The sequence below is a fragment of the Podarcis raffonei genome, chromosome 2 (genome assembly GCF_027172205.1).
Source record: "Podarcis raffonei isolate rPodRaf1 chromosome 2, rPodRaf1.pri, whole genome shotgun sequence".
Taxonomy (NCBI): domain Eukaryota; kingdom Metazoa; phylum Chordata; class Lepidosauria; order Squamata; family Lacertidae; genus Podarcis; species Podarcis raffonei.
Window position 1 is genome coordinate 70,121,274 of NC_070603.1, and position 139,888 is coordinate 70,261,161.

A 139,888-nucleotide genomic window follows, 5' to 3' on the forward strand; every position below is an offset into this window, starting at 1 on the left:
GTTCTTCAAAAGTACACAGGTGTTCTATTCTCAAACACCCTTTAGCCTTGGTTACTGCATAAAGTTTGGGAAATTAAAACACTGGAAGACAAGATCACACACAGCACACAACTTCTGGAGTGAACCAGCCTTCAACCCAAAACCTGCAAGCAAACTTTTATCAAAGTGCTATAATTTAAATTCTAGGAAGAGCAATTTCCTGTTTTTAATTAAGTCAGCCCCTGCCCTATTCTGCTCCCTGGAGATTTCCCGTGGGCAACCACCCCAACCTTTCGGATTTTCCAGAGTGATGGATTCTGGCTGCAATCGCTTGCTCTTGATGTCCCAGCTCCGCATTTGCTTCCTGGGTATTCATGGAATAATTCCATGCTTTTGCATTCGTCATCTCAAAAGGTGTAATTTTTCCTGGTCTCGGGGTACAATTTAGCCACTTACGCAGGTGCCATTTTACCTGAGTCAGTGGGAGGGCACCCAGCGGAAGTGGCCACTGAACCTGCGTCCCATTTGGTTTGGGAGGTTCAAGTTTGCGAAATCCAGGCCGCGCTTTGCCATTGCTCTTGCCGCAGCACCGCGAGGGCCACTGCTCCCTTCGCTGTTACGTGGGTAGGCGCAGATGCCGAGCGGATCCAGACCAGGTTTTGCCTCCTCCCCAGCGGCGCAGCCAGAGACTCCCGGGCTCCTTGCCTGCAGTGGGGTGTTCAAATCTCAGCGAGGGAAGGAAGAGCCGACCGAGGGGCTGCAGCAGCAACAGCAGGAGGTCGCGGGATGGAGTCCAGCCCAGTCTAGCCGGGGATCAGGCTGCAGGCAGCAATCATGGTGAGTCGCTGCTGGCCGCCGCTCTCCTCGGGGAAACTGTCCCGGGTCCCGGCTAAGGCAGGGACCTGTCCATCTGGCGGGTGGCTCTTTGTTCTCATCCGCTTTCGGACAGTGGCGCTTGCTTCCCCCCTTCTCCCGGGTCTGAAACCGAGATGGATCTAGCCCTCTCTCATTTCGTTTACACGTGGTTCCCCGATCGTCTGCGAATGCAGCCCCGAGCGAGCAGCGTGGCTTCCCTTTGGGGGGTCTGGGACGGGCTCAACGGGGTTCCCTTGGGACGGGGTGTCTGGCTCATGGGGCCGGAGTCTGTGTGTTGCTGGAGGCGTCGGGGCGCGCAGAGACGGGGAAACCCTGCCCGGTCTCGTAACGCTGCCCCGGGCGTCGCAGCAAAGGAGTTCGGTGGTGAAGATCAGGCTAGAGGGCCGCAGGTTTTTCGCCCCGGCGAAGGCGAATGGCGACCCCGCGACTTGGTGTTGGAGAGAAAGGCGCATCCTTTTATTGGTGCGCGCCGTCGTTCTTTGGGAATTGCGCAGCAGAGAGGCTCTGCGCAGTAGAATGCTTTCCCGCTTGCCTGCGTGGTAGCAATGATGGTAGGGGATATCTAAACGATCCGTGCTGGGAGCTTATGTCAGTGCAGAGGTTGCCTCCCGGGTAACTTTACATTGTGACATTCATTCTGGGATAGCTTTCTACCTAGTCGTAGATCTGGATAAACCGGAACATGTACTTGTGCTTGTGTTTGAAATTAAAAAAGCACACAAAACAAACAAAAACCGTACAAGGACTTGACAAGCATCACATGTGGCAAAGATCTGAGCAAGTCGCATTACATATTTCTGGCCATCAAACACCCTGGCAGTTTACTCCCGGATAGACAGGGGTCTGCCACACTTCTGGGGTTAAAGTGCTCTTTCTTACCGGTATTACATGAACACCCACGTTAAGTGCTCCCTGGAAATAAAGTAAAAGCTGGGAAACAGTTGAATTGTAAAGTATCCTGTCTGTTAACTGAGAGTGAGACCAGCTCCAGATATCTAAAAGGAATGAAGTGCCACTTTTTATTCTTTAATAGCCCCACTGCTCTCTCAGCCAAGGTGGTAAAAGCAACAAAGGAGTAAACTTTTTTAATGATTGAAACTAATATTTACCCACATTAGAATTGCATGGTGTGGTCTGTGAGCATGGCTCTGAGGTGTGGCAGATAATCTGGATGAATTAATCTGGAATACAAACTTTATGATGATTTTGTATATGTATCCCCTTCTGTGCTATGCTAGCTCCATTGAACGTTATCCTTTCGCCACTTCTTCTGGCCTGTTATTTCTAAGGAACCATGAAGGTGATCATTCTCTCCCTTTGTGGTCTCCTGCCTTGCACAGGGCAGAGCATTCCTTCCAGAGACCCCCTACTGTGTGACCAGTGAATGCAAGTGACACATTGAGATTGTTAACTAGAGTGAATTGAATGAAGCCAGCACAAGAGACTGCTCCCCTTTGCTAGGACTAACCCTATTGTTAGAAGAGACCACCCTGAAGGGCTATGGACCCCCACGAGCAAAAATTCCAGTTCCTTTTGTAACTGGACACCAAACACATGAATATGGCAGCATACAACATAAAGCCAGTGGTTGGTTTAAATATTTGACCTTCCCCCTCCCACTTGTGATCACCTTCAAAAAAGTCATCCTCATAAATGTTAAGTTTTACTTTAACAACCAGGGAATCCTGAACATTTATGAGTGACATGTATCTACCCTCCCTCCAGATTATAGTATCTGAAAGTCATTGAGTAATCATGCCCAAGATCACAGGATCTGGAAGGAAAAAACTGAGCGAGTGTGATCAGCATGTTGAAAACACCTGTCTCCAGATCTTCACAGCATGGAAACTGGATAGGAAAAGGGACAAGATGAAACCTTGAAGGACATTGTAGGACATACCCAGGACTAGGGATGAGGAAGAAATCTTTTCAGTTCACATTCTAATGCAAATTTACCTAATTTTCACTTTTTAAACCAATAGGCGAACCAGCACACAGTTATTCTTCCAAATCTGCACATCTCTGAATTTGAGATGCTGTTCTGCAGCCAAAAAATGCATATAAAGGAAGAGCATATATTGAGGGAAAGTGTGTATATTAGTGAAAATAATGTCCAAAAATGTATTAGGGAAGGTTGCCAGCAAAGATGCATGTATTGGGCAGAAATGTACACAGAAAGGTGTTTATTGGGAGAAATGTGCAAAAAAGTACAAATTTTTGTGTTGACGTAAAAAAAAAATCAAACTGTTGTGGAAATAGGACAAATTGAGTTTAAGCATGGAAAATGAGAAACCTAGACACAATAAAACTGACAAATTCATCTATCCCTATCAGAGCAGATTATAGACATCTACTATTACTCCTGGAATCCATTTGCCAATGGTAGAACAACTTGATATCAGTCCTAGAGATGTATGTCGAGCCCCACCTTCACAACCCCAACACATTATTATCAGCGACATCAAGTTAGAGAGGTTGGAAAGACAGGACCATTCGTCCACCAGCATCAGCAATTCCCACCTGCAGATCAAGCTATAAAATACAGAACACGGTTTGCCAGGATCAGAGAGTGGGTACACTGCAAAAATAGCTTGAAATGATTCATACTGCAAGCCACGCCACACACTGCAGGGGAACACAATAGCCCCCAGGCTCAGTGATCATCGGGGGAAATTCCCAACGTAACCAAACCCTGAAAGTCTAATAAGATCAACATTGCGCAAGTTATTTTGTTGATCTCCAGGCATACATCATCCAGCAGTGCCACAAGCAAAATATAACCCAGATCAGAAACAAGATTGGCTTGCATCCAGCAGGCCATTTATCTTTCATTACTACAAATCACACGCCGTTCGGGTGGCTCATATGGCGGCACTTTCTTCTTCACTTGCCTTACCAGATTCTATTTGAAGTGTGTAGTAAAAAGTCCCAGAATATTAGTCAAACAGTAAAGGTTGGAGTCTTGACAAAGGAATCCAAGCCAAATTCGTGGGGTTGTAAACTCAAACGAGAGCTTTGTACGTAATGCCCCTGAGTTTGCATGTGTTGCTCTTAGGTGAGCACTTTGTTGCTTTGTACCAGGGGCTTATAAGGCACACACTAAGCTACCCATCTGACTTTATCTTGTCGCTTTTAATAATGTGATGCGTTATAACAATAGGTTAATAAATAATGTACAGACTTAAAGCTGATGACACTTCCCTCCTTTGAGAATGGTGTGCTGCAAAACACAGTAGTCTTCTGGACAGACCTATTTTCTTTTTGCATCCACCTCCCCTCCCACCCAATATTATGAAGCTAACAGCACAGAATTGAACCTAGACAATGTGTTTATTTGAAGAAGAAGAAAAGAAAACCCATCAAAAATGCAAGATTTGAGGTCTTGCAGAATTTGGAATGTCTTTGGCCAAGTGTAATGTCATGGCAGGAGGAAATGTGGGGATGACTAAAGGCTAAACAGAACACAACACTCCATCCTCTGTAAAGATACGCTAGAAAGCTCCTTAAAAATGAGAACTCCTGAAGTTCTGCCTCGGCATGCTGCAGCCATAGATCCAGGAAGGAACCTCATAATGTAGTAGTATATGAGCACCTGCTCATGTACAGAAGGTCCCAGTTCAGATTGTTGAAGCTCCAGTCAAAAAGAATCTCAGGATCTCATTTCCTGTGAAGGGATGGGGAAAATGTCTGCTTATTTGAAGACCTTGAAGAATCACTGTAGAAAATACAGTGGTCTGATTCAATTTACAAAGAAGGCAATTTTGTTTCTTGAATCTCCAAAGTCTAATAGTTCTTGATGAGTCATTGGTGTATACATGTTTGGCTTTCAGAACAGAGCATTCCCTTTCTGGGATATCTTAGTAGTCATTTTCTCCATTTTTTTCCTGAGCAGTATAGATTGTTAGCTATGTAAAGATATATACAATTCATCCCATTTTAGTCTCTGTCATCCTGTTGTTTTGAATGGTATATGGATCATAAAAGCAAGACTGAGGAACAGCTTTAGAAAATGCTTTCACTATAGCTGCAGGTCATTTAAAAACAAACCTCTTATGCAGGCATAGGCAAACTCGGCCCTCCAGATGTTTTGGGACTACAACTCCCATCATCCGTAGCTAACAGGACCAGTGGTCAGGGATGATGGGAGTTGTAGTCCCAAAACATCTGAAGGGCCGAGTTTGCCTATGCCTGCTCTTATGTATGTGGGTTTTTTGGTGTGTGTTTTTGCTTCTTTGCAGGACAATTGGGGTCATAGAATTCGAAGGTACCCCAAGGGTCATCTAGTCCAACCTCATGTGCATCTTGTACATTAGCATTATGATGAATTTGGATGATGGGAGTTTGGAATCCAACAATACTGTATCTGGAATACCACAGTTTCCCCATTTCTGGTGTAGCGGTTGAGCAGTTCTTTTAATGCATGCATTCCTTTTTTGAAGGAGAGCTGATCAGTGCAGAAGCCAAGTCTGAGAATACTTATACAGTACTCAAAGGAATGTCTGGGTATTGCTTCTAACCTTGAATGCCCCAACATAGTCAACCTTACCTGCCCGGGGGTTTCACAAGCTGCTTCCTGTGAAATTGCTATTTTTAGATTTAGAAGGATACAGGAAACATGAGCCACTTCCTTGTTCCAACCATTGCCTCACCTTCTTTGGAGAGGCAACTGAACAGTTTACACGGGCAGTACATGGAATAAGACTCTCCTGCTCTCAGGGTGTTGGTCTTGTGTCTAATGCTCTCACTTTTGTACTGTAAAATGTGTGCAAACTTGTTGAAGAGCTGCAATTGGGTGTGGCTTCCCAAAATGTATACAATGGTTGCACATGTAGCAACTGTCCTGTTCCCCCCACCCCGTCTCCCCACTGCATGAAAGTGCATTTGGTATAGCAAACAGCCCTTGGAGCAACCTCCATGCAGTGGCTCCTGGAGAAGAAATCTGTAACGTTAGATGGTCCACATTAGATGACTGACGAGAGGGGACTGACTTGGTTGAAAAGGTTTGTCTGGGCTGTTATATTGACCGAACTTTACAGTTCTGGTAGCTCCATCTCTAAAAAGAAATCATAGATCTCTGGAGAAGTGCAGGAAAGGGTGATCAAAATTATCAAGGGTTGAAACGCCACCCTTTGTGGAAAGGAGTAAAGTTATGGTACTACATCAGTTTGAAAAAGATGATTTATGAAAAAATATGTGGCGTGGAAAGATTAGATAGTGTGATCCCCCTCTATTCCCTTTCATAATACTAAAACCTGAGGTCACCCAATTGTTTCACAGTACACCCAGTAGATTCAGAACAGAGAAAAGAAAATAATTTCAAACGAAGTGTAGAATTCACTTCCATAAGGTGTGTTGATGGCCACAGGCTTACATAATGATTTTAAAAGGGGATTAGGCAAATTTATGGTGAAAGATTATCAATGGACACAATAGGTAAATAGAACCTCCCAAGTTTAGAACATGTATAGCACTGAAATCAAGTTGGAGGTGGTGGTGAAACAACAGTAGAAGGCTGTCCTGCTATCAGCTTCCCTGAAGCATCTAGGTGACCATTACTAGGAATAGAATGGTGGACTAGATGGACCTTTGGTCTGATCCAGGAGGCCTTTTCTATTTTTATGACATTCACGGTCTCCTTCAGATGTTCAGAATCACAGCAAGCTTCTAAAAATCTGATGCTGATTTAAAAGTCATTCTCAGTGACAGCCACATATTGGAGTCTCTTAATTTGCCTTCTGGTTTATGAGTCTTGGCATAAACTGCAGTCACATTTTTTAATACTTGTTCACACCATGAAGCTTATCGCCTTCTCTTTTTTGAGAAAGAAATGAAATTAACATTGACATTCTCAGGAGAGACCAAGAGTTCCTTGGCCCAGAAATGTTACAGCCCACGCAAGTACAGTGGTACCTTGGTTCTCAAACCCCTTGGAACCCAAACACTGCAAACGTGGAAGAAAGTGTTGCAGTTTGCGAACTTTTTTTGGAAGCTGAACATGCTCCGTTTTGAGTGTTACGCTTCCGATTTGAGTGCCACACTTCTGTTTTGAGTGTTACGCTGAGGTCTGTCTGTTTTTGCTGTTTATTTTGCGTTTTTGTTTTGCGGCTCTTTTTGTGACTATGTGGAACCCAGTTCAGCTACTGATTGATTGATTGATTGATTGAGTGACTGTAGTACATCGCTTATTGTATGGGTAGGCAAACTAAGGCCTGGGGCCCAGATCAGGCCCAATTCTAAATCCAGCCTGCGGACGGTCCAGGAATCAGCGTGTTTTTACATGAGTAGAATGTGTCCTTTTATTTTAAATGCATCTCTGGGTTATTTGTGGGGCATAGGAATTCGTTCATTTTCCCCCCCTTCAAAATATAGTCTAGCCCCCTACAAGGTCTGAGGGACAGTGGACTGGCCCCCTGATGAAAAAGTTTGCTGACCCCTGGTTTATTGCTTTCATTTTATGGATCAATGGTCTTGTTAGATAGTAAAATTCATGTTATATTGCTGTTTTAGGGGTTGTTTTAAAAGTCTGGAACGGATTAATCCATTTTGCATTACTTTCTATGGGAAAGCACGCCTTGGTTTTGGAACAGACTTCCAGAACATATTAAGTTTGAGAACCAAGGTACCAGTGTACTGTATTAGTGTGTTTGGATAGTGAGGTTTCAGCTTTTAGTGTCAGGAATCCTTGTACCTGACTTACTCTCTGAGAATTGGACAAGAACCATGTCCATTTAGCCACCACTGCATCCTTACGGTAATGTGCCTCCAGATCTCAAATATCCCCAGTCATCTCTTGCCTTGCATTGCTCTCTTATGTGTGCTTTGTTGCAGTTATCACTTGCACTGCTAGATCTTCCTTTCCTGCCTTAAACCCTTATTTCTACAACAGAACATGCCCATGCATCGCTTCTAGATCCTAACTATGGATGGTTCCAGATGTTGCATTGGAGCACTGAAAAGATAACGCTCTTTCCATGCTTCTGGGTAGTAGTTATAGCAGCAAACTATCATCTTCAAAAGGAGCTGTATAAGCTGGATACCTGTGTAGCACATAGCAGAATGGAAGCAGGATGTGCAAGTTATTCATGCATTTCCCCCCAGCAGCAATTCTGGGTAGTATCCAAAGCCATCTTCAGTTTCCCAGACTTTGTCTGCTTCAACTTGGGCCTGCTTCATTTACCTGTCCCTGACTTAGCCCTGACCACTTGTATTATCCATTTGTCACTGTCAATTTATTATTACATTACAGATTTGCCCAGTTTGTCCTATTGCTGCAAATACTTAGTGGTACATCAGAAGAACCCTGCTGGATCATGCCAAAGGAGGCCTATCTAGTCCACATCCTACTCTCAAGAATTGGTTGGCCACTGTGAGACTTGGAGAAAGTCCCCTTATGCAGTTGGAAATCCTTGCACAGGGCATGTGTTCTGAATACTGCCCACTATTACAAGTGAGGTCTCTCTCACCATAGATTTGTATATAGGCATAAATGGAAGGGGGTCTGATCCTACAGGGAAGCACTAGTTCCAGTGTGTGACAAAATAAAGTGTCAGTTGTTATTGAAGTCTGCAGAGGCTAGACTCTTGGCAATTCCTGCAGCAAGCCAGTCTCTCGCCTCAGTTCTTTTTTTAGCACTTATCTCCACAAGAATTGCCAATTTAGCCCAGTCTTCTGGCAATCACTGGCATTTCAAAATGTGGTGAAAAGTCATGCAAAGCACACACATTGTAAGATAATATACCTCAGAAATGTCATACCCCTATTTTTCATAATGTGATGGAATTTTGCCCTAAGGCTTGAAGGATTTATTTTCCTCCACCTATTCCTCCACCAATTATTCTTGCTCTAGTTACCATTTATAGTATGGCTGCCCAATTTATCTTGGTTAAATTCTGATACTTGGATACAACCTGTGTTGGAGATTTTCATAGGTCAGTTAAAAATTAGGTGAGAGTATCCTTGAATCAGTTTGCAACTAGCCCTAAGGCAAAGCAATCCTATGCTTTAATTTTTCTTTTCTTTTTTGGCAAGGGGGGCGGAATGCACCACCACTGCACTGCTGGAACATCCCCATAACCTCTATTTATCAAGTGGGGGGGACACACATACACACATACAAATACAAAAACAGCATTAGAAAGGGAGACATCAAACAGAGCCAGCATTCCTGGGAAAACTGGCACTGCCCACTGTGAATCAGGGATTGTGCCGGCAGTGTGACTACACAGCACCCAAGTACCGTATTTTTCGCTCTATAACACGCACCCGACCATAACACACATGTATTTTTTAGAGGAGGAAAATCCGTAGGCATGCCACCCGTAGGCATTCCCTCCATAACACGCACAGTCATTTCCCCTTACTTTTTAGGAGGAAAAAAGTGAGTGTTATGGTGCAAAAAATACGGTAATTTCTTGGGCAAGAGGCTTGCAAATATCAAGTGTAGCCCTCCTGCGAACAGGGATTAAAGATTCAGGTAGGGAGGTAAAAACTCTTTGGCCAAGCAGCCCAAGGGAGGGGTTGAGCTGTGTAACAAAAGCAGCTAGCTACAGACACTTGCTGACAGCAGCAACTTTCAGTGACTCACTGCATAGAGCATGGGGCTGGGAAGCTGGATATGAGAGTGTGAGCCCTACTAGAGGGAGGGGGCAAATATGGCTGTGCTCACCTTTTGTAAGCCTAACCACACACACACACACACACACGCGCAAACACACAGCGGGGAGGGAGGCGGGGAAGGGAAGGAAAAAGCTATGTGGGGGCAAAAGAGAGCGAGTTTCCAAGGCTTGAACCCACACTGCAAATACAGTGGGACCTTGGGTTACAGACGCTTCAGGTTACAGACGTTTCAGGTTACTGACTCCGCTAACCCAGAAATAGTACCTTGAGTTAAGAACTTTGCTTCAGGATGAGAACAGCGGGAGGCCCCATTAGCTAAAGTGGTGCTTCAGGTTAAGAACAGTTTCAGGTTAAGAACATACCTTCAGAATGAATTAAGTTCTTAACCCAAGGTACCACTGTACCACAGAGCAAGAGGAGCAGACAGTAAGTAGACACAGCATGGGGCATTTGTTTTCCTCCCATCCTCAGCCTGAACAACTATGCATAGATGCCAGGAGCTCTGGGGCTGCAGAAGAGCAGGCTGGAGGTCCCTGGTTCAAATCCAAGGTGCAACTCCACGCTAGGGAAGGTGAGGGGACACCCTCCACGCACAGCTGAGATAGCTCAGTTGGTTAAAGTGTGGGGCTGATGATGTCAGGGTTGCAGGTTCGATCCCCCTATGGGACAGCTGCGTGTTCCTACATTGCAGGATTTGGACTAGGTGTTCCTCAGGGTCCCTTTCATCTCTACAATTCTATGATTCTTTGTACCCAGGCACATCTGTGCCAGTCAGGAGGAGTGCTGCATGCCCATTAACCTGATTCCTGCATGGGCTGCCTAGCCCTTTTTGTTCACCTCTGCTCTCTGGCAACCTACATGGTCAATCCACCCCCCTCTCACTTTTGCAAGATAGGCCAGCTCTGCCAGGTAGCATCCCGACAGGACCCATTGCTTCTCCTAGCTTTTCGTTATAAAGCAGAGCATTCACTGGCAGGAGAAATATATCCAGAAGTTTAAAAATATGTGTTCATGTATATGTGAAGCATAGACAAGAGGCCAAGTGGAAGAAACAAAATGTGAAGCTTGTACTGGAAAAGAATGTGAATAGGAAGGAAGCGAATGAAGGTATATTTGGATGGATTTGGAGCAGTATGCGGAGTGCAGAAAAGGTTGAAGAAGTGTGACGGTGCTTTTCCTAAGGGTCCTAGGGTCCAATGTGATATTGTAGAAGATGGGAGATCCTTCAATAGATGATTGAAAGGAAACTAAGAGGGAAAAGGAACTAGATGAAGACTTGGATAGAACTTCATGGAGCAAATTCAAGAAAAGGGTGGAGTCCTATGATGCCCACAAAACATTTCAGAAGACAGAGAACAGTGAAGAGTCATAGGACATCAGACTATGAACTGAGCAGTAGAGAAAGAGATATGGCAGGAATTGGCTTCCATCCCAGTTGGCATGACAGGTCTGACTGAGGAATTTCCATACAGATTCAATGCGTCACAGTCCTAGTGTTACCTGAACAGGTTCATCCATGTGAACCAGCCCAACTTCATTTTATTCCAGTTTGTATGCCACCTTTCCAAATTACTCTGTTTGAGGTGGTTTAGAACCCTAAGAAATGACAAAATATAAGCTAAAAATCACTGCTGCCCTGTAACAATTCAAAATATAACCAAAAACAATTAACATTCAATAATTTGTTTCACATATTGTATCAACAACATGACAATAAAAGAAAATCTTCCCATCAGCTAATCATGAAATTATTATGACCAAAAAAGATGATATTGGGAAATATTTATTTTATTCCATTCTGTATGTGAATTGCTTCCTATAAAATATCTCAAAGTAATAAATACATTAACAATAAACACATGCGCGCGCACACACACATATATAGTATAAAAACAATTGGTTTGATGCAGATACTGAGTGGGATAAAAATATCCACTGCAAAGGCTTGTTGAAGAACAGAAGGCATTCAATAGACTTTGGAAAGATAACTGAGGTGGTATCTGTCTGATAGAAACAGTATGGAGTTCCCAAGAGTTGGTGCTGCCATTCTAACGACCCAGTTCCTACATTGTACAGAATGGCCCTCTTGATTAGATGGCATATGCAGAAGTCCATTTCTCTTCACAGTGCAGTCATTGGTTGGGCATATATAAGGAGTAATATACTCTTACATTCTGGTCCCAAGCTCTATAGGCTTTGTATACCAGCACCTTGAACTTAGTCTGGTAGCTAATTGGCAGTGGGTATAATTTTTTCAGCAATGGCATAACACGATGGTGATAGTCTGCCTCAGTGAGCAGTTGAGCCACTGCATTTTGCACGATCTGCAGTTTCTGAACCAACTTCATGGGCAGCATCACATGGAACCTCTTGCAGTGGTTCAACTTGGAGGCTACTAGTGCATAAGCAACCATTTTCAGGCTATCCTGGTTCAGAAATGGCCATAGCTGTATTGCCAACCAAAGCTGGTAAAAAAGCACTCCTAGCCATGAAGGTCACCCCAGCATTCATTCATTCATTCATTCATTCATTCATTCATTCATTCATTTATTTATTTATTTAAAACCATATGTACCACTTTTCACCATATGTCTCAAAGCAGCTTACAGAAATAAAAACACCCAAGATACAATAAGTACAATCATACCTTGGGTTGAAGTAGCTTCGGGATGAATATTTTCGGGTTGCGCTCCCCGGCAACCCGGAAGTAACGGAGTGTGTTACTTCCGGGTTTTGCCACTCGCGCATGCGCAGATGCTCAAAATGACATCACGTGCATGCGCGGAAGTGGCGAATTGCGACACGCTCGGACGCAGGTTGCATTTGCTTCTGGATGCGAACGGGGCTCCGGAACGGATCCCGTTCGCATCCAGAGGTACCACTGTAGAGGGGAGAACATTAGAACAGCATTCATGGTGTGAAGGTCTCCTGGTTTAACCTGACACCTGAAACTTAGCAAGGACAGTGCCTGCCTAATTTCTAATGGTAGGGAGTTCCTTAGAGTAAGTCTGTTACAATGGAGGCATGACTTCTTGTTAACATGAGTTGTGCTTCTGGTCCATGGGGGGCCACACTCCCCCGGATGATCTCACTGATCAACCTAGGACATAATAATAAAATAATAATAAAATTTTATTTCCATCCCGCCCTCCCCAGCCGAAGCTGGGCTCAGAGCGGCTAACAACATTAAAATGATACAACATTCTAAAATCATTTCATTATAAAATCAATTCAAATCAGATTAATGGCAACCATTGGGCTAGAGTTCTGTGAGGATTGCCAAAGGAGGGGGTCAGGCTGTGCTCTGGCCAAAGGCCTGGTGGAACAGCTCTGTCTTGCAGGCCCTGCGGAAAGATGTCAAGTCCCGCAGGGGTAAAGCAGTCAGTAAGGTATCCTGAGCCCAGGTTGTTCAGGACTTTGTACATGGTAGCAGATGGAAAGCCAGTGCAAGTCTTCTAAGTCCGTTGTCATGTGTTGGTGGTAGTCTATCACCAGTCTAGCCAGAACATTCCACAATAGTTGAAGCTTCTGGATGAAACACAAAGGCATAGTCTTGAGGTTATCAATACACATGGAATTTAGTAGCCAGGTCATCCCTAATCCGGAACTGCCGCACCTGGTGGGCATACATAAAAAGAACTCCCAGTTACTGAGGCCACCAAGTTAGTTCCAGGAGTACCCCCAAGCTATGTACCTGCTCCTTCAGAAGGAGTGAAGCCCTATCCAGAGTGGGCAACTGCCCTCTCGCTTGTATCTGGGATCCAGCCTCTAGTGTCAGAGTTGGATCCAAGAGCACACTCGGTCTACAAACCTGCTCCATTACGGGAGTACAACCCAATAGAAAGGCAACTGTCCAATTATTGAGACTTGGGAACCACTTACCCGCAGCGCCTCCATCTTGCAATGATTCAGACTCATTTTTCTGGCCTTCACCGAGTCCACACTCTGGTCCAGGGCATGCACAGTCTCTCCTGATTCAGATGGGGTGTGAGCCTCTAAGCCAGGAAAGTTTCAAGAGTCTTGGCACTGTGTAGGAATCTAGGCCGCCAAATCCTCTGGGACATCTATTGAAACGCCCCATCCTATGTGCCAGTCAACATGGGATACGATCATTATAACGAGCCTTTAGCTACTGTCGCTACCCTTTGTCATGTGCACTGGGGACCCAATTATGTGCACCAAGGGTGGAGAACTCTTACTCCTCTGCAAGAACTGTGTCAACATCTGTTAAAGCTGGGCGGGCTCTCTGCCACAAGCCTACTTTGAACAGACTGTATATTATCAGTACATGTGGGAACATAAATGAGCTGTGTGGAAGTCTGTTGCCATGGAAACCTTCCTCTTTGGGACTGCCTTTGATCTACTTGATATGACTGGAGCCGACTTACTGGCCTCTACAAGAGGGAATGCGGAGTCCCGGGTTCTGTTGCCAGTTTGACTGTGGACCTTTTTTGGCACCTGTTGGCAAAGCCCCTATAACATTGTGCTTCCGTACTTGTGGCAGCTTTTTGACTCAGGGTTATGAGCATGTTGGGCTGATTCATTATCCGATAATTAATGAGCCAGCAGTGCTTAGGGTCATTATCTTGCAGGGTCAGAGCATGAACATTTGGCAGCAAGCTCGTTTAAAATGGAGGTGCAGAGAGTGCTCTGAGGTGCTAGCCTTCTTAGAGCCACTGCCCTGGGCAATTCAAGAAATCAGCCCTAATTTGGTAGTGATGGAAACTGGAATATTGAGATTACCTTCTTAGAGGCCTATGAATAAATGGAAGGAAGTGTAGAATAGAGCTCCCCCCCCCAGGTTATGACTTTTGCTTTGTGATGTTTAGCTTATTTTTTAGTTGATGATTTAAGTGTTTTATGAATTGTAATGGTTTTCCTGATGAATTGTTAAATATTCTATGTTGTTTATGGTGTATTTGTGATGTATTATGCTGTATCATGTTATTGTTATTTATTGTTCGTAAGCCGCTTTGGGATTCATTTGAATGAAATGCGGCATAGAAATATAATAAATCACATCAAATCAGTGCATTGAGCTCTTACAGTGGGCATTTAGGCTTACCCATGCAGAGGATAAGAGTGCCTTCTGCCATCTTATAGTGCCTTCTGCTAGCTTACCTGACTGGTATACCAACGATGACTATACTTAGACAGAGATAGCCTGGCTTCAGTGATCCTGGTGTGTCTTGGTAACCTAATTTGGTCACTGTGAGGTGTTGTATGTTGGACTGCCTTTGATGATGGTCCAGAAACTACAGATAGTATTGAATACAGCTGCAAGAGTACTATTTGCTATACGGGACCGCCTCTCCTGGTTTGCCCCACGGAGGACCTTAAGGTCCACATATAGCAACACCCTAGAGGTCCTGGGCCCTAAGGAAGTTAGATTAGCTTCAACCAGAGCCAGGGCCTTCTCAACACTGGCTCTGGCCTGGTGGAATGCTCTGTCTCATGAGACCAGGGCCCTGCGGGATCTGATTTCTTTCCACAGGGCCTGTAAGACAGAGTTGTTCTATCTGGCCTTTGGTTTAGAATCAGTTTGATTCCCTCCCCCTCTTTCTTTTTCCTTTCTCCTCCTATGAAGAGACTGCATCCTAATGTTTTAATGTTGTATCTTAATCTTTTAAATTGTATTTTAATCAACTTGTTTTTATTATTGGTTGTTAGCCGCCCTGAGCCCGGTCTTGGCTGGGGAGGGTGGGGTATAAATAAAAAAATATTATTATTATTATTATTATTATTATTATTATTATTATTAGGGGCTGGGTACTATGAGCCTATTATGCCAACTACACTGGTGCCCAGCGTGTTGCCAGTCCCAAATCAGAGTGCTGATTCTGACCTTCCAAGTCCTTCATAGTTTGGGGTTGCAGTATCTGAAAAACCGCTTTCCCTCCTTATGTACCTATATACTCCGAGATCAACAATGGGGATCCTTCTCCGAGTGCCACCACAGCTGAGATACAACGGGTGGCTATGGAAAAAAAACCTGGGCTGCTCAGTAGTGGCTTGCCAGAGAGGTTCTCTCTGCTGCGTAGCTAGACATCTTTTCGTCCCCAGGCAAAACCCTTTCCTATTCTCACAGGTTTTTAAAATCTGTCGCTTTTAATTTCTTTATCTACTCCCCTCCCCCCTTTGTGTGTGTGCTTGTTTTCTTTTCTGGAATTTGTTTTCCTATCTGGAATGTCGCTGCCTCATTTAATGCTGTTTCTGTATTGCATTTATTTTTTGTGATTTTTTTCTTGTTTTAATATTTCTTTGCCCATAACCCAAAGAATACCAACTAAAGCAAACAAGCAAACAAACAAACAAACAAATATCATTTTAAGCAGTAGATGGGAAGATATAATAATCCCTGGCTGTAGGAAACTATCTTATCAGGACTAGTCTAGCCTATTGCTCGCTGTGCTGGTTTCTGCTCAGGGAGTTTTTGTTGGACTTCCGGGAGCATTCGGAAATACGGCTCTCTACCTGCTGTCAGAAGTTCACCTTTATTTTGCTTCATGTGTAAACCAGACCTTAATCTGTGGCATTGGGAGACCAAACATTCATTTGCAAACAGTTAACAGCAGGCTTTCAGGCTCCCTCCTAGTAATGCCGAGTATTCAAAGCCTTCACACCTGCTCAGGAAATGATGCTGTCCTGCTCATCTTGCCTCCCAAATATCTTTTCCGGTTTCCTCCAATTCAGCTGTTTGTGCTTCCAGCTCATCTCTGAGCATGTTTCCAATTTAGCTCCCTGAAACGCTGCCTCATCAGAATAAATCTGTGCCAAGATACTTACTTCAGTTCTTGCCCTGAGAAATCACCAAACAGTTTAAGACACAAGTCCTGCCTTATTCCTTATATTATTGCCTCCACAAGGAGGCAAAAATAGCAAGTCATATATGCTTGTTTCTCTACTGTTCAGCTCTGCCAGTGTATATCTGGAGCTAGGTCTGGAGACAAGTATATCGAAACTGGGTGACATTTCTGAATTTTAGGAGTCTTGAGATTTATCCTACTCCGAGAGTGCCCACTCATACATCACCAAGAAAGAGTAAATCCATTACCAAAAAGAGGTAAAAAAAACCCCATACAAACCTGTAGTAAATCTGTATGTGCTAATTCATAGGTATAGATGCAGATTTAGAAAGAATTGATATTTTAGGTAAAAGTACAATATATCTATCTCATCCATAGTGGGAAAGATTGACCAGGTGACCTGTGTGCCTCTCAGTCCACTGTTGAGGGGCAACTTCAAAGACAATCCCCCCTCCTCTTGGTTCTTTATCTTTAAACTGGATTCTGACCAGACAGCCCAAATAGAGAACTGTCCTCTCCATAGGGGTGCCCAAACTTTTTTCAAAGAGGGGCAGATTAGATGAAGTGAACATGCATGAGGGCCAACCAAAGTTGCTGAACTTTTTTTAGGATTGAAGTTGTTGAGCATTTTTTACAATTTTACCCCAAAGTTGCTGAGCTTTTTTTAGGATTTTACCCCAGGACATATACTGCCACGGGGGCTGGATTAAATCGACCAGCGGGCTGGATTAGGCCCCTGAAACGGACTTTGGACATGCCTGCCATAGTAGGACACATGGCCACCCTATCTGCCCCATGGAAGCTGGCAAGCCTTAGGTTGTGGCAATGAAGACAGAGAAAGTGTTGTGAATCCATGGTTCCATGGCAATGCTGAATCTTTACCTTCCTGCGTACATGGTCATGCTGTGTGAGTGCTGAACTGTGAGGCCGGGCTAGCATATTCTTGAAGCGCCATCAGTGGCCACATCATAGCAAGAGCACACCTCAGTGAGGGAGAGGTGTCAGTGGTTCCACACACAGCAAGAGGGCTGGAACTCAGGGCAGTGGTGGAGCTGACATGTCAGCATCTGGTATGTGCCTTCCTTCCTTCCTTCCTTTCCTGCCTGTTAACCAACTGAACATCAGACTGTACTCTTAACTAGCCTAGAGCTAAAATAAAGGTCCAGTTCTGTGTGAGAGGGAAATTGCAGTTGCATTATCACTATCACAATATGACAGACCAAGGCTGAATCCTGGTAGGAAGCTCCTTTCCTCATTGTGGTCCCATCAAATGTCATACCAGACTCATGTCCTGTTCTGATTGGCCTGTTAAGCTACAAAAATATGCTACCAGCAAAACCTTATACAGTGATACCTCGGGTAAAGTACTTAATTTGTTCCGGAGGTCCATTCTTAACCTGAAACTGTTCTTAACCTGAAGCACCACTTTAGCTAATGGGGCCTCCCGCTGCTGCCGGAGCACGATTTCTGTTCTCATCCTGAAGCAAAGTTCTTAACCTGAGGTACTATTTCTGGGTTAGCGGAGTCTGTAACCTGAAGTGTATGTAACCTGAAGCATATGTAACCCGAGGTACCACTGTATAGGATTCGGACTGCAGTTGACTAAGTGGGCCAGGGGAGGCTATCAGTGATCATCACTGGAGCAGGATGTTCCTAGGGACAGTAGAGGCTGACACCAGCATATAATGTATAGAGCAGTGGTGGGAAACTTGGCACCCTCCATATGTTGTTGGACTCTTGCTCCCATCGGCCGCAGCCAGCATAGTCCATGGTGAGGGATAATGGGAGTTGTAGTCCAACTGCATTGGCTGGAGATGGTGGGGAAGTACAGGTTCTCCAGCCCAATATAGGCTTGCCAAGAGTTCTTTTATTGGCGGCTAAAATAAGGAAATGGTTTGCAGTAGCCTTGGTGAGAGAATAACTGGTAGCTGCGCAAGTATTGTCAGTTTTGGAGCTCCTCCTTTGCCATCCAGCGTGTTTATTTTCGTTTTCCACCCTACTGCCTGAGGCGGGGGGAGGAGCTAGATATGGGAGTCAGCTTGTCATCAGAGGAGAATAACTTAGGCTTCTGTGGGGAGCAGGTCTGGGTGGATCCTGCCTCCTTGTTGGGAGTTGCTTCTTGCTGCTGAAGCATCTCCCGCATTTGGACTCTGCTCTGGCTGGGTGAGTAAGTAGGTCAGTAAAAGGGATACAGGAGACGGGGCCCAGTTAGCTGTAGGGCAGGGGTGGGGACCTTGCAGCCCTCCAGATGTTGTTGGGCATTTATGCCCATCAGCCTCAACTAGCAAGGCCAATGGTCAGGATTGATGGGAGTTGTAGGCCAACAACAGCTTCTGGACTCCCTACCCCTCCCGTAGTATCAGTGGCTTCTATTGGTGTGCTTGACTACCAAAGCTTAAGAGAGGACTTGTTTCCTAGCATGGTGTCACTAGGAACTGGTGTGAGGACTTTTTGCTGACAGGAATGGATTGGGATAGATTTTTAGCCTGCTGTCCCCACAGGCTGGTGGGAACAAACATATCAATAACTTGTGTGCTTGTGTGACTTCTTTTGGCAGTGCTGGCATTCCGCTTGTCGTTAAATCTCCATGGCAACAGCACAGGCTTCTCATGTGACCTGTGACCCTGGCAATTGTCTTTTTGATCCTTACTCTCTGGATTCTGAGCCTGACGACGGCAGCATGGGCAGCGTGGGCAGCCTAGTAGAGAAACAGGATTTCTTGCCAACTGCTCCGGGAGGTCTGCGCGGCATGCGTCAGCCAGACGGGCTGCTCCGGAAAGGAATGTCACAGCGTGAAGTTTTTGGCTACTTGCATGGGGGCAAGCGGGACACCCGGGCTGAGAAGAAGCACCAGTCATCTGGAGGTGGCTTTAAACGGGACTATGAGAGTGACCGGGAGAACCAGTCCCCCGAGCGGTATTTCCGGGACAATCAACGGGCAGCTGATTTCTCCAAGAGCTCCTTGCCTGAACGTGGACGCTTTGACAAGGTGAGCAAGCTGGGGGTGTGGTTTTAGGAAGGAAGAGAGAGTTTCTTGGCAGAGACTGATTGCAAGGGGAATGGGGTGGGGCTTCTTGGCATAAATCCAATGCATTTTCCCACCAGTAGTCCTACAGTATTTCTGATGTGTTGAAACAGAAAGCCTTTAGCTGTACATAGGGTCCAGCAGTGTGTGATGTGGGGATATTGGATTAATGGGGTGTTCTGGAGGTCAGGAACTTGCTGTTGGGACTCTAACTCCCATCAGCCAAAGCCAACGGTCAGGGCTATTGAGGGCTGTAATCAAACAATATATGGGAGGGCAACAGGTTCTCCACCACTGCATTGGAGCATAGGAGGAGCTAATGGACCCGGAGGGACCTAGATCTAAGGAGATGCCGTTTATAGTGGACAGAACAACTAGATTGGCTACTGTTGCTGTACTGTTGCTATTGGTGGACCCTAGGATACACTTGGCCTCATGGCCACCAAATTCCACATGGTCTCCAGTATGCTGCTGCTGCTGGCCAGGGAGTGCCCAGCCTACTTGGTCAAAGAAGTAGGCTGCCCCTGCCTGAAACTTGTTCTTCTTGAAGCCCTATGCCATTTATCTTCAACATCTGAACGAGGAAGTAGTTGAGGGGCGATCAGTAGGGAAAACCAAACTATATAACGGGGCAGCAACCCTTTTTTAGATCAACAGCTGCAATCCTTTTGGGGCTACATGCCAGTGTTAGGTGGGGCCAGAGGCAGAAGTGGGCAGAGCAACAACAAATGTGAATTTTACTTTTCTGCAGGTGGCTAGTTTCCAGGTGGCAAGCGACAGGCATTATCAATTTCAATCAAGCAAAAACATTCAGGGCAGTATTTCCCACCCCCAATGACCATCAGTTTATTAATGCAGCAAAATGAGTACACCCAAGGAATGTGCAAATGGATCTGCATTGTCTGAGAAAATAGTCCTCTCTGATGAGGGAGTGCACCTCATCATCTGTTTGGGATCTTCTGAGCTCCGAGTGTTGGCAATGCTGATGAAAGAACAGTAGACAACAACCCAGGCTCACCACTTTAGCTTCAGCATCAAGTCACACATACTGAAAATCATTCCCAGTAGATGCACGTAGTCTGGTGTGGGGTCTTCCAGGGTAGGGTTGTTCTCTGTGGATACAGGCTTGTATCTGAGAATGTGATTTGGCCGCTGTGGGTTCATTACGTTGTTACCGGCCATTGTGCACTGCCTATGGCTACTCCGAGCAGCCCCCATCGCAACACCAGCTTCCGCTTCTCTCAATACTCAGAGCAGTATTAAAAGAAATAATTTCATGAGCAGAACTACTTCCGCTTGCACAATGGGACTCCCCCTCCCCACCATGTGAGGTGTGCGCCTCCCCAGATTTGCTCCGGAGTGTTGGGGCAACCCCTAAATCAGATTTGGGGGACAGGGTGGAGGGAGAAGAGGGGGAGATTGTTGCACAAGGAGAATTCTGTGTGCTGATGGACTGTTCACCCTAGCACCATATTGAATTTCACCATAGCGCTATATTGAATTCCATCCTTGAGGCAGGTCCAGTAGCGGGCGTGGCTGAGGAAGGGCGAGTGGCTTGAGAAGAGTCCCAATGGCCAGATAAGAGACCTGGATGACCACAGTTGCCCCCTAGACCGGCTGTTCTGCATCCCTGCTATATAGAACCAACTCTACAAATTGTGGCAAGAACATGTTGACCTCCTTCCACCCCTGCTTTGCTCATGGGCTGATGTACCTGCTAATGGCTCTTGTGTTCCTTCCAGTGTCGGATAAGACCCTCTGCCTTCAAGGTGGTGTCTGGGAAGAGCTTGTTGTCCATGCCGGGGCTGTCATCAGCCAAAGGCCAGAAGCTGTCCAAGAGCAACGGGAGCCTGCACACACTGCTGACCCAGAGCAGCACCAGCAGCTCCTCGCAACGCGGCCCTCTCCGCAGCCACCTGCTGCACACCATCAGCCTGGACGAGAGCACCAACTCTATCCAAAGCTTCCCCACCTACACTCCCCGTTTCAAACCTGCTCCAACCCAGCTCAGTGCTTCCGTAGGCCACATCAACCACATTGGCGGTTCCTTAGACAGGGCTTCTCGGGGGCCACGGGACCCTTTAGCTGTAGACAAAGCACCTCTGTCTTGCAAGAGCCTCAGCCGCCTGCAGAGCTCTGGGGAGCCACCCCCTCCGTATGAACCCACATACTCCTTGGAAGATGTGGTGAAGCAGCTCGAGGACCGGCTGACTGAGAAGGGCATGGAGCTCCGCCAGCTTAAGAGAAATCTGAGTGAGAATGATGATCCCTTCACACAGGTGGGTGGATTTTCACCACAGGATGGGCTTACTTGGTCCTGTGGAAACTACAATCTGCTCTCCTCTCCCTTTCCTCATTTTGCCTTCTGTTTTTTGGATCTTGCATCATCCTCCGTTCCTAAAGCATCCGATCCTTAATTTGCATCCCACATACATCACTGTCAGCCATGTCACCCTTCTCTAGGCTTGCTAATAGCCACTTTCCTGGATGCCTGTGGTGAATAAGAATGGCCTCAAGGCAATGGAGAAGCTTTTCTATGGAGTAAGAAAGCTGGTTGCTCCTACACTGCTTTCAGGCTTTCAAAGTGCCATACAGATTACTAACATGGGTATGTAGGGGCAGGTGGACTAGTAACAGTACTTCATTGCAAGGCTGCTTATTTGCAAGACTCTCAGGTTCTGATTTCCACTCCTATCTGGAACCAATTCCTGCCACCAATCTAGTCCTGAGCTACTTTGAAAGTAAGGGTGGGGTATAAATTTAATTAAAGAATTCCTTGCACATTCCTCATTATGTATATAACAGAAATAGAGGAAAGGAAAAAACAGTTTACATAGGAGATGTGTGTAAAGTACCGTGTGTGCCAGTGGAAGGAAGGAGTAGAGCATGTAATTGTCGTGGTGAAGCTTTTCCATACAGAAATGGGTAATATTGAAATACGTGTTGCTGAGGGATCTCCTCTGTGGAGCAGACTGTAGAGCTGAGAAGTTGAGCTCCAATTTTTCTGCCTGGTCTGATTTTATTTATTTTACTATATGTATATGATCATTGAAAAACATCTTATCTTACATTGGTCCCAGCACCAGTGTCAAGGGAGCTGGACTCCCCACAGTGAAAGACAATGGCCAAATTGTGTTACAGGCAGGTTTAAAAATAATTGTGCAATTATGTTCATAAAAGTGACTTGCCCAATTGTCCCTATGTGAATAATTTGTGTGGTCTAAAATATTAAACAACTACTTTGGGGGGCAAACTTTTCTGCTTGATTTCCTTGAAGCAATTCTTAGCCTCCCTAGGCTGTCAGGTAAATGGTGCTTCATAGCCCCTTTTTGTTTTACTTGGTTTTGTTTTGAAAACCTTCTTTTTTGTTGATGATGTGGAGAGCACAATAGAGTGAAAAAGTGAACTGCCCAGATAATATTGCAGGGTTCTGCTGCCCATCCATATCTTCTGTTTGGAACATGCAGTCTTACTGAGTGTCAAGCTATGCTCTGGGGACAGAATGACTTGGCAGTTCTGCTGTCACTGGACTGTGTTTTGTTCTACCATCCTTAAAGTGCCAAGGAGTTACACATCATGAATATTGAAAAGCTGCTCCTTTTCTGAATCATAACATATGTTAATTAAGTTTATACGGTCATACATATTCAGGTTGATTATAAATGAGCTGACTTATTCTGAAGCAGGCTAGTACTAGCCCTTCTTACCACTCCTGTCTATAAACAGACTGGCAGCAGAATCTCAGGATGTAGACTCTCCCCAGTTCTGCTGTGTGGATCCTTTCAGAGGTAACCAATGTGGTCTCTCTAGATGTTTCCATACTACAACACTCATCATCCATGACCATTGGCCATGCTGGCTGGGGTTGATGGGGGCTTGGAATCCAACATCATCTGCAGGGTACTGTGTTGGCTACGCCTTTTACCTTGTGATGCTATGGACTTAAACTGAGACATTTAAAGAATGAGTCCTAGAGTAGAATAGATTTGCCTTCCATAGAAAGCCTGAGCTTTCTGGATTGGGATATCTTTTGTACTGAGAAAAGTCATTGATTTGCCAACTGAATCTGGCCAGTCATCTCAAGGGCTGACGTAAGACCCCTCCATGATCTTCTCTCATTTTGACAGATGTTTGAGGACAAACAGCGCTTGTGGATGGATGAGCTGGATGAACTGAAACAGATGTATGTAGCCAAGCTGCAGCAAGTGATGCAACAGGCCCAACGCAGCCAGCGGGCACTTCAGCTGCAGCTCTACAAAGCTCAGCAGGAAAAGAAACGGCTGCAAGAAGAGTTGGACCTTCAGCAGAGGCAGTGCGAGGAGCTGAGGCTGCAGCAGCAACAGGCAGAGCGCCTGAGCCCCAAGTTGGAGGAGACCCAGTGGGAGGTGAGTGGGGAAAACCCATACAGAGCACAGTGCCAATGTCCACTGTGATCCTGGCTCTTCTTTGCTCCTCGGCATGCTCAGGGTTCTACTGGTGTCCATGCATCCCCATCTGGGAGTGGAGGCTGCCAGTTCTATTGAACTCTGGTGTTTTTGCAAAGCAGATCAATTCTTACTAGACAGCTGGCAAAGTTTTTGTGGCTACTGCTTCCCTCTTGCCAAGCTGTAGAACTAAGTTTTTATATGCAAAGCCTTACGTTCACAATCCTATCTGAGCAACTCCCAACATCTCCCTTTCTCTCTGGTCTTTGTTGTTGCTTGGTTGACTTTGCTGTGGGCATGACATTGTCCTTTGGAAATATTCCAACCCTTTCCCTCTGCTGTGCCGCAGCACCCAGAATCCAACAGCTTACTGCTTCTCTTTGTCTAGTCTTATCCCCTGTTCTCACCCTAATGTACTGTTTTGACAGGTCTGTCAGAAGACTGCAGAGATTTCATTGCTCAAGCAGCAGTTCCGGGATGCCCAGGAGGAGATAGCCCAGAAACTGGGTGAAATCTTCAGCTTGAAAACACAGCTGCGGGAGGTCCGAACAGAGCTGCAAGCCAAGGACTCGCAACTGGCACAGTTGGGGGACTCTTTCCAAACCTTGCCAGAGCGCAGCTCCCCTGTTCCTCCACGGGACTCTCCCATGCAAGCATGCCAGGACTTTTTGGGTTGTGAAACAGATGACTCTAAAAGTCAGGGGATGCAGGGGGAGAGCGCAGAGGGCGCTGAGTGGCTATGGGGAGAATTGCTGCGCGAGAGGCGCCAGGCCCAGCTACAAGCTGCAAACTTTGAGCAGGAGCGGAAAACTTGGCAAAAGGAGAAGGAAAAAGTCCTGCGCTATCAGCGGGAGATTCAGGCCAGCTATATGGAGATGTACTACCGGAACCAGACACTGGAGAGGCAGCTAAGTGAGTTCCGGCAGTTCCAAGCTGAGCCCAGAAGTATCAGCTCGGAGCCACCTTGGATTGAAAGAGTTGAGTCCTCAAAGATCTGAACAGTATGCAAGGGGCTCTGTGCTGGAATTACAAAGGGGAGAGGTACCACACAGCAGCATGGACCTTAGGGTTTTGGTAGAAGTGGTTAAACTAAAGGGCTGGTTAACCTCGCCCATAGAGGATTTTGAAGACTGCTGCTGTCCATGGAATGGAATCCCAGCATTGCACCTGGCATTTTCTGTCCGTCCAGGTAGGCCTTTGCCTCCCTGTCACTGCTGTCTTGGAGGGCAGAATGCTTTCCTGTTGTGTCCTGCTTCATGCCCACACTGGCACTGTCTGTCAGGATGGAAGGCTTGTTATTGTGGAATGTGAACGGCCATGATTGGGAGCTATGGCCCTTCTTGAAAATGTCTGAAGAAGAATGTGCAAAAGATGGTGCCACCAAGTAATGAGCCCTTCGTGGAGCTTTGGCTGTGTCTCTTCACAACTTGAGACTTGGCCTGTTGTGCTGAGAAGCAGTGGTGGAGCAAGCTTACAACACAAGGCCCACACAACTGGAGCTTCTAAGAAAGGCACAGCATTAGGACCAGCGGCAGAGCAAACCAACCGCGCACCTGGGGCAGGGCCAGCCAGGGCAGGACGCTACAGCTGAGGGGGAGGCGGTGGGCAGACCATTTGGGGTAGCGTGGAGCCTGCGGGCGCCCAAGGCACCGCATCACTCCCAGGCCCCATGGTGAGTGCTGCCTGGCATTTTGTCTCTCCCCTCAGTGGTGACACCAGGGGCCGGCTGCCCCACCACACACCCCTTCTTCCCCCGCTGAGAAGGTTGAGCGCAAACCCACCTCAGCATGAGCCTTGCCCTGTAGGATTTGTTTACTCTCCATCTGGCTTCTCCTCACCAGGGGCGGAAGAATGACAAAAGAGGGGGGTGACAAAATGTGGGGTGGCACTCACCGCGGGGCCTGCAGTGTGCCCGACCCACACGTCTTTTCTGGGAGTAACAAAGTGGCTTGGGCGCCCACAGGCTCCACGCTACCCCAAACGGTCTGCCTGCCGCCTCCCCCTCAGCCTCCCCCTCAGGCAGACAGACTCCTTGGAGGCCCCGCGGAGTGTCCTGCTCTGGCTGGTGCTGCCCCTGGGCACAGGGCATGCGCGCTGCCCCAGGCACCTGATTGGCTTGCTCCGCTGCTGGTCCTCATGCTGTGCCTGTCTTAGAAGCTCCAGTTGTGTGCTCCTTGTATTGTAAGTGACAAGATGTTCAGCTCCAGAATGTGTAAGTCTGGTCCAAAAGCTCACTGAAAGCCAAACCAATTGGGCTCATCAATCCAGAGGGCAGGCAGGGTCATCTGGGCTTGGGCCAGTTCCTCCATAGGCAATGGGGAGAATGGGGGTGGGACTGTTCTGTCCCTCTGTTCTGTTGCTGCTTGGTGCCCCAGTTTTTGGATTTGAAGGTTCTGGGCCAGAGTGATGAGTCCTGAAATGGAAGTTCTACCTGGCAATTCCTGGAATAAAAATCTGCCTGACACCTTTGGCTCCATGTTTGTTGCTTTCTCTTTCCACTGTAGTATCCCCTAAGACTTCTGCTATTGTTGACCATGGCATTTATACTGTAATGAACGTTCAATACACATGCTTATGTTGCTCCACAACCAGTTCTTGCAGTCTTACCTAGGCCAGTTAGAGCAGCGAGAAGAAATGGGGCCATGCATAAGACAAGAATGGAGATGACTCTCTTGCCTCTGTTTCTTCGGTAGGGAGGTGGGTGGGTGGGTAGGTGGGGGGTGGTGATAAGAGGGAATCTTCTTGAAGCATTTTTCTGAATTCAAGGGTGGAAAGTCAGTATAATCCTTTATCTGGACTGCAATCTGAGATGATGGAGAAAGGATTGATTGTGGTTTCTAGCATCCTGCAGCTTCTCTTCCTGCTTTAGAACAGCGTTTGCTCACCCAACTGGTAAGAAAAGTGTGAGGTGAGCACAGAGAGTTTGGCAGGCCCAAGCCATTTGAATTCAGGAAATGTACAGCATAACTAGCAAGAGCAGAAAACAAAATAATTATCTGCTGGCTGGCAGAGGATTTGACAGATCTGATGATCAAATATTGTGCTGGGTGTGGGATATCCAGTCTTATATAACACAGCTTCCTTCCCTGCAAAAATTTCTCTAAATTATACTGCAACTGAAGCAGCTAAGCAATTTAATTTATTAGCCTGAGAAACTGGCTGAGCTTCACTGTGGCCCCGCCACCTCTAGAAATCTAATGTATTTATTGGATACCTATGATGTGTACTTGGCTCATGTCCAAGCCAAAAGCCCAAAGCCAAAGGCCTGGGTTAGTGAATGGTGGAATGGAAATTAATGAAGAAATTGCAAAATAGATTGCATAAGAACACCAGGCTGCATAAAAATACTAGGCCTGGTTGGGAACGTGCTTCCTACAATTCCAGTTAAATTGGACTTCCCTGGTCCCAGGAAACTGCAGAGGCTTGGCTTGTTTTTCTTGTCGGACAGCCGGCTGTTGAAATCCCTTGTTTGTTTCACTGTGCCCACACCAGTCCAGTGCTCTGTTGGCGCCTCATCCAAAATCCCCAAAGCAGGTTTCCACCCATCAATTAGAGCTGTGCGGAGTTGAGGAGCAACCCAGGAGAGGGCGGCACCAAAACTTGGCAGCAAAGCCAGAAACCAAGCTGCTAGCTCAGATGCCACAGGGAAGAGTTGAGGCGTCACAGGGAGCAGTAGTGCTTGCCTTCTAGAGCTGCTGGACAAACCAGTTTCCTGAATTCCACAGGACTGATTCATTCCCTGGAAGGAGATGGGGCCCGGGCAGGTGCCACTGATACAAAGAAATCTGCGGTGCTACAGCTCCAATCCAAAAACACTTGGAAAGCTCAGACGTCCTGGCCCCTCCAGCCATCCTGCGTTTGGCATGTGTTTCCTCCAAAGGTCTATGACAGCAGTGTTTCCTTCTTGGCCCCCAGCCCAGAAACCTGGTCTCTACAGCTTTTGTGGAGACAAGTGTGTCACTCCACTTTACATTTCTTCCCACTACAGCTGGACATAAGACAGCCTCAAAAGCATGTACTGTTCACTTTGGTGTTTTTCACTGGTGGGATCGTTCCTTAGTGTCAGTTCTGCCATTTCATTTCCTGGACCTGTAGGTGAACATTGCTCAACAATCCTTTCCCACTTTTGTGGTTTATATCCAGCAAAGATGTGGACACTACATTTTTGTCACAAGCCAAGGTCAGAGGTTTTCTGTAGACTAGCTCCTGTTTTTCAGCTGCTGTAGTTTCTGTCTATGAAGTGGACTGCCTGTGGATTCGCCTTTGTCAACATTGAGGCACCCAAACAGGTACTGATGCTCCACTGCAAGTCTACTGTACTAGCATTGTGGACACACAACACAATTCATCTGCATAAGCAACGGCCAAATTTCTGTGCATAAGCTGGGTGTTTAGTTGTTTTATCAAATTTTAATCAAGGTGTGATTGAAAAAGAAATGCACACATAAGGAAAATAAAATGTCTGGCACATGTTGCTCATTGTTTTCAATGTAATGCCCCAGGCTGAAAACCTTAGAAGAGCAATGAGATACCATGTGCATTTCATAAAAGTTGAACGGACTGCAGTGTAGTGTTTTCCAAAAGGTAAGGGACCACTGCTGATTTGCCTCTAGAAGAATAAATATATAGGAAATGAGTTGTTAAACCTTCATATAAGCCACCAATAAATGAATGTACCACTGGTAATGGAAAGCAGGGATACTTCTTATTTTCCCTTCTTGCCCCAATGGAAGTAAGTCCTGTTTAACGCAATGGGACTTACTACTGAGTAGATGCTTATAGGGTTGCACAGTACTGTAAAGGTAAAAACCAAGACATTGCATTTAAGTTTGAGATGTAACTGGATGCCACCAGAGCTCTCCCAGAATTGGGCTTATATGGCTCTAGATAAACCAACAGCCTACCTGCATTTTGTATCGGGTGAAGTTTCAAGGGCTGCCCCATGCAGAATGCACTACAGCAATCAAGATGAATATTTACGTAGACATGCTCCGTGAGCAAATATTAAAGGTTTGTATCACCTCTGACACCTTGAGCTGAAGAATTAACAGAAATGCTTCAGAAAAGCCATAGTAAAACATGCCAGGGCTGTGTCACTAGTTGGAGCACTAAACCTGCTAGGATTGGTCGTTCTTAATAGGTACCTTTTTAGATAATGAGCTACTTTTCACAAACCGACAAGCCTCTGCCTGATCTGTCACTGCAGAAACACTTCGTTGGGCTTTCAAACTAAAAGTGGGTCCCGATTAGCTCTAAAAATGGTTCATTCCAGTCCTGCACTGCACGTCATCCGAGCCAAGAATGGTCCGTTCCACCCAGCTGTTGCCCGTTGATGGTTCGTTCCAGGCACACCCTATCCGAAAATGAGGATGGTTTGATCCATCATTAGAGAACTTTAGCAGTTATGCCTATATAGGACCGCACCAGGGAAGGAGGCGGCTTGATACGCAATTATTCTTCTGTTGTTCCGGTCCGGAGAAGATTGACGTCTCATTCCGCGACTCTCAGGTTAGCTGTTCTCTTTCCCCCTTCCCCACCCCGGCTGTCCCTGGAAATGGTGCCGTCCAGTGCTCACACCGACCAGTAAAGGAATGTGCCACTGTAATATAAGGGGTGTGCGTGTGTTCTCCACCCCCACAGTACGGTGGTCTAGTCTCGCCCAGAGAGTGTCTTAGACCGGTTAAAGCCTATGGTGTCCCTCACCTTCCCAGTTTGAACGCTCCGGGCCGTGAAATACACACTCCCAGCCCATAAGGGGCTGCCACAGTACCTTTCTCGTTAACAGCGGCCAGTACCAAGCGGGTAGGGGGGTTTCCTTTCCGTTCCCTCTCTCCCTCCCTGACACCTTCCCCTTTGGCTCGGGTCTTTATGGCCGCGCCGGGCCAGTGACTGATTGGGCGCTCTTGTCCCGCCTCCTCCAGGGCGCGCGCGGCAGAGGCAAGGCCGGGGCGATGGAGCGCTGCGCCTGCGTGGAGAGGGAGCTGGACAAAGTGCTGCAGAAGTTCCTGTGCTACGGCCAGCACTGCGAGCGAGGTCTGGAGGAGTTGCTGCGCTACGTCAGCCAACTGAGGGAGGAGCTGGGCGCTGCAGGTACGCGCGGGGGCCTCCGTCTGGCGGTGGCCAGTCGGCTTCTGCCTCTGAGGGAGCGAGGAAGGAAGGGCGGGTGGGTCGAGGGCGGCGTCGGGAGCGGCTACAGCTGGCGGCTTCTCGAGTGTACTTCTCATTAGTTCGAAAATATAAGCCCCACCGAGCACAGAATGATCCACCCACATTATTTATTACATTTACATCCCGTTCTTCCAAGAGGGGTTGACCTGTTTTGTCCTTCACAACGACAACCCTGTGAGGTAGAGCTTAGGCTGAAGGGGAGTGGCTGGCCCAAGGTCGCCCAGTTTGGGTTTAAGAGTGGCTAGCTTCATGTGGACACTATGGGGGTAAAAACAGCAACCCTGTCGTGTAAGGTAGGCTAACTTGATATTGTGGCAGGGCTGTTCCTTTTCTTTTTAGATGCATCAAATGTGTGAAGTGTTATCCTCAGCTGGCAGATATATAATGTGGGTGGGTGGGGGAATCTGTAATCCCTGGAGCCCCAAAGGCAATGAAATGTAGCTACAGGGTGCATCATTTGCTTCAGTCATTTTACAAGTGAATTAATTGTGAGTCCCTGTCCAAGGAACCAGAACAAATCTGGTTGCATTGTAAGCTTGAGTTACCGACAGTGGAGCGTGTGGTGTGCTCCTTGTGGTAGCTGGAAGCTTGTGTACTTCCTAAAGGAAGTGGTCAGTGTAGTGGTCAGCATGTTTCTGGGTTAAGATAGGACTTGTATTGTCCATTCTGTAGCTACACAGTCTAACACATTTCTAACTTCTTACCCTGCCATCAGCCTGAGTCTGGACCAGTCGTGGAACAGGTTACAGTGGTACCTCGGTTTACAAACTTAATCTGTTCCTGAAGTCTGTTCTTAAACCAAATACGTTCTTCAACCAAGGCGCACTTTCCCTAATGAGGCCTTTTGCCGCCGGTGCCTTTCCACCGTTCGGCTTCCATTTGTAGACCGAGGTAAAGTTCACAAACCAGAACACTACTTCCGGTTTTGTGGAGTTTGTAAACCGTGTAGTTCATAAACAGGACTGTTTGTAAACCGAGGTATCACTGTACCATCTTGAAGTCTTCGAACCTTTTGAAACAGAAGCCAAATAATGGTTGATCGAAGACAGCCATAAATATTGTATACGTTGGCATAATGTAGAGTTGTTCAGGTATCAGTGGTAGTGCTATTGACCTAAAGATACAAATTTCCCACAAATCTGAAGTAACTGTGGAGGAGGATGTACTGAAATATCTTCAGGAATGACAGTACTGGTAGATTGTGATCCATCTTGGTAGGGAAGTTGATGTTTACAACCTCAACCTCTACCTCTTTGTTTGCTGGAACAGTGTCTCTGGGAGACTATCAGTACATTGAAACTTCAAGGAAATCTCTGACAAAAGGGAAATTTTGGCATGAGTTTGCTGAACCAGAATTTATCAATAAAGTTGTTTGTTTAGGACTCAGAACCAAGGTTTTCTCTTAGGACTAATGATGATAAATTGGCACAGCAAAGATTGTGTTAACCAATGAAAGCTATTGTTTATGTTACTAATAGATTAGTGAAAAGGTTGAATGTGTGTTTTGCTTTTATAGAACGTTCTCCTGTTTTCTTGGAGCATATTATACCATAATTTATATATCATCTATTTGAAAGCAGGAAGATTCCTAGAATTGGTTTTGAGTGTTCCTGCTCTAGAAGCAGTGGGGAAAGCCAGTGTGGTGTCATGGTTAGAGTGCTGGACTAGGACTTGGGAGACCAGTATATAAATCCCTATGTGACCATGAAAGCTCCTCGGATGATCTTGAGCTGGTCACTATCTCTCAGCTTATCCTACCTCATAGGGTTGTTTTGAAGATAAAAAGGAAAGAGGGAGAATTATGTATGTCACCTTGAGTTCCTTGGAAGAAAAGTGGGATAGATGTAATAATAAATAGATAAAATTAAGATCCCACCCTCCCATAGCCCCATAATGTGTTCGTTCTCTTACTGGTGAACATAAATTTCTCCCAAGACTAAGATCTGGGGGGAAACTGTTGGCTTCTGTTAATTCCTACCTGTTCCAGATCAAATTTGTAAGCAATGAGGAAGTCTTGCTCTATAGACTACAGGTAACTTGCATCTTACATGATGGTTCAGTTCTGGGAGTCCACATGTAAATGCAAAAATGTCCAAAACTGGGAACTTTGGATGTGAGGGCTCCAGGATGTTGCCAGAGCCCTAGCACTGCCTTCCCAAAGCCAGGTAAGTCGGTGATCACAGCCTTGCGTGGATGGGTGGAGAATAAACAAATGGAGAGTGGGTTTCCCCTGCTCTCCATGTATTTAATAATTCTTCTTCCTTAGCGGTCAGTTGTAGCGAAGTAAGATTGTCTTCCATAAACACGGTTTTAACAATGAGTCCATAAGTGACTGTGGAGGCCAATGCTGGATCCACACGTCCTTCTACAGTGGGGACATTGGATTTCGGGCGGGAGCTGATCACAGTGTGGCTTTGCCAAGCATTCCTTCCTCTTAGCACGTTTCTCCCTTGCATCCGGAGTTTGAGTGTCTTCAAAGCCCATAACGCCTTTGGTAAAGGCTGTTCTCCAATTGGAGTGCTCATAGGCAAGTGTTTCCCAATTGTTGCTGTTTATACTACTTTTTTAAATACCTCCCTGCACACAGCTGCAATTGTGTAAGTAAAATAAGTGTAAGATGCGAGTTACTTGTATACTCTTGAACTGGCACCCACACTAAGATATAATTTCTGCTTCTCCTGCAGCCTTGCAACGAACGCCACTGTCTGCTACTCTCTCCCTGGTTATGTCCCAATGCTGTAAGAAGATCAAAGACACAGTGCAGAACCTAGCTTCAGACCACAAAGACATTCACAGCAGTATCTCTCGTGTGGGCAAAGCAATCGATAGGGTGAGTAGGTTCCAGGAGCAAGGTGGGAATGTTTTTCTTGCATATGCTCCATCATCCTATATAGAGCTCATTATTGAAACATGGGTCTTTTATGGATTAGTGAGGTGCATCTTCTCTCCTGTGTTGTGCTTTGACTACATCCACACTGCCTGATTTTACTCAGGCCCACAAATGTCTCCCTGTTTTTCCAACCTTCAGAACCAGTGTCTTTCCTCTGTGTTAACACTGAAATCTAGAATTCTGCATAAAAGAATACAGTCATACCTCGGGTTGCGAATGCTGTGGGTTGCGTGTTTTCGGGTTACAGATGCGGCGAACCCAGAAGTACCGGAATGGGTTACTTCTAGGTTTCGGCACTTGCACATGCACAGAAGTGCTAAATCATGCTTTACGCATGCACAGAAGCGCCAAATTGCGTCATGCGCGTGCGCAGACACGGTGCTGTGTTTTGTGAACGTGCCTCCCGCACGGATCATGTTCGCAACCTGAGGTTCCACTGTATTAGATTGTCCAGAGTTCAGTATTTCTAGTAAACACATGTGTGCGTTGTATTGGCTAAACAAGGGTGGCTCCTGTTTTTTTTCTCTTCTTCACAGACATAGTTTAAATGGGATTAGTTTTGGTTTTGCAGGGCTAGGAGTGAAAGCACAGGGGACATTAAGCAGAAGAATCAGAGTTTAATCTTGTGAGAATTTCCTTGACTGTTGCCAAGGAGAGGGATATTATTTAAGCCTTGATAGTGAACATGACTAGAAACCATTGCAAACTCTGTTCATGCCATGATAATGTGATCTCTCTGCAGTTGCCAGGATGGCAACCCACCTTGCTTTCCAACATGCATAAGTTCCATCAAATGACTATACCCCCTTTTTAAACTCAAAGATGAAGAACTAGTGGCAAGCACTGTGGGAAGCCCAGATCATGAATAAGTTTTTGGAGTTGAAACCAGTAATTCAGCTGTTGTCTGATATATCATTTAAGAAATAGAAGGAAGTTCTCCTGCCTCAACTGAGGATTGGGCCTAGGGTCCCTCCCCATCAGTATCTATGGAGAGGAAGACTTAACCCATGTGCTTTTCTTTTGCTGTTAAATCAAGAGCATCCACATTTCTCCAGCACACAACAAGCCTTTCTACCTATCCAATTCCTTGCTCTGAATTCAGCCTCAGTTCCGGGTTGATGATGTTCATAAACAACAAGAGTAGGGCTTTTTCTGTTGATAGTTTCCTCAAGGATAGTCTGTGGGGGAGCTACATGATGATAGTGCTGGGCAGGACACTCCCTTTTTCTCCTTGCCACCAGAATGAAATTAGATTGAGGGCTGCATCCGTGATCTACAAGCTTTATTGAGGTTCCTACGCTCTGTTGCTTGCCTGTCGTCTTTTCTCTTAGACTGTTTAAATTACTGCAAACAAGTTACTGACAAGAATGCCCCTGAATTTGAAAAAAGACTTGCATGGGGTGTAATATGGCTGCCACTACTACGTCCAAAACTTCAATATACTTCTCTACCTGTCTGTAGCTACTGCCAAATTCATAGTGATATGGGATGACAGCTAGTATTGTACTCAGTGCTGATGGAAAGCCACTTATTGTTCTGGGATTTGGAATACTATTTGGTCTGGGGCTTTCTTTAGTGCTTTTGAATGACTGACTCCTTGTTCTGTTCCAGCATTTTGATGCTGATTTGTGTGGCATTGTTCCTGCTATGGTCTGGGAGTCTCAAGAGAAGCAGATCCTGGTGTTGGCCATCATAGAGCACCTCTACCAACAAGGGATGCTGGGAGTGGCAGAGGAACTGTGTCAGGTACAGGGGTTTGAGGAGTTGGAAGTGCAAATGTTATTTGCATGGTGTATGGGAACTGATAGTTGTATCTCTACATTGTGCTATGGCGCTTCTTGGTATTGGCCATTGAGATGTGCCAGGAAAGGTCTCTGTTTCTTGCTTACAAATGCAGGAGGATCAGAAGCCTGAACCTGCCAGCCAGTTCCACTGCGAAGTACAACAAGCTGCCTATTATGCTGCCTGTTCTATCCAACCTGGATATGTACTTGACAGCTTCCCTCTGGGAATATATATATCTTACCTTGAGCCTTGTTCTAATTTGGCTTATCCTTCCACAGGAATCCACTGTGAATGTGGATGTAGACTTTAAAAAGCCATTCCTGGAACTTAACAGCATATTGGAAGCTCTGCACAAACAGGATCTGGAGCCTGCTCTGAGGTAAGAATGATGAGCTATATTCTGTTTCCCCGCTTAGGAAGTACAGTGGGAGAGAAAACAGAGTCCTAACAGAATGATTTTGAAGTAGGGCCTATGGCAAGGGCCATTGGGGGAACCACACTCCTCATTATCAGTGAGCCTATCCACTCTATGGGTCTGCCATCTTTTCTCTTCCAACAAGCACTGAGAAGTTCTGCTTGTTTTGTTTTCACTCATTATCTTCTACACAAGGCCAGGGTATTCCTGTAATAAGATACCTGAATTTGTGAGCTCACAGCATGCTGCTGCAACCTGCCTCAGACCAGGTCGTCCACAAATATGTAGCTTGGATTGGAGCAGCACCCACTCTAAGGGCAGCTTTATATGTAGATGATGGCATTGAGCAGTGTTGTCTCTTGCTCAGTTGGGCAGTCTTCCACCGACAGCAGCTGGCAGAAATGAACAGCAATCTGGAGTTCCGGCTGCATCGACTCCACTTCATCAGGCTCCTTGCTGGCGGTCCAGGCAAGGAGCTAGAGGCCCTGAGCTACGCACGCCATTTCCAGCCCTTTGCTCACCTCCATCAGCAAGGTGAGGCTGTTTCCAGAAGCCTACTCTGCTACTTGTTCCTTGGGAGGAGCTTTCTTGCCTTTAGGCTGTTTCTCTGGGCCTTGCCGCACCCAATAGAATGGGCTCCTATTTTGTTGCTTCAAAGTGTGTGGAGTTTCCCTTTTTAGTAGGGGAAGTCTTGGGAGTTGTTGACTCAGCCTGGTCATTGCCATAGGTATCAACCATTTCCCAATAACTGGTTCCATAACAGGCCAGCCCCGTTAGCAAAAGTATGTTTACCTGAGTGCTGCTTCCTGCATTTGTCATCTGCAGAGATCCAGGTGATGATGGGCAGCCTGGTGTACCTGCGTTTGGGCCTTAAGAATTCTCCATATAGGCATCTTCTGGATGAGAGTCAGTGGACTGAGATTTGTGAGATATTCACTCGTGATGCCTGTGCCCTGTTAGGTCTCTCAGTGGAGTCACCTCTGAGTGTCAGGTAAAGCTTGTTATGGGTGGGACTGGCGGTGGATTGAGCAGTGCTGAGCTATCTCCTCCCTCCTTCTCTCTCGGCAGCTTTGCTGCAGGATGTGTAGCACTGCCGGTGCTGATGAACATCAAGGCTGTGATTGAGCAGAGACAGTGCACGGGTGTCTGGAGCCACAAAGATGAGCTGCCTGTGAGTGCCTGGCCCATTCAGGGGCTGCAGGGTGGGGATATTTTTGTGAAAGAGAGTTAACTGTAACAACCAGGTCATGGGCCTAATTATTTTCTGCTTGTTTTATCAGATTGAAATTGAGCTTGGGATGAAATGCTGGTACCACTCGGTCTTTGCATGTCCCATTTTGCGACAGCAGACAACTGATTCTAACCCACCTATCAAGCTCATCTGTGGGCATGTTATTTCTCGAGATGCCCTTAACAAGCTCATCAATGGAGGGAAGTGAGTGGTTTTTACAAACTGTTGTTACTTTCCTCCATTCTGGGAGGCTGTGGATGATGAACTCTTGCCTGAAAAATTGAAGTATCCAGGGTCTCCTACCTGTGAAATGCTGTTGTCACCCTGACAGGATTAGATTCCCCACACATCTCATTTCCATGTACCGTATTTTTCACTCTATAAGATGCACTTTTTCCCTCCTAAAAAGTAAGGGGAAATGTGTGTGCGTCTTATGGAGCGAATGCAAGCTGTGCAGCTATCCCCGAAGCCAGAACAGTGAGAGGGAGCGCTGCGCAGCGCTCCCTCTCACTGTTCTAGCTTCTGGCTTAGCCGTGCACAGCCTCTTCAGGGCAGCGGGGAGCCTTCATCCTGCTGCCCTGAAGAGGCTGCGCAGCTATCCCAGAAGCCAGAAGAGCAAGAGGGATCGGTGTGCACCGATTCCTCTTGCTGTTCTGGCTTCAGGGATAGCCACGCAAACCCTCTTGGGCACAGCGGGAACGCTCCTGCCACTTCGCTCAAGAGGGTTTGTGTTGCTTTCATGTTTCTTGTTTCCCTCCTCTAAAAACTAGGTGCATCTTATGGTCGGGTGCGTCTTATAGAGCGAAAAATATGGTAGGTCCAGGAAGTCCCTTTCATCTTGAAGCAGTTTCTCACTATCATTTTATTTTTTGGGACTACATGTTAGTTTCACTGTGTCTGCTGCCCTCTGCTGGGTAACTAGGTCATACTGCAGTTGCTACAGTAAGGGGGACCTTAGCACTGCTCCTTGTAGTTTCTTAGTAACTGGCAAGCCCAAGGCCAAATCAGACTTGTTAACAGGGCAGAGAAGAGAGTGAGGTAGTGGACCAAACACCAGGACTTGCTAGTGGTCTACTGGAAGTATGGGTCTGGGTCAGCTTCCTGCTTATCTGCTTTAGTGGTCTGGTAGGACTACTTGCCAATGAGAATTCTAAGGCCTTGTTTTGATTCTGACCTTTCTTTGTGCAGGCTGAAGTGTCCATATTGTCCCATGGAGCAGAGCCCAGCTGATGGAAAACGCCTAATCTTTTGATAATGGCATGCCTTGGAGATGTTCTGGTGAAAATAGGCTATTGGGATAATGCTTGATGGAAGGTGGCATATGCTGGCAGGAAGGGTCTTCTGCTGTGAACAGTATTAGCTGCTACACGCTGTGAACTGACTGTAGCTCACTGGGCCAGAGGAGAGCAATCTTATGTCTACTGTAAGCCAAGCCACATTATTCTGTACTCCTCGCAACATACAACTTCCTAGGATTCTTCCTGGGAGCTTTAACTGGCAGTGATCCTTCCTAGCAAGATGGTTTACACTCTCCCCATGCATAGCTCTACTTGTTGAGATACAGCTTGTATCACAAATAGTACACAGGGAGCTGTTGCTATTTTTAAAACACTTCAAGATAAATCTAGGTCTTTTTTTCTGTTTCAATCCATCAGTTGGCGGGGGGGGGGGGAGTCTTAGAGCTGCCTTTCTCTTCCCACTGCCCAATATGTGCTTTTGACAATGGGAAGGATGGAATTTAAGTTGGGAGAAGTATGCTGGAAACTTGGCTTACTGCTATTTTGAAGAAAAGTTTAAAATAGGTTGGAAATGCAATGGTGAAAATATTTGAATCAACAAAGGTGGAGTTTGGGCCCTCTGTGTACTAATACACAGTGTAGCTCTTCAAAAAACAAGGGATAAGTAATAAGGTGTATTGTTTCCTAATGAAAATAACACAAGTGAAAAACTGGGACAGCACTGTATTGAAGAAATTCATACTTTATGACAGGTACATGATAGCAGCTTGCTGCTTTTGAGTGTTAGAAAGCCTAGCTAAGCTGCTTTATCTATTGTGAAGGAGTAGAAAATGGAGAAAGTACCATGACTTTGTGCAGGTTGAGAAAGCTGGTAGAATAGTAACTATCATTGAGACATCTTTAAAAGTAGGTATACAGTCTATTTTATTCAAGAAATTTGAAGTAATCCTTTCCCCTGTTGCTGACAATTCACAGCATTTGCAAGTACTCATTAAGGTTACAGATACACATCAGAACCTGACTAGGTGAACTATTTTAGGCAATGGTCCTAAAAATGCTCTGTAATATGGGAGAATGGGGGTATGGATAATTAACAGGGATCTTGAATCTGATTTAGAGATTTGAACTCCCTTGGAACGAGACCCGAAAGTAATATTAAAACAACTGGCAGAGTTTAAATCTGTGTTGCTTGAAGTCTGAACTTAGCTTTGAAAGCTGAGCCCATTTTTATTAGAACGGTGAGGGTAAATAGTTTAAAGCTGTAGGCGCAGGAGTTGGTGCCTACAAGTTGCACTTTAATTAGATTTTTGTTGTAGTTAAAAAAAATGCAGTAGTTTGGAGTATCAGTCTGGAATAACAGTGGATGTGAAGATCTGCTCTAGCCTGGAGGGAGACGTTTAAAGATACTTTTATGATGCCACACTGCATGTATTCTTAGTTTTTCTTCCTCCGAGGCACCAGGAACTGTTAAACCCAGGTTAGAGATGGATGGCATGGAAATACAGCTAAATAAATTTCTTTTCAGCAAACTTGTGTATGGTTTTTGGTGTTGATATATTTAGAACAAAAAAGAAACATTTTCCTTAAAGTAGACACGTTCTTGACAATATTGCTTTGAAAGTCTCCCAGCAGAGCAAAACTCTTACACAGGTGTAGTAGTAGTAATAATAATAATAATAATTTTTTATTATTTATACCCCGCCCATCTGGCTGGGTTTCCCCATTCACTCTGGGTGGCTTCCAACAAAATATTAAAATACAACAGTCCGTCAAACATTAAAGGCTTCCCTAAACAGGGCTGCCTTCAGATGTCTTCTAAAAGTCTGGTAGATGTTTTTCTCTTTGATATCTAGTGGGTGGGCGTTCCACAGGGCGGGTGCCACTACCGAGAAGGCCCTCTGCCTGGTTCCCTGTAACTTGGCTTCTTGCAGTGAGGGAACCACCAGAAGGCCCTTGCCGCTGGACTTATCGGAACTGTCCATCTCCCTTCACCATGCATTCTGTGTTTACTTGTATTATTTTTATTTTATTACCGTATTTTTCACTCTATAGGATGCACCCGACCATAGGACGCACCTTGTTTTAGAGGGGGAGAACAAGAAAAAAAATCCCCCTCTCTGCTCAGCGCCCCTTCAGCAAAGCGGCAGGAGAAGCGGAGCCCCTTCCATTTCTCCTCCCGCTTGGCTGAAGGGGTGCTGCGCAGCTCTCCCTCTCTGCTGAAGCCAGGAGTCTTGCTCTCTCGGCTTCAGCAAAAGGAACCCGAAGCCTTTGGAGTGCAGCACGAGTTCCCGCTGCACTCCAAAGGCTTCAGGCGGCTATCCCTCTTGCTCTCTAGGCTTCAGTGAAAGCAACGCGTAGCCTCCGGAGCGCAGAGGGAGTGCTCCCTCTGCGCTTTGGAGGCTTCGCGTTGCTATCGCTGAAGCCAAGGAGCCTGCACTCACTCCATAGGACGCACACATATTTCCCCTTAATTTTTGGAGGGGGGAAAAGTGTGTCCTATAGAGCAGACAATACAGTAAATATATATCCCACCTTTCCTCTAAGGCGCTCGAGGTGGCATACATGGCTTTCCCTCCCCATAAACAGAACAACCTTATGAGGTAGATTAGCCTGATGGCAGTGACTACTAGTCCAAGGTCACTCGGTGAACTTCATGGCAAGTGGGGATTTGAACTCTGAACTCCCAGGCCCTAGTCCAACACTACACCACAGTGGTCTAGATTACATAAGACTGGAGAAGGGAAATAGCTGGAGGCTAACTAAGGCTACACTTCTATGGTCCCTGGAAGGGCATCTCAGAGGTGCTATTTCTTTTGAGGTAGGGGGCATCTCTCAAGGGCAGAGAAGCTGACCTTGAGATCCTCCTCTCAGGAGACTGAAAAGTTCCACAGGTGGTGCTTCTTTTAAAAGTCCAAGGATGTTTAAAAGGGAGAAGCTGTGGACCTACAAGCCCCAAAGTTCTCCTGTTGCCCCAGCCCAGGGGAACAAACTATGTCAGCTCTCACACTGAAATAAATGGGACGGACAACGCCCACTGCCACCACCTGCCCTGCCAAAATAGGGATATTGCAGTTTCTCTACCATATGTGGATTGATCAGCTTACACATTAAATTTAAAAATCATTTATGTATCTACTTCAAGTGGAAGAATGTAAAAGTTGGTGAACACTTCACCTTGTCAAGGATAAGTTGTGGTATGTAGGGGTAAATAGTGTGTTGTAATAGACACTACACATTACAAGTGTTTTAATGAGTTTAATCTCTCCGCCTCCCCCCCCAAGCTTCACAAACTTCCCTTGCTGCAAGACAAGTCAATAACTTCTTTCTAAATCAGTTGCTTAATATCTGGCACTTGAAGCGGGTATGAGCCACAGGGCTGGTGACAGTGCCAATTGCAGTATTCTCTTCCTTGCACGGCTCTTCTAAAATCAGGGTCAAGGTACTGCCCAGGCAAGTGCCTGTTTGTCAGTCTTAGTAGCATCTCTTACTGATGTTCTTCACAGAGGGAGGGGAAGAGCCTCCACCTCTTCCATACACTCATCATAGGCTTCCTGATATTCCTCATGGGGCTTGATCATGATAACACACGTTGGTCGCTTTGAACCTGCAGCTGCTCCCAAGTCCTGAAAGAAAAAAATAGGAAAGCAGCATTCAGTTTCCTAATTCACATACAAGTTTACCTTTTTTACTTTAAGCAGCAAACGGACCATGTACCAATTCACATGGAGAAATTATATAAATGCCAGCTGTGTGAAACTGCTCTTCTAGAATAACCAAGATTTCTGTTCCTTATCAGGATGCAGGTCTATGGTGAAGAATAAAAATTCTACAAGAAACGGAAGCCATATTTTAATACTAGCATGGAAACAAAACGATGTTAGAATCCTGGTCATTTCCAACTCTAGATACAGTTTCCACTCTAGATCCACAGAAAGAGAGAATCCCTTTCTTCTACTTCCCCACCCTACATTACCGTTTTGGAAGGGATGTAGACATATGGAAGGCTCCTGTCTTCACACATGATGGGAATGTGGCAATAGACATCAATAGGAAGTGTGTCTCCTGCAAGAACTGTGATCCTAAGAGAGACAGACAATGCAGCATCAGCAACAAAAATAAGACCAGAGCAATGCAAGTAGAGAAGACAACAAACACATTAAAACAGATATATTATGAATCTTTCCAAATATTTGATATTGTAATACAGGTATAATCCTGTGTATACGTATCAAATTGTGCTTCATCTCTGCAGTCATCATTTGCACAAATAAGAGATTTCAAGCATGCATGTACACACATAAGGGAGCAGGTGAAATAGCTCACTGGGGCAAGTAGGTCCATGCAAGGCAAAAAACTTACTATGCAGAGCCAACTGAAAATGAAGTCTGATGAAAAGGATTAAAATCTGTTTTTGCTGGGCAAAGTATACTCATTTGCATGCAAGACACCCTTACTCATTCTCACACACAACCAGATTGTTTCTCTGGTGATGATGCCTTCAAGGATGAAGGCCTTCAAATGTTACAAATCTGATAATCCCTGAAAATTAGCTATGTTAGCTGTGACTAAGAGGAGATGGAATATAAAGGTTCCTCACCCTTGTATTAGCACAGCCTTCACCAATCAGGTGCCCTTCAGGTGTTGTGGACTACAACTCCCATCAGCTGTGCTGGCTGGGGCCCTGAGCTGTAGCCAAAATAGCTGGAAGGCACCAGTTTGGCAATGACTGCACTAAAAGCAGTCCCTTCAGTCCCTTTGTCTCTTGCACCAACAGAATCACAGGATTATAAACTAGTTGAGGATTATTTGAAAGCTTGCGACCCGGAACATCTCAGAAAATGTCATCTACTGATTCCAAAGCTTTGTGTGTGTGTGTCTAAACAACATATAACTGCGTGTCTATATCTCTCTCCGATAGATAGATAGATGATTGATAGATAGATAGATAGATAGATAGATAGACAGCCAGAAAGAGGATTTCCTAACACGGCGAGAGTAGGGACCAGACCTGGCGAACAAGACTGGCTCCGAATTCAAGATCTGAACTGCTAGCGTCAGGCAGCGGCACGGAGAGAGAAAGGCGGCACATCGCGTCGCAACGGCGCGGAGTTCTTACCCCTTCTCGCCTTTGTTGATGAATTTCTGGACCTCTTTCACCCCACGCCGGATCTGCTTCTGCTTCGATGCTGCAAGTCAAATGGGAGAGTTTCCATCAAGGGTTGTTGGACGGAGCCCCCACCGCCCGCGAAAGCCGGACCGCCCTCCTTCCCCTCCCCTCCTCGTCCTGCACGCGCACCTTTCTTGATGCACTTGTACAACTTGCGCGTCAACTTGCGGGAGGCCAGAGGCCGCGCGATGGCGTTCACGTTCTCCACCAGCTCGTGGTACGACTTCTCCGGGGTCGCCTCGGGCTCCGGCTCTTCCCTCGACTCCTGGTGCTTGGCTTTGCCCATCTTTGCCGCCGAAAGAACGCGGACCCACGTGCAGCCACTTCCGCTCCTGAGCCTCCCAGAGCAAGGAACTCTGGGAAGGCAACCATAGAGCTCAAAGGGAGGGAAAGACCTTGTTTCCGGTCACCCCATTGGTCGGCCAGCTCTGCCATCATCCAGTAGAAAAGCGACTTTGAGGAATAAATGCCGCCCTCTCCTTCCTCCTCGGAGCAGGTTTCCCAGCAAGCATCGCGCTTGTTGGCGTCTTCGGGAAGATGGCGGCGGGGACGGGTAGTGAGTGGGGGTCTTTCTTTGGGGAAGGAGGGACGTGGCGCGGTGAGGGGAGCTAGGGTTGGCCCCGCCATAAAAAAAAACCTAGAGAAGGATGCCGTTTCTTGGTTGAGTGAAGCTTCGTTTGTTGTGTCAGGTGTCAGGCAACTTTTAACATGACTTTAAGAAGGGTTGGTTGGGCGGTGTCTTGACTAAAAGGCCTCCGATGACAGGTCAGTTTTCTCCTTAGCTGAGGTACCCGGGAATAACGGCATAGGAGGTAGTAAAAGGCCTTATGCTTAGCCAGACAAACGGCTTATTTATTGTTCATACTGACTGACAGTGACTTTCCAGGGCTTCAGACAGGAATCTTCCCTACCACTAAGTGAAGTCACCTCTTCAGGGTTTCAGATGGGAATGTTTCCTGAGGTTAACAGGAAATTGACCCTGTGACTTTTTTTTCATACAACATATATTCTCTGCCACTGAGTTGTTACCAGTAGACTTTTCATTGAGTTGACTTTTAGTGTGGCTGTTTTGTGGTGGGGAATGGAGGGTGTAGGGCTTGAAAACCAAACTTTTAAAAGCAGCATGGATTGAGATAGATTTAATTTAGTTTGAGGGTTCTTTTTAACTATGTGGGCAGGTTGCAACACCGTAATGTTTATCTTTTTCCACATCAGAGCACAAGTTGCTGAGTGCTGGGCCTACAGAGCCATGGTCTATCCGGGAAAAACTTTGCTTGGCTTCTTCAGTCATGCGGAGTGGAGACCAAAACTGGTAAGAAACGTATATAACTGTTGGCTACATAAAAACTGTTGCTAAATACAGTTCCTGATATGCCTTGGAACATAGTTTAATGATGATGATGATGATAATAATAATAATAATAATTTAATTGTACCCCACCCATCTGGCTGGGTTTCCCCAGCCACTCTGGGTGGCTTCCAACAAAGATTAAAAATACATTAAAATGTCACACATTAAAAACTTCCCTGAACAGGGCTGCCTTCAGATGTCTTCTGAATGTCAGGTAGTTGTCAGGTAGATCTCTTTGACATCTGATGGGAGGGCGTTTCACAGAGCAGGCACCACTACTGAGAAGGTCCTCTGCCTGGGTCCCTGTAGCTTTGCTTCTCGCAATGAGGGAACCACCAGAAGGCCCTCGGCGCTGGACCTCAGCGTCTGGGCAGAACGATGGGGGTGGAGGCGCTCCTTCAGGTATACTGGGCCGAGGCCATTTAGGGCTTTAAAGGTCAACACCAACACTTTGAATGCATATTGTTTAACTGTATTACATACTACATAAAGAACCCTCAATTGATTTGTGGTGGCTCTTATTCCAAATACAAGAAGTAATTTAATGCCCTTTGTGATCCTAACTTTGCATGTGTTGGAAAAATTGTTAAAAACAGAATTGTAGAATCGCAAGACTAGGAAGTATACAAAAACCTACTGAGAAGGGTTTTTTAGACATTAGCCAATGAGCTTGGACATATAACCCAGCTACATATTACACATTCAACTATGCTAAAATAATCTTGTGTCAGATAATTTCAAAATATATAATCAACAATATATGCTGGTGAAAAAAGGGGAGAAATGCTTTAGGAAATGGGCTTTAATAGAAAATTGAGCAGGTATCTACATCTGCACTGTATCATTATTCATATGTAGTAGTAGTTCAGATGATTGTTAACACCAAATAGTAATACTGACAACTGGATAATTTGGGCTTCCAATGAAAAACTGATTTAGAAGGATGAAGATGTGCTTTTATATAGAGGTTCAAGATGGGGGAAGCTGTTCTTGGGGACCGTGGGAATATCTCTAAGGGTCTCAGAGCTGAACTCGGGGTAGTTTTCTGGCAAGCTGTTAATAGTTCAGGAGGCTTTCACGTTTCTGCTTGCCAGTGTTCTGTTATCCTCTTGCAAGTGTATTTAGCATCATCCAGTCATGGAACTGTAAGTACAAAACCTACAAGGCAGGGTGGTGGTGGTGGTATCTTAGCTGCCCAGCAGCAAAATCAACCACTCTTTCTAGCTCCAAATATGGGCTACAGGTGGTTAGACCCGTAACCTGTTATATTGGGCCCACCATCTGTTGTTGATGTTACACCACACTTTGACCAGTGCAATGAACAGAGTATGCACAGCTCCAGCAGAGTCGTCCAGCAGAACTTCAAAGTCTTCTTACCTTCCAGTAGTCAGTATTTTCCAGAGTTCCCTTTTAAGAAAACCCCTTTACCATACAGCATGTAACATCCACCAAGCTGATAAAAGCTCACACTCATGCAAATGCTGCTGAATCCAGCCTTGGCTTTATAACGACCACTGCACATACACACATTCCTAGAGAAAGGGGAGGGGTAAGACATGTTATAGGCCTTTGACCGCTGACTATTTCTAACCACCCACTTGCTGCTGGGCTTTTCTTTAAACAAAATCCAGATGTGGGAGATGGGTTTCTCAAAACATGGCCCAAGCACTTAGTGCAATTTCACCCATTTTTTCTAAGTTACACTAATACAGAAGGGCATAGGAGATTTGGCGGAGGGTGGGGTGGAATAGACTTTGTAGTTTTTTCTGAAAAGAAGGGGGAATGAAGGAAAGTTTTCCCCAATTTTTGTGGACCTTCACATAGGCACCCTAACTACCACAATGTGGGGGAGGAGGGTTACTTAAAATGAGCTCTAGCTATGGGGCACAATGTAACATAGTCATTTTCAGAAAGTATTGTATTGTCTGTGGGTCAAAGTTTCCCCAGTCCAATCAACTGGTGACCAAAGCTTCCCTACTATATTTTGCCCAGCAAAGGAGGGAAGATCTTGAAACGTTCTCCTTTTTCTCTAGGGTTTCTGTCAGCAGAGCCATCAAACCCTTTGCAGAGCCAGGCCGCCCACCTGATTGGTTTTCCCAAAAGGTAGGGTGCTTAAAATTCACATCATAATAGGCTTTCATTTCACCTATGGGGAATACCTGTTCAGGGGACTCCCTGTATGCATGTTAAATGCGTAAAACATGTTTAAAATCGTTTGCCAGGAAAGTATACTTCCTAGCCCACATATCTGGAAACAGCTTTAATATGTGGAATGTGTGTTTTATAAACTACCCCAAGTTTTTGTCTCAACTCAGATTCTTAGTGCTGTCTGTTGTGATTTATCTTCTGAAATCTATATGCACTTTTATTATCTTTTTTTTAGCATTGTGCATCACAATATTCTGAGCTTCTGGAGACCACAGAGACCCCAAAGTGAGTTCAAAGGCCAAACCACCTCTTTGAGTGGGGTGGGACAGGGCAGGACTTCACATTGTAAGGAAGATACTGTGTAATGGTAAAGTACTGTGTTATAGACTATTTGAGAACTGAAGAGAAATGATAGTTTGAACACAGCATACGAAAGTACCTGAAACGCTGCTTCCTGACCATCTTTCTTTTTAAGTTTGGCTCCCAGAAATTATAGTAACTTGCATACTTTACCCTAAGCTAAGTAATTTGGTTACAAAGAAAGATAATTCACTGGCAGAACAATCCAAACCCTGGCTGGGTAGTCACAAAACATGAAAGAAGGGCACAGCCACAGTCTCATCTAGCTCCATCCAGACCCATAGCTCATGCTGGCCAGGTGGGGGCCAGACAGAATGCTGCCGGAGCAATCAGGCCCATTGCCATCAAATGACAGCAATGAGGCCAGCTTGGAATCCAGTGGATTCTGGATTAGCTCAGGCTCTCCTGCCCACCTCCAGAATGCTGCATTCTGGTTTGGGAGGTAGATGTGTTTCTCATATTTTTGTAACCTGTGCTTTACTTGGGGGTCAGTTCGACATCATTCCCCGGGAAAGAGCAGTAGGATGTTTAAATCTGCAAAAGTCACTCAGCTTTAGAAGCCAAACACTTTTTCATATGTTATTGTGTCTTGTGACTGAATCATTTGTTCTGTTTATTTGTGTTTCAGTCTCTATAAATTGTACAATGTACAATGTTTGGGAAGGTAGGCTTCTTGCAATTTCCCATACAAATTTCCAAAGTGGCTGGCTGATACTTAGCCTGTAGTGATCTTTTTAAGATTGCATTTCCACTGAGTTGCAGAATTGCAAAAGTGGGAAAGATATAATTGGAACAAGGAAGAATAAGGTGGGATATGTGAGGGCAAAAGGTGCTGTATATGGGAAGATTGAAAGCCATTACTGGTTGCTAGATTGTTTTCTCCTTTTTTGTGTAGAAGAAAGCGTGGTGAGAAGGGAGAAGTGGTAGAAACTGTGGAAGATGTAATTGTGAGAAAACTGACAGCAGAACGGGTTGAGGAGTTAAAGAAGATGATTAAGGAGACACAGGAAAAGTATAGGTACCTATCAGATTTTTTGGAGTCTGGAGCTCTTGAAAACCCTGGTTGCTTCAGGGCAATAATGATAACGTGGATCAAATCTATCTGTGTTGTCTCTACAGGCAGCTGAAGAGGGATGCAGAACTGATCCAGGCAGGGCACATGGACCATAGGCTGGAGGAACTGTGCAATGACATTGTGGTGTGGGTTATCTTATTATTTCCCTGCTACAGCTTTTCTTTCTTTCTGGGACTTCATATCCAAGCCCTCAGATTTAGTTCTTAGCATTGCAATGAAATGATTGAACTTGACGCTTCTTGGCTTTATGGCATCATTACCCCATGTGGTGCAATTGCCCAGGCTTTGTAGCATTTGCTCACTTTCTCTCCCTCATCCCATGGCTTGCAAGGCCTTGTGGCTTTTGAAGTAGAGCTTTGAGGGCATTCTTGGGAAATGGTCCTGATATCTGGCCTGACATTTTTAAGGTTTTGGCTGAAAAGCCTACTTCAGGCCTTAATTGTGAGCAGTTATTATATTACGGCCTGTGGGATATCTGTCTAACACATCCATGGGAAGCACCTCCGTTTTGCACCCAATAGCCTAGTGTAACATTGAACTTTGTTATTTTTTTCAGGAAGAAAAGAATGGAAGAGGAGGAGGCAGAAGTGAAGAGAAAGGCTACAGATGCTGCTTATCAAGGTTAGTTGGAAGCCAGTTTTTGATCCCATAGAACCAAACTCCTGGAGGTGAACATGTTTAGTGGTGCAACTGAGCTGAGAGGAAGAAAGAAGTCTACAGGTAGATGGATTGGGTCAGCCTGATTTCCTCAGTCTTTCCTTTGTGAAGTGGAAGACAGTGTATGATTTTCAGAAGCCTCTCCCTTCTTAAAAGACTGTCCTCAGTATTAGATGCCAGGTTTTGGTGCAAGAATCCTGAGAGAAGGCAAAATTCCAGAGAGATTCTTCTAACAGAAAAAGAGATGAAGTAAGAAAGCTGCCTGGATGAGTGATGGATAAGCCACTGAGGAAGAATTTGCTACCAGTTACATATTCTGATTCTTTATGCTGGGAGAAACGGCAGGAATTCGTTAGCACCAAGAATGTTTGTGATGGTGTTTTGGGGATCATTTCATCTTGTGCTGAGATTTCTTATCTATCAAGGTGATTCTTTGAACTTCTTGACTGAATTTTTGGCATTTTCCAGCTCGTCAGGCAGTTAAGAACACATCACGAAGACCTCCAGGAATTATGGTCCGTTCTCCTGCAGGCTCAACCTCGCCAGGAGCAGACTACAGTCTGGGTGACTTATCTCAACCCACATTGGAAGAGGCTAGTCCAGGGGTAAGGATATGGCAAGAATGAGAAACCATTGAGACCCTGTAGGTCTCTCTGCAGTTTTCCCAGACTTCTTGCCCCCCCCCTTTTTTTCTTTTATAATGTTGATAGCTTGCATGCAACCTTTTCCAGAGAACAAAGCCTGCTTTGTGCTGTGTGACAAAAGGTTGAAATGCACTTTGGTGGTAACTGCTAGTGTAGGTCTGAAAAGGTGGAGGTACACAAAGGGCTGAGGGGAGCAAGAGTGATGGAGGAGGTGCTTGGGGTATGCTTGGTCATTGGCCCCGGTGGGAGGGGTGATTGGGACTTGTCAGGATGATGAGGATGTGGCATTGAACAGTGTGGTTTTTCTCTTTCTCAGGTAACTCCAGGGACATTGCCCAGCACCCCAGTTGCCTCCTTCATTGGGATCCCTGACACCCCTATGGGCTCCACCTCCCTGGATGCCCCCATGACCCCAGTCACAGATGATTCAGCCCAGAAAAAGATGCTAGGACAGAAAGCAACTCCGCCTCCTTCTCCTCTGCTTTCAGAGCTGCTGAAGAAGGGCAGCCTCCTGCCCACAAGCCCCAGGCTGGTATGGAGTTCCCTGCTTACATATGCAATAGTCCTGGTGAATCTCTGTGACTGACTTTCACTGGAAAGGGCAAAAGGCCCAAGCATTTTTCAAAGGGGGAAGCTTAGATAGGCCTTAAATGCCACATGCTAATTTTGGCTGCTATATAGCAAATTTTCCAAGCTCCACAAAGCACTATGCATGCAGCATCTTAGTCATTTATATGATAACCCTATATGGCAGGCCAGTATTATTATCTGCATGTTACAGCTGTGGGGAAGAGTGACTGTCCTAAGTGAGTTCATAACACTAAGATGACATTTGAACTGGGAATTTTTAGTTCAAGGGGAGTAAACAGGGTTGAAGACCATACACATTAAGGAAATGCAGTTGCAGATTGGTTGGGATTTTTATTGCTTTTTTAAAAAAATGTTCTAAATGGAGATTGGTTGTTTCTTTAAAAAATATTTATTATACTTAATATGTTGTTCTAACACGGGGCTCCCAATGATTTCTCATCCAAGGGATTTGATCAGAACCACAATGGTTAGCCTCCAGTGCTTCAACATTAACTGCTTCCTGATCACTCACTGGACTTATTTTTAGTGTGGTTTGTTTAATAATTTAGTCCTAAATATGTTGTAAATCACCTCGAAGTATGGGAGAGGTGGGATAAAAATATTTTAAGTAAACATTGAGCCTACAAAAGAGGAGGAGGAGGCAATCAAGCTGCATACAGTGAAATTAAAACTGTGTGTGTGTACGTACACACACGCAGAGAGAGAGAGAGAGAAACTATTTTATGTAACAGAAATTATATACCATTTACCAGAACAAAAAAGACTTTTAGATGGTTTACAACATCTTATGACAAACTAGGCATGATTTAGTGCAAGAACTTTAGGAAACCTCACACAATTACACAATAATTTGTATTTTTGCATTGCAATCCCATGCACCCAGGTAAGTGTGTATGGGATGGCAGCCATAATGTATTTTGTTTTGCTCTCTTAATATATTTAGAGCTTGTTCACTGCCTGCATGTGGCGGGATCCCCAAAGAGCAGGGGTGTGTGAAGAAACTGTAGCCCTCCACATGTTGGACTCCAACCCACATCAGCCCCAGACACATGGCCAATTGTGTTTGGGCTGATGGGAATTCTAGTCCAATAATCCCCAGAGGGCCGCAGCATTCCCATCTGTCCCATAAAGTCTTCTCTTCTTTCACCATTGGTGAGTGTGCATGGGCAGGTGGAATGGGAGGATTTGCAGCCATATGGGGATCCCTTCATATGAGTAAGGTCATCTAGGCTGTGTATGACCATCTATGCAATGTAATCTTTGCTTCATATACACCTTGGTTATTTTTTCCTTCTCTCCTGTGACTTTTTAGTACATAGTGTTTCACTTTGTGTTTTTAGCATTGATTATATTGGGGAGGTGGGCTTGGGAAAAAATATGTCTTGTGTTTCCAAGGAAAGCTCTACAATTTTCTCCTTTTTGAGCTGATCTTTCCTGTCTGGCATTTCTAACAAATTAAGCCAAGCTAACCTGAATTTCTAGCCATGGATGAGAAGCAGAGTGTTATTTCTTTGGATGAGAATGAGGGAGTTTTTTATTTTGGATTTTCCTTGCCTCTGTGCTTGATTGACTTTATTTACTTGATTGACTTTATCCATGCTGCTGGCTCCTTGCTTAAATGCTACATGGGAGCAGCTGGAGCATCTCAGCGGAGCCAGCTGCAAAAACCTGAGTTAGTTTTATTGGTAGTACACGCAAGACCTTGTGTGTGGATAGCAGTGGGAGAGTCTGTGTATTGGTTTTTAGTATGTGAATATCCTTTGGCAGGTGGGTGAGAGCGACATGACAGTAGTTTCTGGTCACACAAGCAGCTCTGGTCTCCTCCTGGAAGTGGGAGGGGTTCTTCCAGGGCTGCACGGTGGAGAAATGCAGTCAGCTTCAACTACTGTTCCTGCATCTCCTGCTGCTTCAGGTAGGCCTATTATGCTATTCCTGTGTTTTCCCCTCTTCTGCATTAATATCCTAGAGTTGGAAGGGGCTTCAGAAGATATCCACCGCTACAGTGTAATTTCTGGTCTACCATTTGTGTTGAGAACAGCAGGGGTTGTGAGGGTCCTGTTTCAAATAATGTGAATAAATCAAGAACATGTTCTATGAAAGCTGAGACCTTGGGAGACCAAATATGTAATTTGCATGGCAAAGCCTTTAGTCAAAGCTTTGTTTGTATGTGTCAGGGCTTTGTGTGATGTTTGATCATGTTACTTCATGTTATGAATGTTATTGCCTTGATTCTCTTCCTTAAATCACTTTGTTCGCTTACTTCCTCTTAATGTCATGTTTAGCTTAATGTTCCTTTCCACTTCCTCCATTCTTTTGGTATGTTTGTTCTTGGTATGAGCTTTCGTGTGCATGGTATCTGCAGAAGTGTGCATGTACACGAAAGCTCATACCAAGAACAAACTTGGTTGGTCTTTAAGGTGCTACTGGAAGGAATTTTTTTATGCAGTTTTGTATGTATTTAACTGATAGCTTGAGACTTTTATCTGAGCCATAGTGTGTCCTTTTCCCCTGCTCCCCCTTTCCTCCCTCCTTCCCTACCTCTCCTCTGCCCTCATTGTTAAGCACCTAGTAGTAGGCTGGTGGTGGGGAACCTAATTAGGTCCACTAGACCTCAGCAGTTAGCCCACTAGGTTGAGATCCGGTATAGGGTGGTATACAGATTTAATAAATAATATTTTCCCCTTGTTTTGACATCTTATGGCATCAAGTGCAGGAAAGTTCAAGCAGGAAAAGTTTAATAATAATAATAATAATAAGAGGAGAAAAAGTGTGAATATATTCCTGAATCTTCTGTTGGAGCCGGGGTTTGAAGTTTGTCACGTAATGTCCTACGACATTAGCTAATTAACCCAAGGAGGCTCAGCCACTTTTGGATCCAGCTCTCCAATGTGATCCAATTTCTCACCCCTTGTAGATGCAAAAGGATAATACAAACATAAAGATTGGTGCCAAGTGCAGCACAAAGTACCCTGAGAATCTCAACTTTTTTAAAAAGTACTTTTTTTGGCCCATTTTAAAACAATGTTAAAAGTGTAATTCCTGAGGAAAATGCAGGTGTTTGGGAAGTGATGTATTCTATACTGGTTGTATACCTTCTCTTGGTTCAAATATTTCCAGAGCACTGTTAACATGGTGCATATACAGGCTTGGCTTCAGAGTTCTGCATCAGACTTTGTCTGCTCCAGCCCTGCTACATGACATAAGATCTTGATTGATGCCAAATTGCCTTTCTAGCTTGGTCCTCCTCCTCCTCCTTTTTTTTTTTTTTTTAAGATCATTCTCGCAATGATAAACCTTATGAAGAAAAAAATGTGGGCTCCAAGTCTGCTAAACACTCCAGATTCAGCAGAAGACTTGTGTTGAGCTTCCATGAAAGGCATTTTATACTTTACTAGCTCCCATGGCTCCAGAATCCTGCTATCCTTTGGGCATTGTTGCTCAGCCCAAACTTTGCTCACTCCCTTCCTTCCCCTATCCGATTCCATCTATACCAAAATACTGTGAATTCTGCACACCTTTAAATACTGAAAATTTAATTTAGGTTTTGCAAATAAAGGGAAAGCTATGAAAACCTCCTATGATTTGTTCACTGTACGAAAATGTGGTTGTTTTGCCCCAGATTTGGATTTCTTCTAGTGGTATAAAATGCTGCCCTTCCTCTTTTAAAAGCACACAGTGATCCTTGCTTGTATATGCTCCTGAGCCCTGCTAAGTGACTCCCAGGACAGCTCTCTGTGGTCCGTTTTGTGACTTGTGTCGGCGTGTGCAACCCTGGTGGGCATGAGCTGGTCAAGAGCCCAAGGATTGCTTGCTCTGTAGTATTCTGTAGCTTCTTGGCTAATGTGCTTTCCCCCTTCTTCACACTTTTGTTAGGTGCTCCTACACTTTCCCGCCTTTTAGAAGCTGGTCCAGCGCAATTCACCACATCGCTTGCTTCCTTTTCTGCTGTTGCCAGTGAACCTCCAGGCAAACTCCTGCCTCCCCCTGTAGAGTCCGTGTCTCAGGCAACTCTAGTCATGGTGCCCACGCTACAAGCACCAGCTGCTGTGCCACCCGCTGCAACTCCCGAAAGTGTAGCGACAGGTGCGTCCTTGCACTCGTATGCCCGTCCCTACCTTGCAGAAGACTTTCCCTCTTAGGTTCGGTAGAAGGTCTTTGTGGATGTGGGCTGTGGGTGTCTCTAAAATCTGTAGCCGGGTGGTTGATTTTGGGAATCATTGTGCCAGAGGCCCAGTGTTGTTGAGAAGAGTCCCCCTTGTGTTTCAGGCAGGGTGCAGGAACTGATAAAGGAAAGATGATCTGGGGTGAAGTTAGCGAGAGGGATAGAGCTAGACTGCGATGCTAAGAGATGGCTCCTGCTCTGACTCTTATCATTTGGGAGGGTGGGGGAAATAGGGGCCATCAGCCTGCATGTGCCTTTATTTGGGGCTGTAGAATGTGTTTTGATTTTCTTGATCTGACCCATGCTGCTGGTTGCTGCAGCTGCCAGGCTTTCACTTGACTTGTCACTCTTGTCCAGTGAGTCAGCCCAACACCTGTGTTTCCATGGAGGCAGTGCCTGATCCTCACACTGTGACAGTGTCAATGGACAGCAGTGAGATTTCCATGATCATTGATTCCATCAAGAAAGATTGCCTGGGCTCTGGGGCATCTGGTGCTGTAGGGACTTCCAAAGACCACAGCATTGATGGGAAGGAAGACCTAGATCTGGCTGAGAAGATGGATATTGCAGTTTCCTACACGGGGGAAGAACTGGACTTTGAGACTGTTGGGGACATCATAGCTATCATTGAAGACAAGGTAAAATTATCTAGAGGCTTGGTCATGCTTCTCATATCACATGAAACCATAGTTAAAATAAACTTCATGCTGGGTTCAGGTGACACTACAGGGTATACCCTGGCTCAGCACAACTGGAGAGTCATGAGGCACCCACAATTTTAGCAGCGTGTAGTAGCATGCTGCTCATTCATATTGTTTAAATTACTGTTTTAATGCAACATGTGAACTAGACCTCTACTCTTCCCATGTGTTTGGCACCCTAGCTTGTTGAATAGACGGGATAGTGCAAGGTCTTTCTTTACATCTCCATTGTTCTCATGGCCTCTGATTGTTGCTTGTATCGTTCTTGGTAAAGGTGGACGACCATTCTGAAGTCCTGGATGTAGCAGCAGTAGAGGCTTTCTGCGATGAGATTGAGGATCCTCAGTCACTGACCGACCCCTGGGAGCACCCACTCCAACGAGAGCACCCAATCCAACAGGAGCACGAGAAGCAGAATCAGATCCCCCCAATGGCTGTGACTGTAAAGCAGGAGAGACCAGACTGTGAGGAATCAGAGGCTAAGGGGATCAGAGATCTGATGAGCATTGGGGATCTGGGAACAGAAATAAAGACGGAACCTTCTGAGCAGGGACAGATTCATCTGAGCCCTGAGGAAGCTTCTGCACTAGCAACCAGAACAAGTGAAGCCCCTGAAGATGAAGAGACACGGGTTACTGGTCTGGAGTGCTCTGAAATGGAGATGGAATCATCAAAGGTTGAAATGGATCATGGCACAGTGAAGACAGAGGTAAATCAATGAAGAGGCTTCTTGGATATAACATGAATGGGGAATCAGTTGATAGATGAGGTATGGGAGGAGAGAGGGAGGCCCCTAGCTTGAAGATGTTTTTCAGCCCTATGCTTAGTGCACAATAACGAGCAAATTTGTTTGTTCGCCAAACTGACTTGACAAACTAACTGTATTCACTCTGTGCAAACTGTGCTTGGGCATTCTTAGATTTACCTCAAATAAAAATCTGGCATGTATAGATTATGCAAATTGCTGAAATTGGGGCAGGGATTATGGGTATTCTTGTTTTGCTAGCCAGAAGGCAGTGGCAGTGAGTACTGAATCCCTGTCCCCAGTCCCTCGGGAATGTTCTTCAACTATCCCTGTCACTTGGAAGACATTACCCACCAAGTACATTGTGCTGTCACCCTTTCTTTATCAATGAAATCTGGATTCACAGTCAGCTGAACACTTCACTCTCCATTTCTTTGTACTTGTGGGGCTACAGCATATGCACAGTTTTGGCCATATGTTAGATCCTTGGGGAGCCACTTGCTCAGGTATGCAGAGCTTTGCTGTGGATGCAGCTGTTTCGTTGTTCAATTGCTGTCTGCCTTTAGAGTCCTGATGGTGTAAAATATGACTTAATGCTGAGTTGTGTAGGAAGCTGGTCCTGTTGCTCATGTGAGGCCATTCTTTTCCTTCTAGCTTCCCCCTGATGATGATACTTCCTCCCCACATGCACCAAGTGCAAGCGAAGATTCCTCACAAGCAGATCTTCACCACAAATATGAGCTTTCAGGTAACCTGACTGGCTTGCTGGGGAAGGGGGAACTGGTTGTGACACTGCTAGGGAGGGAGGCTGGTATCTGACTGCCTGAAATTATTGGAGTAAAATTTTCCCCCTTTTCCCCCCTCCCAGAATCAATGAAGGAAGAAGCCCAAGCTCTTTTTGAGAACCAACTGAAGGTATTTTATTTACCCTCAGATTTCTTGACTTACATGCAGAATGAAAGTAGTTGTCAGCTGTTTGCGTCTGAGGCCATAGGTGGAGAATGCCAGAATTAATTTAGAGTGTGATCCCAATGTATACCAGGTTCTCAAAAATTAGAGACAAAAAGGAAAAGTTGAGTTAATCTTTCTGCAGGCAGAGATCCAGGCCTCCCTTATAGCTGTGCTATTGTGTGTTAATATTTATTCCTATCCTGTTTTTTCTGGCCAAAGACCTTCAAAAGAATGAACAAAGTATTGTGTAACAAAATGCAATATAATTAATATCTGGCAGCAAGCTGCACTGGGTGGGTGGAAGTAGTGGTTCAGGGATTCAGGGCCACTACCAGCTCTGCTGAGAAGCTAGGCTGCTTCCTTCAGCTCACTTAGCAGCAGCCATTAACATCCAACAGTGGGGGAGGAGGGGTGCAGGGCCATATCACCTGAGCATCTGAGAGACCAGCAATTCTGGCACCTGTTCGTGAAGTTTTCCACTCCAGCTGCCCACTGGAAGAATTTGAAATGAAGAACTTATACTTGAGTTTGCTTTTTCTTTCTCCCACCCAGTCTGTTTCCCTTTTGTGTTGTGTACCTCTAAATTGTAAGCCTGTGGGCAGGGTCTCTTTGGGGAGGTTGGGGTAGGGAGAGTCCTGTTGTAAAAGTGGAAATAATTGTGCTAATACGATGAGGTACCATCCTTCATCTTAAACGTGTCAAAACCTGGCAACAAACAATACCATCCATAGATTTTAAGATGCTGGCATAAAATTACAGAAATCATGGGGAAAGTAGCAGAAACTGAAAACCTCAATTGCTGAAAAAGTCTTGATGGAGAAGAATGGGCTTTGCCATCTGTCAAAAGTAGGAAAGGGAGGAAAATACACCTGCCTTTTGATAGAGTTGCCACTTCTGTGAAGGCCCTATGACTTGGGGTGGGGGAAGTGGGACAGGGTCCCCTCTGTAAATCTCAGCAAGCAGATAGACTCGTGTGGGGAAGTTAGTTGAAAGGCATTCACCCTAATCATGCTTCCCTAGTATGCTAGGAGCAGATGTTTGTTCATATAGCTTTTCCTTTTCCTCTGCTGTCTTCTTTGGCAGCTGGTGCAGATGCTGTTATTGGCAGCTGCACCTTAGTTGTGCTACTTGATTTGCTGGAATCTTAATCTTGTATCTAAGGGTGAAGAGGATGAGGAGGATGGTGCCAGTGAGGCTGCCAGTCTGGAAGAGCCCAAAGAGGAAGATCAGGGTGAGGGATACCTCTCTGAAATGGACAATGAGCCCCCTGTGAGTGAGAGTGATGATGGCTTCAGTATCCATAATGCGCCTTTGCAGTCTCACACTTTGGCTGATTCCATTCCCAGCAGCCCCGCCTCCTCACAGTTGTGAGTATTGGTGAACCTACAACTACTCACTAGATAGCCCAGAACATGCAACTAGCCTGCTGAAAGTTGAGACTAACTTTGTCCCTTTGTACAGTGGTATGTAGTGTGAATTAGCTGAGACCCATGCAATGTTATAGTCTTCTTCTTTTACTACTTCTTGGCTGTATGGAGAAGCCTCAAAGTTAGACTTTTGCTTGCTAGGAGACCAGCAAACATTTCTTTTTTTCTTTTTTGTTAACTTAGATAAATTTGAAGTAGGAGGGGATGAAGAGATCGTTGGAGATCGTGGTTAGTTGCTAGGCCATAATCTGTATGCTTTGCTTTAGGAGCCTTGGGGTGTCCTTTTCTAATAGATGCCTTTTTCTCTTCAGCTCTGTTTGCAGTGAGGATCAGGAGGCTATTCAGGCCCAGAAGATCTGGAAAAAGGCTATTATGTTAGTTTGGAGAGCAGCAGCCAATCACAGGTAAATCAACTTGCATCCAGTGTCCAAGTATGTAGAACAGGAATGGGGAACCTTTTTGGCTCCATGGGCCAGATCTTTTATCAGGATCTGCCTTATGGGGCAAATTTGACAGGTTGGCAGGGCCATCCACCTGTCAAAATCCCTGGTGCTTTGCGAGTCTCCCTGCGCTCCCCCTTTTTCAGCTACTGATTGCAGAGGCTTAAAATGGGAGCAGGAGGAGACTCAGAAACCCTTTTCCAAGTCTCTCTGCAGTTCCCATTCAAGCCTCCAAGATCGGGGACTTAAAAAGGGTGGAGATAGACTTGCAGAAGGCCTTAAAACAGTGCCCACGTTCCTGTTTGAGTCTCTGGAGCCACAAATGGGAGTGCAGGAGCTATACTAAAGTCTTTGAAGTAAATTGGGATTAAACTGCTGCCTTGACTGCATGGACTAGTTCCCTGCTGGGAATGCGTAGCCAATGCAGGATTAGACCCTGCCCTCCCACTCATCAGCTGATGTCACCAGTGATGTCAGCTGATGGGTGTGTGGGTGGCCATGGTTTGGGAGAAATGACCTGGCAGTTCCCTACCCCCGATGTAGGAAGAGGAGAGACTGCTGTATGTGTCTGTTGTACTAACATTCATTCTAGAAGAGGCATTTCCTTGTGTGAGAGAGAAAGGGGAATGCCTCTTCTTAATAGGGTGTTTGCCATCTGCAGTCCTTAGAAGTACTTGCACTTAATTTTTAAAAAATCTGCCTGATTAATTGGGCATCTTTTTAGTTGATTAATTGCTTAGATTAATATATTTAAAAACTTTTAATCAATTAAATGTTGCAGCTCTAGGCATTTCCATGCGAGCCTTTAGCACAAAACCTGGCAAACGCCATGAAATTTTGAAAAACTAAGCTGTCAAATTGAAACATAAACCCTCAAAACATGCCAGGTACTGATGGCTATGGGAGAAAACTGAAAAGGTATTGAGTGATCTTACCACATGGGCATCTGCACCAGAATTCTGTAGCCTATCTTCTATGTTCAGTGGGTGTCATATCTTTGTGTGGTGCAGTTCACAGTACATCCATCTGACTGCATATCTGCTACTGCTCTATGTGCATATTTCTCAAGTCCCAACTACACTTTGCCAGTTTGATGGAACTGGTACAAAAATATGCATATATAACACTGGTATGTAGTTTTCTCTTTGTGTATCTCCAATCGTAGAAGGTGGATTTTCAGGTGTAGAATTCTCTTGGCTATAGCATATTGAGCAAATGAAAGCATGTTGAGAAACAGTTCTGTACTTCTGCATGTGGAAGTTGTGTTACTTCCACTGACCTTGTATGTACTCAAACTTTCAGTAGCTAGTCCTGTGTCACTCTCTTACACATTTTTTTGTTGCACAGGTATGCCAATGTCTTCTTGCAGCCCGTGACCGATGATATAGCTCCAGGTTACCACAGTATTGTACAGAGGTGAGTCACCAGTTTTTGCCTTAGTGTTGATGCCATCTGTCACAGATCTGCCCCGGACGTCAGTCAGCCTGCAGATTTCAGACACTGCCAACATATATCTGGGACAGTCTCTTCAATTTAGCATTAATAATGTTGATCAGGTACAATGATCAGATTCTTGGCAGAAGTGGGGAGAACAGCTAGTTTAGTTCTTTTTAAATATATTTTTAGATTGTATTAATAAATTTAATTTCTTCGGTAACGTTTGCCTGGTGTTTCATTGACAGGCCAATGGATTTATCAACCATTAAGAAGAATATTGAGAATGGGCTAATCCGGACCACAGCAGAGTTCCAACGTGATATCATGCTGATGTTCCAAAATGCTGTCATGTACAACAGCTCTGACCATGATGTATACCACATGGCTGTGGAAATGCAGCGAGATGTCTTGGAGCAGATTCAGGTAAAGCCACAGTCGGAAGTTTTCAGTGGGGCACTGTTCTTATCCTGATGTTGTATGGGAAGCACTGAGTACACTAGAGAAGATGCCTGCTCCTTGCGGCATCTTTATTGTCTCATTAGCTTTTAAGATCCTCTTAGAGAGAAACTGGTTAAACCTGATGTCTGACCATCCCTGCATGATTTACCATTCCTACGATCAATCAAAAGAAATGCAGGCTTAGAAACAAACCAGTAAACTGAAGTTACCTCCATTGTTTCTGTAGCAAGCCACTAAACTTGCATTCATGTTGAGAACCTTAATAGCTATTATGTGGTTTCTTGCAGCAATTTCTAGCCACACAGTTGATCATGCAGACGTCTGAGTCTGGGATCAGTGCAAAAAGTCTGCGTGGACGAGATTCCACTCGGAAACAAGATGCTTCAGAGAAGGTGGGGGCTAACAAGAACCTTTGATTTGTTTGGGGGAAGTTGTTTCAGCCATTTGATAGATGCATCCATTTGAGGGGAGTAGAGAAGCTTTGGAATCCTTCATTTAGAAGTCTCATTCGGAATAGAAGTGGGCTTACCCTTTCAGTTTAATTAATAAGAAAGATGGCTGTGGCAGTCCCTCTCCCTTGCCCCCATATCCTGCGTTTTTCATTATCTAGTACACTGAAAAATTAATTTGTCCTTGAAGTTGAGGATTGCTACCAGATGAGGAGGGCTGGCATTTCAGTGTGTAAAGAGCAGCTCTATTCTGTTATCTGAGTGGTGGGTTAGAGACAGAGAAGTCACTTTTCCAAAACTTGAAGTCACGAGCCCAATCGAGACATGCTTTTTTGGCTTAGACCAGAGGTTCTCAAATTTTCTACCCCCAGCACTAACTTGAGATGATTGGACATTATTGAGGTCAACCAATCAGAAAGTAGTGGCAGAGGGAGGAAGAGCTTGCCACAATTGGCTAGCAAATTGCTGTCCTTGTTGTTGCAAGGAGTTCCATAGCTCACCTTTCCTCAAGCTAAGTACAAACATTACTCTGCAAGTATTGTGGCTGTCTCCCCATGTTAAGCCAAATTCACTGATTCAGATATTCTACGTGGAGAAGTCTTTTTCTTTTATATTTTTTCCTTTCCATCTGCACCTGCATTTTAAAGCAGTATTACCCATCTCTTCTTATTTTCCTTTCACACTCAACTTGTACTTATTTCCCCACCCACCCACCAACCCAAACTGCCTGTTTATTCCTCTTCTCTGGTCCTTTTACATTCACTTCTTCCTATAATAGCTTTCCTTTCTTAGACCCTTCTTCTTTTTTATTCCCAGTTTGTTTGTTTTCTTATTAGTATCAATAATAATAACAATAAATATTAATCTTTTATCTAACTTTCTAACTTTCTTCAACACCTCTTCTGTCCCTTTTCCCTGAGAGGAGGGAGACCTTCTTTACCTCCTCCTCACCTGAACTTTCCTGCCTTCTGATTAGAATTTGCTGGTGCTGTCTTTGGTCCAGCCAAAAGGCTATAGTCCAGTTAGGAGGCAAGTGAGGAAGCACAGGGGAGGCTGTGACACTGAGGATGCTGGAAAGTGGCCCAAGGCCCTCTGGTGGGTCCTAGACCGTGGTTTGAGAAACAGTGGACTAGACTGCCACGTTGTGTTGTCTTGTTGTCTTCCTGTGTGTGGATGTATATATTTCCATCAAATTCATTTGCTACTTCTGTTTGTCTTTTAACAGGACAGTGTCCCCATGGGCTCCCCTGCCTTCCTCCTTTCTCTCTTTGTAAGTACTTAATGATTACGCTTTCAGCAGCACAATAACAATATGGGGACATTGTCTGCATGATGAGGGGCTTTCTAAAATTACAATCAGACAATGGTCATGTCTGGGTTGCTGAAACATAAGAAATGTCTCTACCCCCTTGTGCTTCAGTGTATTGTTTCATGATTGGATGTCTGGGGGAAAGTGGGGGACTTTTTGTTATTGCAGGCTGCTGACTTCCTTTCATTTCTTCAGTCTGTCTCCTTCCATTCTGGCTTTGGGTAGATCACAAGACTCTACATTTAAAAAGGCAACTCTTGCATAGAGGGTAAAGTTATGCACTAAAGTCCACATTGCAGAGTAATATCCTTGGCTTGCGGCTCTTCCCTTGTTTTCTCTGCATCCCTTTGTTGGATTTAATTATTCACATCTAAAGCTTGGTTCCTGCCTTCATAGCTCACAGGACTCTCAGAGCAGCTTTCTGTAAGACATAAAATTGTGCAATTATTCCGAGAATTGCAGAGGAAAAGATCCCCAGGAGGGGTTTTCTCAATAACATCTTCCCCTGCTGTAAAGAGAAATCTAGTTACATATGAGCTGCTGTTTCATACATACTTCTTGCAACAGTTTGTGTTGAAGCCTCCAAACTATGGGATAGTTCTAGACAGTGTACATTGCAAGAAGACTAAAATACAGTGTTTTGTTTCCATGGAGGCAGCCATGGTCCTACAGTAAGAAAGCTGCTGTTCTGCCCAAAGATGTGTTTTGGCAGGTTCATCCTCCACCCAAGGGAATGCGGGTAGGGATTGTTTTCTAATGCCTATTTATTAAAGACAGAGAAGCATGAGGAAAGGCAGCCAGATGGAGTGGGCAGCAGATGGAAGTGATCTCTCTAGCTTCCGTACATTCACAGAGAGCCGCTGTGAGGACATGCTAGGGAGATAGTGGCAGGGTCACCCACCTGGAAGAGAACTTCTGTAAAGAGCAGCGCTTGATCAGGTATGTTAGCCAGCATCCTTTCTGCCCCCTGAAAGAAATGACTTGGAACTTTTCACATGGGGCAAACACATCATCACATATGCCAATTCCAAAAGTCCATTTCCCCCTTTCCCCTTTTGAGTTCACATGCAAACTCTGTAGCTGGTTTCATAAGGTAGTCCTCTGTGTTTTAGGAAGGCAAGTGGTACTGCCTGTCTGCGCAGTCGGTCTTTCCTGGCAACACAGATGGCAACCAGCAGTCTTTCCTTTTCCCCAGTCTTGCTAATAACAGTGCCTTCCCTTCTCTTTGCATTTTGATTAGGATGGGGGAACCAGAGGGCGGCGTTGTGCCATTGAAGCAGATATGAAGATGAAGAAATGATGCTGAAGATAAGAAACAGCCCAGTCTTTGGTGTCTGGACCTAGGAAGCAAAATGAGAACCTTCCTGATCCTGAGGATGAAATGGCTATGGACAGGGAAGGGCTGACCTGTCAGTAATAAAGAATATCTATCATCCTGGAATGTGTAACCAGGGTAATCCCAGAAACAAGAGAGCAGCCCCACTGCCTGTTGTAGGGCAGCAGTATTTGGGTCCTATTAGTGTCCTCATATTAGCTAGCAACTGGTGGCTAGTACGTACTGTAATGTGAAGTGTACAGATTTTTTGTATTTGTGGAGTGTAAATGTGTATAATAAACTGTAGTAGAGAATCCTGTAGAGCAAGGCATGCTGGCTGCATTGATTTATTTACATTACCACCCTCTCTAAGAAAAACTTGTTTGTAAAGACCTACGCATACTGTGAATCAATGTTTTGACTACATAGTCCAGAATGGCAAATCCATCAGCTAGATCAGACCTGCCAAGCAATTTCAAACAGGTCTGCTAGCTCCCATCTTCCTCCCCATCATAAAGAGAAGTCTCTCCTCCCAGCCCAGGTGCTGAAAGAATAGTTGCCTCTGCTCTTCGGAGATCAGTTGCTGAAGAGCAAAAGGAAACAGTTGTATTTTCCATGGCAGTTTTGGTCTTTCTGGAGGAGTTTGAGCTAGTCTATCAAGCCTAGTGCTTTGATAGATGAGTTTCTACATGTCTCTGGGTGCAGGATAGTCACATCAGCGTTGGCCATGGCCCTCTGCTGGCATGTGGTAGTCCAGTACTGTCTCTTCTCATTGGCAGAGGTGTGCATGCAGGGTGTGCTATGTGTGCCCAGACACACCCTAATGTTTCAAAACATGAGGTCATAGCAAGGAGGAGAGAGCATGGAGCAGCAGCCTGGCTGCCTCCGGTGACACAACCCACAGAGAAGCGGCTATGGTGGGGGAGAGACTAAGGCAGAAGTGGGGAGGAGGAAGCAGAGAGACAGAATTAAAAGCCTAGAATGGACCTGCAGTTTCCTCCTTCCTTACTGTTGCTGCTAGTGCTAAGCATCCCACCATTGCTTACAGATACAGGTGCAGGCAGAAGCTGCAGCCTTTTTCCTTTGCCTGTGTCTGTCCCATGGCTCTGTCTCCAAGCACCACTTGCCACCTTCCTAGGACAGGAAGATGATGAAACTATAATCTGTTTTGGTCAATTTGGTTTAACTCATCTGTTTAAAGGTCATGACATTTCATTATCACGGCAGCAAAAATTTGGTATTTTTTGTTAATAAAAAAGTTACATTTTAGTTTCTTCAGTTTATTTATCAAACAATGTCCTTTATGATTATGTATTCAATAAATATTCATCCTTGGGGGGGAAAAGCAAAAATCCTGCAAACACACCCTCATTAAATGTGCTGTGCACAGCTATGCTCATTGGTAGTGACTCTGCAAGGCAGGGATGGGGAGCCTGTGGTTTTCCAGATGATGTTGAACTTCAACTCCTGTCAGCTCTGACTATTGGTCATACTGACTGCACTTGATAGAAGTTGGAGTCTAACAACAGGATCTCCATGCCTGATCCAATATCGTGGATAGGTTTCGCTTCCCAGCCATGCTACTTAAGAACTCTTTCTCCCTTGCCCACTTTTCAAACTGGAGACGCCAAAGACTGAAACTATGATTGTTTAGGTCTTATGGGGGCAGCCAGCTGGTGTGCAGAGGTCTTCATTGTGGTTCATACCTTCTGGGAGCGACATGTCATTGTTGGCTGCGGCCAGAGACAAACATGCTCAGAGAAATGGATGTGATTCTTCACCTTTGTACAGTAGGCTTCATTACAACTGTGTGGAAGTTTCTATACACCTACACCTGTCCTCCATCCTCCATACAAGCAAGCAAGACATATTTTAACCCAGCAAAAGCAGTCAAGGAGGGCACAGGAAAATAATATAATAATATTTATATCACACCACTCTGGGCATCTTCCAACACATAACATAATAAAACGTTAATAACAACAATCTGATCTGATATAAAAAAATCACAACTTTAAAATAGACATCTTATATCAAACAAAGCAACAATCAACAATCCATCGGGATCTAATAATACACAGTAAAATTAAACAACGGCAAATAATTAAACAGTTCACACATACCACAATAAAGAATTTACCAATCTATAATCAATAAAAATAACAGCAAATCACAATGCATGAAAACCATAAAACATACAAAACCATGTAAAAGGATCAAATTGAAACACACAAATTATAAAACTACACCCACCCACACCCACCCACCCACACATACATCCCTGAAATCCTCTCTTCCTAGCTGCTGCTGTTCTCAAAGTCACAGTCTGGGAAAGGCTGGGTGGGGCAGATGGAAACAGCAGTGCCTGAGTAGGAACAGAAAACCCATGAGGGATGTGGGCTGAGGAAGGGAAGCGGCTGAGGGAGAGTCCTGAGAGTTGGATAGAGAGCCCTGGGGACCCACCCAGGGCTCCTCAACCTCAGCTTCACCACCACTTCTTTCAACCATGATATCTCAGCAAACGCTTCAATGTGTTCCTCCAAAACATATGTCTACTAAAATTTATATTGTCACCAATGGGAGTAAAATAAGAAACCATCACAATGTTTTAAGACATCCTCAGGTTTTGTCAGCAAAAACGACTTCTTGATTTTCTCCACCGCGAAGAATCTTTCAGGGATAATCAAAAGAATAGCTGTATAATCACCAGTTAAGTGATCCCAGCCTAAGCAATACAATTGAGTTTCAGGCAAAGGACATTCCTACCCGTACTTGGGATACCAGGGTTTGATTCTGGTCCCTTCTGCAGGCAAAGCAGGTGCTCTGCCATTGAGCCACTTCTGGGTTGCCCTGTTTCCAATCTCCACTCCTAGCAAACCTGGTGATATAACCCAAGGCTTCAGCAACCCACTCCTGGCTCACCATTTGGATTGCTGTGGGACTTGGCAGATGTGCAGTGCCACATAGACAATTAGAAGCTGGGGATAATTTTTTTGTTAAAGTTCTCTTTCAAGTCACAGCTGAGAGCATTACCACAACAGATTTCAGGGTTTGAATTTGGCTCCTTTACTACCTGCTTGAACACCTGATCGGATCTGAAGCTAGCATGTGAGCGAGTGACAAACCCTCTTCCCATCTCGTGTACCTCTTGTAGATGGGTCACGTGTGGACCTGGCTGGAGTCCAAAGAAGAATTCTTCACGGAGTCTGAGAAGAGCAGCAGCTGCCAGTCTCCCCAGGGCTCCCCAGGCTCTAGCTCAGATCCTGACCTGGAACTAGGCTGCTGGAGAAAGGGGGAAGAAACTGCTGAGGAGGAGGTCGAGGAGAGCAGCAGCCAAGAGGAGGAGAGTCAGCTGGGAACGAGTGGTCCTCTGGCATGGGAAGATGCCAGCAGAGGGGACCAAGAAGAGGCTGGGAGGTACAAGCAGGATGCTATCTTGAGGTTCCTGTCAGAGGTATGGCTGCTGGTGGGTGCAGTTGAGGAAAAGGCGGAGGTGGTGGTGGGTGACCTTGTCAATTGGCTGAAAAAATAGTGTTCCCAGTCCACGTGGCAGACTGGCCATTTCTGTATGCAGTTGGGTAAAGGTACCTGGAGATAGAGGTTCAGGATAAATGTGTTGACAAGGGTTGGTGCCTGCCCTCTAATTCAAAAGTGGAAGGGTGTCTTTGACCAGATGCTCTTCTATTAACATGCCCATGGAGTGCTATTCTGTGTCTTGGCTGCGTCTCTATCCTATGCCCGTTAGGACAAAAGATGTGTTGAATGGACAGATCTGCATATAGTTCTGTAATGTCACTAATTCTGCAATGGTCTTAAGCTGTTTAGCCTGTCACCCTCTCTTCCAGGTAACACATTTGATGGAGCCCCTTTGCATTGGCAGCACATACCTGGCCCAGGGTCCACAGGCACTTTGCAGTGCTGGGGAGCTGCCTGGAAGGGGATTGCTGGATCATGAAGGAGACATAAAGGGATCTGTGATCCACCAAGAGGAGGAAGTGGCTAAAGGAAGTCTGAAAAAGAGAGCTACTTCCCAGGGAAGGGGAAAGTTGGCATTTCAGGTCTCAGAAGGGCTGCCAGTTATGAACTGGGAAGCAGAAGGAATGGAAGAGCAACAGGATCTGTGTGAGGAGTCAGGAGACTCTCAGATTCAGGATGACAATCCCAATGGGGGTTTGGGAAAGAAGATGCCGCATAGCCTTGTGGAAAGTGCAGGAGAAACAGATGAAGATGACTACTCATTAGAGCTTACAAATGATCCTTCCTTCAGTTGGAGAAAGCTGAAGGATGGGGTGCCACAAAACGTCGAGGTAAGTGGTGAAACTCTCACAAGTCGAGTTTTAGGACTAGGTCTCTGTCTCTGTGCCTCATCTCCCCATTTTGGGATAGAGGTCATATTCTTTGGAAAGGAGAAGCACAGTGAAGTGAAAGTTGATAAGCACCAAGGGAAAGATGAAATCTGTGAGCTAGCCATGATTGTTGGTGGGAAGGGGGAAAGTGAGAACAAGTGGCTTGGGAGGGCTTAGCTGCGTTTTCAGGTGGGGTGGAGAAAAGATGGATCCACCCAGTTAGAATCCTTGTATCTTCCATCATGGGCATCTGACCCTGACTTTGATATTCCATTTGTTACTTTGCCAATTCAGCTCATGCCTATTTTGTGTTCACCAGGAGGTGGCTGCGGAACGCACTGAAGAACAAGCTGAAGACTGGAAAGATTGTGACTTCCACCTGAGTTACAGCAACGATGACTCCAGTCCCTATGGAACACCCTTGATGAGCTCTCCTGCCACAAGTACAGCTTCTTTGCCTTTGTGAGTAATGGTGGCACAAAGCTCAGAAATGGCATCATGCCTACTCTTCAGGCTTCGTACTTTAAGTGTAGCCAGTCATCTCTCCATGCAATCCTGCACAGGTCTACTCAGAAGTAAACCCCACTGAGTTATGTGGGCCTGGCTCCCAGCTAAGCTTATATATAGGGTTGCAGCCTAAAGCTCCCTCTAGAAGAGGCGCGGGGAACTCTTTGTTAGGAAATAACTGGGGAATACCAGTTAATCCAGATATTCTATGTGTGGGGGAAACTACAAAAGAAAACAAAAAACGGCTGACTGCCTGAATTAAAAAAACATGGGTCTGACTCACTCTGTAGTCAAAAGGGCCCCCAGCAGAGTTTAAAACTAAAATATATGCAGTGTTTGCAAAGCGTGGCAAATATAGGTTGTTAGACCTTTAAATGTCCCAGTATTAAGCACTGGGTACTAATTGTGTTCCCCTGTCTCTACCACTCTCAGAGTTAATAGAGCACAAACTTTCGTAAATTTAAATGCTTTACTTATATTAAGTAAAGGTCACACTCATGCATCAATCAATGCTACAGCAAAAACAACACAGGTAAAAACTTATTGAGTACAAAATACGAAAAGGGTACCTTCAAGCATGGAGTTTGGACAGGGAGCGCCAGCCTCATGTGTCTGGTCAGTTGCATGGTTCAAAAAGAAGAGGGAGAGAGGAGCAGGGAACAAACAATACTTCCCTCCTCCTTGAAGGTGAGGGGGTGAATCTTAGTTGTGCCTTCTCTAGAAATTTACAGTTCTGTGCTCTTTAACCCCTTCATTTACTATCTTTCATTGGTAAGTTGTACAAATTTCTTTTTCCATCGGGGGCTAGCAAACCTTAGCTGCACCACCGGTCCAATAACACATTTCATCCCACCAATTTCTTTTTCCTGATGGGAATAAATCTGTTCCGTTTCTTATCTGTATAGGATGCGGCTGAGCCAAGATGACCCTCTCCAGCAGCATTTGCTTTTCAAAAAAACTTTGTTGTCCATCTGGAAGATGGTGGCTGGCCACAGGTGTGTTATTAAGGTTTATGGAGGTGAAGAGGACTAAGGCTGCATCCACAGTACCACATCTTCATGGTTGCTTGATACTAACCATTCAAGAGCTGGTGCAGGTCACACAGCATCTTGCGATTTGTTTGTGTCTGCATGCCACTTCCTCTCCTCCCCCCAATTTAAGAGATGCAACCTTTTGCACAGTCTGGTCTAGACTGAAATCTCCTGCTGTCCCACTTCCTGACGCTGCAGTTTTCCTCTTTCAAATTGTTTAATTTCTTTGAGTGGTGTAGTGTTGCATCTATACATTCAGTAACCTAGGCACTTAGCTTATTGCATTTACTGCATCTGCTAATTTTTTTTTAATAGCAGAAATCGTATCAGACTTGCTTCATGATCCTAAAATCCAATACACTCCTGAGATTATCACCCTGGGGTTTTCTTGGCAAGCAGCATCAAATTTATCAAGGTGGATTTGGGTAAACAGGAGCGACTGCCCATATCTGGTGGTTATTAAGAGGGTGAACTATGTGTGTAAGGTGAGGGGAGGGTTGAAATTTAAGAGGAGGAAATATATAAATAGAGGAAATGTGCCAAAATTTAGTACCGATTCAGTGAGAGTAAACCTAAGACTTTAAAGCCTGCATGGAAAGACCAGAGTTGGATGCTGAGGGATTCAAAGCTCGAACAGAAGAATGTCGTGGATCAAGCTCAGAGAGAACTGGTGAAAATATGGGGGAAGACACTGGGATCCCAGGACTGAAGCCCGGAGGAAATGGAGTGTCCTATATGTATTAGGGTTAGGAATGTAGGAAGCCACCTTATACCAAATCAGACCATTAGTCCCTCTAGCTTAGCATTGTCTACTCTGACTGGCAGCTACCCTCCAGGTTTCAGACTAGGGACATTTTCAGTCTTGTCTGGAGACTGAACTGCAATCATTTGCAACCAAAGCAGATGCTCTTCCATTGAGCTACAGCCCTTCCCCATAATTAGAATTGGAAGACAGAACAACAGCTGAATGTCTCCCTTTTTCCCAGCCTATCCTGGCCTGATTCTCTTGGTCCGACATGATGCATACACAGCATTCAGAGCTGCCCCCTGTAAAGCACAAACCTGTGCATGGTTCTACCCTGAGCATTTCACCCTTCCTTTCTAATTGTTATATTGTGATTTCTTAGCTGATTGACTTCCATCCGCCAGTCACTGTCATCCCCACTAGTCATTCTGAGATACAGAAAAAGGTGTGGCATGAAGTCCGGCGGTGAGTCAAGGGGTTGTGTAATGCACATGGGGAAGCCTATTTAGCTCTCTTCATCTCTGTCTACCCCTTAGATACAGCGGCCCCTTTCTGAAGCCCGTTTCCGAGAAGCAGGCTCCTGGTTACAAAGATGTGGTGAAAAGGTCAGCTGAGAAAGTGGAGGGAGAGCTGGTACGGAGAATAAGGCTGTGGAGTGGCTACAAGTCACAACAACTGCCATGGTTGCAGTTCCAGCCAAATTGTCCGATGCCAGAGTCTATGATAATGTTACGGGATCAGTTTCAGCTTATGAAGTCAAGTTGATATGGATAAGATGCTGGTGGCAATACATCTGCCCACATGCCCTCTTCACCCCTGTCCCTCCTAGCTTCTTAAATCTACCAGAGGGGGTTTGATTCCTTGGGTCCAAGGCATGGAGAACATTTTATTGTGTGATAGGGTGGTTCCAGCTGCCTTGAAAGAGATGGTGGTGTGAACACTCTTGAAGAAACTGGCCCTGGGCCCTTCAGACTGGAATAACTACCATCCAGTTGCAGCTACCAATTTCTTGGTGGTGGAGAGAGTAGTGGCAGGGCATCTGCAAGCATTCTTGGACGACACACAGCATTTAAACCCATTCCAATCTGGATTCAGGCTTGGCTATGGGACCGAGTCATCCTTGACCACCTTTACAGTGAGCAGGGCAAGGGTAATGCAGCTTTGTTCCTGCTTTTCTGCCTCTCAGCTGCGTTTGATACCATTGTGCATATAGCCTCTTGGACTGGCTCCATGGAATGAGAAACGGGGGGTTCCAGTCCTACCTACATTGAGAGAGTACTTTTTGGCCCCTTTGGTGGTTAAATTATGGGATGCTGCCAGGCACTATTTTATCCCCTGTGCCATTGAATACCTATATGAAGCTGTTGGGAAGCAGTCATTAGGCATTTTGGAGCCAGATGCCATCAGTATACTTATGACACTCAGCTCTATTTCTCCATAACATCTGGATCAGGAGAAGCCTGCCTGGATGCAATGGTGGGATTGATGAGGTTCATGAGTCAGTCTCCCATTCCCTCCCCTTACCCACCCAATAATTATTATTGATTGAAAAGCAGTGAGGTAGAGGATGGGATTGGGGTTGGGACTTTAGTACTGGGGTAGATTCCCTTAACATGAATCACTCCCCCAGATGCTATTATTTAGATGAGAAAAGACAGTCGCCTGTATTGTACCCATCTACCCACTCTGTGGATAATAGCAGCTTTAGTGTGTGATTTATGTATTAAGAAGCAGTATGGGTATGTGAAGGGTTAAACCCACCCCCAGAATCATCATAGACCTGATCCAAATTGAGGGAAGGGGATGATTTCAACCAAAGAAAAGTATGTTTGAAGATTAAATCCACTGTACAACACAAGCCAGTAACTGCCACCATCCACTGATGGAGGAACAGAAATTCTTACTCTAAGGATTGGATATTTCCTCTGAGAGCTATCTAGGCTACCAAGTTAAAATTCTGCCAGTTTCCAATCTATAACCACCCAAATCCTTCTCCGAGAGACAATGTAATTTTTTCTTAACAACTAGGCTAGAGTGACAGACAATTGCAACTTACTTCTCCCTCCTTTCTGAAGGCCAGCTGATCTTTCCTCCATAAAGAGGAGCCTCTCCAAGGGCCGCATTCAGAATATGGTGCAGTTCCAGCGGGATCTCATGCTGATGTTCCAGAATGCCATCATGTACAATAACGCCAACCACCATATACATCGCATTGCTCTGGAGATGCAACGAGAAGTCCTGGAGCAGCTTCAGATGCTGGGCGAGGCACTCCTGTGCTCAGAGGAAATGCAGGGCTTTGTGAGAAGGTGAGAGGGTTGTATTCAAAGGGGAGCAACCACATCAGCCTCCCCTTTGCCATGTTCCCATACTGTAGGGAACAAATGAGTGGAAATCCAGCCATTTATTCACAGGATGGTATTGGGTATGGCATCTCTGCTTGTGTCTCCCAAACATGAGTGCTATTCATCTCAAGGTGAAAGCCTCTTCCTTAGATATCCCAATAATGAGCAGAATTTTCTGCCAACCTGCAAGGCATATGGATGATTAAAAATTCACTCGGCTCCCTAAGCAGGAACATGTCCAAACTGGAACGTGTCCAGAGGAGGGCAACCAAAATGGTCAAAGGCCTGGAAACGATGCCTTATGAGGAACGGCTAAGGGAGCTGGGCATGTTTAGCCTGGAGAAGAGGAGGTTAAGGGGTGATATGATAGCCATGTTCAAATATATAAAAGGATGTCACATAGAGGAGGGAGAAAGGTTGTTTTCTGCTGCTCCAGAGAAGCGGACACGGAGCAATGGATCCAAACTACAAGAAAGAAGATTCCACCTAAACATTAGGAAGAACTTCCTGACAGTAAGAGCTGTTCGACAGTGGAATTTGCTGCCAAGGAGTGTAGTGGAGTCTCCTTCTTTGGAGGTCTTTAAGCAGAGGCTTGACAACCATATGTCAGGAGTGCTCTGATGGTGTTTCATGCTTGGCAGGGGGTTGGACTCGATGGCCCTTGTGATCTCTTCCAACTCTATGATTCTATAGGAAACTGCCTTATATCAAGTCAGACCATTGGTCTGTCTAGCTTAGCATTGTCTACATTGACGGACAGTGGCCCTCCAAGATGTCAGACAGGGGTCTCTCCCAGCCCTGCCTGGAGATGCCAGGGATTGAACCTGGTACTTTCTGTGGCCCTTCGTAATGAGGTTTATGTAGGCATAGATACAGGCTATTCTGGAACATGATAAATCCTTAGGGAACTGGGAGATTTACTGTCTTTCTTTCAATTTATAGATGTTGAGGAGCCAGAAGAATCAGGCTAGTCCAGGGCCGAGAAGCTGGATTTCAACCTTGCTACCTTCAGTCTGGCTCTACGGAAAAGTTGTTAAGATAACCACAGTTCAGCAGTCTGATGCCCCTCCACTTCCCTAAGAGCTTTTGTTATCTATTATATGTCCCAAAGTATTAGTCATAACAGGTTTATATGTATTAGAGAAGTCAGTTTTTAGACTACAGATACCATGTTTTTTCCTGTTGTTTATTCCTGGAACCGTGCTGTCTTGTCCTCACCCAGGAGTCTCAGTTGAAATTTAATGGATGAAGAAGAAAGTTAAAGAACCTACAAGCCATAGCACAGGCAAGACTTGTTGTCCCCCAAAGCTAAGCCCCGTTTTTGGTAGCAGGCACCAACAAGGGGCTGTAGAACGTACATTTCCAGAAAATAAATGTTATGTTGTGTATTACCATTCCAGAACAGTTCTGTTCTAGATTCCGAAAGATTTTTTAAAAATCTGTGTTGGCTTCCTTGTTAGAAAATTCTAAAACTGAAAGAGCATGCAGTTATCTGCAAACATTATTTTGGAGGCAAACCCCCCCCAAAACCCTACATGATGCCACTGTTAGTACCCAATCAAGGTAGCTTTGTTGGTTTCAACACTGGCACAAATTAATTCTGTTCATGCCTCCCTAACAGAACACTACTCTCTGAAGTTGCATCCATTGTACTCACCTTTACCAGTTACCAAGTAGTTATCACTAGGCTTGGCCTAATTTGGGAAGGGCATAAAGGATATTGGGAGTTCTCCACCAATAATGATAAATTATTTGTGAATGCCTGATATAAAAGGAGAGGAGTAGATAATGACCACGAGGAAAGCAAAGGGGAAAACAAATACCACAGCACGCTTCGCTTCAATTATACCTGTAAAAACAGGATCACCTTTATGACAAGTCCAGATATAATGACAACGGCTTTGCAAAGTACCAGGAAACTGTTAGACTCTGCCTCTTCTCTGTCCCACAGAGTTTGAGCATAATGCAGCAGAAGCTAAAGTTGGGCTGGGGAGAAACTGTGTGTGTGTGACTGACGGTAAATGTGGTTAAGAGGAAACATCCCTAGCAGCAGGTGGGGTGTGCAATGCTTGGTGCATATACTATTTTGCAGAGCCCCAGCACCTGGTGGGCTGCTACCAGATAAAATCCATGTATGGCAGGGGTGGGAACCTCAGACCCAGGGCCAAATGTGGCCCTCCAAGCTTCTCTGTGGCCCTAAGGATCCTTCAGATGCCACATCCCCTCCTAATCCACACTTCTCCATCCCTCCCTAAGTGCTTTTGTATGTCCTTAAGCTAGCTTGCCAGGATGGCATCGTATGAGTGTAGAAATGTCTGTCTTTTGTGTGGCTGGAATGCCGCCTATCATATAAAGGTAAGAGTAGCACCTTTTGCCCACCCACTGTCATCTCTAGCCCCATCCACCACTGGCAAATGGCTTCTGGAAGTTTTCCCTTGATATACAGTGGTACCTCGGGTTAAGTACTTAATTCGTTCTGGAGGTCTGTTCTTAACCTGAAACTGTTCTTAACCTGAAGCACCACTTTAGCTAATGGGGCCTCCTGCCGCGCTGCTGGAGCATGATTTCTGTTCTCATCCTGAAGCAAAGTTCTTAATCCGAGATAATATTTCTGGGTTAGCAGAGTCTGTAACCTGAAGCGTATGTAACCCGAGGTACCACTGTAATATGGGTTGTTGTTTTTTACTAAAAAACGTTCCCCATTCCTGGTGTAAGGGATCTGGGCAAAACTATCTATGTTGCAGTTGAAGCAATTGCATCAGGGCCCATGCCCGCAGTGTGCCCGAGATTCTGAGCTTCCTTTAAAAAAAAAAAAAAAAAGCAACAGTCTTTTGGAAGCTGAGTTAGGAATCAAAATGTGACTGGAGGGAAGTCAGGGGTGCAGGTTTCATATAGTTCGCCTGAGCAATTCCCGATGTCTGAAGGGTCCCTCACCTTCCACTGTGATTGGCTGTGAGTTTTCCTTGGAGTTTGTGTTGTAAGGGGGTTGCAGCCAAAGGTAGCCCCCCCCCCACTTTTTGTGAGATATTTGGAGGTGGGTGGGGGCAAAAATTGGCACTGGAATGGTGGCAGGGGGCATATCTTGTGGCCCAGAAGGGTTTTAATAGAGGGAGAAGAACCAGACCAGAGAAAACTCTGCTCGTTCCTCCTTCCACTCCTCTCAGACTGAAGCTGAACTACATGCGACAAGAGCCAGGATGAGAAACAGCCTCGCGTTAAGCTCGGCGCTGGCCCCGCCCCGGGTAGGTGATTAGCCGCTGAGTTTTGCGCGTCCTGATTGGCTGAGCGGGCCGACCGCGAGGTTTGAAAGAGCAGCAGAAGCAGAAGAGGATTTCGAGGGCTCCATTGTGGCTCGTACGGACACCGGCGATCGAGCGGAGAAAGCTTGGCGGGCCGGGCAGAGGAGAGCACGGAGTGGGGGAAAGCCTGGTGAGAGGGGGGAGAAACGCGGCAGTCGGGGGAGAATTGCTTTGGACTCAGTCCTTGCTACTGGTGTCGGGGAGAACGAGGCTCGGCCGTGAGTTGCGCCTTTACTTCTGCAACGGCCACGGCGGGTGATTTAAGTCTCCCGCTGCCCCTCCTAATGTGAGCGCTGAGCATGTCTCATTTTGGGTACTCGTGAAAACCTCCCCCTTTCACTAGGTTGCCAGTCGTATTCGTAATTCTAGGCATTTATTTACCCACCTTATTTCAATTCCTCTTTACCTTATGGGACCTGGAAGATACGTTACAGACGCTAGGCTTGAGGCGGGTCTCCTGAATTCTCCCTGAATTAAGTTGCTCTCATAGGGAAAGGAAGAGGTGGATCCCAAAGGCAGATTAGGTAGAGTGGCATGTTCTTTTTAAACAACCCTTTGCAGAAGCTGGTTAAAGAAGCTACGCTTGCACGAAGGTCACATTCGTTGCTGCTACAATCCTGTCTGAACCAAACAATGCACTTGCTAGCACTTCCATAACGAAACAAAGTGCCCACATGATAGTGTTTTTGCTAACCCCACTTCCTTGGAACTAAGCCCCAGTGGATTTATTTCTGAGGATATGTGGTTGGGAGTGTACTTAAGGGCAGTCCCTTGGTTGGAAGAGACCACGTGTGTTGAATACAGAACGTCCCAGGTTCAGTCCCTGACATCCTCAGGTAGTGCGCAGACTGGGAAAGATGCTCTCTGAAACCTCGAGAGCTGCTCTCAGCAGGTAGAACAGGCAATACTGGGCCCAGATGGAACAGTGGTCAGGTGAGGTACCTCCGGATTTTTTTCTAGTTAGTTTTTCTAGCTGAGGTATCCCAGCTAGTATCCCATCTACTGTTTGGCTAGCAGAGGTTGTGAGGGTTGTTTGTGCTAATGGTAATTATCCTCTAATTTAATTCGCTTCTGTTGAGGTTTAATTGGCAGAAGCCCATAAGCCAAAACAAAAGCAACACACAACAAAAAATAGTTGTGTGTGTTGGCTTGCAGCTGGTGATCTAATGCTGGGCTGTGCAGAAGGTAGTGTTGCGTGCCATCCCAATCTCCAAGAGGTATGAGATTCCAGAGGTCCATATTTCCTTAAAAGACTTGGAAGGGGGACCAGGCATTCATCCAACTCCCTCCCCGCCCCTGGAAAAAAGCGCACCATCATAATAGTAGATTGGCATTTGCTGCTAGGCCTTTGGGTGAGCTACTGTAGATTTCTGACCACCCCACCCTTTAATTGTTTAACAGTGGCAATAACAAAAGGTTTCTCTTGCCCTGCCCTGCCCCCCACACCTCCACAAAATTAAAAATACAAGTACTGTTGAAAAGAGAAGTAAACTGGAGTCGGTTTTTGTGTATGGAAGGATTGGGAGCTCAGATCAGAACTCGTACCAATTCTTGGCTCTGAATTGTTTTATTCTAATGGTATGCTCTTTGCACCTGGCTTCAGTTGGTAGATTTCAGGGCTCTGGTAAGAGCAGGAAAAAACAGCTGCTCAAAACTGTCCACTACTGATCTAAAGTACCTTTTTGCTAGTCCTCCCCTTTGATTGGTTAGGTCAGTAGTTAATCCGTATAGCTGACATGGATAATCTTGCTTTTTTTAAAAAAATAATCAAAGTGAACCATCAGAGAACGTTGCAAAAGTTATTTTAGATTACTTTTATTGCATCAACTATTTCAGATCATTTTTTATTATAGCTTTGAAAAATGACTGGAACTTAGTTATGTGGCAGTTTAACAATCTTCTGGCTGCAACCTTTTTATTTTCCTTATCCCACAAAGTCTGAAACCAATAAGGGGAAAATTTAACTTTTCTACAGAAAGATGAATACTTTCCTTCATATTTCATACAAGTTGCATGCTACACTCTGGTAGTATGCAGCAGCTCCTGCCCTTTTCTGGAGCCTGTTTGAGCACACTCATGGTATGCAGGTGTTATGGACAAAGGGGGATACCCAACCAACTCATCAGGAGCATTGGCCTCCTGAGCTTGCATGCTACGCTGTAAGGACTTGGCAACAGCACACACTACCACTGGTTTCTATACACTTTGCTCTGTTATACTGGGCTCCCAGCACCACAATAAGGCAAGGAAACCCCATTTTCTGAAACATAGAAATTCACCAAAAATAGTCAAGTAGATGGTTTTATTCAGTTCCAAAAGGTAATAAAATTGTGTTCCAAGGATGGAGGGGAAGGGACCTGACTCATGGCATGAATAGAACAGGGACTCCATAATTTTCAAGATGTATCATCACACAGTTAACAGCCCTGACAAAGGGGCCAGATTAGGTGTTATCAGAGGGAAATGAGACCCAGGAAGAACAAATAAAGGTGCAGAGGGATGTTTTCCTAACAAGGGGATATGTAAATACTCTCATTGTGTGTAGTGGGTACTCGAACCATGCATGGTTGACAGGGGCATGTCTGGATCTCAGGTTTCTGTCTGGGACATACCTATGTTTTGATGCTGCTTTGTGAAATGTATTATGGGAAATTTTGGGAATTCTTAAGAAGCCATGTGCCCTTTGTTCTGGGCTTCTTCTTCCTTGTTTTGGTTTGGGAATTAAAACCTTGCTGCAACAATAAAGCGATCAAGGCTTCTAGCCACTGTTTTGCTTCGATTTGCCCGGCTGTGGTTGCTTGCTTGAACCTGACCGATTCAGAACCCGCAGGGCTAGGCCCTAGCGAAGCTGGGAAACGATTTCAGTATTGTACCCCAAGATTATATCCTTATCATAGGCATCACACATTTTGCAGTTATAGGAAGTGTTGTTATAATTTATTTAGAAGTGGCAAGGAACCTGGAAACCAGTGGCAAAGTCTGGCAGTGGAACTTGCGCTTCTTTTTCTATTCCTCATCCTATGATGGGCTTCTCTTGCAGCATCAGTGTGTAGCCGCTATGGCCTCCCCAGTAGGGCTGTTATCTGATGAAGAAGCTGTCACTTCTCCTGTGCTGGAGTCCACTGTGGCAGAATGTGGGGCTGGCTTGTGCCGAGACCTCTTGGCGGAGTTCTCTGCCATTTCTTCAAGCAGTGAGCAGGTAAGAGCAGTGAGGTGAAGAACTAAAACCCTTGTTTGTGCTCCCTCGGGGGTAGCCAATGTGACGCTCTTTAATATGGTTGGACTGCAGCTGCCCATCAGCCCTGTCCAGCAGGACCCATGGTTGGGAAAGATGGAGCTGTAGACCAACAGCGTCTGAAAAGCATCTGATTGGCTACCTCTGGTCTGGTTTCAAAACAATTAAAAAAACAACAAAACGAATGGGCTAGTATTGCCTAACTCTCCTAAGTATGAACCTAAAAGTCACATGTGACTTCTCCACAGGCCGCTTCTGATGACAATGGAAAAGTGAAGGTATATGCAAGAGTGCGACCCCTGACACCAGCCGAGATGGAGAAACAGGAAGATAAAGTGAGTTTATAGGCAATGCATGGGCCAGTATCTAAGGGTGCTTTTGCCAATCTCCTGGGAGTGGATAGACACTGGTCTCTGCCCTTATCCAGAGGTATAATCACCCCAGGAGGTTGCCCCCTTTCCCTCTCTGGCAAGGGGAAGAGCAGCCTGGCCCCAGCCTATCCTCCTCATCAAGCTACAATTGCCCGAGTTCCTTATAAAGAAGGATTGATTGGTAAGCCATTCTGGTAACTGTAGCTCTGTGAAGGGAATAGGGGCTCTTAACGACTCTCAGCACCTTTTAAAAAAAACAACAACACAGCTCCCATAATTCTTTGGGGGAAGCCACAAATGTTTAAACTAGTATCCGGGGGTGCTCCTGCTGTGGCAAATAATGTTGAATGCAGAATGTTAACTGTCCTCTCTAGGGCTGCGCCTGTATTGACGATTCCGAGACCCTTCTTCTCAAAGCACCAAAGGATTCCTTCACCATGAGAAACGTTGAACGGGGGCTTGGTCAGGCGGTGCACAAATTCACCTTCACTCAGGTACATACTTGGATCTTGGGTTTATGTAGGATTCAACATGGACACCAGTTGTTTTAAGGATTTTGCAGGGCTCCACTAAGGAAAAAGTGGAGAAGCAGGGGCAACCCTTCCCCTCTTCGTTTTACTGCCTAACTCTAACCCCCTGAGGGGGAATGTATGGCCTGCCTCATATCAGCCCTAGCCATCAACTCTCATCAGCCCTAGCCAGCACTGCCAATGGTCAAGGTTAATGGAAGTTGTAGTTCAACAATGTCTAGAAGGCCCCAGGTTCCCTTTCTCTGCTCTCTAAAGAAACTAACCTGTAACATTTGGGGTTGCAGATCTTTGGTCCAGAGGTGGGCCAGGCGGCTTTCTTTGATGCAACGATGAAGGATGTGGTGAAGGGTGTGCTCCATGGGCAGAACTGGCTGGTTTACACCTATGGCGTCACTAATTCAGGGAAGACTTACACCATCCAGGGTAAGAAGCACTCAGTCTGTGCTGGTTCAGGCAAGCACCTCTGCCTAGTGGCGGGGGGCACTTGTCTCAGTGTCTGCTCACTTCTTCTTTGACTTGCAGGTAGTGGTGCTGATGCGGGGATCCTGCCTCGCTCCCTGGCCATCATTTTCAATAGTATTGGGACGCGGTTGTACCGGGCCATGGATCTGAAGCCCTTCCTCTCGAGTGAGGTGACCTGGCTGGACAGCAAGCAGGTTCGACAGGAGGAAATGAAAAAGCAGGCCCTGCTTTGCGGCAAGATGAAGGAGGTGAGTGTCCCTCCCGCTCGTCGAGTCTCTTGTTATAAGGAGAAAAATGCCCTGATCAGCAACTCAGTGGTCTTCCTTCCTTCCTTTGGAATTACAGGAGGAGCTGTATACTTCTCTGAATAAAAGCCACAGCACAGCATCCCAGCTGCAAGCAGGCACAAGCGGAAGCATTGACAGTGGCTTAGGTGGCCTCTCTTACAGCTGCCAGTCTGCCAACCTGACAAGCACCAGCCAGCTAGAAGGTACCTACTGCCCTGAGCCACCTGTTTGGGGACAGGTGGTTTTCTAATTGTCACGATCAAAGCTGAGAAGTACCTCAAGAGGTGTGGAATCTCAAAATAGATAGGGCCACCCAACCCACAAGAGAGCAAGGGGGGGATATCTAGTGATAGCATCCATATATCAATTTTATAACAATGTTGAGGTGGTTTATGGGGACTCATTGATGGGCTTTACAGGAGAGGGTCTTTGGGCTTCCTCTGGAGGGGCTTGTAAAATACTCCCTCAAATCGCTTTTGGCTTGGCCATTGCTTGATGGCCAAAGCCAGTCTTCTGTCACTAACTATAAAGCAGAAAGCTGGACTGTTGCTAAAATCTTATTTACCATTCAGTAGATTTGTATTTTATCACTCTCTGAATTTCACACCAGTGAGGGCATGCAAAGGCCTCCAGAAGAGTGAGTGGGCTAGCAATGAAGGGACTTATAGGAGACTTAAAATCAAGGCAGATTCAGAGGCATGTGAGAAATTTTGCAAAGGGAGATGCCTATGGCCTTCTTTAACAGGGCAACTGCTGTGTGTTAAAAGGGGGGGAATTATAAAGTTAATGGGGAGCCAGGCGAGGGCATTGGGAAGGGACATTGTGTCTTTTGGATGAATTTCAGCTGTGGCAATCACTGGCAATATACACATTTGGCTTTCATTGACAGAGACAGGGCCTCGCTGGGCTGACCCAGATAATGTCTCAGTGCTGGCACAAGACGATGCGCAGTTTTCCATCTGGGTCTCCTTCTTTGAGATCTACAATGAACAGATTTATGACTTGCTGGAGATGACCACACTTGGCCCAAACTGCAAGAGGCCCACCTTGCGGCTGTGCGAAGATCAGACCGGCAACGCCTACGTCAAAGGTAGAGACTGGCCAGCTTACCCAGCCAGCGGTTTTCCCATAGCTTGATCCACTGGCAGTCTGTGGGTGGCAGCATTGGTAACATGGGCTGTGTAACGGAAGAGGGTCTTGTCTGCTTGCTGAGGGTGATCCCTCGTAGAGATGTGAAGCCTGAAGCCACATATTCCTGTTCCCAGATCTGAACTGGATCAATGTTCAAGATGCTGCTGAGGCCTGGAAACTGCTGAAACTGGGCAGGAGAAATCAGAGCGTTGCCAGCACCCACATGAACCAGCATTCTAGCCGCAGGTCTGTAACAGCACCATAATTTTATTTATTAGCGGAGGGGTGGGGTGAAAGTGCATGTCTCAGGATTGGCAAAAAATGTCTTTCGCACAAGAAAACAAAGCGCATGGTGGCAGGAGGGCAAGTGGGTGTCTATGAGATAGGGAATGGGGGTGACAATCTGAGCCCAAGCTACTGGTTTTCATTATTCTTTTGCTCTTTGCAGTCACAGCATTTTCTCCATTCGCATTCTGCACCTCCAGGAAAGCAGTGGTGGGATGGAGCCAAAAATCAGCGAGTAAGTCAAAGTTTTTGCATGCAGCGAAGGGCAGGATTATGAGTTTCCCTGTCAGTTGGCTGAAGGGCAATCTCATTTAAGGGTAGGGGAGTTCAGAAGGGCAAATGGGGTGTGTGGGAGAGAGTCCTCCCCCCCAGTCACAATGGGCACTTCTCAGACAGACGCCCACTGTATGTGTCGGTGTAAAGCTTTCAGGGGCTTTTCCAGTATCCCTGCAATGTGCCGGACCTGGAATGAAAATCTGTAATTAGGCCCCCGTTTTGCTTACCTGAAGCAGAGCAACCTAAATCTTCCATAGCGCTGAATTAACAGGTTTTAGTTGGGTGTATTTGGCAGTGGTTGACATGTCTGGTGTGCAGGATTTCTAACCTGAAGAATGCAACACTTGGGTCTGGTAGGATTAGACTTCCTGTATCCTGATACTGACACCACCCTCCCTCCTTCCCAGGATGTCCCTCTGTGACCTGGCCGGCTCAGAGCGCTGCAAAGAACAGAGAATCGGGGACCGCCTGAAAGAGGCAAATAACATCAACACCTCCTTGCACACGTTGGGGCGTTGCCTCACTTTGCTGCGCCAGAACCAGCAGACCAGGTAAAGCTCTTCCTAGCTCTCAGTCTGACAGCTCCTCATAGCTCTGACTTGAACCCAGCAAGGAGCGCTTCCTGTAGGATGTCCTCTCCAACTTGAGATGTTGCTGGTTGTGTGTAGGGTTTGTGTGCAGGTGGGGTGCCGGCTATGGTTGCTGCTTTTCTGCTCCATTTCTAGGGCTTAAATCCTCTTCCTGTATCCTTAACAGGCTGAAGCAGAGTGTCGTTCCTTTCCGGGACAGCAAGCTCACCCGTGTGTTCCAAGGCTTCTTCACAGGACGTGGGCAGTCCTGTATGATTGTTAATATCAACCCGTGTGCTTCATCGTACTATGAGACTCTTCAGGTGGCTAAGTTTTCAGCTATTGCTAGTCAGGTGAGACACAAAGTTGTTGAAGGTGCCTGCAAGGTTCCATAAATGTTGGCTGGCCTTTGAAGTTTCACTGCTAATCCCTCCTCTCTCTCTCCCCCCCCCCCCCGGTGTACCCCAAAGTGTGCTTGTTACACTTGTACTCTCTCTCCTAACACCTCTTACGTGTTTCCCCATTTTCTTTCCTTTAATAATCATAATGATGATAATAATTAATAATAATTTATTATTAATTTATTATTTATACCTCACCCATCTGGCTGGGTTTCCCCAACTCCCAACAGAATATTAAAAACACGATAAAACATCAAACATTAAAAACTTCCCTAAACAGGGCTGCCTTCAGATTTCTTCTAAAAGTCAGATAATTGTTTATTTCCTTGACATCTGAAGGGAGGGCATTCCACAGGGCGGGCGCCACTACCGAGAAGGCCCTCTGCCTGGTTCCCTGTAACCTCACTTCTCGCTGGGAGGGAACCGCCAGAAGGCCCTCAGTGCTAGACCTTTGTGTATGAGCTGAACAATGGGGGTGGAGATGCTCCTTCAGGTATACTGAGTCGAGGCCATTTAGGGTTTAAAGGTCAACACCAATACTTTGAATTGTGCTCAAAAATGTGCCTATTTATTTGTATTTATTGCATTTGTTTACTGCACTTTGCCTGTAGATCTCAAGGCAGTCCACGACATAAAAATGCAAAATGCATAATAAAAACAAGAATGGAAACAAACTAATAAGCCCCCAGACCCCAGCCTCTCTTCTCCAGTATCTTCTCCACACCTTACCTTGGCAACCTTTGGCTAAGTTCAGCAGCACCTGCAATTCCCTCTCTGAAGGACCCTTGGGTGCTGGTGTGCTATGTAGCACAGCTGGTTGGCTGCAAGAGAGCGGAGAAACGGGCAAGATTAGGGAATATGGTATATCTCAATCCTTGCCAGGGATGAAACATACTTTCCATAGTATGAGGAAGGACAGATAGCTGATTGTACTTCTAGGGAGGGCTAGATGTGGATCCAGGCATGGATGTCAACTGGGGCAGGAGAATTTCCGACAATGTGTTAAACTGGCTAGGTTAAACATAAGGCTGTAGCACATGGGTGGGAAAGCGAGGGCCAGATGCAGGCCTCTGCCTTGGCCCTGGGATTCTCCCTAGGCCACACACCCCTGTGCTATCCTCAGGTGCTTTTGCCTGGCTGGGATGTGTCCATTGCTCTTTGGAATATGCCAACAGCAACACTTTGTATACCTTCCAGATCCTACAAGCTCCTACAAAGCTCCTGTCGATTCAGTCTCTCATCAAGGAGCACAGCCTCCGGGGGAAGAAGATCACTGAAGAAGTACCGTATCAAGAAGCTGAATCGGATGAAGAGAGCGAGGATGAAATGGATGTGACCACATATGACAAAGAGGCAAGTGCTCATTTGTCACTCACTGAGAAAGTCTCCCATTGGCAGGGTCCTTTGGTAGACTGGAGCAGCCAGAAAACCTCTTATGGACCCAGCCAAGAATAGACCGTGAAGTGTCAACTGAGGTTCAAAAATTCTGTGCCCTCACGCAGGAAAAAATGTAAAGCTGTCTGATGCAATGATAGCCAGTTACCGCTGGGCTCCAAAACCTCCTTTGGATACTTACTTGCCCATTAAAAATAGAGTAGCTGTAGTAATGCTTGGATGTCTGGGGCAATTCCTCAACTTGGCTGTTCTGGAAAACCTGGGACTCAGCTACATTAGTCAAAAACCTGCATTTTAAATGAGTTATAAACATGCAACACCAGATGGCGCTGGAGTGCACAAAACTTTTCTATGCAATTTTACATACAGGGGTTTTTAAAAAATTGTTAAATGATTGAATTTATGACTTACAGCATTTTATTCCTGTGTGTAGATCCACCCCAGTTGTTATGTTCCTTTCCTCTCTTCCTTCAGGACCTGTTGCGTGTGGTTGAAGCTGTGCGAGACCTTCTGCTGAAAGAGCGGCAGGAGAAGTTTCAGCTGGAAATGCGTCTCCGCGATGAAATCTGCAATGAAATGATGGATCTCCTACAGAAGAAGGAACAGTGGACCAGGTACTGTTGGTGGCAGAGGGCTGTGGAGGCACGTCTCCTCCTCTCCAGGACTGGGCCTTGGCGGTCCATCCCACATCTTGTCTGTTCTTGATATGACTCTTTCCCTGCCCACCCACTTTCACCTTCCCCTCTGCAGTGAGCATGTGGACATCCAAAAGGAGATGCTGGAGGACGTTTATGAGGAGAAACTGAACAGTCTGAAGGAATCACTTACGGACTACTATCAGGAGAAGATTGAGGTGCGTGGGGTGAAAGAGCTGTGGGAAGGAGGTGCTGGAGGGTTTCCTGAGGGCAGGACATTGCAGTTCCAAACCTTAGCACTGACCTGAAGCAAGGCACCCAGTTTTATTGGCATCTGCAAAACTGCAGGGCCTCATGACATCTTTTAAAAGATTTAACAAATTTATAATGGCATACGTGTTGTCAAATGTGCGCTCTAAGTCCATGAAAGCTTATGCCAGGGACACCCCAACGTTTTTGGAACCAGGGGCACATTTGGAAATCTCAGAAACTGTCATGGGCACTAATCAAAAGCCATTTTACATAAAGAAAAAAGCACACCTGCCAGTTCTCAGAACCCCCAAAACACCCACACCATGCTCCCCAAAACGAAGACAGGCAAAAGCATGCCATACACCCCAAAATAAGGCAACCCCCACAAAAAAGCCTTTTAAAAGGACAATTGAAGCAATTCAGGAAGAGCAGAGGGTGTTTGGGGGGTTCAGTGAGGGTGTCTGAGGGTTCCATGGTCGGAAACCCTAGCTTATGACATGGTGATTTCAGTCCACACAGAAGAAAGTTTGGGCAAGCAGGAGTGACCTGTGCACAGTTCAGGAACGTTTTCATATAACTGGAGAATGCGGGGGGGGGGGGGAGGGAGAGAAAAATGCCTTTCCATATGGGTGTGGAACAGATCTGATCTGCGAAGAGACTAGCTATCTCCCAAACAGCCTACTGAATGCTTATAAATAAATATGCAAGAGGTTTGTGTGTGTTGCCACCTAAAACCCTTGGAGGAGTGAACTACAAATGTGATTTGATAGGTTCTGCATGCAGGCGCATTCGTGGAATCCTTTGCACACTTGGCACTGAAACTTGGCTCTGCCATGGATTCCTGGGTGCATGAGAGTCTGCCCAAATGAGAATCTCACAACCCTGCAGGACAGGGATGGCAACCCCTGGCCCTTCCAGATGTTGTTGGGCTCCAATTCTCCAGGGGTGATGGAAGCTGTGGTCCAGTAACAACCGGAGAGTAGTTGCCGGTTCCCTATAGGAGACTCTGGGGAAGTTTGATCAGCTTATCTTCTGCTGCTGCTGTTCATTCTCGTCTCAAGCTGGCAGGCTGCATCTTCCCAAACAGAGCCTTTCCTGTAAATTGTCTTGTTTGTCTCCCTCAGAGTCAGGATGAAAAGATAAAAGAGCTGCAGGATGCCTTGCAAGAAGCAAAACGGCAACAGCAGCTCCAGGAGAGAAAGGAGGCAGATCCGGAGCAGACTCCTCGCAAATCCAAACGACTGGCAGCAGCAACGCCTGCCCAGAATCAGGAATTGCTGCAGGCGAAAGCCAAGTTAGAGCAGTGTCAAGCAGAGCTGCAAAGAACTACAGAAGGTGAGGCGTTCTCCCCCTTGTAGTCGCATGGGCTCCAAGCAGGTGGTTGTCAAGAGATCAGACTGCGCAGCATCAGTCTAGTGAACTGCAAGCTGACCTAGCATTTGGGAACCTTGGCTTCTGTGAGTGAGCGGCCATGAAGTGTTAAAGCACACCTAGGATATCTGCCTATTATTAGTGTGGGACCCCTGCTCCTCCTTGAGAGCCGGTCTCCTTTTAAGAAGCTGTATTATAACAGGTCAGGCCGTGGGACCAGTTTTGTCTTTCCCATCCACCGATATATGACTTTTAAAGTGGAGGTCCCTGGGAGGGAACACGAAAAGCTTTGCATGCATTCCCCATCTTTATCTCTGAAAAACGGTTGCATGTTGCAAGAAGTACAAGGAATGGAGACTTAGTATTAAATACAGTGGTACCTTGGGTTACATACGCTTCAGGTTACAGACTCCGCTAACCCAGAAATAGTACCTCGGGTTGAGAAATTTGCTTCAGGATGAGAACATAAATTGTGCTCCAGCGGCGCGGCAGCAGCAGGAGGCCCCATTAACTAAAGTGGTGCTTCAGGTTAATAACAGTTTCAGGTTAAGAACGGACCTCCGGAACGAATTAAGTACGTAACCAGAGGTACCACTGTACTTTTTAAATACGGCAGGTTCCCACCTGACAGAGGTCAAAATTAGAGGGGGGGGGGAGAATCCAAATAATTGATTTAAGGCCATTTTTGCTTAATATTTTAAATGCTCTACCAAAATTATGCACTTTGATCAAATTATAAATTTCTTTGAGCATGTTTCTTTACAAGACAATTGAAATACTTGAGTTCGTAGCCCTGAAATAGCAAGGTCTGAGGTGGTGAAAGCCAAAGAAGGGGGATAAAGTCCCCTTGACTATTAGGATCCCACCCAGTCGTCAGCCTTCAAATGCTCCCCGCCCCCCACAAGCATGAGGGCTAGAGACATAATAAAATCGAAGCTGGGATTATCTGATCACAATAGACTGTGATGCAGAGAAGAACCTGGAAAATATAGCTCATTCCTATGTTTGTGTTTAGTGTCTCTAGTCTGGCAGTGTATTTTCTAAATCTTCACCGTTTCCCATTGTAGGGTAAACTATTTTGCTCTCCTCTGACCTGGCCAGACTTCCAAACTGCATTATTGCTATAGGACATTGCTCTGTAGCAGAAGGAAGGGGATTAAAGCGATGCACAACTTCTCTAAAAATAGCATTGTCGGGGTTCAAATCTGCCTTGAAACATAACTCCTTAAACTGAAGAGTGTGGGAAAAGGCCTGGGTAGCCTGGCAGTTCTTGGGGAGTATGTTCAGCATTGCACATTTAAGAATTCAGCTCTTGTATTGAGGACTGGCAAAAATAATTTTAACGGTTGGGCTAAATTGCAAAATGATCTGTGGTTTGTCCTTAGAGTTGCGTAAACACCAGAAGATGCTGGAGCCGCCACTTTCCTCAAAGCCCATTACGACAAATGTGGACCGGAAGCTGGAAGAAGGCCAAAAGGTAACTGCCAGACCTTCCTTTCCTAGCATCTGCCAACCTCCTTCCTTTACCCTGGCCTGAATGGCACTGTCTCTGAAACCTTCATCTGCTGCCAATGGGTGCATAACTTCTTGTTCTCCCCCACCACAACTTGCCACTGTATGTAGTCCAGTCTTCCTTAAGGGGCTGGATGCTACCTTGTGCTTAACTGTCCTTCCCTCTCTCAGAATGTAAGGATGCTGAGATCTGAACTGCAGAAACTTGGGGAGTCCCTCCAGTCAGCTGAAAGAGCATGTTGCCACAGCACAGGAGCCGGGAAACTGCGTGAAGTTCTCTCTAAGTGTGACAACATCCTGGCGAAGCAGGTATGTGAAGGAGTCTCCCAAATTTCAGCAGCTTACAGGGGGCATGCATGCTCTGCTACACAAGATTTAGTTTTGTCCATTTTAGTCAGTTTACATTGGTGCCTATAGACTGAACCATAAAAATTTCAGATCCAGCAGCACAACACACACACGTATATCCAAGGTGACCTTTGATTTGATGGTGGAAATCCTATGAAATAGATAGATAAATCCTTAGTGTCCTTAAGGTTCTGTGCCTTGATCCATTTTTATCTTGTAAACTGCTCTGAGATCTTCAAATGGAGTGTGGTGTATAAATTAAATACATTGTTGTTACTACTATTATTTATTTGTACCAAGATTGTGCTTGAAAGTGCCAGATCTGATGTTTATGTTTTGGTCCATGGAGACAGATGCCACTGGCTGGGGAGAGGTGGGGGAAATACCATATAAAAACATTGTGCCAGTTTTTAAAAAACATTAAACCATTTTCTGCAGTAGTTTGTGCTCACAACCACATAACAGTAGTGACCATAGAATCAACTCCTCCTCCCTCAGTTGTCATAGACCAGTCCACAGGATTTGGTGGCTGGCTGAAGCAGTCCCAGAGGGCCCTTGTTAAGGTCCAGGCACCTGTCATCTTCATCTCTAATGTTTCTGAGTCCATAAGCATTTTCAGAAGTCTTCACATTCAGGGTAATTGGCTGAAATGATTGGCACCTGTCTGGCAAGAGGGGCGGCTCCATCTTCATAAAACTGAATTACTCCACTGGCTTTTCCAGGACCAGACTTTGGCTGAGCTGCAGAACAACATGATGCTGGTGAAGATGGATTTGCGGAAGAAAGCAGCCTGTATTGCAGAGCAATTTCACACTGTGCAGAAGCTCCAAGCAGCACCGACCTCTTGCAGCAAAAAACGGTTTTGTGCCAACAATGAAAATGTGCAGCCCAGAAGTCAACCTCCCTTCAAGAAGCCTTTCTTGCACAATTTCCTGACTTGCACAACAGCCATGCCTGCTGTAGCAATAGAGACCCCCTATAGTAGTATCCTACGTGCCCGTGGCTCTCCAACATCTAAATCCATGGCTTTTGGCAAAAAACACTGACTTTTGGGGGTTTGTATTGTACCTGGGCACAAGCAACCGGTTGATAACTTTAATATTTTCCTTCACATTAATGTGTTGAGGCCTGAGCTAACTAACTCTTTGGCTTCCCAAAGATGGTTACTTACTATGCATGCCCTCCATTTCAGGCCAGCTGCTACTCCAGTGTATATGGAACCTGGATTCATATTCCTTATGTTTATCACCTCCAATAGCTTATGTTATGCATGTGAAATGTTTATTATCTATGTTAATTGTATAATAAATGTACCTTGTGTCTTCTAAAACCTCATGTTTATGTGAACAAGCTCTAATATGCGAAACCTTTCTGGCATTTGTTTTTAAGTTTCTTCTATTTGTCTGGTGGACTAGGCTCCACAACCACGAGGACATAGCTGTCAACTTTTCCCTTTTCTTGCAAGGAATCCTATTCGGAATAAGGGAATATCCCTTAAAAAAAGGGAAACGTTGACAGCTATGCACGAGGCTGGTTTTTGTGTCCCTCTGGTAGCCCAGGCATGAGACTTCAATGGTTAATTTGCACATGATCCCTAATACAGAAAGTATTCAAAATGCAAAGATTTTAATGGAACAGGCAATGTGTACTACATTTTCAAAAAGCCACTCGCCAGGAAATTACCCTAGAGACTTAACTGTTACTTAGGCAGTGGCACAGCAGGTGTGGTTCTGGAGGGTCAATAATTAAAATTATATATGATTTACACCAAACCTCTATACAATTTTGACAACCTATAATACCCTAAATAGGCAGAATCCTTATTTACATGGTGTCTGGGTTTTGTTTTGCATATATTGCAAGTATGGTGCAGATTGGGATGCAGTGGATTAATAACTGCATTAACGTGAAAAATGTTAGCCTCCATTATCATTGGTTTTCAGTGCTAAGCAAGGCTATCTAGGGTATACCGGTAAGCTAAGTTAGTACAGTGCTGGCAGAGCTGAACCAAGACATTTTGCTGCCTAAGGCCAAGGTAATTTGGTACACAAGACAGAAAATCCCACAACTGCTTTTCTCCGGGAGTAAAAATACATTAAAAATAAATGTATTATTTACAGTCCTTTCACAGCACCTAAAATCAGCTGTGATACTGCCCAATGGTAGGGGTGGCTCTGAATGTTTGAATTTGACGGAAGAGATCTGGGCCCAAGTTTGTAGCTCACTGACCATGAATCAGTCTCTCGTAGTCTACCCACCACCACCACTTGTGATGATAAAATGAGGGCTCTGTATGAACCCCTGCCTGCAAGGATCTCCAGGTAAGATAAAAATTAACAAAATGTGAGTGCTCTAGCCCCAACATCTGTGCTGTACAACAGAGGTCAAAGTTCTGTGTTTTACTAACATAAATGACAAGAATGTGTAGTAAAAACAATTTAATAGTGGAAGCAGAATTCAAGCTTGCTTGATACCATTACCTGCTCAACTGTAGACAAGTCAAGTTTGCATGCCTGAATTCTCATGTCAGCTGAAGAAAATCATACCATTGTTATTCTTTACCACTTTCTGCTAATTCACATTGAGGATAGATCACAACCATTATTTTATGTCATAGGATCATATTCAACAAAACTGCATCCCTGCTAGAATACTAGTTTACAACACCCCTTAGTTCAAAGAACTAAGCAATAGTTTTTTTTCTACTGAACAGTTATGTTGTGTTCCTGGGCAACAAAAATGTGTAGATGAGTTTTGCCACTCAAATAGTGGTGGATACTTCTAGAGCCCGTATATATGGAAAAGCTATGTCAACACTGCACTCTTATCTTAATGAACACATAGAAGTCCCACCACTTCATTGTTACCAGGCTACACAACAGCATCGGCTGCTGCATTAGTAAGGGAAATGATGGGATATGAATTACTACATTTTTCACCCATGTCTCTACATTTGTGCTAGACAAACGGCAGTCCTTTTGCTCTCTCCACTTGCTCCTTTTACCAGCTAGCTAATCTAACACAGCGATTTTGCTTGAAAAGTAACTAAGACCAAAAGGACAAGGGACCAACTGCTGCAAGGACATTCTTTCCATCATGAAATAAGAGCAAGGCAGCATCATTTCTCCTCCAAAAGATGACACACTGGTAGGCAGCAAGACATTACGAAGGAATGCCATGAACATGACAGGCAAAGAAGCAACTCCAATTGATGTCAATAGAGGAAAGTGACCTTGGAATACCTTCTTACACCAAGATGTCATGCTAGAAAGGAGAGGCATAACAGGAGTAGAATGGATTCAGTCACTCACTATGAAATATCAGCCCTTCTAGGAAGGCATCACTGGATACAGAACTCTCCTTAGAGAGGCAGTATTAGAAGGAAAAACCCAGGCTCCAGCTGGATTACATTTGCAGTTCACATCAGCCCAGAGAGGCCGGCACACTTTAAGGTGTAATATTGGACAAGTTCAGGGGTGACACACGGCGTGTTGGAGTGTTATTGGCAGATAGTGAAGACGGAAGCAAGAAAGGTGTGGCAATCTCTGTGGACGAGGTCTCCCCTTGATTTCGTAACTGTAAGATTTGCCGCAAGAGGGCCTTCCCTTCTTCTCTTGTCTGGAAGAGAAATGAAGTTGCATGAGCAAAGAGCAAGCACAGTGCAATAACTAGAAAGGGGGCACATGGGTGTTCCTGTGCAAAGATCAGCCATTCTGAATTGCAATCAAACTTGTGGTTCAATGTCAGATCTAGCAAGCCTTTAGATACTGCAAATCCCATGATATATTTCTCCCTGAAATGGCTACTCCAGCAAACTATTCACCAACTCTGGGGTGGGGAACCTCTGGCCCATGTGCTAAATTTAGTCTGCAAAACTGTTTTCTCTAAACCATGCCCACCTGTCCCATACCCAGTGTCCTATGTGACATCAGGTGTGGAGAACTTAGAGACATGGCTTTGTCAGCTGCACAACCAAGTTTCCCTTTAAGAAAGCTGGCTGTCAAGCATTTGGGAAGTGCTGAACAATGAAACTTTGACAGGTGAGGCAGGGCAACCTACCTGTCAATCATCTGATATCACAATGCCACCCACCTGTCAAAGTTGGCCCAATGGGGTGGGGAACATCTGGCCTGCTGTGCCAAAAGGATTCCCCATGCCAAACCAACTCATCAACAGGATTCTAAATACTTTATTTCCTGTTCATGCTTTCTCTTTATCTATTTCAAGGGCAAGCTAACCTGCAGGCCATATAAAGCCCACTAAGAGGTTTTTGGGTAGCCTGCAAGCACATATCTGCACATTTTCATGTTTTATCCATGTAACTAGCAACACATTTCTTACCAAGCAAAAACTAGCTACCTAAGTCAACCTCCATTTCCACAAGGAATAAAAACTTTTTAGCAGATTTCCTTACTTGCTTTTCACAAAGTTCTTGTCATGATCTGGTGTATTATTGATTGGTTCTATTATTAGAGGTAGATGGGTGAGCTCTCTGACAATCCTGAAGGATTTAGATTGTTGTTCTAGAAAAGAGTTGGGCTTTCAGTCTCTCTTTTAGGTTCTTTCAAAATCCTGTGTAAGTATGACTTAACACATGTGTGGCCTCAAACCATTATAGCCATACTCAAGAGTGGTCTCAATGGTGGCACTGTGGGTAGAAGCAGGCATGGGACCCAGTGAAGAAGTCCACAGATGATGTGTTGGCTACTCACGTCATTGAATGCACAGCATTTCTGTGCACAGGCTGAGGCTTCATCCCAGAGTTTACACTTGAAATAATATTGAGCCAGGTAGCGGAAGGCAGTGCTTACTTCCAGGTGCTCCACTATCTCCTAGAATAGAACAAAGGTATTTATTGTTTGGTTCAGGGTAAATTCATTTCTTATATCAAGATTTAGTATTAACCTGAGAGAAACTGAGTATTTACAACTTTTTATTTACAAAATCCAATTTAAATACAATGTTTTTCTTTTTTAAAAAACAACATCAAACACCTGTTTTTATCCACTTTGTATATCCTTCACTCTTTCATTCCCAAAATCATTTGGAACTGACTCACCCCACAAGAATAGATATCTTGTATGTATTTGATATAGCACTGAGCAGCTTGCTCCGATTCATTCAACTGTTCATGAAGCCTGGGAAAGAAGAAAAAAAGGCAAAAGTGTGTTCTTGCTTACAGGATAAGACCACCACTATAAGAGAAGAAGCTACCTCTTGTCCACTATAAGAATTCAGTATGTAGTTGATGGGATTATTCTAATAACAAATGACATGTTTTGGAGTAAGCCTAGGTAGCCTATCAAATGTGAGCTGCATTTATGGGGGGAAAGACATTAAGCAATGTCTTAATCTCTGCGCCTGTTACTCACAGGTATTTCTCAGGGGTCATTTTCATCAAGGTATGCACACATCCCATTTCCATACTGTAGCAATTTTTGTTTTATATTTATTTTGATATACATAATAAAATACTTTTTATACTTAGTTTATGTGTAGCCATTTAATTATTGCCAGAACCTGTATGAACGCACATTGTGTGACTCACCAAGAACACATGCGGATACCAAGAACTATGGAAAAACCCACTAGTAGTTATCCAGAATATTGCTGCCATAAAGGTCAAAGATAATCTGGAGTACTTCCCCTAAATAATTTCCTGGGATCACAAGGACTAAGAGCTATGCAGAAAGACAGGAAACATCCACATCATAACGTCTGCAGACTAAGATTTCAGTCCAAAAGGCAGTGGTCAGATAAGGAGGTTTTGCCAATCTATCCAAGAAAAGCAATATAAAACTACTACTTACTTTGCTAGTTTCACCAGTGCCATTTTTTCCACATCTCCAACAGCATAGGCTCTCCAATAACACTGTCAAGAAAAAACAACAAATGCAAAAGTGTCTAGTCCAGAGTCAGAGGCAAAGGTGATATTGCCTACTATCCTGCCTAGCAGAGATGAATGAATAGTATGAAGCACATCAGAATTAACATAATACAAGACTATAGGAGTGATAACTCCAAAAACCTAGCTCCAAGTTTTGGACAATATTTCCCTCTTTTTGTCGAACAGAGGATGAAGAAACAAAGCCATCCGAAGATCTGATTGCTATTATTACATGGAAGAAAAGTGCAAACAGAATAAAAGCTCAGTTCTGGAAACTGCTCAATTTTTAGCACTTTCCCCCAGTACCTATGTTCCAGCTACATAACCTACATTCACCAGTCCATTCTCAAGAGGCAATGAATGGACAGAGGCAATTCAATTGTTCTGACAAAACAGCACAGCAGAAATACACTAGCATTCCCTTTATCTGGTTCAGGATAATCCCCACTGCTGCCACTCAAATGCAAATCCATGCCCCGCCCTACCTTTTTGGCTTCCACTAGCTGATTCAATTTCTCGTAACATTCTCCAAGAGCCACCAGCATACGGGAATCATTGGGCCTGTGAAAAACATGAAACTATCAGCTGGCTCACAAAAAGACCGAATAAGCTCAGACTTCTAAAGCTACCTAAAACCCAATGAGCACTAAGCCTCATTTTTAAATCTAAGAGCACAACAGTCTTTTTTTTTTTTGGTCTACGTCCCAAAAGAAGAGATTAAATCAAACACTTAAAACCCAGCTGTTGGGACTTGTTATGATTTCAAAATTGAATTTTAAAATTTGGATTATCCCATGCACCCTTCCTTTAACTGTAGAGTAGGAAGAGTCTGGGAGCAATGGAGAGATACGGTGAGCTATATTAAGTGCCAAATTCTCATTATTTTTTTGCAAAAGTAAAGATCAGATTATCTTTTAAATGACAGTTAAGATCCCCTGCCTCTGGTCAATCTCAAGTCTGAACTGAAACATTAGATTTTGTAATTTGCAGGGCAGCCATGGCAATGCACATCCCTATCTCATTTATAGCAAGCTGACTCCATACACTGATAACGGCAGCTACTAAAAAGAGTTACACACAAGGACAGTATCTATACTGGGCAGTTTTACCTGAGTTGATGGGCCCGCCGATAGTAATAGAGACAGTAAAAGGGCATCTTGAGGATCTCATATGTTTGCCCCAATCCGTACCATGCTCTGTAGTCTCTTTTATTCACTTCTATGGCATGTCTAGAAGAGAGAAAGCTACAGGAATTCTTTGAAAGAGTATACAGGTATACGGCACAAATGGAGGTAAGATCATAACAGTCTGCATTTGTTCAACAAGAAAGGCACAAGCAGAATCAATTAGGAGAGTAACGACAATAGAAAAAGATCTTGTTAAAAGTACTCCCCACCCTAGGTGGAAACAGAAGTAAGCCTTTTTTGGAAGGCATCTGCACACGCACCTATATGCCTGAATAGCTGCTGATGTGTTTTTCATTTCCATATATTCGTGTCCCATGAGGGTCCATGCTCCAAGGTATCGAGGATTCAGCTTCAACGCTCTCTGGAAGTAGAGAGCTGCTTTTTCATGCTGTGAGCGCAAACTATAGTAGTTCCCTATGGCAAAAGCACAATGAAAAGTGAGCAGAGAGCAGCCAGAGACTGTGAAACAACAACTCTACTAACACTCTTTCATGTGAAAGAGGATCATGTCCTGCAGCTTCCTCCCATCCCTCTTCAAGCAAGGAAGGTCTCTCACCAATCACACAGCAGGTCTCAACACGGTACTTGTCAATCTCACATAGGTTGTGGGCCAAATAGCTCAGTTCAGGCTTCATACTCTAGTGGGATAAAGGAAAGTGGTAAGCTTAAGGATAGGAGCCAGTGGGTGGGGGTGGAACTGCAGGGATGGAAACACACTCTTGTAACACCACTGCATGAAAAAAAGAAGTATCTGCATTTCAAGCCACAAAATCAGTCACTAGGTTGTCTGAACTAGGAGAGTCCAACAAGAACAACAAATCTTGGGATGTTTGGAAGTCATCAGCAACAGGGACTACCAAAGACCTGGCAATTTCATGCAATATCCAGAATAACTTCACAAACCATTTCGAGGCAAGTGGAACATCTCCCTGTAGCAAATGTTTCCTGATTCTGTTTGCTGTTATATTCTCTCACTTGATAGTGCAATGCTGTTATTTCCTTACAGACCAAATTTCCCTACTGGGGTTTACCGCTAAGAAAACATTAAGTTTAAGGAATATAGACAGAAAAGTTCTGTACACAAACTGAAGGATTGCGAGCAATTTAAGGTTGAGGTAGGGTCATATGCAGCAGCGGCCAGCATGGTAGTATAGGAAGTGACTGCCTACCTGGCTCCCCAATGCAATGCATCGCTGCCAGTTACCAAGACGTCAGGCAGCAGGGAACTCAGCACAATACAGACAGAGCAGCTCAGCCAATCCAATGCTCCTCCCACTGTGCCAAACTCCCTGCTCCCTCCCACTCTCCCTTTCAGTAACATGGCTTTGGGAAGACTGCTAAGCAATTCCATCCTGCCCACACCACCCACTACTCAACCTATAATGTAATTCAGATTAAGGAAAAAAGTACGCACCCTGACATAGAGCAGATTAGAGAAGGTGTCCATATTTTCTATCCTGTAAGGGTCTTGTTTTCTTAGTTCATTGAAGATGGACAAAGCTTTATCAATATCTGAGGAAAGAGAAAGGCAGGCACTGAGGAAAAAAAGCAGGAAACAAAACACCAGAATGCCCAAATCTGGAAGGATTCACTGACCTCTGATATTGTGATAGGCCACTGCAATCTGAGAGATAATGTAGGTGCTCTTTGAAAATCCTGCATCAATAAGACTCTGGTACTTCTGTAAGGCCTCATCTATCAGCTGTAGCTCTGTGTAGATGTGTGCCAGGAAGAACTCCTTTATCCAGGTATCTGGCAAGGACAGGAACTTCAGCTGGCAACAACCACAAACAAAGAGGGACACATTTAGAGAAGCAGTCTACAGCAGCCCCCAAGAACTGTAGGAAAGGTTACAACATGGGCTCGGTTCTCTCCACCCACTCAATGGAAAGAATGCTAACACCTCCAAGTGCTACTGAATTACTTAAGATTTGCTGGCAAATTCAAGTATTCCAAATCAGAAAAACCACCAAATACTGTATTGACCTCATGATAGTTCATGGATCAAATAGTACCAGAAAATAGTGGCCGGATCTGAATTTATATCCTGCCTTTCCTCCCAAAGAAATCCAGGGCAGCAATCATCACACACCTGCACCCAAGAATCCCGCAAATTACCATTTCTTTGTCTGTGATCAAGTTACAAAGCTCCAGCCAGGCCCCCCAGTGCAATGGTAAAACATGGGTAGCTTCAACAAATACATCAATGGCCTCTTTCACCAGGTCCAGCTTTCGCAACACAACTCCATACCTAGGGGGGTACAGAGAAAGAGTAAGAGAAACACTACTAGGGCAAGAGCCTATGCCATCCCCATGCCCTAGTCTGACATTTTGTGTGGTGAATTGCATGCACACAAACATACATGTAATGGGTATGAGTTACTCGTGCGTAAACTGGTGCTTCTCTAGGCTAATTTGCCTGGTTAAACCTTTCTGACTGCACAGCCCCTTCTCATCGTGGCTGCTTCAGTCGCTAGCAGAATCCGTCAGTGGGCGTTTCTTAAACCTCTTCCAACATAAAAGCTGTTTGACACCCAGTCTCCTCCTCCTCTCACTGCGCGGGAGTCTTCTGCGCAGGGAGGGCGTGGGTAACGGAGGACCTGTGCTCTCCTCACTGATGTCCAGTGAAGAGTCCTGGAGCCCTCTCTCCGCTTCCCCCATCTGCCCCCCCTTTATCCCTGGTGTTGTGCTGATTTGCTTCCCCCTCTATTGAGCCGTTTCTCCCCCTGCTGCTAGGTCCTTCGCCCGCATCATCTGGGAGCCTCCCCTTCGCCTCTCGCTCCGATGTCAGTTCCCTGACAATACAAGAATCTCTATTCATTTCACAATCCCAACTTCATCATACCTGGATGTAAACATATGGCTATTCCCTCCAATATGTCATTAGTACATCACTTCAGTGCTTACAGATAAAGGCCAAATCCATCCAGCTCTCTGGCTTTGCGTTTCTTGCTAAGCTCTACCCGTAGCTCTCTTAGAACTTCATTCTTCACCTGCCCCTTTTCCAACGGACCTGTAAACAGAGTAATCTATTATTTGGTACCATTAGCAGTACGTATTTATAAAACCATTTTTACGTGTTTATAAAACCATTTTTAAATATTGTACTGTAGTAGGGTGGTACTATTGCAAAATGTTTTGAGGGCTACTGCTTTAGACAGATGCTAAACTAGCTCAAATACAGAACAATGTATGATGGGGAAAGGGAAGTTGATTTAACAGTTAAATTTTGCTCATGTTTTGCATTTTCTTTTTTTAAAAAATAAAACAATAGTTAAAGAAAAAATAATTTGCAGTCTTGGAAACAGTAAATCAAGCGTCAAAAGCCAAACTGGAGAAAGTTGTGTGTTGGTTTCTTACCCAGACTATCCACTGTCTCATCATCCTTCTTTTTTTCACCTGACTGCAAACAAACAAATTTTTAAAAGAATTTTAAGAACCAGCAATTTTCTATCATGAGACGTTCACTGGACATGGGTCCAGCTACTAGAAGCAAAAAGAATAAAACTTCACTTTCTAGATATATCACATAATCTTTATGAAGAGAGGGAGGAAATCAAGGAACGGGAATTGATTTATCCTATTAACTCACCAGGTACCTGGAGTACATATATAGGAAATAGGCCTTCTGGCTCTTGCAGCCCCGGAGGAAGTAAGCAGCCCTGTCATACTCTTTCAGATCAAAGTAAGATTTAGCAAGGGTGTAAGCATCCAAGTCACAAGCATCTTCCTAAGGACAAAAAAAAAAAAGTTAAATTCCAATGTAATGAATTCCTTAGACACCTTCTTCTGTCAAGTAACAAAAGCAAATGCTTTTCTTGCTTTTAGTTTCCACTGAAAGACAAAATACAGGGTTGAAAACAGCAGTTCTCAAATAACGTCTGGTTGACCAAATTCCTATTCTCTAATAAAGTATGAGCTTCTCTGAGAATAACAGAAAATCAGTTTAATTTTATGATATTTTAAGCCTTGATGACAAGAGAGCAAAGGGGAGGGGATTAAGCCCACACAAGCTAAAAAGAAGGGATCCTAAGAAAGCAAACTGGTTGCATTAAAAATTGTTTGCCTGGCAAGTGACCCTAGCACTGCTAGAAGCAATACTGGGAACCAAGGGTCCTCTAATCTTTGCATTGCAGCCCTTCCCTCCAGCTCAGCTACAAAGAACTGAGCATTAAATAAATGTGCACCTCTCTCATCCCTTCCTTAAACAAGTAAAGCCTTCAAGTGGATAAGAAATGCAAACTGACTTGCAAATGGAGGCTGCTTGTCTTTTTTCTAAGCATTACTGTTTCCAATTGCCACAACTTTTTAAAGTTATGATTTTCTAGGATACCACATCAGAGCAGCTTCATCCGTTTTATATGTTGCAAAAACAAGCCCTCCTCCCGTACGTACCTCTGTGAGTTCAGGTGCAGGAGGCAGCTCATTAAAGGGCAGAGGGTCCAGGGCAAAAGCCAGCTCTGAGGCCCTACAACAAGAAAGCCCACTGCAGCTTAAAAAACACCACTTTCTGCCAGTCTGGCTCACAATACAGTGGTCCCTCAGCTTACAAATGCTTCGGGTTACAAACACTTCAGGTTACAGACTCCGCTAACCCGGAAGTAATACCTCGGGTTAAGAAAATTACCTCAGGATGAGAACAGAAATTGCGTGGCAGCAGCAGGAGGCCCCATTAGCTAAAGTGGTACCTCAGGTTAAGAACGGTTTCAGGTTAAGAACGGAACTCCAGAACGAATTAAGTACGTAACCAGAGGTACCACTGTACTCATTACATACAACAGGGGAAGGGAACCTTTTTCTTTACAAGGGCCATTTCCCCTCATACGCAACTTTCCGGGGGCAGCATGATGCTGGGGTGTGGGTGGGTGTGCGCACATGTGTGTAGAGGCAAAGAGTGGAAGGCACAACTGATGTGATTCTCACCTTTGTACAACAGGTAGCCTCCTATGTTTCCAGGCTCACTGCATCCAGGCAAAAACCCTTGAGGACACAGAGGAGGGCCATGGTAGTGTGTAGCCTGGGGAAGAGCCATAGCCAGCAGGCAGTTTCAAGAGCAGGACACAGCAGCTTGTGAGCTGCATTTGGACCCCAGGACTAAGGTTCCCCAACATGCACAATAGCATGCACAGACTTCCCATACACAGGGCCGGATTTAGGTTTGGTGAGGCCCTAAGCTACAGAAGGTAATGGGGCCCTTTATATGTCCAGCTGTCCTTTGTCAACAACAAATTGTTGCTGTTTTTTGTGTTGAATATATGCTATATGGTAATTTATGGACCTAACAGGTCCATACACAACACAAAACACTGTTGCTGTATGTAGGTTTTATTTTATTTGTTTTTAGCTTGTATTTTGGAAATGTACATCCAGTTTTTTTTATTTAATTTTTTTGGGGGCCCTCAAGCGAGTGGGGCCCTAAGCTATAGCTTGTTTAGCCTATATGTAAATCCAGCACTGCCCATCCATCCTCACATGGCAGGCGGCCTGCAGCCCGATATAGCTGGCACTTCAATGTGCACATTGTGCACAGACCCATCATAAGCCATAATACTTAAGCAACCTTAGTAACTAGCAGAACGGCGTTTCCCCAAAATAGCCAGCCAGCCCCCTACTACAATTCAGCTGTGCAATAGCCGGATGACACCTGGCCATGCCCAAGAGTTGGCAAGCGGCGCGCAGGCTGCCGAGTTCTTTTATTTCTCGCCCTTCCCTACGGCGACAGCATCCCGTCGCCCCAGAGCGCCCCTTGCAGCCTGCGGAGCCCCCGTTTTGCTGGAGACCCTGCACGCAGCCCTCCCGCGACTCGGTGGAGAGCACGCGCAACCCTTTCTCCGCCGCCGCCGCCTCACCACTTCCCGCTGTGCTGCAGGCCGCGCTCCCGGCTCCGCTCCGCCACGTCCAGCAGCTGCTTCTTGATCCCGCGCAGGTCGGAGAAATCCGCACTGGTGGACCCGGCCACAACCGCTGGCGCCGTGGTTGTCGCCGCCATCTTCCCGCAGACGCAAGCGCCGACCAACCAAAGCCAAGCCTCGCTCCTCGGCTCGCGCGCGACGCAGCCCCGCAACCCTATTGGAGGACGCGGCTCGGCTCCTTCACGCGACCTTCGACTAATGAAAACCGGAGGCCTGGAACTCCTGCTCCCTGATTGGCCGAGAAGTGACAGCCTGGAGGAGGCGCGAGTGAGATAAATTCCGAGCCCGCCGATGGTTCTTCCTCCGCATTCCTCTCCTGCAGGATGAGTGTTGTTGCTCTAGCAGGGGTAGGCAAACTAAGGCCCAATCGCCTTCTAAATCCGGCCCGCGAAGGGTCCGGGAATCAGTGTGTTTTTACATGAGTAGAATGTGTCCTTTTATTTAAAATGCATCTCTGGGTTAATTTTGGGGCATAGGGATTCGTTCATTTCCCTCCCAAAAAAATATAGTCCGGCCCCCCACAAGGTCTGAGGGACAGTGGACTGGCCCCCTGCTGAAAAAGTTTGTTGACCCCTGCATGGCATGCAGCAGTTTGAACTAGACACCTGCTCCACAATTTAGGGAGCAGATTAGAGTATGTTTATCCTGCCTACGTCTTGGTAAAAATTGGTGCAATACCTCGGTATTTATTTCCTTGCATTTCCTAGATATAAGGAAAACGGGTATTTGTACAACATGAATGTGCAATCGGAATGGGCCTAAAGTTCTGTCTCCTATTCCTTTGCAATCCTAGAAACCTAAAAAAAATACCCAAACACTGCTGGTTTTTGCTTACTGACAAGTGATTGATGGATGCACAGTGTTTTTCCGTCCAGTAGATGCACACCCATAAGCTGTTCCTTAGAATTATTGATTGTATTGCACATAATCGTTGAATAAATCTGGTATTCTATGAAACACTTGGTGCTTTGAAGTTGTAATCCTATGACGCTTTCCTGGGAGTAAATCCCATTGGATTTAGTAGGATTTATTTCTGAGTAGACATACATGGGACGCGGGTGGTGCTGTGGGTTGAACCAAAGAGCCTAGGGCTTGTCGGTCAGAAGGTTGGCCGCGACTGGTTGGCCGCGACTGGGTGAGCTCCCGTTGCTCGGTCCCTGCTCCTGCCAACCTAGCATTTTGAAAGCATGAAGTGCAAGTAGATAAATAGGTACTGCTCCAGCGGAAAGGTAAGCGGCGTTTCCGTGCGCTGCTCTGGTTCACCAGAAGCGACTTAGTCATGCTGGCCACATGACCCAGAAGCTGTATGCCGGATCCTCGGCCAATAAAGCAAGATGAGCGTCGCAACCCCAGAGTCGTCCATGACTGGACCTAATGGTCAGGGGTCCCTTTACCTTTAGACATACATGAACCTGGATGATCCTAGTCTTGTTATTACACACACAGCCCAAATCTAACCATGCTACTCAAAAGATTCATTAATTTTAGTGGAATGTACAGCCAAACAGGGTTTTAGTTGTACCATGAATTATTATTTTTTGATATGATATGATTTTATTGATTTTACAAATAATCCAGGCTGAGGCAGATAAATTCCAAAGCCATATAGATTGGTATGGGTAGAAGCTCTGAAGTAAATGTTCTGATATCATCTAATAAAATAGAAATGACAATTTGTGAATAATTTAGAGATAAAAGGAGGATTCAGTAACTATATCTCATGTATGGTTTTTGTGGGTATGTAGATGTAGTTTATTCTGCATTTGTGGGTTTTTTGTTGGGGGTGTTTACATGGCCTCCCATGGAAATGACTTGATGGTAGTGAAAATATCTGTTTTCGTGCTTGCCGATCAGAAGGTCAGCAGTTCAAATCCCCACAATGGGGTGAGCTCCCGTTGTTCGGTCCCTGCTCTTGCCAACCTAGCAGTTTGAAAGCACATCAAAGTGCAAGTAGATCAATAGGTATCACTTTGGCAGGAAGGTAAACAGCGTTTCCATGCGCTGCTCTGGTTCGCCAGAAGCGGCTTAGTCATGCTGGCCACATGACACGGAAGCTGTCTGCGGACAAACGCTGGCTCCCTCGGCCTATAGAGCGAGATGAGCGCCGCAACCCCAGAGTCGTCTGCGACTGGACCTAACGGTCAGGGGTACCTTTACCTTTACGTAAGCTGCTGGGATTTCCCTACACTATGCTTAGTCTATCACTTGCAGTTGTTGTTTACTTCTGCGTGAGTTAAGAGTCCATAGTCTCTGGCTGGACTACACTTCTCATCCAGTTGGGCAGTAAGTCCTGCAGCAGGGGATGCTGGGAGTTGTGGTCCACCAGTGTCTGCTGGAGGCTACTCCAAGAGTGCTGCAGGAGACCCCTAGCAGTGCAAAAGTGTATTCCGTTTCTGACCTCACAAAAGAAATAAACAAGACATAGGGATTCACATACTAGTAAATTCAGGATGTGCAATTAAAGTTGATCTGCAGGTCTTCCAAAAAAGTATTATCTTTCCCTATTGCAGGTTTGTTGTGCAATAAGGAAATTGAGGGCAAAATGCTGTGGAACGTGTGAGAAAACACTTGTTTTGATGTCACATCTAGCCTCTCCACAAACAAATCTGAGCAAATGCTCATTAAACTGCTGACATTGTCTAATTGCTTAGCAATCGTATCAGGATGAATGCTCAATAAACAGGGTGTCTGGCAGTGCCCTGAGCAGAAAAAGGGCCTTTTTCAAAAATTGGACATTGTATGCAGCCTGAATTAGTAGCAATGGATAGATGCCAGTTGCAAATAAATATTATGCAAGTGTGGTCATTCCAAAGTTTTTAGCCTTATTTACTAAATATAAGTAAAAACGGGCATGCTTAATTAGATCACTCTGTAGGCCCTAGAGTCTAATGCATCAGGAAATTTTCTAGTCCAAATTGAAAATTCCCCTAAATTGTATGGAGTAATTCTGAGGTTTCCAGAAAACCCATATTACTGGAAAGAACTTGTTTTGTTTCTTTACAAAGCTCTTTCTTCCTGCTACTCTTTAAAAAGCTTCCTGCATATAACCCTCTCTCCAAAAAGACAGAGCGCTGATTTCTTTTGCAACCTCTCGCCACTCTGAATGTCTCCACAGAGATGGGAGAATTAATATTACAGTTTTCCACACACATTCCCTCCCCTCTCACACTCTAGTCTCCGTCATAAGGGTTCTAAGTTAAGACCATAATGATCTCACAGAAGTGTGCATAAGGGTCAGAAGTCAGCACCATAAAATAAGAGCATTGATTAGCGTGATGCAATCAGACTCTCACTTTGATTATCATGCTGGGGAAATATTCTGATATCTTTTAAATCAGCAATTGTCAAATCTCCTACATTAATCTGGATTTCTATGGGTACATAAATGGTCTATGACTACAGGGAGCTATATACAGATAACTACGTAGTTAGGAAGTGTACAGTTATTCAGCACCCTGTCTGAGGTGTTTTCTGAAATGGATATTGCTTTGTGTGGTTTGCAACATGTTCTTATGCAAAATTAGGCTGACCAAAGCCTGCTGCTTTCACTTGGATGACATAGACCTGAAGTACACATCATACCTTTAAAGGCTTTACAGGGAGAGCAGCAACATAGGCAAGTGAGGATCCTGCTTACAGAAGCAGACCCAGAAAGGAGGTACCAGGTGGTGCTCCACTGCCCTGCCCAAGGAGGTTCTGAAATGTCGTATTAAATTGGGGAAGGGAGAAAGGTCACTTTGTTGAGGACAATTCAATTTGCATCCAATCTGATCTCTGCGGGTAGCAGGGCTGGGCGATACAGTGATACCTTGGGTTACAGACACTTCAGGTTGCAGACGCTTCAGGTTACAGACTCTGCTAACCCAGAAATAGTACCTCGGAGTAAGAACTTTGCTTCAGGATGAGAACAGAAATCGCGTGGCAGTGGGAGGCCCCATTAGCTAAAGTGGAACCTCAGGTTAAGAACAGTTTCAGGTTAAGAACAGACCTCCGGAACTAATTAAGTTCTTAACCCGAGGTACCACTGTATCTGGTTTTCAAGATCGTAATATATCACCAACTAAACATCACATTATACTAATATATCACAATGACTGAAATAAGGATGGAGCTATGTAGAGGCATTGGTTTTCCCCACATCGTGATTTTTGCCAGTGCCTGCTCTTGTGATTCACTAGCCCCTGCAAGGAGGTAGGGAAGAGCTGAGTCAGCAGCATTAACAGAGGCTGCATGAATTGAAAGAAGCATTGGCTGGCTTCACAGTTTTTCCCACATTGCGAGTTTTGCATAACACACACACCCCATGATTTGTGATATATTGCCAGGTTAAAAATTATGAAACTGTTATCACAGTATGGACTTCAAACCAGTTTGGGACAATATATCAGACCCTCGAAGTGTCCCTATTTTCCAGGGACATCCCTGATTTAGAGTAGCCATCCCTGTTTCTTATTTGATCCTGGAATGTCCCACTTTTCCTTAAAGGTAAAGGTACCCCTGCCCGTACAGGCCAGTCTTGACAGACTCTAGGGTTGTGCACCCATCTCACTCAAGAGGCCGGGGGCCAGCGCTGTCCGGAGACACTTCCGGGTCATGTGGCCAGCGTGACATCGCTGCTCTGGCAAGCCAGAGCCGCACACGGAAACGCCGTTTACCTTCCCGCCAGTAAGCGGTCCCTATTTATCTACTTGCACCCGGGGGTGCTTTCAAACTGCTAGGTTGGCAGACGCTGGGATCGAGCAATGGGAGCGCACCCCGCCGTGGGGATTCGAACCGCCGACCTTTCGATCGGCAAGCCCTAGGCGCTGAGGCTTTTACCCACAGCGCCACCCGCGTCCCGTCCTTAGGATGTCCCTATTTTCATTGGATAAATGTTTGAGCTGTCTGCAGGCAATCCTGTATAGGGAAGGTTTTTTTAATGTTTAATGTTTAGTGTTTTATTATGTTTTTATATATGTTGGAAGCTGCCTAGAGTGGCTGAGGCAACCCAGTAAAATGTGTGGTGTATAAATAGTAAAATTATCATTATGGAATGGGACATCCCTATTTTCATCAGAGAAATGATGGAAGGTATGATATATCACCCATCCCTTGCAGGTACCATACTTATCAGTGTCAGCTGCGGGAGGCAGTGGAAGACAGGAGTGCTGGTATGGTATGGTCCATGGGGTCATGAAGAGACGGACACAACTAAACAACTAAACAACAACAAAAACGCCAGCTTTATCATCCCATTGTTCTGACTGGCTATTAGGCGGCTTGTTGAAGCTTTGGGCACTTCTGGTTGGCATGTGCCATGTGCACACAAGGAGACTGGGTAAGTGATTTAACTGATGGACAGGCAGCTAGATCTAAATTTATAAGGCCTCTCTCTTAGCAATTCCCCTCGGACAGAGCTGAGTGCTCACATTATTTTTGGTTCCAGTTAGTGAGCAGAAGATGGCGCTTTGGGCTTTTCCTTGAAAGCTGGAGTGAAAAGGGCGAAAGGGTACTGATTGCTAAGAGTTCAGTAATCCAATTTCTCCAGACTGGCTTCATAATGAGAGCTCATAATTCATTCTGTCACTCTACTATGTAATAGATGCACCTTTTAAGTGACACCCAGGGCTGGCTTTTAAAGCAGGAGGCTAATTAAATACGCCGCGCATGAAGCTGATAACATCTGAGAGAGCTGCAGATTAACTTAGCTGACATTAAGTGGGGAGACGTTGGGAAAGCAGGAGTTAGTTCATCACATCATTGCACAACGGCACGATTTTAGACTAATAATCTCTGCTCTCCCCTGGAACAACCTGCTAGTGAGAGAATGACCGAGAATCAATAAAAAGATGAAGGGTAATGTGTCCATTACATGAATAAATTGCTAAGATGCAACAATTATTGGGCTATGAGCGTTTATTTGTAAGGTTATGGACCCCAAGCCCACAGTTTATGCTAAGAGAAATTCAGCCAGAATAATCTTTGATGGGGCAGAGAGCATTGTGCAGAAGTGGACCAATGTTGCATACTTATGAACAAATTTTGAACTCCTAAGAGGAACAAAAAAATCATTGTCCATCTATAACAGCTAGTAATGCACATTTGTACTGTATCTGAATTTTGTGTGTTAGTTGTATTCATTTTAATGGGTTTTTACACAAACCTCTTGTGTTTTTAAATTCCATTTCTGTCTAAAGATAACTAGATTACGTTTAACCTTTGGACAGGCTTGCCAGTCTGAAACCAACATTGGCTCTCCTTTTAGGGTTTCTCTGGGCAGTATCTTTCTCAACCAATTAATTGGAAATGCTGAACCCAGCCAGGAGCGGGTGGGTAAGGAACTGGAAATGAGATGTACCAAACAGCACTTCTTAAGCTGTACTGTAGGTCTTTCTAGGACTTATTCCCACTGCATAGGATTGCATCTTTAATCTGTTTTGCCAATTGGTAAATTGCTGTCTGCTTTGGAGTCTCTTATTTTCTTGGCTTCTTATCTGTCTGTACTTCAGCCTGTCTCTATTTGCCTGCTCTTCTCTATTTTCTTGATACTCTTTTGTTGGTCAGATTAATCCTATTTAACACTTCCATCCATTCTCTCTCTTGATCTTTCCCCACCTACTCCCATTGCCACTCCTCTCTCCTTGCAAGTGTTTGAACAGTATCTGGAAATGTGTATTTTCTCCCCAAACCTGAGATCTCCACCTGTTCTCCTAGCCTTGCCTTCCCCATCCCTTTCCTAATAGTCTTATCTTTCTCAGATCTAGAACCTGTGGGCAGGGTTTGCTGTTTTTAACTTAATCATTGTGCAGTGACGGGTGGTGATTGAGGATGATGATGATTACTATTCTAAAATAGGGCACTACTCAACTAATGTTTAAGGTAAAGGACCCCTAGACGGTTAAGTCCAGCCAAATATGACTATGGGGTGTGGTGCTCATCTCGCTTTTCAGTCTGAGGGAGACGGCGTTGTCCACAGACAGCTTTCCAGGTCATGTGGCATGCATAACTAAACCGCTTCTGGCGCAATGGGACATCGTGACGAGTGCCAGAGCGCATGGAAAAGCCATTTACCTTCCCGCCGCAGCAGTACCTGCTCACCCTCTTGCACAGATTTGAACTGCCAACCTCCCAGTTGGCAAGCCCAAGAGGCTCAGTGGTTCAGACCACAGTGCCACCCACGTCCCAACCAGTATAGAACAGACCCACAACAATGTATATATAGGTCACTCAGCACAGCTCACACTGCTGTCTTCTCAGCATAAAGATTTGTAGATAAGACCATAGGGGTGTGGCAGATCCTGTTTAAGTTGTATCCTAAGTGATTCCATTCTACCTTGGGTGCATTAGCTCTTCTGATAAACTACTACTAGCAACTGAAGTAGCAGGACTCCAGACTCACATCTCTTACCTGCCTAAGTTTATAGTTCTAAGATGTGAGATTATGTCACATTTTGGTCTGATCAAGCTGCAAAACTTAACCTTTTTATTTTATATTATTAACAGATGACTAAATTTGAGGCCCTCTTTGAGATGGAGGCCCCAGGCCAAATGGCCCTCCTGGACCCATCTCTAACAGGTCCTGTGTAGACATGCCCTAAATGATCAGGTGTTGCTGTAGATCGCGGCTGTAACAACTGTGGTGTCTCACAGTATACTAGTAGGCCTGAATGATGGTCCACAATTTATCCTCAAGCACAGTAAGAGCGAGTCATTTTTAATCAGCTGCTCAGCAGAGAGAGAGAGGTGCCACACAGGACCACAGAAAATGGGGGAATAGATTCCCAGGATTAAAACCCACAGCCAGTGTGTGTGGAAATGTCATCTAATGGGCACTGTTGGTTCCCTTCTTCAGTAATGAGAGAGAAAGAGCTTACAAGGCATTGAGGTCTTGCAGATGCTTAGAGATTGATGAGAACTTTTAACGCAGAGTTCCTGAGACTTTCTTCATTTTCATGGTTGTAGAAAAAGGTTTGTTAAAAATAGATTCAGAATTCAAACTTGGAACATGATAGTTATTGAGAGCGGGCTTCCCTCATACATTTTTAGCTCTCTTTAAATTGTGGTTGGAATTGATACCAGAATCAGCAGATTTACCTTTAATTAGAAAAATTTGAAAACTGTTTTGAGCTTGGGTTTTATTTATGCAGGGAAACAGAAGGATGTGATCCTTTAACAGCTGTTCACATGAACTCCTGAGTTCACTCCTAGTTACCACAATGATAGAATGAAGATGGAGAATATTCAAAATACAAGATAAAAATGATTTTAACTTACAGAATATGTCTGTAATGAGCACAAAATCTCCAGCATGATAAATGAGATGTGAAAGATGTCTTGGGATCTACTATTCACAATTTTATCCCCTGGGATAATATGGGATGTATTTCCATAAGACATAGAAAGGCAGCACATACATTAAATATGAAAAATACATATTCTTTACAATGCACAATTGACCTATGGAACTAGGTTCCTTTGGGAGGAAGGATGGGATATAAATTCAATAAATAAAAATAAAAGTCAACTGCCCCAACAGATCCCTGAAAATACATAAATGTATAACAAGTAGAGCCAGGAGGAATCATTGAAGATGGTTTTTTTAAAGTGTTTTAAAACTACTTTGGAGCAAAGTGCTGGTGTGTTAGACACTTGGAACATTCCCTGCAGGCAGATATATCCTTAATTGGGTCCAGGTCCAGATTAATTACTATGCTAAGCACGCTGTAGAATGGTATTAAGCTCCTGTAGTAAAGCTGGGGTAGCTATGCTCCCCCACCCCGTTCTAATTTACCAAAGATGCCTGAGGTGTCAGAATTAGGAGAGAAATAAAAAGCAGCATAATACCATTCTATCAGTATGTAGATGAACAGGGACAGGGTCCAAAACTAACCACCAGAACATTTCCTCCCACCCTTTGGTAATGTTTTATATTGGTAATGTTTTTCACTTCATAGTACTGTAGCACATTAGTATATGCTGTCTGATCTTCTCCCCTTCAATTTAGTTCATTTCCTTTTCCCCCCTAACTGAATGTAGGCACTCTGTACCAATTATTATTGCTACTTATCATTCCCTAACAAAATGCCCATAATTTTAGAAGCTATGTGGTATGTGAGGGATGGGCCCTTATATGGACACTCTGGAATGTGCAAGAGGACTCTGTATGCACTCTGTACATGAAGAAATACCACCACTTCCAGGGCACAGGTAGGCAGCCTGTGGCCAGGGACTGACTTTTGAAAATGTATTTCCCCCTCTTTCCATGTAGTTTCATAATGATTGTAAGTGGCAGACCCTTATTTGAGAAAAATAAACTGACATGGATTTATTTACGTTTTTCCTAGTGATGCTGCTTGGGGAGTGCGTGGTGCTGTGGTCTAAAGCACTGAGCCTCTTGGGCTTGCCAATCAGAAGGTCGGCGGTTTGAATCCCCGCGACAGAGTAAGCTCCCATTGCTTTGTCCCGTATCCTGCCAACCTAGCAGTTCGCAAAGCATACCAGTGCAAGTAGATAAATAGGTACCGCTGTGGTGGGAAAGTAAACAGCGTTTCCATGTGCTCTGGCACTCATTATGGTCCTTCATACGCCAGTAGCGGTTTAGACATGCTGGCCATATGACCCGGAAAGCTGTCTGTGGACAAATGCTGGTTCCCTCGGCCTGAAGCAAGATGAGCGCCTCACACAACAACAACAACAACAGCAGCAGCAACAGCAGCAACAACAACAAATCATTTATACCCCACACATCTGGCTGGATTTCCCCAGTCACTCTGGGTGGCTCCCAACAGAATAACAACAACAACAACGTGATAAAATATCAAACATTAAAAACTTCCCTAAACCCTGCAGTTGCTTTGGACTGGAGTTAACCATCCAGGAGTCCTTTACCCTTTTTCCTTACTTGGCATGTCTTTGGGATATACGGTAATATTTCAAGCCAATTACCACTGCCTTTAACTTTTAGTTCTCTATGTAACATGATTACTGCTTTGCAAAAGTTTGTAAATTATATGAATATTCTGTATTCATTATTATTGGGAGGGGCTCAAACAAAATGGAAAACAACAAACTCAATTATGCTTTTTTAATGAAAAGGTAAGTTACAAAGAATAGAAAAAATGAAGAGTAAAAGTATCAAAAAGAATGTTATTATTGTTTTATTTATTAAATGTATAGAAACTTATTATGGCATAGGCGTCTGTGAACTAAAGGTCATTTCATCAGCTACAACTTAGATGAGAGCCAGTATGGTACAGAGGGTAGTGTATTGGACTTAGGGTTTAGAAGACCCAGGTTCAAATCTCCGTTCAGCCATGAAGCTCACTGGGTGAACTTGAGCCATTCACTGCCTCTCTCAGCCTAACTCTACCTCACAGGGTTGTTGTGAAAATAAAATGTATATCACGTTGAACTCCTTGCAGAAAAGCGGGATATAAATGTCAAAGTAAATAAAATGATAATAAATAGTTAAATGTGACACAAGACTCTATGTTTGCTGCAGGAGACTAATGCAGCTGTCTACTCCCCTGGAAAAGAATAGAAAGGCAAGAGTGGAGAATAAGCTTGAGAAGTAAGTGCAAACAAGAAGCGCCATGATGTGCCTCAGCTTCTGAGATAAGTTGAGCCCTGTAGAGGGGGCTAAAGCTGCAGCAACTACAGGTCCTTCACACACGGCCTGGTCTGGTTGCTATAGCAGGCAATTATGTACCACAGTTCCAACTCCAGCCTCCAATTGTCTCTCTCTTCCACCTCTCTGCTCATTTCCCCTCTTTACCCCTAGCTAGACATCTTATAAATCAGCTGCTTTGTGTTGCAAAAACCAGGCAGGCCGTTTCATTGGCTGTTGCCAGGATGATGTCTCATGTGACTGAGGTACACACACATCCGCATGGTCCTTGGTGGTGGTGATGATTAGCTCTCAATCTGAAGCATCTACTATCTGGAGAGCCTGTTAACATGAGTAATAGAACACAGAGTTTGACTTTCCAATTATTTGATGCAGTGCTATCTGTGCTCCAGCCCTTAGGGGACAATCAATGACAGAATACACTTAAGGGAAAGCAGGGAGCAGCACTGATTGAAAACAGACCCTTCCTCATTACAGAAATGGCAGTAGCAAACCATTCATTGCAAGAGTTTATTTATTCCTGTCATCTTTTGCTGGCAAAAGGTGCTAGGCTGTTAGCCCTCGAGACAATTCTTCCATCTGCAAACCTAGAGCTCTGTGCAGCAGAAGCCATATCTCACGGCTGCATTTCAAAAAACAAGGATTATTTCTGTGACTGATAATGAAACCTCGTCTCCATGGCTTTTTCAGACTGTGACCTCTGTTGAGATTGAGGGCTGGTGGCTAGGTTGTATGGTGAACTAGGAATGCCTGAGAGCTAAGGCGTTATGAAATTATCTTTCTGCATGGAAGGTACTAAGTGGAAATGCAGTAGGAACGGGTTACTCTCAGCATGTGCTAAATGTAAACTAGTGATAAAAACAGAAGAGCCTGCTGGATCAGGCCAATGGTCCATCTAGGCCAGCATCCTGTTCCCACAGTGGCCAACCAGATGCCTATGGGGAACCTGCAAGCACATGAGCACTCTCTCCTCCTGTGGCTTCCAGCAACTGCTTTTCAGAAGCTTTACTGCCTCCAACTGTGAAGGGACTGCATAGGTGCTACTGGGATCCCGTGCCAATTTCTGTATCCTAGGCTGGATCTAGACAGATCAAAGAAGCGTTTCAGGTAGGGAAGAAACGGGACTCCGCAGCGTCATCTAGTGGCACAGTGTTATATCGCATATACAACGCATATAAATCGCTTTTTCTTTACCGATCTAGCTGAGTCCCCAATACAGTGGTACCTCAGGTTACAGACGCTAACCCAGAAATAGTACCTCAGGTTAAGATCTTTGAGAACAGAAATTGTGCGGCGGCAGTGGGAGGCCCCATTAGCTAAAGTGGTACCCCAGGTTAAGAACAGTTTCAGGTTAAGAACAGACCTCCAGAACAAATTAAGTTCTTAACCTGAGGTACCACTGTATCTCCTTATGCGAACAAAGGAGCTTCCAGATCATCACTATTTTTGAGTGGAATTCAGTCACATACCAGCAAAGGATCAGACTTCTGAGATAAGGAAAATGACGGAAAATGTGGGATAACACTTGCTTTGATGCAACATCATCTAATCTCCCCACAAACCAATCAGAATGAATGTTCATTAAATAGCCAAAGTTGTCTTATTTTATTGCAAACAAATCAGGACGAACATTCAACCTTAATAAACAGGTTGTCTGGAAACATTGTATATTTATATCAGTCTGCAAGCCATGGAGATTTCCCCACTTCTTGTCGTCTATGAAAAGTCACTTTCCTTATGAGTGAGTTGGGGGTCTCAATCCACACAGAGTGCACTGGGCCCAGAATATCCTGTTGGCACCCCTGAATAACAGGGTCTTGAGAATGCTCACTGGAATGGGATTGTTTTCTGGGCCCAGGAAAACTTATCTGATTTATAGTTTGTCCCTTGTTTCAGAACTAATCATCATGCTTTTCCTGAATTAATGTATGCTCTACTCATGATTCTGGGGTAACCTAATATTATGCTAAATTTATTCATTTATATTCTGTCTTTGCTCCTTGGAAATATATATATTTTCTCAGCCAGTCTTTTCTCTAGATAAGACGCAGAGTTTCTGCAAGATTGCAGCATCACTTGTCTTCAAATTATGCCACAGAATGTGTCAATAAACCCCTACACACACCGCCACGCATTGGTAATTCTGATGTGGTGTACAAAAATAAGAAAATGTGGGGAACTATGAAGTGTCTCCATTGAGTTGTGAAGTAGCTAAGAATGCAGAAGATCAGAAAAAGGCTCCAATTCCAGAAAAAAATATTTCTTTATAATTTAAAATATTTGAAGGCCCTGTCCCTGTACTTGCCATAGGAGTGTGCACCAACCCTAAAATCTGGCTTGGATCACACAATTCAGTGTTTCATAAAACAGTCCATTCTGGATGGAACAATTTCAGTGGCTGCTGGATTCGTAGCAGGAGTTCAAGTCTACTTCATTTCACCTCATGGGAAATAAAAAAAAAACTTTTTCTCTTTTGGCAGAAGTAGATGGCATTTGCATGCATAGTAGCTCATCACGGTGGCTAAAGCCTAATTACAGGCAAAGAGGTCCAGGGTCTTTAAAATGTGACCTCATTCCCCCCCCAAAAAAGGAACCAATTATAACTTTTTAATTGGGGGGGGGGATGGATGACATGTGTATTCTGAGGGCAGGTTTACGTTTAGGGTGGGAATCATCACTCATTATATTTAGTGGCTGAAAATTGCATATATTATAGATACACTCCTGTTGGGCATGGGGAACCTGCCAAATTGCAGACATATAGGTCTAGGGACTTTGTGCTGGGCGCCTTTAAAATGGATTTTGGAGTAGAAAGAACTAAGGGATTCACTTTCTGAATATAAAAATTCCCTTTGATTACAAGCTTGACCTGTCAGCCATTATGGAGCTCTCCTCCTGTGCCTTTTCACTGTTTGCTCTCCCTTCCTCCATCACCCCACCCAGATATTATGGTATCTTTAGAGACATTACTTTTGCTTTCAGCAGACACTTGTCTGCTGTATTTTTTGATGTCTGGATCGCTGAAGTCCCACAAAGCACTTCAGGTCTCCTTGCTTTAACTTGTACCATATTGTGAAGATCCTGCTTCACCTCTGACAAGTTCAAAATGCCTTCACAAAGTATCCCATTTTGATTTGGGATTTGAAATTCATCTGAATCTGCTCTCACACACAGGCAGGAAAGTAGGGCTTCTGAGGCAGGTCTCGGGCTGTGGGCACAGGCAGTCATCATGAATCCTTGTCCCAAAACATTTAGGGCTTTAAAGTTCAATTGCAGCACTTTAAGTTGGGCCCAGAAATGCACAGGCTGGTGTCTACATGCCCTAATAGAAACCACCTCCTGATCAAATTTGTTAAGTACTCTTTTAAAGCAGTCAGTCGGTTAAACCACAGGAGTGCTCTAGACAATGGTTGCAGAAGACACCGTTGCTAAACCACTTACATGGCAATCATGCTATTGATTATAATGGGAATATATGCTGCTTAGTGGCTCAGCTATAACCCAAAAGCTACATTAACCTGGCTAAATACTCTTAGGGTGCAATACCAGTTTGAAATGCTTGTTTAATATGCAATAGAAATGCAATTTCACTGAGGTCTAATTATTCTTCACCTCTTCCCTGATCAGCTTGCTGCATGAGTGCCTCTCTCTTTTTTCCTTAAAAAAAATACCCCACACCTCATTTTTCTGCATTTCTCTCATACCTTTTCAGCACTTAATTCCAGGCATCTAGTGATCTGTCTCTGACTTCACCATTACAACATGATGACTTCATAGTTGGGTTCAACGTGTCAAGAATACTATTAATCTTTCCCTGCTTGGGTTCATATAACTCTCAGGTGAGATGAGTGATACAGTTAATAAATTGGGATGGAATAGCTGCAGTTGTCTCTAGGGCACTCTGATTCATGCAATGTAAAGACAGACACCTCGTCTTCAGCTCCTTCTTTTATAAATGCCCCAGGAATCCATTAGCAAAATGCACAATATCCAAAGCCAGCCAAAAAGCAGTCTTTGTTGCCATCACCAGTGCATGCAGCAAACTCCAAATCTAAAAACAAATTGAATCAGAGCTCTGAGATTCCACATGTGCTCAAATCCTGTCTCATCCCCAAAGGAGCCGTTATAGGAGGAAAAGTTTGGTAAACATTACTTTGGAACAGAGTTGAGTTGTATTGATTAGATGTGAAGTGTCTCCAAAATACACTGGTACCTCGGGTTAAGAACTTAATTCATTCCAGAGGTCCGTTTTTAAGCTGAAACAGTTCTTAACCTGAGGCGAGCTTTCACTAATGGGGCCTCCTGCTGCCGCTGCACCGCTGGCGCACAATTTCCTTTCTTATCCTGGGGCAAAGTTCTTAACCTTGAGCAACCACTTCCTGGTAAGCAGAGTTTGTAGCCCGAAGCATCTGTAAGCCAAGGTACCACTGTACAGTCATACCTCGGGTTGTGAACGTGATCCGTGCAGGAGGCACGTTTGCAACACGCAGCATTCACAGCCTGAAGTGCCACGTCTGCACACAGGCGTGATGCGATTCGGCACTTCTGCACATGCGTGTGACGTCATTTTGTGCTTCTGCGCATGTGCAAGCGCCAAAACCCAGAAGTAACCCATTCCTGTACTTCCAGGTTCGGCGCGGTCCGCAACCCGAAAACGCGAAACCTGCAGCGTTCGTAACCCAAGGTATGACAGTACCTCCCTTTTGTTATGCACCTAAATAAAGGCACCAGAATGCTAATTAAGGCCAGAGGGTGGCAGCTATGTCGATATCCATCTGCTTGGTGCTTTACCCAAAACAAACCCCAAAAGTGGAGTTAACAGATGGTGTGGTGAAGCAACAGCTGAACTTTGCTGCCCTATACAAGCAGGCCAGCCTCTGGTTTCAGTGCTCAGTGCCAGCTAGTGGCTTTGGGACTTATTGTACACCTCAAATGCCAAAGACCATGGATGTGATTGCACACTGCATGAACAAAACTACAGTTGCAGGCTTGATGGTGGCTTTTAGGGAGCAGCATTGTAATTTTAGATTCCCCACCCCCAAAAAATAATAATGTAGGGTTTTGTTGATATATGTATATAACATACCGGTATTTCCTTATGTTAACTGTGTGGTTCTAAAGGAAATGATTGTCAAACAATGAAATGGTTAGCACATTCTTCTTTCTTTTAAGTGTTAAATATGGGTCAAAGTACAGTGAGTGAGGTTAAATGCAAATTGCATCAGCTGGGGGGGTTGATTGTTAAAGTAATTGGATCAGGGCAGGCATGGAGTGGTAGTTAACCCTTTCCTTCCCCGGCTGCAGTCCTAAGGAAAAGTCCTCTTCTGATGTCTGAGTTTGTTTTGGTGCCTCTTCCCCCCACCCCCACCCCACACCTCAAAAGCAAATACTAGCTTCAGAAGAGAGAGGATCTCTCAGGTCCACACAATGGTTTCATTCATTATTGGATCCCATCCATTATTAGTCCCCAACTGCACTGATGCAAATTGCATTTTTCTAAAAACCACACAGAGGCATTTCACCTCAATCATCCTTTCGCCCTGACTCATCATTACTAGGGAGCTTTTGAATACATGGCAAACTTATGCAATTCTGACCAGTCATTGAACTCCTTTCTGGGAGTGGACTTGTTCAGTGGCGTAGCGTGGGGGGTGCAGGGGGGGCCGGCTGCACCGGGCGCAACATCTGGGGTTAGGGCAAATCCACGGGTTAGGGGGCGCAAATCCACGGGTTAGGGGGCGCAAATCCACGGGTTGGGGGGCACAAATTACTTGCCTTGCCCCGGGTGCTGACAACCCACGCTACGCCACTGGACTTGTTGTACAGCATTTAACCCCTGGTCCAGCAACTAATAAAAGAATGATCAGAAAAGAATGAGTGGAAAAGTAAATAAAAAGCACCACGAGGAAAGAAATCAAACACCGGCACAAAGAGAAACCACTCTCTTTTCCATTTGCACTTGCCATTTTTACGAAAGGCATTTGACTTCCAGCCCATCTATAGAAGCATCGGGGGATGAGAAGAGTGTGTGGTATCAGATATCTTGACAAAAATCAGGTAGCATAAGAACACTAGCTCCTAGCCCTTGTGATCATTAAGAACCATTTGTAAATGCATGTGCAGCATGTGGTGGAAGATTTGCAGACTTGGAAAGGTCTGTTTTGTTGAACAAAGAGTCCAATGGCCAAGAACTTCTACTAACCCAAGTGCTGCTGTGGGACCTGAAAGGTCTGCTGCCCACAATCCCTTGCACATTATAAAGTGTCCTGAGGCGCAGCCCTTCAGTCTCATGCGGTTTTACTGGCACACATACACTTACATACAAACAGATGGATCAGGCCAGCGGCCCATCTGATTTGGCATCCTATTCTCACAGTGCCACCCCAATACCTATGAGAAGCCTACAAATGAAACCTAAATGCAGCAGCTGAAGTGTACTGCCTCTGACCAGGGAGGCAAAGAATATCCATAGGGGTTAGTAGCCTTATCCTCCATGAATCTGCTTGACTTGCTGAGGACAAAAGCTGGGTCTGCCCTTGAGGAAGGGCTACAGATAGTTCTTGGTCCTTCTCCATTGGCTGCTGCTTCCTCGGCCCTACACTAACCAGTCCCATTCTCCATTTCTTTTTCTTCCTCCCTTTTCCTCTCACCATGCCCAGAACAGCTCCCATCCTTGTCAAAAGCTGTTGCACAGCTATAATAAAATATTATCTAGGCTCAGCTCCACATTTGTCTGGGGGCAGTGCAGTGGGCTGGAAGTCATGTGACCTGCTCAAAGCACATAAGCTGGTCAACAGGGGCTCAAAATTCATGAATGTCATGAACAGTGATCTTTCCAAGATCTGAGCAAGCTTATTTGGAAACGAACTCCTTGGAAATCAGCGGGGCTTCCCATTGAGTAAATGGAGCAAGCATTGGAGTGTAATACACAGCCTTTCTCCGCTGTTGTCCTGGCCCAGGTTCCTTTCATTTAGCTATGTCTCCTTGTGCCAGAAGAGCACTTCATGGGTCAGACTGTTAGTAGCAGCATTCCTGGATGGAGGAAAGAGGGAGGGTGGTGAGAAACGTCCACTTCACTAAACTGAAAGGACGTGTGCTTACCCTGCAGGGAAGTAGAGCCCACAGGTTTGCTCTGCCACCCGTCAGCTGCATTATCTAAGCATGGCCTACTTTGATGGCGTCTGCCATAGCAGATTTCCTGTGAATGGTCTTCCACATTAGCAGCACACCTTGCCTCCCAATGTTCACTACACTCATTAGGCAATGCAAAGTGACAATGTACCCCGACAAGTCTCTGTCTTGTTGCATTTTTCAGAGAGGCTTCTCTCCCCTTGTTTTATAGAGCTTCATGCTTCCATCAGATCAGATAATGGGGCAACTACTTCAGTCCTGAGCTTGTTATCGCCCTTGCTAAAACGTGGGCATCTTTCCTGCCTACATCTTTGGACTGAGCACTTAGGAATTGTCATTAAAACCTCTTCACAGCAGTTGCCTACATTTTAAACGAAGAGTGATTATTACTAGAGCTACAGGTTTTGTCAATTAATTAGTTCATTTAATTGCTCTTGAGCAGTCAGAAAACTTGCGCCCAATTACCTGGGCAGAATATTTTTTTCAAAAGGAAGTTTACTTTTAATGCAATCACTTGCAGTTAAAAATATATGCATGGCAGGCATCTTCTTTGAAGAGGCATCCCTTCTCTTGTATAAAGAAGGGGCTATCTCTTCTGAAATGGTGTAATAATGGTGGTTGATCCAGACAACTCTGTTTTAGTTCCCCAATTGTATTCTTCTTGTCCTTTGTATGATACTCGCAGTGCTCTTCAGAACTCAGAGAATACTCTCAAATTTGAGGGAATGGAAGTTATGTCTGCAATCCCATACTCGTTGACAATAAGTGCCATTGAAAATGATTCTGGGTAAACACATACAGAATTGCACCAGGAATCTTATTTCTGTTTTTTGTTAAGTCCAATTCATTCTTAGTTGAGCCCAAGGTTACCGGTATGTTCCTCTCACCTACGAAACAGTGAAATGTGAGCATCGGCTCCATTTTATTAATAAGCTATATGAAAAGATAGAGGGGCAACCCCTCATCTTAGCTTTTCAGCCATACCATTCATGGTGATATATTTGTGTGGTCGCCATTCTGTCAGAAAAAGTAAACCCTCTATGATTAATTTAAATATATATGCAAATTCAAAAGTGCCTGTTGTCTAACATTAGGGCTTACTTGTCACTGTCCCAAGAAGGTGGAGAATGGTTTGGCCCTTTCATCCTTGGCCAAGTGACCAGACATCATAAGGTTCCCAGAAAACTCTGGATGGATAACAACCCTAATGATGAGATGAGATGCTTTCAAGCTAAACTAATTGGGCGTATTGGAATTCCTATTTTTATTGGCCACATTGACTCAGATAAAAGATAAGATGGTACCATGTACATTCTCATCATGGAGCAGTAAATCAGCCAATAAGGTTTATATGCTGTCAGTACATTAGCTGCAAATGTAAAACTTATTTCCTGGATGTTGCTTCGTAAGATGCACTATTAGACAATCTGAAGAAAATTAAGTCATAAGTGTTGCAGGCTTACAGCATCAGCATCATACATTTTATGAGAGTCATTGGGTTTGCCAGATAGAATCAAGCCTATCAGCTGTGTTTCACTCCAGAATCTGGTTTCAGAAACTTTCCAAATCCATTCATTCTGGGGAAAGGGGACTTTTAAGGTGGCCAGAAAATCAATTGGGGGTTATGAAATTAAGAGCTCACCCAGAATAACTTTGGGCTGGTTTCTCAATGTCCAGTGCATTTCCCATCCAGTCTGATAACTTAAGTCAATTTCAGCGGTTGAAGAGTATTGAAGGTCATGTTTATCAAGGAGCTTCCTGTACTGCAGATCTGATGCCTTGGGGCAGAATGCAGACTCTTATATTGGTAAATGTGTGCTCCAGTCTCACACTGTGTATCATGAGATAATGGGAATGTGGAGAGGGACACTTACAGAGGACAATTGGTTGGTTGGTTGGTTGGTTGGTTGGTTGGTTGGTTGGTTGGATGCAGAGGTGCTCAGCCCCTTCCATGTTTGCCTCTTCTTTCATGCACCTTCCCCACAATGTCCTAATTCACCATTCCCATTACAAGCTGACCATCTTGTTATAATCAGCAGCAGATGCTAGAAACCACACCGAGCAAGTTGGAGTTAACTCTTTATTAGCAAAAACAGGATCTGCACAGGAGCGTCCGGCCTAATGAGCACAGCAACTCTTCTTCATGAAGCAGTTGTGGAGACTAAAGGTCCCTCTCTCCCCACATCTGCCTAAGGCTCCTCCTCTTCAGGGTTTTCCCCAAGCAATCTGAGACTTTGCCTGCTTGAAGCTAACTTCTCTGCTCTCTTCATGCCTCTCTTGATTCTGGGAGACTATGGGGAGAGGAGCTTGTTGCAGCATGAGGGGGAAACACCCATGACTCTTCACCAGCCTTTTGGCCTCCCTCCTTCCACTCTCCTGCTTCAGCCTCTGCCTCTGATTCTGGACTTCTCTCCGCCACAGACTGTGCTGAAAGTTGGGGTGCAATCATGACTATATATATCTGCAGCCATTAGGGCTGCCCTACGTCCGGATTTTCCCAGACATAACCAGGATTTCAAATGTAGAATTGATGTTTGGGATGAATTTCTGATCTTTGACCCTAGCAGGCATCACCGCAGTTACAGTTAAGTGAATGCAGTACATGTACATATCTACTTTTAGATAGAATAGTTAAGAATCTGCCATCCTCCTTTGCACTTGGACAGAGAACCAAGAACCCGAAGTGTGCTGTTAGCTTTCATTATTAAAAGAAACGTAAGAACGGCTTCATTTTCAACACTGCTTTTAGTATGGTCAGACAATGGGAGTTAAAAAGCTTTGTTGATGCATAATTACAGCGAGAAGTGCAATTTTCTAAAGAATAACAAGCACTCTTTTTCATGATTGTAGTTAAAATGTGATTATTACAGTCCCTTAGAGCCAACGATGCTTAAATGCAGAAGAGGCGGGAAGTTACATCAGTTGCAAATAAGAGAATTGCTGATAACCATCTGAGGACCAGAATGTAGAACTACTGCAATATTTTCAAAAACAGGGTAGGAGAAACAGGGAGGGGCAGGTAGAGCCATGCAACCTCATACACTGCAATCTACTTTTAAAATGATTCTCTTCCTACCATTGCTCCTTGATCTACTCTCCCAGTCCCTAGAGGGCAATCTGTACCACTGCTGTATTCCAAAATTCACTTTCCCTAAAACAAATCTGACCCAGGCCCTTTGTTATTTTTTAGTGGCCCCAGTTCTTGGAACAGGTACAAGGAGCTGGGCTTTCTCCAAGTCAAGAATCCAGCCTTTCTGCATCATTTTTCTCAAGCAAACCCTGTAAAACTCTGCAGAAATAGTTGTTCTAATTGGTGGTTGCTGCTGTGTCTGTGTGCTCTCTGCTAAACCACACACCCTGCTTCGATGGGCTTCCTTATTATTGCTTCATACCCAGCCTAGTTACGGGAACATGCGGCAGAATTGTGGTCAGGCATCCGCCTCACTAGAAAGTTGCTGCTGAGTGGACTGTGGATATGTTTCTGTCTCATTTATGTTTGCAAGGAATTAGCTTTGTTAGACATCTGCTGAGGCCTCAGCACCTCAGCAGTGTCTGCCACTGATCCCCTGATTCACTGCTGCTGACCAGGAATGGCATCAGCACTTGTGCAACAAGAATATGCAAAGCCCTTAGCCGGCAAGTGGAACTGAGATGGTTCCCTCCACCCTCCTGAATGTCCTGAAGCCTGTTGAAGTTAGGTTGGCCAGAGTTCAGAGGAGGGCCATTTCCATTGTGGCACCCATTTTGTGGCATGAGCTCCTTATGCTTTGGAGCTCAGGTGAGCAGCGAAGATGGGTGCTTTCACAGGCAATTGAAGGCCTTCCTGCAATTGCCCTAACTGTAAGGACTGGAATGTAAGTCCACATGACATGCCACCATCAGCACAGGCACGAACAGGTCCGGTCTCCTTGTAGAAGTGCTTCCTTGGAAGCACTGTCTTCTTACCTTGAACAAGAACCGCACAAAAGACCGGTCCTACCCCTTTAAAAGTAGAGCCAGGGCACGTGTGTCAGGTGTGGAGGTGACACATTTGCTTTGCCTAGCCAGGTTTCCACTGGTGTACCTTTTGAGCCTTGCAGCCTGTATTCTGAGACGATGCAGTGTGCTAATTTCATTAATAAAACTTTCAGAATTTCCTGAACCAAGAGTCCGAGTCATAGGATCACAGAAGGATCACAGGAGATCCTAACCCTCTGCAATGTAACGTCTTTTGTGTGAAGCTGGAAGCCTAGACAGGAGGAGCCCTTAGAATGCACAGGACCCTAGGAGAAAGCATGGCACTTAGAAGTGAGGTTGAAAAAGACTCAGAGTCAAGAGTGGATTTCATGCTCTTTATTCAGCTCATAGTGGTGAGGAATGAAAGTTTCCCCAAAGTATCTGCTTTATATACATTATTTACACAATGGGCTGCACGTGATTGGCTAATTCCGGAATTCTCCTGTAGGCCAATCAGGTTGTGGATTCACTTCCATTTGGAGCTGGATTGGGTGGCTCCTGCAGACCAATCATACTGCTGCATTGTTCTAGGACCAATCAGACTGCTGCATTTTGGATCCTATTCAACTCAGTACTTAACAGAGGTTTTATAGGGGAAGTAAAGTTTTATAAGTTTGTAGTGGTGCTAAGTATTCCATCTCCTGCCCCACACCTCTATGAACTAGAAAGAGATGCCCCACCTACGCTGTTTCCCACAGCTTTAAGCAGAAGCTGATGCTGTTTTCCTCAGTTATTAGCATGTTGATGCTGCTGATCATAGAAGCGTAAAACTGTAGAGTTGGAAGGGACCATAAGGGTCATCCAGTCCAACCCCTTGCAATGCAGGAATATTTTGCCCAACATGGGGCTCAAACCCATGACCCAGAGATTAAGAGTCTTGTGCTCTACTGATTGAGCTATTATCCTTACTGCTGTTTTATATACAGTACACACACACACACACGTTTTATGTTGAAATCTGCCTTGCGAATCGGTTTTGATTCAAGAGGCAGGATATAAATATTTTAAAGAAATGGTATTAAAAATACAGTTGACCTTGAATCATAGCTCCGTGTCGATCAGTTTCTTGTTTCCAGCCGGCCTTGGAACCAACCCTTGAGATTTCCACATCCCACACACTGCCGTTTCTATGTAACTAGCACTCTCAATATTTTCAAAGTAGATGCTTGCAGTGTTGGACTTCTGCAGTCCTCCATTCTGGTAAAAGATAATGGCTCAAAAGGTGTGTGTGTGTGTACAGATATCTAATGAATATAAATAACTCAGTTTCAGAGACATAACAGTTAATAACTGTAGCAAATAAAAGGACTCGGACAGCAAACCTCCCAGGAGTCTTAGCTTTCAGTGAGTGACAGGTACATTAACTGGAGATGATTGGACTGCATCCAGTCAGTTTATAAATGGAGCAGTCAGGAGTAGTAGAAGCACATTGCAAGCATGTATAAACACGAGATTTATCCCGGGAACATTTAATTAAACTGGAAAGGTAATGTGTAACTCTTCCATTTCAGGGAGCACTACATTGGAGTCAGATGAGTTACTGTACAGGGGGGAACACTTTGTCAAGTTCAGGGTATACATACAGCATGTATGACATGCGATGAAAGCAGCCGGAGAAATGCCACTGCTTCTCTTCTTTGTCTGTTAAACTGTGCTAGACTGGTTGGTTTAAGCAGGGGAATTGGTAAGTCGCTGCAAAGACACCTGTGCTTTAGAAACAAGCAAACAAATAAAGAAATTAGTGTATTTTTTAAAAAAAACACATTGCTTTAAAATTTATTTTATGGTATCTTATTTTCACTGTAAGGCCCTGATGAGTCTGCCAGACTGAAATGTGGGGTATAGAGGCAGGAAAGAACAAACAAACTGTGTTTATCATTTGTGGGTTGTTGGGGTGGGGCAAAACAAACCATGAACCTTGGCTCAGAGGTAATGCTAAACCAGATTATGGCTTGTTTTCCAGTAGTGCAGCAGCAGCAGCAGCAGCAGGAGTGGTGGGGATCAGTTGTGGAGGAACCCTCTCTGGCACCCGGGGCGGCGCACTCTGTACAGACTGCGCATGTGCGACATCCCGTATGGACTGCACATGTACAGTGACCGTACGGGATGCCGGACATGCGCAATCCATATGGGCTGTTGCTCGTGCATGGCGACCGTACAGGCTGCCACGTGAGCACCATCCCATACGGACGCCGCACAAGTCCATCCCATATGGACTGCAGGCCCCCTTGGCTGCTCTACAGCTGGGGGGAGGCAGGGACCATCTTGTCACCCCTCCCAGAGTGGCGCCCGGGGGGACCCGCCCTCTCCGCCCTCTCTTCCTACGCCACTGGTGGGGATGAGGGAGGAAGCGCTCACAGCTTCAGCAGTGAACATTGGTACACTGCACAGAGCATAGTTTAATTTAGCTACGCTTTAAAGAAATGTGCAAACCAGACCAGAGTGTTACTCAGTAACAGGCAACCTGTGCTGGGTCGTCCAGGCCTGTCACGAGGGCATTTGGAGCTGCTGGTTTTTGCGTTGCAATTTCTGAGAGTGTAATTTTAGAGGTTAGAGCAAAGGAGACAGGGTTAATCGAGCAATATCTTCCAGCATACACTGTAATAAAGCCCTTCTGTGTGCTAAGTAAATGCCAGCTTATTTCCGGACTATGCTGTAATGTGCTAGCTGCGCAATTATATTTTTCTTGAATAACACTGTACAAGCAGCCTGCTGCATAGCATCCTTCTTATGCTGGACACCACCAGCCTAATGAAGCTGAGTTCAGTGAAACTTTGAAAGAGAATGGGCGAATCTGTCAGTACTGGTTTCTCTCAGTTTCCTATTTTTAAGATCAGTTCACCACCTTTCTGCATCAGGTCCTCATGAATATTCGCCAGCATTTTAGTATGAATTTCTCCAGATATACACATTTTTGTAAGCAATTTCCCATAATATAATGTTGAGAAGAGCAGGGCTTCATTGTCCAAACTAGCTGCAGCTTGCAACCGTTTGAATGCTAAGACAGCCCCATGGGTTGAAGGTATATGGGGATTCCAGACCTATACTGGTGATATATTGGTTAATTCAAGAGAATTTAACTGCACACACACACATCACCGTCTAAGTGGAATTGTTCAGTGAAGTAGAATAGTCTCGCTAGTGACATTCCCTATGCCCATGTAGCTATGTTTTCTTCCCGGCATTGTATTCCATGTTGCTAAGGTAATTTCCCTTTCTGAACGTCTGTGGCCCCACATCACCTCTTCACCTCAACTCAGAAATCAAATGCAAAGGTCGGAATTACCACTCCAGGAAGCCTCTCAGCAGGGACAGCAAACTCTGAACAACAGCAAAAAAATAAAAATAATGTCCCAACATTTGCTACCTTGAGATGCTAGCCTCACCCTGATCCTTGGTGGGGTCTGCATGCAGTCTGCTTAACTTTCTTCTCGTTCTAAACTCTCTCTCTCTTTCTCTCATTTTTAGGTGAGCAAAGAACATCTTTCCAGAGCAAGTCTGTAAAAAGCTCCTGCCTTCTTGAAAATTGCTCTGAAGAAGACACACCTTTACCACAGGGCCTACTGGAAACTGCCAAATGATAATGGCCAGGAAGAGGGGCGGTGTTCTGTCAAAGGATCTCATTTACTTAATTGTTTAGCCAAAAGCTGAAATGTCTGGAAACCACAAAGTCATGGCCCTTAGAAGTCCGCATTGTTCTGTACTCTCACAACATTATAATAGAGTGATTTCATCACCGTTATTTTCATCTTTTCTCTCCTTCAGTTCTTTTTAAATAGTAAACTAGTGAGGCTGTCCTATAGAATGATGGCTCTATAGAATATATTGAATATCCTTTACTGGACCAAGTAATTGTATAAAATAGGAATGGTCTCCAAACCTTAACTTTAGGGAGAGTTGTTTAGAGCAACAACAACGTTAAAATCCTCCTCTGCCTTTAGCAACAGCCCAATATGCGGATGTAGTCGGAGAAGCTTAACCGGCTAATATGTCTCTGGATCAGGCTAGTGATATAGGCACAGTAAAAATAAATAAATTTAAGTGGCAAGTCTAGTTTCTGACCAGAGGCTATAGCATAACAAAAATGACCCTGAACAACTTAGCATCATCAGCAAATTTGGCTACCGCACTGCTTACTCCTAGCTCCAGCTCATTTATGAACAAGTTAAAAAGCACAATGCAGATGACAGAATTAGATAAGCTTATGCTATGCACTTCTGTATTGAATAAACATGACGGAAAACATTTTAGAGAAGGCACTGTGTTATTAGCGCCATTTGTGCAGTTTCATGTAATATTGCAATGTCAGATATCGGCCAATCATGGATGTTATCGATTGGGCATTTTCTGCTTATTGACTTGATGATTTCAAGCAGGTTCAACACAGTTTGATTTGTGTTCTTTTCAGAACATAAATCCACGATAAAAGGTTGGCGGTCATTTGGTCCGATTGCTGGTGATTTATCTGTTCAGAAGAATTTTAGGTCTGGGAAGAGGGGGCTGACCCATTAATTTGGCAAGGAAGGTGGCAGAATTGGCCATCAGGAATAGTTCTGAGTGCCTCCACTTTCTTGCCAATAACACTTGTCAAATCTTTCAAGGCCAGTTAATTTTTTTTGGGGGGGGAATCACTATTAATATGCATCAGAAAAGAAGGAAAGCTATAATTAAAGAGAATGTGGCTTCCTAGGCCCTGGGCTGTCCATCATATAAGGAGAGCGATTCTGCTTAAAGCTGACGTCTTGTTTAGCATTGATAATTCTAGAAAGAGTCCAATTAAAGTATTTCAAGAAGACATCCCAGTGCAACTCTACATTGATTGTGTTGCTAATGTATATTGAGTTTTAGCTAAATACAGCCCCAGGTGCTGTACTGGAAAGCACAGGAGCTTGCTGTCCAAAGCTCTTAATCTTTTTTGTATCGATTTGGCCGCTAATGATATAACCTTCTCCTCTAATTAACTGACATCTGCATTAGGCGGAACAAGAACTCCCCTTTACCAGACTTTGCCCACCTGTTACCTACTCAAGTTTTTGTGTTGAGAAATATGGCCTCCTCGGTGGTCATTGTACCCAAATCTCATTCCCCACAAGGACCATCGTGGGAGAGAACTGCATGCTCTCCAAGTGTCCAGGGACAGTCCTGGAATTGTGAAAGCCATCCTGGCTTCTGATTTGATCCCAGAACGTCCCTGTTTCCCTTGTCAGTGCCAAACTCAGGGAGAAGGATGAGCTGGTGCTTGTCCCAAGTGACAGCAGCGGTGGCAGCTGTGAGGGAGCATCCCATTGCCTCTCCATGACCGTTGCTGCCAGCCTCCTCCCTTGGGCAGCTTGTAGCAGCTGCTGGAGAGCAGGCGAGGAGGACGAGAGGCTGTGGCTGCTGAGGCCTAACCCCCCATGTTGCACCAGCTCTGAGGGGCAGGCAGAGGGCAGGGCCACCCTGGGTGGAAAGAAAGGGGGAGCAGAATGGAGCGGAGCACAAGGAGTCTTGATTTTTAAAATGCTTTGTGTGTCCACATCTAATCTTGCCCCATTCTAAAATTTATTAATTGGCATGCGTTTTTAGTTTTGCAAATCTACCAAAGGTTTGTTTGATAATGGGAGCCATCAGCCAGGGAGAAGACAATGCCGGCATGGAGGGGGAAGTTACCAGGGTAACGGGTGGGGGGGGACCACAGGAAAAAAGGTGTCCTTTTAAACTGAGGTTTTGAGCAAGGGTTTTTGGGAAGAAGAAAGGAGGGGCCAGAACTCGCTGGGAGATACTGCATTGAAATATCAGGGGACATGACTAGCTGCTGCTCTGGCCCCAAGCGTGCTGAAGCCATGAGAGGAACCACGAGAGACACTCTTGGGGAGTAATGTTTTGCACTTCCTCCATCAAAACTCAGGTTGTAAAAATGTGTAAAATAAACTATATCCCTTAAAGATACTAGTCTTCGCTGTGTCTCATTCCAAAAGATCACAAATCCTAGTTAAGTGCCAACACCACTGCAATCTTGCTACCGCTTAGCAGAGATTGGGGTGGCCTATAACAATATCATTTCCCCCTTTAAAACCATGTCAACAGTACTTTGCTACACAACGTAACCAAGGTATAGCCAAGTACAATATATTTTCTTGAGTCCTCAAAAAATTGGCTTACAAATCTGAGAGTACTTGCTTTTCAGTTATAACCATTTAAACATTTTTATCTCGTGTTAATTGGTATATGAGGTAAACTGTAACTGCACGATGTCATCCGGCCAACCTCAGATGACATACCCAGATGACATGCCCTATTTACAGGGGCTTTTTGTTTGCATACACTGCAAACATCCTATCTGCATCCTCAGTGGGAGATTGTAAGAACAAACAATCATCCTGGTCCATTCAGCAGGAAAAGTTTTATCTCTTCTCTCTGGTTTTTAAGACAGCCCAAACACCATCTGACTTCACAAAATTCATTACTAAAGTTGTTGTTTTTTTAAATTAAAAAGCTAGATCTCAAATACTTTTTATTACTAATTATTGTGAATGGGGGAAGAAAATAAACATCAAAGAAATAAATAGCCATATCCCTCAGTTTCTATAAATACTAAATGACATACTGAAGTGGGTAGTTCATCTTGCACAGTTAAGTAAACTTTCCCTCTGATGAAAGGAAGCAATATCACTTGTCTTGTGTGTATTGCTGGATGGCCTCTCCACTGTTAGTTTATTGCTTTCCAGATTTGATTTGTAAGATTCATGCTTATGGGCTGATGGCAACATGGAACCTTGGGTGGTACAGCAAATGGCACTGCTCTGGGCTTCAGCTTGCCAGGTTTAGGGTTATAGCCAACTATGTTCTACTCAAGAGTAGTCCCACTGAAATTAATAAACCCGTTCATCACATACATTAATTTCAGTGGGTCTGTCTAGAGTAGGACTCATGTTGGCTACAGCCCTTAGCATGGGAGAAGGATAATGCACCTGTCATATTTTATATAGCAAAGAAATTTTAGCATGCAACTTTCCCCACCCCATGCTGTGAAAAGTGATTGAAGTTTTCTATTCCACATCAGCAGTGAGGACTCAGGAGCTCTGTGGTGCCATGAGCAGATGCACTGATACTGTACCTTGTGAGTGAAACTGGTACGGGGTTGGTCATGGTGCCCCACACATAAAAAAAATTGTGAAATTGCTCAAACATACGCTGTGTTAATGGAGCACTAATGGTTGCAGATATCCTTTTATCAGATGGCATGCATAGGTTTTGGAACCTGCCAAAGATGATTGACTGCTGTTTAGGTCATGCCTCTGATTATCAATGTGCTTAATAGCTTTCTGCATTTATGACAGCATAATGGGTAAAAGCAACATGTGATGAAATCATTATTCTAATTCATCAAATTCTAATTCATCAGGGAACGGGAGGAACTTAAGATGTCTTGTTGAATTTGCCCTTTTCAACAGACTCAGAGGGCAGTGGCCAGAGAACTACAGTTTGCAGAAACCAATATAATATATACCATTTGCATGATCCCACAATATGCTGTGCTGGGTGTCTCTGTTGTAGACAACTTGCCTTCTGTTTGCATGTTGTTCCCCAGTTGAATGAAGAGTCAAAAATAGAAGTGTGTCTGTAAAATGCCATTAATAAGGGAGTCAGACATAGCACGCACAGCAAGAGAAAAGGTGATGGCATGGAGCCAGTGCAAAAATTGAGGGCACAGTCTCTTCTGCTGTACCTTTGTAACCTTGAAAGGATGTGCACATAGGTGTATGTGAAAGCAGAAGCTGGCCTTTTGAAAACAGAACTTTCCCCCAACTATATAGGCAATTTCTATATTGCTGGAGTCCCTTAACTTTGCTCTACAGGTGACTGCAGTGGGCACAAACTCTTTGCAAGCATGACAGCAGAAACGAGTCTAGCTCTACCCTGGCTGTCCTCACTGACAGTATTTGTCTGCTTTTAAAAGTCCCATCCAATTTTTCTCCCACTGCTTTCCCAGGGAAACCTCACTCTTTAGCACTAAACCAGAGCAAATCCCCAATGGTTGTTTGCTCCAAGTCAGCACTAAAGAGTGTGTTTTGCCAGGAGAAAGCAGTGGAACAAGAGTAAGTCTGGGTGAGCCCTCCATTGTTTTCAATGGTGACTGACATCCAAGGAGGGCTGCTTCAAGCTGCTTCAAGGCAGGGATTAATCACTGTGTCCTACATTTCCTAAATCTCACTGACTTCCTGTCTTCTCTTGACACAAACTTGTGTCGTTTGCATTCCCACATTCCTCTGGTTTGTCTAGACTCTCATTTCAGCCTAGCGGATCCCTAGCACCAACCTCTGCTGTTTATGCAGCAACACTAAGATCTCCCTGACTCTGTCATAGAAACTAGTTAAGCAAACACTATTGGTCCAGGCAGTGCTCCCCCCCCAAAAAAAAATGTTTAGGGGTACTCACAATTTTCCTACTCATGTTGAAATACTGCCCTCGATGAAGCCAAACGTTGATTCACAAAATGTTTAGAGGTATGCGTACCCCTGTGTACCCCCCCAAAAAAAGCACTGGGTCCAGGCAGCAGGGATTTGGGCAGCTGCTATACGAATTTTATGCTGTCTTACTCCTCTGTATCTTAATAATTGCATCTTGGCAATACAAACAACATAGCTATTTTATTATTTAATGCCATTTGGGCACTTGAAACAATGGATGTTTTTTCATTTGAATCCAGATTGGGACTCGGTGGTTTTTGCTAATTCCTCCAGGTAATTCAGGTAAGTAAGTATACAATTCAACCTCCTTATGACAAGCCACAAATTTCAATATAAAAACTCCAAATATGTTCCTACCGTGGTTATATGTGTAGTCATGCATGTAAGCATAACACACACAGACTTGGTAACAAAAGGAGCATCCTCTAGTTGGTGACTCCTGGAAAGGCACGCAAGTCCCTTATTCTCCCTTTGAGAATAGGAATAGGTAGTAACCACTCTAATCAGGTGCCTGGTTCCCCCCCCCTTACTCAACTGGGGGGCACACCTGCAGCATTTTCCTTTTGTACAATTGCTAGCTGATGCAGATGGTGAAAGAGAGAAAACCAAACAAATGCAAAAAATTATTGTTGTTGTTTTTAAAAGAGAAGAGGAATCAAAGGTCAATTTTCCAGCGACATATTAAAAAAGCGTGCAATTCTTACAAGAAATGCTTCCCCACCCCAAAAAGAAAAGGCTAAAGGAAGAGAAGACAAATGACACAAATATGGTACATTCTCTTTGGCTGCAGAATAAGTAAAGCATGGGCTTAGTGCATCTCCTTCTGCTTGAAAGAATAAGTATAGAAACTAGTTACAAATAAGCCAGGAAAACCTAATGGGGAGAAATGCCTGCCTGTAAACTTGACAATGTTACACATCCCCTACATATAACTTCAACACAGATCAAATCTAGTTAATTAAGACAAAGCTACGAGGGATGAGCAACCCAGAAAGAAGAGAGCTGCTATTTAGCCCTTGGTATCTCCCTCACGGCTGACAAGCTCATCTTCTTATTCTTGTGTCAACTAGGCCCTGTGCTTCTTGCCAACCTCTCGGTGGGAGGGTTGCTTGGATAAAGATTTGGCACATTCCATCTTTGTAGGTGACCTGCCAAGGTTTATCTAAAGAACCGGCATGATTTTTATTTTGTATTTTTTAAACTGTGGCTTTGTCTCTGGTGAATATCATGGCAGACTGATTTGATCATTATTTTTGGAAACTGGAAATGTCACAAGTTGACAGTTTACTGGCTGAAAATTACAGGCATTTCCCTCCCTACCCCCTTATGTGGGGGTTTTGTTCCCAGACTCTATGTGTATATGTGAAATTACGTAAAGTGGGGAGGGTGCTGTTGAGAGAGATTGGGAAGTGGCTCTCTCTCAGCAGTTCTCAGCCATCCCACCCTTGAATGTGTGCACCCTGCCTGCCTCTCGTGATCAGAAAGTTGAGCTGGGGGTCAGTGGGTTGGTGTCTGGGTGGCCCCCAGTGCTCAGAGCCGCTGCAGGGCACTCTCAGCACTCTCCCTGTTAGTGCTAGAAGTTGCTGGATAGGGTTTGTTTTTATCTGTGTGGCTTTCCTGAAAAGATCCAATAGTGCACACAGCGAGCCACAAAGTCTAAGCAGAAAGTGTTATTGACAACAGTCCCAAGGGCAATGTCAGAGAGGAGTCCAATAATCAAATGCAGGTTCAGGTCCAATGTAATGAGAAAGGTTCAAAGTCAAACCATTAGGCCAGGTTCCCATCTCTAAAGCAGATCCAAGGTTGGAATCCTGGAGTCAGCCCCAAAATCGCAGTCTGATGGAGCTCCCAAAACAGTCAAGCCGTGGTCCATCAACTTCTCTTTTTGTTCCTTCCAATCTTACTTGATGCACCTGAGCTTGTTCCAGCTGAGGAGCTGTGCCTCTCCCCTTAACGAAGGATGTGGTCGTCACCTGCCCTGAGCTTATTCAAGCTGAGGGGCCACAAAACTCATCCCACAGCTAATGTCCCATGATCTCCATCTGATCAACTATAAGCTGGGCTGTGTTCTCTTGCCTGACACAGCCTCTTAAAGTGCACTTACCGCTGTTCACGACATCTCAGAGCCCATTGTGTTCACGGAAAAGGGGGCACCTTGGGGCATAGCTGTCAACTTTTCCCTTTTCTTGCGAGGAATCCTATTTGGAATAAGGGAATTTCCCTTTAAAAAAGGGGAAAGTTGACAGCTATGCCTTGGGGTCTGGTGGTGTGTACAGTTCCCGTCTCCTGTGAACTGTCAGCTGCCCCTTCGATGTTCTCTGGTGTCCCCTGAGTACCTCCTAAGTCTCCAACCTCCCCTTCCCCCTCTTCAGCTTGTCCCGGTGTGCACTAATCATGGTTACACCCTTTGTCAGGATCCTCTTCCCCTTCCTTGGTGTCCTGCCACTTTATAATAGACAATGGGCAGATCCACACTGAAGTGTAGGTGAGTTCTCACGAGGCAGGGCACAGTGATAATAGCACTAATCTTTATTGAACTAACAGAACTGAACAACGGGGCAAAGTGGCTGCTTATATACATTTCTGAAGGCCTGGGCTGCTCCCACTCCCAACGTGATTGGCTGTCTAAACTTTCAAGCTGCGAATCATTACTCAGAGTTTAAGGGCCAATGGCAGAGGTCCAAATCCTGAAATGTTCTGTGATTGGATATCATGTATCGAATCAGAACACAGGGGCTCAGAATCCATAGTCCAGACTCAAGTTCAGGCGAACACAGACTACTGAATACATAACACGCACCAGGCATCTAAAACACATTTAAAGTACATGGTTTCCCTTAAAGCACTCTGGGAACTGTAGTTTATCCCCACAGAACTACAACTCCCAGCACTCTTAACAAACTACAGTTCTCAAGATTCTTTGGGAGAAGCCACGTGCTTAAAATGTGCTTTCAGTGTATTGTGTGGATGTGACTGGTGCCTTTCATCCTGTCCTAGTCTCACTCACCATTTATTAGAGCGTCTCTTTTTGTTTCTGACAGTGTAAGCATGTTTGATTGACCATACACCCATATATTCAGCAATCCCCACTAATATTAATTCTTTCATTTCTTGTTGCTTGCGTTGGTTTTTGACCTTTCACAGCATATGGCTGTTTCCCCCCCCCCCCCAGCCCTGCAGAGATTTTTTTCAGTAATGAATAATTCCTCGTTCTGCTCCCTGCTCCTCCACCAACATGGTCCAGCAATGTTAATGGAGTTTTGAAAAAGCTAAAAACAACCAAAGGGAAGGTGAGACAAAGAAAAAACTGTGAAAAAAGTGCTGTAGAGGTGTGTAGGCTGTGATTCTGTGGAAGTGTGAAAAAGCCACAGAATGCAACCTTGAGTGCAGAATTTTGTGTCTAGCAGAGATACAGTCCAGTAACATCTGCAGGCAATGGTTGGTGACTCTCAGCAGGAAGAGGAGTTACTGAATAGATAAGCACAGCTTCAGTGCCCTGCATAGCTTCTTGCTTCTCCTGTCAAATGGCTGGAGCGGAATAAATAATGCAAATTGGAAAGACTGCAGAATAAGAAATAAAGCACAATGGGAAAATACGCACATTGTGTTAATTTGCATAATTTATTCAGGTCGCAGAACTCTGTTTTTTGTGTTGCAGAATTTGGATTACCTCAATGCCAAATTCATTTAGGGTTTTTTCCCTTAGAATAGAAATAAATATACAGCTCTGACCGTATCTTTCAGAAGCTGAATAGAAAGAATGTTCTGGGAGCTGTATTTCACATCCACAGAGGAGTTCAGCAATCTGGCCCCAGGATCACATAAATACTGTCTACCATGGCTTGTCCCTGCGCTGCAGGCTAATTGGGCTTTGAGAGTTTTTTTTTAATTCATCCTCCATCTATCTTTGCTTAATTTCATCTCATTATTTCCTAGTTATGTTCTTTGGAACGCCCCAACTAACAGCACTTGAAGCGGAGCGACTAGGCTTGATTTAATTTCTGATCCATCACTCCCTCCTCTTTGAAGAGACGCATGTGCGTAATGAACCCTGTCACTCTGAGTTAATAGTGACCCAGAGTCTAGCTGCATGCCTCAGTGGCAATAATTACATATTCCATTAGACCAGGGCATGATGCTCACAGAAGCTGGATTCTTTCCAAACCTCAGGTCCAGAAAAGTGGGAAGGAGTGAGAGGGAAAGAAGCAAGCACAATACAGGGATGCTAAGGGCAAGTTTTAAGGATTAGCAAAAGGTTGCTTTGCCTCATGGAATGACTTGTTTCTAAAGGCTGCAGTGTGTGGCTGATTCATCAGCGACCTGCCAAGAAAAGTGATAATAGAATAATACAGAAAATTGTTTGGGTTAATCAAGGCTACAGAAGTCTTGATGGAACATCAGAAGAAGGTAATTATCAGTGAGTGGGATCCATAGTAAGGGGTTAAAGCAAATCCTGAGGAAGGTCAGAAATGCAAGGTGAGGCAAACAGATAATTGCACAATTTCAATGGAATAGTTCAAAAGAAAAACTAAGGGAAGAAAAGCAGTTCTGTACAAGGTAAAACCAAAGTCAAGGAAGTCTTTCATCCAATTGTGATATGTTTGGAGTACCATATATTTAAGGACAAGGACAACAGAGGTGTTTTTATTGGGTTAAATAAAACTATAACTGAAGCAAGAAGATGTCTGAAAAGCAATTAATTTGTTCAAATTCCTAGCCAGCTCTGGCAAATATGAAAATTTACCAGTAATTGATGGACATTATAATGCACTTGGGTCATTTATTGAATAGTTCTGGTGGTTCTTGAAATGTACCAATTAATGCCTAATGATTATGTTACAACTTGAAGCTTGCTTTTGATATTTACACCTGGAACATGGTAAATGTTATTGATTAATGGGAAATGAAGTTGACATTTAGTCACTTAGCAAAAGTACTTACTTGGCCATAAGATTAGCAGTAGCTGTCAGAACAATTTCTCATAATTACTATAGCATACATGCATCTAAATAACTGAGGGAAGCTCAATGTCCTTCTGTGAGCACCCCTCCTGTGTCATTGGTTGAGTTGCTCTGATGTCATAGACTGACTGGTCACTAAATTTAACTACGACAGAGAAAAGGGTCAGTCGCAGAGAAAAGGATGACAAACGGTACATCTTCTGCGAGGGAAATGGAATTGGACATGTAGGCAGAAGAGATATTTTGTGTTATAGCAGCAAGCAAGAACAGAGGCAGAAAGATCCAGCGCCGTCTGGGTGGATGAGGAAAGCACAGAGGGCTGTGAACGTTTGTGGAAAGAGATTTCAAGAGGCGTGGCAACTAAAGGATAAATAGCCCAAAAGACCAGGTGGCAGAAGGAACATTGGCAAGGCAGGGAATCAACTCAGAAGGGCTTGTGGGATAGAGGCTCAGAGCTGAGCTAAATGGGAACAGATGAAGGGAAATTGGGGGAAGGAGGACTTTAGGCTGAGGCTGCATACACACATCTTTAAAACACATTCCCCCCCCCCAAGACAAGAATAATGGGAAATGTAATTTACCCATCACAGAGCTACAATTCCCAGTACCCTTCAGTTTCAAGGACTCCTTTTGAGTGGGGTATGTGCTTTAAACATATGGTGCACACACACAGCCTGAGATGAACATACCAAGGTGTATTTATAAGTGGGAAGAGGAAGGGGATTCAAAAACCTAAGAACTGGGGAAGCTTGGAAACCAGAGGGACAAAGGGCTAGAGGGGGACTAAGAGGAGAGAATTCTGTATATTGTTGTGAAACAGCCAACTTCAAACTTCAGGTCCCTTGTGTAGTATGGACTATGCTGCATGTCTACTCAGTTCATCCTAACAGGTGTAGATATTTTGGTTACTGTTAAGGAACGTTTTTGGGAGGAAACCAGCACATAAAGGATGGGCAGGGATGACAGGGATGGTGGGCTGTGGGCAAAAGTAACTAGCATGAAGGTCAAGACAAACAGTAGAACAGTGCGTTTCAACCTTGGGTCCTCAGATGTTGTTGGACTACAACACCTATTATCCTTTACCACTGGCTGGGGATGATGAGAGTTGTAGTCCAGCAACATTTGGGGATTACCAGATCGAAGAACACTGCAGTAACAGACCACTGTTGCAAATAAACACCTGCTTGGACAGGGGTGGGGGGGAGTGATTATAATACCCAGGGAATCAAAATGTTTGGGGTAGAGGCACATGAGAATTTCTGCCTCAGAAATAAGATGCGAGCGCTTTAACCTCCTCAGATGTCTCTGCTAAACCTTACATTAGGAAACGGAGGTACTTAACTGTTCTCATTTGAAGCAAACACTTTCCCCAAAGATACAAAGATTTAAACCCAAAGAGCTGTAGTCTGGGAAAAATAACCTCCATAATTCTCTATTTCTGAAAAAAGGAGGGGGGAAAAACCCTCAAGCAATTCTTCCTTTATTGCCTTGAATACATAATGGATCCCTAGGGATCTCTGACAGAACCAGTTTCTCAGAGCCACTAGCACTTAGCAAAATTGACTTCAGCTAATCAAAAGATTATTTCAGAATCCCTTGGTCTCTGGCTTTTGCTGGCTGCTAGTCTGGGAGGCTGCAAAATAAAACTGTTATCTCAGCCATTTAGAATTCAGGGAAAGTCTTAAGCCCATAAACCCACCCTTAGTTCACATCTGCTGGCCTGTAGTGGAATGCTGTGGGGGTGTTCAGTGAGAAGCAGGGGAAGGACACAAAGCAGCTGGAGTTTGGTTCCATAATGCAGGAAAAAACATTCTTCCACAATTAGGCAAAGGAAACACCCCCTCACACTTCATAATTCATCAGTCATGTTCACGCAGAGAAATAACTCTTATTTATAGGTAAGTAGGACGCAGGTGGCGCTGTGGGTTAAACCACAGAGCCTAGGACTTGCCGATCAGAAGGTCGGTGGTTCAAATCCCCACAACGGGGTGAGCTCCTGTTGCTCGGTCCCTGCTCCTGCCAACCTAGCAGTTCGAAAGCACGTCAAGTAAATAAATAGGTACCGCTCCAGCGGGAAGGTAAACGGCGTTTCCGTGCGCTGCTCTGGTTCGCCAGAAGCGGCTTAGTCATGCTGGCCACATGACCCGGAAGCTGTAGGCTGGCTCCCTCGGCCAATAAAGTGAGATGAGCGCCGCAACCCCAGAGTCGGCCACGACTGGACCTAATGGTCAGGGGTCCCTTTACCTTTAACTTTACCTTTACCTTTATGTTGCAAAGCCACAGTCTGGGAGAACTGGTCATGTTTTTAAACTCCAATTAATATCAGTGGGATTGAAGCAACTGTGACAATTGTGTGTCAGATTGCGGCCCATTTCTTCAGCGAGTGGCTCTGCTTAGTCATATTAGAGCTCATTGAGACTTCCGCTTGCTGCTGACTCTGACTTAGCACTAAAGAGCGGGTTTTCCCTGAGAAAGCAGCAGGGCAAGTGGAAAACCGCTTGGGCCTGTGCTTTCTAGGCAAGGGCCAAGCAGAAGTGTGGACGAGCCCTCAGTGAGTAGGGATGGGCAAATTTTGGTATCTCATTTTTCTGATCTTAAATTCACTTCACATTTCCACAACAATCTGCATTTTTTAGAGGCTTCAGAATTTTTGTGCAGATCTCTCCTAATATAGTGCATTTTTGTACACCGTTTGCACCCAATGTGCCCACTTTTGCATAGCAATTTTCCTAATACAACACTTTTTTGTATGTTACTTTTGCCAATATATGCATTTGTAGGCAGATTTCACCCCAGTATATTCATTTCTTTTGCACATTTCTTGGCTGGAGAACTCCCTTGCAAAATTCAGAGATAAGCCGATTTTGAAGGATGACTGTGTTTCAGTTCACATATTGTTTTGGAAAGTGTGGATTAGGTAGGTTTACCTTTAAATGCAGATGTAGCCAAAGTTCTCCCCCATCCCTAGCTACACATGCAGTAGAACAAAGTGATACAGTATCACCTCTAAGGTGGTAGAATGGACTTCTGCTTCACTTCCTGGACGCTTTTTGAATACTTCCTTCCATTAAAAAACCAATAACCCTCCAGTAAACTAGGCTGGGCTAGAACTGTTCCCTCTGCTGTTTGATTTTTCTTTTTTTAAGTTGAGGCTGTGTTGGTCTCCTTACCTTCTGCCCTACCAATCTCAAAGGGTAAAAGTCTCACATATCCCACCCACTTTAAATTCTGGCCCCATCCACCACTGTCATGCAGCCTTCAAAAGGTTGTTCATGAGAAAGTGCACCCCCTGTAGTAAACCCATCAAAACCAATGGACTGACTCCTTTTTTTTTTTTTAATCTGCAAATAGTTAAGCACAAATCTTTCTGGCACCATATTAGAGGAAGAAAGACTTGTTGCCTACAACAGAAGAGGAGTTATGCAAGATCTGGCAAGCCATGCTAATGAATAAATTGGACCATTATAAATGTGCCTGGGAAAATACAAAGCAAACTGCATTTGCCCTGTGTGATCAAGGGTGACCTTTTGCTGAATACTGGAACATTAATAGATGACGTTTGGCAAGAACTATTGTCTATAGCTTAA

General features: G+C 44.8%; 7 protein-coding genes and 2 long non-coding RNA genes across 15 annotated transcripts; 6 read left to right on the top strand and 3 right to left on the bottom strand.

Annotated features, from left to right (window-relative positions):
• Window positions 1-513: 513 nt before the first annotated feature.
• N4BP3 (NEDD4 binding protein 3) lies at window positions 514-25,280 on the top strand. Of its 2 annotated transcripts, XM_053377291.1 has the most exons (6): window positions 514-816; window positions 16,959-17,347; window positions 18,835-19,266; window positions 21,045-21,581; window positions 23,430-23,687; window positions 24,155-25,280. In XM_053377291.1, the coding sequence occupies exons 3-6, from the start codon at window positions 18,865-18,867 to the stop codon at window positions 24,722-24,724; spliced, it is 1,767 nt and encodes a 588-aa protein (XP_053233266.1). In that variant the 5' UTR covers window positions 514-816; window positions 16,959-17,347; window positions 18,835-18,864; the 3' UTR covers window positions 24,725-25,280. The 2 variants fall into 2 exon arrangements, with proteins under 2 accessions (XP_053233266.1, XP_053233264.1); XM_053377289.1 differs by lacking the exon at window positions 16,959-17,347 and having other exon boundaries at window positions 515-816.
• Window positions 12,587-15,223, bottom strand: LOC128408088 (uncharacterized). Its single transcript, XR_008328965.1, has 2 exons — window positions 13,354-15,223; window positions 12,587-12,999 (listed from the first exon to the last, which is right to left on the bottom strand). It is a non-coding gene; the product is annotated as an uncharacterized LOC128408088 (long non-coding RNA).
• Window positions 25,281-28,897: 3,617 nt separating the features above from the next.
• Window positions 28,898-38,767, top strand: RMND5B (required for meiotic nuclear division 5 homolog B). Of its 3 annotated transcripts, XM_053377292.1 has the most exons (10): window positions 28,899-29,234; window positions 29,648-29,816; window positions 32,579-32,724; window positions 34,396-34,530; window positions 34,848-34,948; window positions 35,352-35,518; window positions 35,810-35,975; window positions 36,053-36,155; window positions 36,265-36,419; window positions 37,404-38,767. In XM_053377292.1, exons 2-10 carry the CDS (start codon window positions 29,678-29,680, stop codon window positions 37,465-37,467), a joined length of 1,176 nt encoding a protein of 391 aa, XP_053233267.1. In that variant the 5' UTR covers window positions 28,899-29,234; window positions 29,648-29,677; the 3' UTR covers window positions 37,468-38,767. The 3 variants fall into 3 exon arrangements, with proteins under 3 accessions (XP_053233268.1, XP_053233267.1, XP_053233269.1); XM_053377293.1 differs by lacking the exon at window positions 29,648-29,816 and having other exon boundaries at window positions 28,898-29,234; XM_053377294.1 differs by lacking the exons at window positions 28,899-29,234; window positions 29,648-29,816 and adding an exon at window positions 32,009-32,059.
• A 1,921-nt stretch (window positions 38,768-40,688) lies between these two features.
• On the bottom strand, window positions 40,689-42,976 carry NHP2 (NHP2 ribonucleoprotein). The gene is made up of 4 exons (XM_053377300.1): window positions 42,750-42,976; window positions 42,570-42,639; window positions 41,427-41,532; window positions 40,689-41,076 (listed from the first exon to the last, which is right to left on the bottom strand). The coding sequence occupies exons 1-4, from the start codon at window positions 42,904-42,906 to the stop codon at window positions 40,951-40,953; spliced, it is 459 nt and encodes a 152-aa protein (XP_053233275.1). The 5' UTR covers window positions 42,907-42,976; the 3' UTR covers window positions 40,689-40,950.
• Window positions 42,977-43,055: 79 nt separating this feature from the next.
• On the top strand, window positions 43,056-63,162 carry BRD8 (bromodomain containing 8). 4 transcript variants are annotated; one of them, XR_008328966.1, is made up of 23 exons: window positions 43,056-43,176; window positions 43,836-43,932; window positions 46,005-46,074; window positions 46,355-46,404; window positions 47,375-47,497; window positions 47,599-47,679; window positions 48,111-48,175; window positions 48,680-48,816; window positions 49,172-49,387; window positions 51,214-51,358; window positions 53,320-53,529; window positions 53,936-54,246; window positions 54,584-55,018; window positions 55,709-55,802; window positions 55,923-55,969; window positions 57,167-57,372; window positions 57,744-57,836; window positions 59,220-59,288; window positions 59,555-59,732; window positions 60,056-60,160; window positions 61,443-61,487; window positions 62,300-62,465; window positions 62,767-63,162. XR_008328966.1 is itself a non-coding variant. In XM_053377295.1 (22 exons), exons 1-22 carry the CDS (start codon window positions 43,158-43,160, stop codon window positions 62,824-62,826), a joined length of 2,856 nt encoding a protein of 951 aa, XP_053233270.1. In that variant the 5' UTR covers window positions 43,056-43,157; the 3' UTR covers window positions 62,827-63,162. The 4 variants fall into 4 exon arrangements, 3 of the variants coding, with proteins under 3 accessions (XP_053233270.1, XP_053233271.1, XP_053233272.1); XM_053377295.1 differs by lacking the exon at window positions 62,300-62,465; XM_053377297.1 differs by lacking the exon at window positions 62,300-62,465 and having other exon boundaries at window positions 43,057-43,176; window positions 53,966-54,246.
• Window positions 63,163-66,856: 3,694 nt separating this feature from the next.
• LOC128408091 (bromodomain-containing protein 8-like) lies at window positions 66,857-73,200 on the top strand. The gene is made up of 6 exons (XM_053377299.1): window positions 66,857-67,148; window positions 67,507-67,649; window positions 68,600-68,689; window positions 70,007-70,075; window positions 71,546-71,776; window positions 72,755-73,200. The coding sequence occupies exons 1-6, from the start codon at window positions 66,921-66,923 to the stop codon at window positions 72,759-72,761; spliced, it is 768 nt and encodes a 255-aa protein (XP_053233274.1). The 5' UTR covers window positions 66,857-66,920; the 3' UTR covers window positions 72,762-73,200.
• A 1,902-nt stretch (window positions 73,201-75,102) lies between these two features.
• Window positions 75,103-89,501, top strand: KIF20A (kinesin family member 20A). The gene is made up of 19 exons (XM_053377301.1): window positions 75,103-75,241; window positions 78,152-78,310; window positions 78,595-78,681; window positions 79,092-79,211; window positions 79,532-79,670; window positions 79,770-79,957; window positions 80,055-80,199; window positions 80,886-81,086; window positions 81,262-81,373; window positions 81,576-81,647; window positions 82,096-82,239; window positions 82,445-82,610; window positions 83,856-84,011; window positions 84,528-84,667; window positions 84,804-84,906; window positions 86,065-86,275; window positions 87,697-87,788; window positions 87,995-88,132; window positions 88,894-89,501. Exons 2-19 carry the CDS (start codon window positions 78,170-78,172, stop codon window positions 89,215-89,217), a joined length of 2,679 nt encoding a protein of 892 aa, XP_053233276.1. The 5' UTR covers window positions 75,103-75,241; window positions 78,152-78,169; the 3' UTR covers window positions 89,218-89,501.
• A 1,985-nt stretch (window positions 89,502-91,486) lies between these two features.
• Window positions 91,487-101,271, bottom strand: CDC23 (cell division cycle 23). The gene is made up of 16 exons (XM_053377302.1): window positions 101,095-101,271; window positions 99,641-99,713; window positions 98,838-98,975; window positions 98,606-98,648; window positions 98,153-98,258; window positions 97,364-97,496; window positions 96,842-97,019; window positions 96,660-96,757; window positions 95,802-95,883; window positions 95,506-95,659; window positions 95,168-95,287; window positions 94,544-94,619; window positions 93,982-94,043; window positions 93,231-93,309; window positions 92,884-93,003; window positions 91,487-91,789 (listed from the first exon to the last, which is right to left on the bottom strand). Exons 1-16 carry the CDS (start codon window positions 101,232-101,234, stop codon window positions 91,619-91,621), a joined length of 1,773 nt encoding a protein of 590 aa, XP_053233277.1. The 5' UTR covers window positions 101,235-101,271; the 3' UTR covers window positions 91,487-91,618.
• A 14,035-nt stretch (window positions 101,272-115,306) lies between these two features.
• On the top strand, window positions 115,307-127,135 carry LOC128408095 (uncharacterized). Its single transcript, XR_008328967.1, has 2 exons — window positions 115,307-115,602; window positions 126,359-127,135. It is a non-coding gene; the product is annotated as an uncharacterized LOC128408095 (long non-coding RNA).
• The last annotated feature ends 12,753 nt before the right edge of the window (window positions 127,136-139,888 follow it).

Excerpts from the sequence above, each read along its gene's own strand:
- N4BP3 (XM_053377291.1), top strand. The coding sequence starts at position 18,865 with ATGGCAACAGCACAGGCTTCTCATGTGACCTGTGACCCTGGCAATTGT. Across the intron at positions 19,267-21,044 it reads AACGTGGACGCTTTGACAAG|TGTCGGATAAGACCCTCTGC; the intron begins GTGAGCAAGCTG and ends TGTTCCTTCCAG. Across the intron at positions 23,688-24,154 it reads TGGAGGAGACCCAGTGGGAG|GTCTGTCAGAAGACTGCAGA; the intron begins GTGAGTGGGGAA and ends CTGTTTTGACAG.
- RMND5B (XM_053377292.1), top strand. The coding sequence starts at position 29,678 with ATGGAGCGCTGCGCCTGCGTGGAGAGGGAGCTGGACAAAGTGCTGCAG. Across the intron at positions 34,949-35,351 it reads GATCTGGAGCCTGCTCTGAG|TTGGGCAGTCTTCCACCGAC; the intron begins GTAAGAATGATG and ends TCTCTTGCTCAG. Across the intron at positions 35,976-36,052 it reads GAGTCACCTCTGAGTGTCAG|CTTTGCTGCAGGATGTGTAG; the intron begins GTAAAGCTTGTT and ends CTCTCTCGGCAG.
- NHP2 (XM_053377300.1), bottom strand. The coding sequence starts at position 42,906 with ATGGGCAAAGCCAAGCACCAGGAGTCGAGGGAAGAGCCGGAGCCCGAG. Across the intron at positions 42,640-42,749 it reads GTACAAGTGCATCAAGAAAG|CATCGAAGCAGAAGCAGATC; the intron begins GTGCGCGTGCAG and ends TTTGACTTGCAG. Across the intron at positions 41,077-41,426 it reads TCTACATCCCTTCCAAAACG|GACTTGGGAGCAGCTGCAGG; the intron begins GTAATGTAGGGT and ends TTTTTCTTTCAG.
- BRD8 (XM_053377295.1), top strand. Across the intron at positions 47,498-47,598 it reads GAGACACAGGAAAAGTATAG|GCAGCTGAAGAGGGATGCAG; the intron begins GTACCTATCAGA and ends TTGTCTCTACAG. Across the intron at positions 48,176-48,679 it reads TACAGATGCTGCTTATCAAG|CTCGTCAGGCAGTTAAGAAC; the intron begins GTTAGTTGGAAG and ends GGCATTTTCCAG.
- LOC128408091 (XM_053377299.1), top strand. The coding sequence starts at position 66,921 with ATGAACTGGGAAGCAGAAGGAATGGAAGAGCAACAGGATCTGTGTGAG. Across the intron at positions 67,149-67,506 it reads GGGTGCCACAAAACGTCGAG|GAGGTGGCTGCGGAACGCAC; the intron begins GTAAGTGGTGAA and ends TGTGTTCACCAG. Across the intron at positions 67,650-68,599 it reads AGTACAGCTTCTTTGCCTTT|GATGCGGCTGAGCCAAGATG; the intron begins GTGAGTAATGGT and ends TTATCTGTATAG.
- KIF20A (XM_053377301.1), top strand. The coding sequence starts at position 78,170 with ATGGCCTCCCCAGTAGGGCTGTTATCTGATGAAGAAGCTGTCACTTCT. Across the intron at positions 86,276-87,696 it reads GCTGCAAAGAACTACAGAAG|AGTTGCGTAAACACCAGAAG; the intron begins GTGAGGCGTTCT and ends GTTTGTCCTTAG. Across the intron at positions 87,789-87,994 it reads AGCTGGAAGAAGGCCAAAAG|AATGTAAGGATGCTGAGATC; the intron begins GTAACTGCCAGA and ends TCCCTCTCTCAG.
- CDC23 (XM_053377302.1), bottom strand. The coding sequence starts at position 101,234 with ATGGCGGCGACAACCACGGCGCCAGCGGTTGTGGCCGGGTCCACCAGT. Across the intron at positions 98,649-98,837 it reads ATATGTACTCCAGGTACCTG|TCAGGTGAAAAAAAGAAGGA; the intron begins GTGAGTTAATAG and ends GTTTGTTTGCAG. Across the intron at positions 98,259-98,605 it reads TGAGACAGTGGATAGTCTGG|GTCCGTTGGAAAAGGGGCAG; the intron begins GTAAGAAACCAA and ends CTCTGTTTACAG.